Genomic DNA, 136,819 nt, shown 5'->3' on the forward strand with positions numbered 1-136,819 from the left:
AGAGGTGGCAGTAACGGACGACGTGCTACTAAAACAGCATGTTGTCGGATTCAGCCAGTGCTGCCGGTTCAAGAAGGTTGAGGTGAAGCGCCAATGCTATCGGTGCTACGAGTTTGGCCACATTGCCACTCACTGCCGTGGGAAGGATCGGTCAAGCAAGTGTCATCGATGTGCGGAGACTAAGCACTCAGGACCGTGCACCAAGGAACGGAAATGCCTCGTCTGCAAGGGCCCGGAAGCAATCGGGCACTCGTTCGGACAGCGCAACTGCCGCCAAGTAGGAGAAGGGGTAAAAAACCGGCCTCGTCATGATTAATGTCCTTCAACAGAACCTTAATCACAGCCAGCTGGCCCAGGACATGCTGATGCAGACTGCTCGGAACGAAGGCTGCGACATAGTGTTGATCGCCGATCCATATCGGATTCCGGAGAACAACGGTAACTGGGTCGCGGATCCGACGGGCAGAGTTGCAGCAGTATCGACAGGAAGATACCCTATCCAACGCATAATCGAGAATCGGCGGGATTACTTCGTCGTGGTCGAAATGCGTGGTATCGTTTTCTGCTCCGTGTATCTACCTCCTGTGGGGTCCGATTTGTCAGTGGAGGATTATCGACGCAAATGGACCGAAATTGCGTCGGTGATTCCGCGGAATCGGGACACCGTGATCGGCGGGGACGTCAACGCCTGGTCAGGAGCGTGGGGGATGGAACGCAGACACAACGATGGAGAACGAGTTCATAGGGGAGCAGTGGTGATGGATGCTATGGCATCACTTGAGCTAGTCTTGTTGAACCGGGGCAACCGGCCAACCTGGAGCAACAACAGTGGCCGTAGTTCCATTATCGACGTTTCCTTCTGCAGCTCGTCTCTTCTGGGGGAAAATAACTGGCGAGTCTGCGACGAAAATCCAAGTGACCACAATACCATCAAGTTTGCGGTCGGGAGGACGACGACGCAGCGTAACCTGGGACACAGTGCACAGCAGGCTTCGGAGAGCAGATGGGCAACCCGGTATTTCAACAAGGACTTGTTCGTTGAAATTTTGGGGTCACTGGACATCTACAACCGCACCCTCTTGGCGGACGAGTTGACGCAGGCAATGTCAACTGCCTGCGACGCGACGATGCCGAGATTGCCAGCAGCACGGGGAGGACGACGATCGGTGTACTGGTGGAATAACGAGATTTCCCAGTTACGTCGCACTTACATCGGGATGCGGAGAAGACTCAGGCGAGCCCGAACGGAAGAGCAGCGACAGGATCGCCGTCCGGCGTACACAGCAGCGAGAGCAGCACTGGAGCAAGCGGTCAAGCGGAGCAAGAAGGAGCAGGGCGATCAACTTCCGGAACAGCTGGGGCCCCACGGATTCGGGCCAGGCTACAAAATCCGGAGGCAGATGTGGCAAGGAGCCCGAGTACCGATGGAACGGGATCCAGCCAAACTGCAGCACATCGTCGGCGAACTTTTTCCGGTGCAACCGCCCATGGAATGGCCCACGGCAACAGGATTGACGGACGAGGACACGGCACGGGATGCCGTTACCGAGGACGAGCTGGTGAGCATTGCAAAATCGCTCAATCCCCAGCGTGCCCCAGGAGACGACAACATTCCGAACGTGGCCTTGATTGCGGCGATGACGGCGTTTCCACGCGTCTTCATGAGAACGTTCCAGCATTACATCGATTCCGGCCACTTCCCCGTCGAATGGAAGAGGCAACGGCTAGTGCTGTTCTCGAAGGCCGGGAAACCACCCGGAGAATCATCGTCGTACCGGCCAATCTGCCTGCTGAGTGTTCTGGGAAAAGTATTGGAGCGACTCATACAGCGCAGACTTACGGAGCATCTGGATGCAACGGGCGGTCTCGCTGATGCCCAATACGGATTCAGGAAAGGACGCTCAACCATGGATGCCATCAACAGGGTGATTGCCAACGGAAGGGTTGCGCTCGACAAGAAGCGCAGGGGCGATCGACTGTGTGCGATGGTGACAATCGACGTGAAGAACGCCTTCAACACGGCCAACTGGACAGCGATCGGAGCAGCTCTGCAGCGAAGGAACACGCCACCGTACCTCCAGGCGTTGCTGCGGAACTACTTCACGAATCGCACGCTCCACTACGAAACGGATGAAGGAATGGTCTCGCTACCAGTATCGGCAGGTGTCCCGCAGGGTTCGGTTCTAGGGCCAACACTGTGGAATGTTATGTACGATGACCTTCTTCGCTTGGAGCTGTTCGGGAAGCGTGCGGACATTATAGGGTTTGCTGACGATGTGGCGTTCACCCTTATCGGGAGGGACCCGCAGGAAATCAGCAACCTTGCTACGAGGAACCTGGAGATGATCGAGCGTTGGATGGATGGAGTGGGATTGAAGCTGGCCCATCAAAAGACCGGCTACATGATCTTCTGCACTCATCACAACCCGCAGGTAGGTCAACTACGTGCGGGGGGACACACGATCGTATCCACGGAATCGCTCAAGTACCTGGGGGTCGAGCTCTGCCGCAAACAGCACCACGGTCGGCATTTGGAGAAGGTTTGCAGCAAGGCATCACGTATCACGAATGTCTTGACCGCTCTGATGCCGAATAAGTGTGGCCCAAAAAGCAGCAGAAGGAGACCCTTGGTTAACGTTGGGAATAGCATTGTCCGTTACGCGGCACCATCGTGGGGACGGACGCTTCTCCAGAAGGACGTTCACCGGACCACGGTTCAGAGGGCGCACCGCACAGGAGTTCTTCGAGTGGCCAGTGCCTTCCAAACGGTCTCCTACGATGCCGCTTGCGTGGTCGCAAGCACTATCCCGTTAGTCCTCCTCCTAGAGGAGGACATCCGCTGCCACGACGAAAAGGTAGCGAGGGGAAGTCCAGGACCAGACATACGAAAGCGGCAAAGGGAAGAGACCATGGGACGCTGGCAACAACAATGGACAGCCGGAGCGGGGCAGCCGAGATCGCCGGGGATGAGGACGAGGAGAATTATCCCGGACATTATGTCCTGGGTAAATCGCAAGCACGGAGAAATTGATTTTTATCTCTCTCAACTCTTTACAGGGCATGGGTTTCTCCGGAGCTACTTCGTCGACAAAGGCATCCTCGACGGCTCGCCAAACTGCCCGGTGTGTGAACACCAAGTGGAAGATGTCGACCACGTAATGTTCCACTGTCCACGGTTTGCTCGAACCCAACACGAGATGCAGCAGCAGAGCCACACCCGCTTGACGATACAAAATCTTGCAGCGGAAATGTGTGCCAACAGCAACACATGGGAAGCAGTCCGGACCGCCGCAAGGACCATCTTCAGAAACCTCCAAGTGAGATGGAATGAGGAAAGTCCACCTACGGCCAGACGGAGACGACAACAACGCCGGCGGAACACGGAACAAACGGGACAGCAACAGCTGCCGCCGTGACCGCACCAAAGGATGACGACAACGGAAGCAGCAGCAGCAGCAACGAGTAACCAGAGCAGCAGCAGGAGCTAGACCGCACCGGAAGTAGCGGCTACGGACGGGCGGAATTAAGCAGCAGCAGCGGAAGGAAGGCACGAAGCAGCAGCAGCAGCTGAGACAACTAGGACGAATGACGCAGTAGCAGCATTGGAAAGCAGCAGCGCGTCAACAGGATGGGTGCATCGCACAAACGTTCCTGCATGGAGTACTACGCACATCAAGCGCATCGGCAGGGTTCGGATCAGGTCGAGGAGTGGTTTAGTTAGGGTCCCATCGGCTGCCGGGTCCGCTTCACGGGCCCAGCGTCACGATGAATCCCACATAACCCATCTCGGAGGGATTGGCTTGTAGCCGCAAGCCGCCCTTCGAGGTGGGTACCTTTTGAAGGTTCCCTCCCCGTTAACAAAAAAAAAAAAAAAAAAAAAAAAAAAAAAAAAAAAAAAAAAAAATGATGGTCGAGTACACTTACATCATTTTCCTTAGCTAACAGTCGATTAAAATTCAGCCTAAACGAGCATTTGCTTAGTGCTTCGTGAGTACAAGGTTTAAACTTTCAATCCCTTTAAAAAAAACATTCCGGTCAATCTAGCAAAATTTCGCTAAACACCTTAACGTCTAAACTATAGTATCGTACAGTTCCGAGATCCCGCATGTGGTTTCTTCTCCACAGCCCTGACCGCCTCGTCAAACACTTCCGCGAGGTTAACCTTCCGTTTCGCGGAACACTCCACTAACGCGTAGGCTTTAATTTTGTGCTTTAGTTTCTTGCCCTCGGGCGTGGTGACGAACTTTTCCGATCCCGGTACCCGCAGATCGCTCTTGGTGCCTACCCCCACACATAGCACAGGTTCAAACAGGTGTGGGCAAGGTGGTGACGGTCACAAAGCGTTATCGTGGTCCAGTATGTGGTCAATGTTGCAAGAAAAAAATGAAAATAGGAAGCAAGAACATGTATAAGTACAAACGTGTATACTAAGTGCACCATTACACCGAAAAAATGACCCTCGCATACGAGGCGTACACGGCTGGACACACTTACCGACAAGCACGATTGGAACGGAGGGTGCAAAATGTCTTATCTCCGGGTACCATTTGGACAGCACGTTATCGAAAGATGTGCGATTCGATATGGAGTAGCAGATGAGAAAACAATCGGTCTGGAAATAGTTTTGCAATGGAAAGGAAAAATGAGTAAATGATAGCAAAAAAAAAAGCAAAAAAAACTTGGGACCCATCCCTGTACTTACATTCGGGTAGCTGAGTGGTCGCAATCGTTCGTAATCTTCCTGTCCGGCCGTATCCCAAAGGGTAAGCGCATAATCGCCACCATCCACAACGATATTGCACGCATGGTTATCGAACACGGTCGGGACGTACTCGCTGGGGAATTCGTTCTGCGTGTAGGTGATGAGCATGCAGGTCTTCCCGACCATACCATCCCCGACGGTCGTCACTTTCAGGGGTCTCATACCGCCACCTCCACCAGTACCATTGCTGCTTCCCGTAATCGTCATACTGCCGGTTTTGTCCTTCTTACGAACGCTCCAAAAAATATTTGCACGAGTCTCGACGGTTGGGTTTTAGTTCTGTTGGTAGAAGAAATGAAATACACACATTAAGCTTTTAAGCACACAGCACCGTTTAGCTTTCAATGGCTATTTCTAGACCAGTAAACCACACTGGTATGGCTTCAACCATTTTCTGATCCCGTAAGAGGGCAGGTAGATAGTAGCGTTTATCGTGCCAGTGAGAAAGTTTTCATTTTCCTGCCAAATGCAGCTCAACCGTGTGCGCCGGTGGCGTACTTACACTAAACGCGCTACTGGCGGCTGTAAAGTGTGATCTTGAAAATCGTTTAGTTTAAACATGGCTCTAGCAACAGCGCGTAACGGTGAGAGAAAATGGCTATCGGTAAGCGCAGCGTTAAATTTTGTTTACACAAAGCCAATGCAAGAGGTGCGAAACAAAGTTACGGCCAACATCCCTCCAGCCCCGCGAGAGCCGTTTGAGCGATGACGGTAGCAAGTTCCCAATTAGTATCCGGTAACGGTGCGATAGGCAGACCAACCGCCCGAGTCGTCCGGTCCCAAATGGGAACGAAATCGTAGGAAAAGAAGATGTTTCGGGTGCATCTTGCTTGGGTGCGGAAAACGTGGATGGCTGTATTTTTGCGCCAACGATTAAATGAAGCGGTCAATCAGCGTAACATTAATTAATAGTAAAATTTGCCTCGAAAGAAAGCGAAAAATGCTGGGGAAAGTGTTATGGTACACAGGGAAAAAAAGAAAAGTAAACAATTTATTTTTTTAAAATTTAAAGCTTAAACGTACATCCAGCAAATGATTGGATTGGGAATGATTTTTGTTTCAAAAATTAAAACATTTTATTTCTTACATGTTCAAACTTTAATTCTCTTATAGTTCACTGAAATTGTTTATGTTATAGTGAGTTTTATACTCACGAAGGAATTAATATCGTCCATTAAAGACATTCTAAATTAATTTAAATTAAGCTTCCTTCCCCACTGGTCCATACTCAAATTAGCTTGGGGCATAAGAGATTTCGTCCCTTAAACACACACCTTTTCCAGTTCATTGCAAAATAGCCCAATGCTGCTAGGACTAAATCCCAGCAGAATTTAACCCTCACCACAAGCATGATTCGTGTGACGCAAAGACGTTTTTGGGGGGATAATTGAATTTTGTTTTGCATAATTTTCATTTAATCTTGCCCATATGGTTAGAGATTCTTATCGTAGTAAATAAACCGCTTTAAACTACACCGATTTCGGTGCATACTTTCCAGTTACTATTTTCGTACTCTTTGGAGCACTTGAAGAATGGTGCAAAACACTTGAGAAATAAAACGCTTGAAACATTGGTGTTAAGCTAAATCTGGTCTAAATATATCGACCGCGGCAGTAGTGCAAAATCTGATGAAAGACAGGTACTGTTTTCCATCCATCAGGTGGTTTCTTCGGAACGAATAAAGTTTATATCGAACAAACGCATTTAATGGAAGATGATCGTATGAAAAAAACGCAAGCATCCGGGAATTGTTTGATGTCGAACTATACACATAACGCACATGAAAATTGATACGCAAATTCATACCAGGCGCTCACTCCATTCGCGCTACAAATTCTCGTTTCCATAGTGCATCTTGCGCAGTGACATCAAATAACCAAACGAACATCGGTCGAGTAGTTTTCACATGAATCATGCCATATGTTGTGTACGGCATCGTTTCACAAGTGTAGTGTAAGAATTTTCATATAGTTAGACATGTTTTTATGTGCTGCTATCTGTCAGGGTTGCAAGAATTTCATTCCCATTTTTTTTGTGATCATCTTCCAACCAAGACTGTGGCAGCTGTAGCTTGCCGAGAACATGGCATTAACATGAATGAAATTCTGTACTGCATTTTTTTGGTAAATAATAAAAAGTCGAAGAACTCAAGTGAAAAGAAACACAATAAATTTTTAATAATGAATTTTGAAAAGCGTTTCCAGACAATAATACATTATTATAAGATTATTACTTGAGAGTGATTATTGGATAGTAATTTAAGTATGCGTTACATTAGTTGTATAAACGTTATATAGAACTACATTACCTGAAACAGACATATTAAAATATACCTAATAATTAAAATGAATTTAAGTTCTTTAAGGGCATTCTTATAGCTTAAAAAAATATTTATTTCTGTGTAAAAAATCTTTAAAGTGTCTTTTCAACATACTTTTCTTCTGAAGTTCATCAGACACTCAAAATTTCAAATGCAATTCGCTCACAACTCAATCTTTCAGAGTTGGTGGACTTTTATTTATTTTATTTATTTTTTATAAAGTTGGTAGACGTCATAAATAGAAAAAAATTCCTGTATGATTTTAACGTAGTTTAAATTTTTGAATTTAAAGCAATTGAATTCTGCAATCAAACTACATAGTTTCTTTTTTTTAACTTAAAAAAGGTTCTTTGGTGGCAGTATCGTTCTTCATTGTTTTGAACATTTTATGTCCAAACAAACTTTTTTTTAAACGTTCTCAATTTTTTTATTTTCCAACAGAATAAAAAAAAATAAATACGGGAAAAGAAAAGTTATCGAAAATTCAAATGAAATTAGCTGATTCTGATCAAAATACTTTTCCAATGAGTTTTGAATAACTCATTTGGATTTTTTTGCCATGAAAGTGACAGAGTTAACAAATGTTCATTTTATTTTATGTTTTACATAAAATCACCCCTTTTTTAGGGCGAAAAAGTGTACTACCCCCTGAATATGATTTACATTTTTTTTCTACAAATTAAAATACGGAGAATTTTCTCTCTGTCGATGTAACGTTTGGTGTTTTTTTTTCTTCTCTCTTTTTTTAAAGCATTTTTACATCCAACCTAATACCTGCGTTTGCTCATATCATTCGACTTTTTACACCTCCGTATTACTCATCTTCAGGTGTGCAAAATAATGATGCTCATATCACCTTCCTTTCAGCCTTTGTGTAGGCTGTTGCTGTCGGGTTAATTATTCAACGAAGTGTTAGGAACCATTTTTGCCATTTGCATTAGACACAATGCATTCCAAAATGGCTAAGAATATCCTTTACGGGGACGGTATGTCGGTTCCCTATTTTGATTGCGTCATTAAAAGCCGTTTTCAGGAACATAATTGAGACATTTTAATTCACTTAAAATAAGGTGTCTATTCGAGTTATTTCCTTTTCTATTTTCCCTATAACACCTGTTTCTTTTCTAGCCTATTTACTGTGAGTTGAATTATTTACACCTGAATATAGTGAACCATGTGCGTATGAGTACTAAAATATCACCAAAAAAACAACAAAACAGAAGCAATTATTATACCACACAAAATGTAATGACAATCATTATTTTCCACATCTCGGGTCCAAGAAATGTTGCTGGCCCCGAAAGGTTGTACAGAGCCAGCCGGGAAGAAAAAAGGGCACAAAGTGTGCGTCTGTGTGCTTGAGCACGATTTCACACCAACTCGCCAAAGTGGCGGGTGTCTTATCAGCGTATCGTCACATACTGCGCACATATGATGACCGTATATGATGGGGCTGGTGCAACAGTTAACACCACGAACAGGCCAATCTTCCAACCCATCGGCACATGATATTTGCACACAGCACACCACAGTTGACAGTTCTGGCGTTTTTCCTTCCCCGTGTCCACCCTATTCCACCGGTGTGTCTTCGTGTATCTTCACCTTCTACGCGAATCTTTCTCAGTTTTTTTATTTTGCAAAAATTTTCCTTCGCCAGTTCCTGGTGACTGTTTTGCCCCTTTTTTTTAGCGTTAGATATGGGATTTAGCTTAAAAACGATGCTTAAAAACCGGTCAATCTTCTTTAGACAACGCACGATGATGGAGAATCTTATTGTTCTTTGCTGATCTTGTCGCTGTAGGAAGTTTATTTGCATCCGCGTTGACCAACACATGACAAACAGCAAAATACATCTTCACCCAAACGAACGGCAGCTTCTTTCACTCGGTACACAACCAGACTCCGTTCCTTCGTCGGCTGGTTGTTGTTAATTGAGGTAAATTAATTTTATCAACCTCACACTAACGCGCGCTGACTGACGCGTTTACTACCGAAACGAAGCTGCTCCACAAGCTGGAAAAGGCCACCGAAAATCTTACCACATACAGACACAATCGTACGTGGCCGAACTACCCGGACCCGAACCGTATGGTACAGGGCAAAGATTAATGGATGTAAATTGAGACGAGTTGCGAGTGGGAATGACCTCGCACGCTGGGTATCGTCCACCAGCAGGAAAAACAACCATCCGAAAGGCTTTCCTTTCTAACCGGGTGAAATGGAAAACAATTCGCGTACGCAAGGACGAAGGTGAATCCAGGTGCGTAAGGTTTAACGGGTCAGTGTTACTGCGAAAATGTTACAGAGAAAATAGAACAAGAAAACGAGAGCAAAAGCGAGAGAGTTGCAAAAGCAACAAGGCATTTTCACGCCTTACCTCCCCCCTTTTTCCCAGTGAGGGTGGTTTTTGGTGGGGTTTTTATTAAATTTGTGTACATACAAACATCTGCCTTTTGCTACCTTTGCCGTCTCCGTCTCGTAAGCAGAAGGGAAACATAAATACAGACCCAACCCCAATGCGAGAGCAACCAAATTCAATCCAAAATCTCGAAGTACAGTACACGGGACCGGTTAGGTGAAGGTTACTACCGGTGCTTAGAATGAATATTTTACCAAGAACACACACACACACACACACACACACACACACACACACACATCTGAATTGGAAAAGTAGCCATGGCATTGAACGCTACACATGGTGGTTGTACATGGTGGCCCCGGTTTATGTTGCTGCCATGTTTTGACGATCCAATTAAAGTACCAACCAGGTATAACACCGGGACAATAAAACTTTTCCACCCCCTTCAGGATGATGAATATACGTAAAATGTACTTGTTTGCTTGTTTTGCTTTTAGAAGAACAAAAAAAAATTGGACATGGTAAGTAAGAAATGTTACCAAATATTGCAACTTTATGAAAAGCTTTTGGTTCCGCTTTGTTAACTACAGTAACGAACTTTTTTTTTGATTTAGTTGTAGATAGACTTAAATGTTGCATAAATACAAATGTTTGAAGAAATCACTTAAAGCATTTTCATTTCTCGTTCCAAGTTCTTGAATGCTATGATAAGAGAAATGGCGGAACTAATTTGGTGGGATCTGCTTACAGTATTATATTATGAGTTGTTCTCACCAAATAGTGAAAAAGCATCAATTACAAATATCATATCACTGTTAGTTAATGGTGGTGGGTTCTCTTGACCAACAGCAAGCACGTTAGTTTGTAGTATTGAGGATCTTACAGGCCGTGAGACCAAGAAAGAAAAAGTAAGAAGACAAAATTAGTGTTGGGTGAGTCTGATTCAGATTTTAAATTCAGACCTTTAAACTGAATGAATGATTCTGAATGTTTGTTATGAATATTCATGAATCCACATTGAATTAGAAATCCTAAGAGTTTCGGGATAGGGCGATCATTTATGGTGGTCCCTCCAATTCCCCGGTCCACACTTATGGAACTAAAGATTCATATTAATGACTCTTCTCATAAGATTCAATAAGCACAACACTACACAAAATGGCTTTTAAACAGCAGAGGCTGAATCAAATTCTATAAAGGATGTTGAAGTGTAACTAAATACATTGATTTTGAGCTATTTTGTACTTAACTATTCTTAACTATTCTGGGAGTGAGAACAAACGGTGAGCCTATGGAATTCGATTGTTAAAAACCATTTATGCAGATCAACTATTGTCTATCTGTCAATAATCGGTATAATCTGCATACCATTGACACATAAGTAAATGAATCTCATATCTTTAAGCCACTAATCACCTGTACTGTCTAGATAGGTACCTAAATTGTGCCTTAATTGAAACATACATTAGCACTTCCCAACCATTCCCGGTAATGTTTATTTGTTTGAAAACTGTTCCAGAATAGGCTCCGAGAGCAAACTGCTGTACGGTGGAAGATTATAGGCACAGGTATTACTCAGCTCCGAATGGGTAACTTTGTGATGCGTCAGAAATCAAATACCCCGCCATACATCGATGTTTAAACGCATGCTTAAGATTGGTCACAGGGCGCGTGATGAGTCATCGCAGCCGACATACATGGAACGGATACAACTCGAAGCAAGTGAAACATAATCCATAAAACCGAAGCATTTAAAAGAGGTGAAATGTTTCATGTAAGTTTAAACTTTTGAAAATGTAATACAAACAAAGAAGCTTAGGAGAGAGAATTCTTTTTTTGAGTAGACTACAAACAACCATTTTATTGTGGTGATGGCCGAGTAATGGGTTAGGGGTTATTCCTGTAGCTCACAGGCAGGCAAAAAGCAAAATCCCCATATGGATGTTTCCATACACAGCCTGCCAGGCAACAAGAGGTGTGCGAGTGATTTCACTTCCGGCGTTCCAGCGTGAACGGAAATGCCCGATTACCCAAAACCGGATCGACACCCAGCTGAACACCGTGCCGGGTAGAATGGAAAGCTTTATGCCGGTTGTAGAATTATTATTATTATGCCAGCAACCCGTTTCAGGTGACAATCGGTATGTGCCACAACCGTGTCGTAATTGAGTAAGTTGCAAGTGTAGAAAATGCGTTGAAGCTTTAAATACTCTTTTTGGACGAGCCCCCAAAAACACGACATAACCGATCGTTTTGGGTTGGGCGTTGAAACCGTTGAAAAGGAAATTGAAATTTTTGGTTCTTTTCATGCTAACTATTACCTTGCCGTACATGAATGGGACATATTTATTTACACGTTTCCAGGTTTGTGCTTTATGGTACTCTTGTGTAAAACGATCTTTAAGCTACCGTTTTGAGAGCGAAAGAATGCGTCAGGAAGATTGAGTATTTTATTTTTATTCATCATTTTTTTTCTCCATCTGATTTGTATTTCACGGTCGTTACCTTCTTCCACCAACAAAAAACCGCTTTCAATTCATTGTCGATTGTTTCCTTTTTGTGTGTGTGTAATATTGATGCTGAGGTGTGTGCAAATTGCCGTTTGTATTTCGTTCCGTCGTACGGTTGAATGAAACATTGATCTGTAGGTTTTTTTTTGTTTTGGATGAAGGATGATGATTCCTTCTTACTCCACAATATGGTTTCGTGTGTTTAAAAATCTATTTCTTTTTTTTCCATGGCTAGAAAATTCCATTAGTTTCGTTTCAGCATATGACCACCATATTCCACCATCGTATATTCACCTGAACCGACCACTTCTGCAAATGGATATACATTAATAAACACCAAGTGTAAATATCCTCCCTAAAGCGTGTGCCATTTTTTTCTCTCCCCTTTCCTAAATAAAAACTGCAAACCCGTGGAAGCATCACTATTCCAAAGAAATGACTGATCATGTTTTTAGTGATGCGAATAGCGCGAGAACATCATGCAAAAATGGTACTCCCGACCATTGCTTTAACGGCCCCGGTAAATCATCATTATTGCCGCACACCGTAAAACCCCAAAAAACCATTGAAATTCCTTTTTGGTGAGACCGTTTTTCACAATGCTCTCGTTTGATGTTTAACAGCTTCCCATTAGACGGTGCTTCCGAAACGTCAGTCGGAAGGGAAATCAATTTGTGGAATAAATGAGTTATCCACTGTAAAGCATGATTGGGAGTGGATGGAGAATAAATGGAGAGAAAAAAACGAACGTACACTTTTACTCGTTGCGAATCAGCATGGAACGTAAGTTGAGGGTGGAAAAGTAAGTTCAATTATCGAATAGAATTTATAAACATGGTTGTTGTATTCGTTATGGGCAAGGTTTTTGTATTTGTTTTAGTACAAAACTGCGGTTGTGCTTCCTGGTTTTGTCAATAATAAATACATTCATCATTCTTATAAGGGCGATGATAGATTTTTTTCCATATAATTTGTAAGAACAGTGATATAAGCCTTAGTCATAGTGTATTTTTGTTTAATTAATTCTTGACCGTTGAAATAAATGTATTTATGAAGTATCTGATGTTTAACGTTCTCTTCGGTAGTAGAAATTTTCTCCTTGACATAAATAATTCCATGAGTTCCCACGGTTCTAGAAAGCCAGAAATGGTAGATCATGACCTCTTGAATTTGTAGTGCCACGAAAGAAGAAGATTTCCCCTTGTTGACTAGGTCTCCCATGTGCTCCATGCTCCAGAAGCACTTTGATGTTATTACTTTCAATTCCCAGTCTTAAACTATTGATCAAAGTTCCTTAACGGTGGGTTTTCTGCTAGCATTGCTCTATGTAGCTTCTGTAACATTCCATTTCAGACCAAAAGGTGAGTTCATGCTCGTTGAAAGGTTTATTTTTTTGTATCATTTGGATTTGCTCACTGTGCGAAGAATTCGTTAAATGAGTTATAATGAGCAAACTCATTACGAGGGAGTTGAATGTTCCTATTCCTACTCTTGAAAGATATCGTAGTGTGAAACTCGGTGCGCTGTATGTGACAAATGGAGCTGTATTCCACATGACAGGACCGGGGATCAAATGCCATCCAGATCCGTCCCCCAGTAGCAAGGACAGACTATCCGGCTTCGTGGTAAAAAAAAGTCCAGTAAGCCAGTAACGGTCGGCATGACCTTAGACGTCTGTAAGCGAAGAAGTGTCCAACCTTCGGTACAGTCTTGTGGTGTAGGTGGTAATGATGCCGGACAAAAATCCCGTACAGGATTAAAAACTTTTACGCAGAAATTACAATCATCCAGGACAAAGGTAAACAAAGCCAAAAAAATGCTAGAAATGACAATATGACAAAACCTCTTGAGGTGCTAGTTGCCATACACATTAAGAAGTGTAGATGCGTGGCCTATGAGTACACAGATTAAGTTGTACACCTGCAGCTAAAACAGAGTTCATCCTTATTAGTTACAGATTATGAGCGACATGGTCGTTCCAGAATGGCTGTGGTCCCAGAGACGACAGGTGCAATATGCCTACAAGCGTACGTCGTTGTTAATCATTATAAGTAGACGAAAGACGAGAGAGAACCTTCTCTATGTAGGTATTCATTAAATAATTCTTTAGATTACTTTCGGATTGACACCTTTAAAATTGAAGCAATATACCGCAATTGAAGCAATTTACATCCCTAAACTTATCTACTTTTTCTCACGTATAATATAATGTACAAGAAGCGGGTTCCGTATAAGTTATCTAAAGACATGTTTTGATATGATGTATTTTTAATATTGGAGGAAACGACACGGAACCTACATGTGCTATTAAACAAATTTCAAACATCAAACTACACTAAATTTTGTAGTTTTACCCTTATCAATGCATGGCAGGAGCTCCCAGCCGATTCGATAAATTGTATAACAATGTTTTCTACGTAATTTAAGATGCGCTGAAGCTACTTGTGATTTTTCAAGAATTTTAAAATTATGAAATATATTTTTAAAAAAACATGGTGTTTTACAGTTTTCTTGCACGGAGATATTTTGCACCCCAGCAAGAAATAAGATTAGGTAAGCGTAAACATCTGAAAAAACCGTTTCTGGAGGTTTTTACCGGACGATCACGTAGAAAGTTGTGAGAGGAAAAAGTCGAACAATGCTTAACTTTTCATCACACTTACTCACACTATCATCATTCATCATTCATTTGTATTTATTTGATATAATATATATGTAACATTACTAACAGTATTGACCTTTTAATCGGTACCGGATGATTCCTTAACTCGACAATTAATGATAGTTCTAGCCCTGGGGCGTTTTGAATGTATTTTTAGAATTGGGTGCACAAATTAAATTGGGGAAAAATTCTTTTAAAAACCCCCTTGAATCTCACACTACCAGTCATGTGGTTTACATGATCATCCCTCCTCCCTTCCAGTGTTACGTAATAGTTGAAGGAACCCTTACACCTAACCGGTACCGGAAGGCTGAAATAACTATTCATCAACTTACATTTCTTAGACCTTAACTTGGACCTTGTAACTTGAACAAGAAAAAGCAAAATAGTATAGTACTAAAAAACCTCTTCAGAGCTTGTAGAACCAGAATGGTGATTTTCCCTTTCCCCAAAAAAAACAAGAATTCTTGACATAATAAAAGACACATTCGATTGAGGCTTCATTGTGAGAACTTCTGAAGACATTTCATTCCGATTCTATTCCCCATTCGCTGGCGTCACATTACACCGCATCAACATCGCAACACACGAGGACTAAAGTCTAGAGGACTTTTTTTTGCATTCCACTGGCATCCTCAACAGGTGTCGCAAGCAGAAAGGCAGTGCACCGAAGCTGTTAACACAAAGCGGAACCATCAAGCGCACATTCGGACGTTCGTTTCCGCTTTACAAACGGGATGTTCGGTGAGATAAACGCGAGTGAGGCCCTTTTTAAATGCTAGCCCCCTCGCTGCTAGTGTTTGCGTCCGAGTGCAGTGGCAGCGCAGGTCCTTATCAATTAGGACGTCACAGTGCCGTAAAGTGTGTCCTCATTAGTGTTTAACTCCCTCAAAACTCGTAACGCTAGTGTGATTAAGAAGCTTTAGTTAATGGGTTCTTTACGCACAAGGGATAAAGGCACACACACACACACCCTTTTAAATTACTAACATATTTTGCTACCCCTATTACTAATGAGGTTTTTGACTTACCTTTAGTAAGCAGTCTGCTCCACCGTTCAAACAAATTCTCATACCAAAACGAAAAAAAAACACTTTCAAAACAACAGGTTCGTTGTGTGGAGCTTTAGATTCTTCGTACACTGTTTTGATACGTGATACAAAAGCATCCGTTCCGGGGGTCCGGGGGTTTTCTTTCCCCACCCTTCTTCGTCCCTAAAATGATCTGAACCGTGCTAAAGGGTGTACGCGTTCGCAAAAGCTGTACTCATTACACTGATTGCAGACGAAACATCGAAGAAACCACCCCAGTACCAAAGTATTCTCGTATCTTATCGGCCCACACTGCTCTGGTCTGATGCCGGGTGGGGGCAGGGTAGGTTAGACTCCACTCCGATAGCGAGAGTGGTGGTGTAGGGCCTGTGTTTTTTTTAATCACGTTGAAAAATGTCAATCGCCACAGGAAATGTCATCGACGGGCGTGAATTTTTGCGGGGTACAGTCGTCACTCATTACCATTTGCACTGTGATCGCCTTTGGGCGATAGGATGCGAACATGTCATACTACTACACTTGCTGAGCACGTCGGTAAGCCACGTTGCACTGAAACCATGCCGTCGTCGTAATGCACTTGCATTATTTGCACGCTGCACACTGGAAAGAAAAGAACAAATCACAATGATGCAACAGCATCCCGTCGCATTCCTTTTTCACACTTTTCACACAACATTATGCACGGTCGGTTGGATTTTTGGACAACGACGGTTCACTCGGGAGGGGGTTCAATTTAAAAAATGAACTCCCAACGTATCCGGTAGGAGCTTTCACTCTTTCCCGGTCATATCACTTTAAAACTTCACCGATGTTATCGCTTTCTGTGTGCGCCTTTTTTTTAAGACAAGAACCTACAGATATCTTACAGCTTGGCCCCCGGGGCAAGGAGCAGCATTCCGAAACGAACCGATCCCGAAAAGGGGTATCTTTCACTATCCGCGTCAGCAACAGCAACGGTGCAACGGAACGCAAACACATCAGCTGCAGAGCGCACTACTATATGGTTCGGCAGTGCCACGAATGTGTGCGTTTGCCTGCCGATAGCCACTGATAAGCACGAAACCGTCACTGTCCATCTCGTACGCCGTCACGTCAATTCCGGGTTTGCCGGTCCCTTAGCCGGGTTCCTATCATCACACACATTCCTACCGAGAACCAGAACACCAAAGAAGCAGCAGCAACAACAACAACAAAAAACCCTTTGGCGCGTGACCTCTCCCGGGACTTACTGGCTGATTGACGGATCTTTCGTTGTTGTTTGCTTCTGGTTCGTTTTTCCGCTCTGCAGCGTACTCGTTTGGCGCTGTGTACATTTAATTTACACTTCACCACAAACACTCACATCACCAGAAGGGCAGAAGGGTCCAAGGAACTGCCGCACCGTGATCATCGAGTGCGTGCACGGAGAAACAATACCAGACTAGCGCGCGCTTCGCGGACAGTGTAGCCGCGATAACGCACGAGCATGTATCGATGCGTTGGGAGCGGGAGCGAGAGCCGAAGAGAGCGAAAGAGCGAAACGATTTGAAGTTACGCTCTTTTTACGAACTTTTATCCACTATCTCTCACGTACACACGTGTACGTCGCGGTCGGTTCCGCACTTGCTTGCAATGTTGTGTGTTGTGTCATCGCATTTTTACGACACGCGCGTCGTACCTACACACATTGGAACACATTTTATCAAATGATTTTTTTTGTTGTGTTGCTTCAAACCTTCTATCCGTCCGGTGAAGATGGATTTGAAATGCTCAAATGCACTTAGGCCACCATATATGTAAGTGAGTCCCGTAAATAGAAGAATGCTCACGGCTCATCCACGTATAAGCGCGTCAACCAAAGCCGCAGCGAATAGCGTCGTCGCCGGTTTTGCACGAGAATGCACGTCACGTATCATCAACACCAACAACACCCTCGAACCGGACTGTACAATTATAAAATGAAATGAAACGAAAAAAAACAAACACCCCAACATCCGCCAGCTAACTGTTGCCGAATTGGATGGAATTCGCCATTTACCCTGCGTTTCAACGGCGATCTTGCCAGATCTTTCCCCGCGAGTACGGACCCAGTTTAGAACCTGTCGTTGGTTGGATTACAAAACGCGGAGTGTTATTTTAAGATACCATTTTGCTCGTCTAACCTACAGGGTCGGTCAGCACAACGACGGTGAAACGCTGTCTGCGTTCGTGTGCATTTGCCACGCGAGATATTTCCAGATATGGTATGATACGCGGGATGAAATTCAAACCGTGCTGCTATTCAGCATTGATACCGGATGTACAGGATCTCTAGTGTTAGATTATCCGTGCACGAAAAATTTCACTATTTTCTACAACCTTTTTTTACGGCCTTTAATCGCTATCTAAACACAACACCACCCAAAACTAAGCTCCAACACAGCGTACGGTTACGATCGAATAGTTTGCTTTTATGCGTATGTGTGTAGATCCCGATCACGATCACGCGCAGCTCTACGTCGAAGTGGATGCGATACGAAGATGACAACAAACAAAACCACCGCCAACAGGTTGTCGCGCTTGAACGCCCTTCGGGCCACCCCTTTTCTACCCCCTACGGTACGGCATTCGATTGTGTGGAGCGGGTTTTTTATTTGTGGCTGATGTTGTTTCTTTTTGGAACACGTTATAAACGAAAACTGTGACACGCGTCACATAATGCGTCGTTCACAATCGAACGACATTGTTTAATTCGGTTCTCGGTCTTTGTCGAAAGTGCGGACAGCGTGCGGCGTCGCTAGTGTTGTGCTTTCACTTTTCACTTTTTGCTTTTCAAAAATGTATGTTTGTTTGTCGTAATAAAAGATGATTTCCTTTATGCTCACACCACCTCTTTTTAATTTTTTGTTGGCTGATCTTGCACTTACTTAAAACACCGGTATGATTAATCCATTGTCGAACAAATTATCGCAACATGAGGTAATGCTAGAGTGAATTCAAATCACACAAGGAAACCGAAGTGTACGAGAGCGCTCTCCGTATCCAACTGAAATGACGATGCAACATGTTGATGAGCTGACGGCTTGATGGGGTGTTTTTTAAATGTATGTTACGGTTTGTGTCTTAGGTGATCCGACAGATGGCGGTAGTAAAACTATGCTGAAACTACAGTTGCTCAAACAATTCAACGTACACTGGAGCATTTTTATTTTACCTTATTGTACATTATGATTTAGCAGTAATATACAAATAAAAAGATAATATTAAAAGAGTTTTCGATATTACAAATAATTTAGCTCTGAACTAGAATGTTTAATAATAGATGTTTAGCAAATGTGCTACAAAACCGTTACTATAACAGAAATAAATCAAAAATGTTTTTTTCAGAAAATAAATCATTACAATACACTCAACATACTGATTACAGGGTTTTGTAAATAATACCACAACTGTTGCACGTGGAAACATTAGCGCCATCTATTAAGTAGAAGCGGAAGTGTGCTGTTAAAATCTACTCACCCTGAAAGTATTTTTTTGGGATATTATTTTTATAGCTAAACTGATTAAGAAATTCTAGTAATAATTTTAAATGCTATACTAAATGCGTTCACCAAATATATTATTATCAGCGAGTTAACAACTTATGAAGTTGATTAAATTTAAGGAATTAAAACGATAATCTCTGTGCTTATGCATTAATCAACAAGAAGCAAGGTGAAAGTAAAAGCTAATTAAACTATTTACTACTATCAATAATAAACATATTACCGATAGTTATCATCGACGAAACTTTAATCTTGTAATCTTGCATTGCGTAATACGTGAGTGAGCATCTTTTTGGTAAATAGTCCTCGTACGGCAGTAAATAAGACTTAAACTAATCAATCAATCGATGATGATAACGCATTTACCAAATAAGCATACGATAGGTGCAATCAAAGATCGATATCATAATTAAACTAATCTTTCCGTAATTTACCATTGGTGATAGATTTATGGTTTAACAGCTTCTACCTGTAGTGTTTTAGATAATTTCCCGCGGTTATTGATGCAGCTAGAATCGAACGTTCAAGAACAAATTGATTTGGACCAGGTTTCTGCCGCATCTCACCTTTCAACCTTTAACGCTTCATTTCAATCATTAATTTTGAAGGATGATAATCTTCAGTATATTGATTACAGTATACTAGTTTTCATGTCATGTAAAGTGGCTGAACTCTTTGAAGATTTATTAGTCATTAACCACGAGTCTCATGTGTTTAACGTCGGAGGCGTTTTACCAACATTGGAATAAATAAAGTGTTGATCAAAGTACGATTCCATCCATCCATCCACTAATCCCCCCCGGCTTGGGGGAAGCCTGTATGGGTCGTGTTATTAAATAAACGGCAAACCCGAAAACTGGACCCAACGTACAGATATGATTATCTGTGAACCCCCTAAATTCAACACCTTACGCTTAGTGCAATGCTGATAAACTCCTGCCGATTGAGCTCGTATCTGTTTTTTTTGTCTCGTATCGAACGAGTGCTGCAATCTTAGTAATATTCGGTTTCTTCCACATATGATTGTGTGGAGTACGTTGGGGCGATGCAGTTACACTCAGGCGTGATAAGTAAATGCAACCAAAGGTAATGTTTGTAACATGCCAAATCAGTAACGATACGATTGAAAAGATAATTAATTTCAACGTACCGGCTAGGGGGATGATTAGGCGGACTTATTTGGCAAAGGAATCAAGTTTTGTTTCTTATATTTTAAACTTATCTTATCGTGGTGGGTTAAAGTAAAACCAGTTGCTTAGGATTAACACATCAATGTATTAATGTTCCTTCAAACGAAATAATATTTGATCTCCAATTTGAAATGATAAAATCAGATACAAAAAGAAACATATTTAAAAACACATTAATACGTTACACGTATAGTTGTAAAAAAAAAACATAATCATTTAAAAAAGAAAGCAAAATCCAGTTAAACGGTCTAGTACATTTATATCACTAACCGGATTTCTGAAAGTACACTTTCTGCACATTAGTTTGTTATCATGTTTCGGCAGACGTTTGATTTTGATTTATGGTTCCACACCTTAGTCTGAATCAGCGAAATTTTATGGCGGCTGTTTTTTAGAAAAATGTTTCTTCACTTATGTAGCACCATACTAGTATCTTGGTGGCTAATCAGTGCATGGAAGAGACAAAAACAATCATTAAATAAGAACAATACTTTATGAACTGCAAAATGAAGAGTATGTTAACTGGAGCATTGTTCATATGCATTAGGTTTAGTAAAAATAAATTATTAAAATAATATTTCATAAAATATTTTGTAAATCAAACTTTCCTAACAATGGCGTCAAACTAGTGGTGCGACAGTTTCATCCTGCTTTTGATCGGATATTGTATTTCAGAACATTACCTGAGTATTACAATTCTGTTACTAAAGTAATAATAAATAAATTTTAAGTTTCTTTATTATACACACAGCGGTCTGAGTTCAAATCTTGACCGGATTGGTGGCTATTAATGTATGAGTAATTCAGATCAAAAAGTAAATTGGTTTCTCATTAGATCATTAGTCCCAAGACCCGCAGGAGTTTGTAACCAACCAAATAAACACAAGAACTTATGGACAATTTTAGTAAACTATCGAACGAACGCCCGCTTGATTCTTTTCCTAAGTGTAATTCTCTTAGTCTCTTCACCAAACGAATAACCGACCCCGGTTACTAAGTAACCCGCCCATACATCACACACGCATACATTCAAAAGCAACTTCCCGCAAAAGGTCGAAGATCATCGGAGAATGTATCGTCATATTTCGCACACTGACGCACATTATCCAAGCTACCCGTGGTCTGGTCTGGTGTTGACCGGCACTTCTTCCACACCCGACGCACCTCCCGAACGCCGAACACGGTATCGCCCATTGTGTAGTCTAATCTATCGAATTAAGCCTTCGCTCCCCGGTTGGTCGGATCGGTGCAGATCCTCTTCGTGGTTCCCTTTGTTGATAACGAACATTTCTCCACAAGCATAACGAACCACCCCTCATCCTTGCGCTGATGCTTTTCGTATCATAAGCTGTGTGCTACTATCTCGGCCTACCTACACACAGCATTCGTCCACGTTGCAATGGGTTGTGTTTAAATAGGAACGTTCATCAGCGGCATGTTCATCAGTTTGGTACTGTCCACCGCCCAGTGTCCGTCAGTTAACGGTAAGTAAAGCGTGTGCTCCGGTGGGCAATTGTTTCACTCCCTGCGTACAGCGCATTCGTTCCATTGTAACTGTGGTAAAGTGACTTTCCGGCAGAACCATTTGTCTGTGCTTACGTGCTGCATATTGTTTTAGTGACATATGAGAACGAAGTGCTGCATAGCAGAGCGGGTTTTTTGTTGTATTGCAACTAGTTACTGATGTGCAAATGATATGTGATTCTTTAAAGCTAACCGCAGCCAACAAACCCACCAACAACATCACAATGGCCCTCAAGTCAGATGCCGTGTTCGAGCGTATTGCTAAGCGTCTGGAGACCATCGATCCGAACAACCGTCAGGTGCAACAAATCTACAAGTTCCGCATCCAGCAGAACGGCAAGGTGGTTAAGACCTGGGTGCTGGATCTGAAGGCTGTCAAGCTGACTGAGTCGGACGGTGCGGCGGAGGCCACCCTTACCATGGAGGATGACATCATGTTCGCCCTCGGCACTGGCGCTATGCCGGCGAAGGAAGCCCTCGCCCAGGACAAGCTGGATGTGGAGGGACAGGTTGAGCTGATCTTCCTGCTGGAACCGTTCATTGCTTCGCTCAAGAAGTAAAGCGATACAGCGAGTACCTGCACACCAATCTACGGGCACCGACACCTACATATATCAACACCGTACCGAACACCCATGGTGGGCTCAGTTAATTTATTACAACATTCACACACACACACGCGCGCACACAAAACACCCCAAAATGTAACATCTTGCGCATCTTCCCGGACGGGATGCGTATTATCGGTATTGTTTTTTCTGTTTTGCACCGCCCCGGTTCACCATCCTGCCGGTTTATTTATTGTAAGTCCATCCTACATCACTGCTGCAACATTTGCAGTCACATGTTGTACAAACACACCATCCAGTATGTACTAACGGATTATTAAATGATGCTTGAAAACAGAATCAACCTTTTGTGCACTGGTTTGTTTTACTCCTTTTCTTTTACTCTAGTGGTTTCGTATGCTTTTTCCTTACTCCGACCATTTCCGGTTAGTTAACTTCTTCTTGACGGCTAGGTTTTTTTTATTTCCCGCCGCGTCTAACGATCATAACAAACGAACTCTTGAATCTCATTGTCAGCAGAGCTCGTAGTTGAATTAATCCAATTGCTCATCGGCTGAAAAAAGCATATTCAATGTAAAGGGGGCGAATATGATTTGCATGATACCATAACTGGTCAATTAAATAAGGTTTACTGTGTGTTACTTTTTTAAAGCTATGCTAAAATTAAACCAAACTTTACTTAACTCTACAAAAAATAGATTATGAATATTTAAAAAATTAGTCGACAAATATTGCCAATTTGAATGCCGTTAAAATTTATGAAAGTCTTTGGAAGGTTAAAGAAATACAACCACTTATAGGAGCTCGTCAAAGAAAATAGCATTTCCACTTCTGGGTCAATTTTTATAACCTTCAACAAATCACAATTTCACTAAAAACTAAAACACTTTATGTTTTGCTTCATTTTCCATTTTATTACGTTATGCGTTTTTGGGTTTGCAAGAATTTCGACAAACGCGTCCGACAAATCATTCCTTCAGCACTAATTCGTTACGCTTACATTTGTTACCTTTCTTTCAAACACTCTGTTTTGCTTTACTATCAGTTTGCACGTACAAGTTCTCACTTTTCCATCTTCATCCCAACATTCCTAGCAGATCTGAATGCAACAAAAGCTGTTTTAAATAGATACATTCATGTAAATAGATTTGAATCCACTGCATATACAAACACATTTGAAACAAAAAGATTTTAACTGGGGTGGGGAAAGTTGGTAAACAAACAAAGTGGTTCACGAAGAGAAAATTAATAGTTATATACAAACGGGGCGTTTGATTAATGAAATTACAGGATACATACATTAGGCAACCTTTCCAGGCTGCATATATTACGTAACAGTAGGTAGCGGGTTAATGATAAGGTACACGCGCATTATTCGGATAAGCCCTCTGATATCGATGAACAAAAATACTTTTCCACGGTGTGACTTCCCCTTTCAAAATCTTTCCTACATTCCTCCTACGCCTACAGGCCGGACTCTTCGTGATACACAGTCTTTTTTTTTTATTTTGCTTTGTTGCGCAATTTTTTTACCAATTTAATTTGGCAGAGTGATCAAGCTACCTTAACCCTCTGAAGCAAGTAGCTGGCATCGGAACATCGGTACACCTTCCGAAACTGCCAAATTTAATTTAAAAGATGCTTTGCTTATCAATAATGCACGCTTCGTTCTGTGCTAACATCGTTTTAACTTCCAACTAGCGTATACCGCGATCGCTGTGACGTTCCCAAAGGCGCTAACTAGGCTTTACGGCTAGTCCGTTAAAAGGGCTCGGATTGTGGTTTTTAAAAGATTTTTCACTGCAGCGTACTATATCTTCTTTGATGTGCGTTCATATTTTGTGTGCTGGCCGCATAGGTATTTTTTTATTGTGTATTCAGTAGAAGAGGGTTGGAATTTTACCATACCAATTCTACTAGGTGTTAGCTGATCGAAAGGAACTTGATGAACTTCATACATAGTTCCCGCATGCAAATGCATATGTTGGTCATGTATTAAGCTAGAATCCAGCTTTAGGCTGTAGTTGTTTTACAGAAGACTAATTTATGGTTTAATGTTCACATGCTTTTTGCAATTTTTATTTTTTATTTATGTTTCCTGCAGCTGTTCTCTCATGCGCGCAAAGGAATATAGTTTAAATGTTGGTAAGTATAATATTAACAATCCTACCATTCATTTGCGAGTTGTGCATTGCAACATTATTTTTTTTCTTCTTCTAGTATCTAAGTTATTGTTCTTTGCTAATAATAATGCTAATTTTAGGAGCATTTGGTTTTGATTTCGTTTCAGTTTTAGTGACTTTTTCCCTTCACTAGGATTAAAATTCAGATCAATTTACGCATCAACGCAATGGAACGTCTTTTCCTTCTTGTGTGAGCATTAGCATTTTGCATTCGTACAGTGAATGTAAAGTTGTAATTGATTTAATTATAGGCACAGCATTTTATGAGATTTCGGGTTTATACTTCCTCTTCATTCATCATCAACAGTGCTATTTACAAAACAGTATGTCTATTTTGCAATAGCTATCCGTTGCAGCTCGTTTTTAAGGGAATGTTTAGTTTTGTTTTCTCTTCAATTTTCTTCCATGTGCTGGAACAAAAAGAATCGATTACTTCTGTAACAGTTCGCGCCATAGATGTAGCAGTTCATTGGTAATGCTGAGCTGCACAACATATTTTAGCACAATAAACAAACAATAAAGCCAGGACAACTGCGACAAAATATTAATAATTAAGAGCTTATGAGTTTATGTGTATAAAACAATATCATTAAATAACATTAAGCTAAGGAATATGACCCGTGATATGTGCGAGCATGGAACTAAACGTTTCTGCAAAATCAAACAAACATATAAATACAAATAATCCTATGACAACGGCATAATGAAGTGTTTGGCAACGAACACAAATTGGTGGCGTATGATGAAATAGTATGTATCTGTAAAACGAATACATTCTTAAGTAACAAAACCGTGCCGTTGTAAAATGTTCGTGCCAACACTTTTTAGGACTATTTCACACCATTTAAGATGTTTTACACAATAAAATAGACTTGGGTGCGTACTCATTTATGCAACGTTGTAATTAGTAAAGCTATCTCTTTAGTGCCTGTGTTCCGTTTCGCAGAATATATAAGTGTGTTATGCTGCGTTCGCAGTATGAACTAGAGGCACCGCAACAACACAACCTACCGAAGAATATCGGCAATAGCAACAATACATACTTCTTCCCGATTTCGGTTGTTATTTACCTCCCGATAGTGGTGCCGCCGGTAAAGGTGATAACTGTTGCAGCTGCTTTTGGAACGATTCCAAAAGACCGGTTAGCGTCAGACAAAAGCCACGGCTTGCTGGAATGAGTGGAAATTCTGGTCGCGGTACCGTAGGATCGCTGTTTTCAGACAGTAAATCATCCTTATTAGTAGTAGTATCTTCCTGGCTGGTAACAGGCGAAGCAGCACCTTTCGACTGCGAACCATCCGAATCATGAGACACGTCTGGTTCGTTTTCTACAAAAAAAATAATAAAACAATTAACACTCCGATGCACCGGGTAAAATATTTTGAAATAATTACCATTTTGTTGCGCAACACTTATCCGACGGTTGTAAGCGTTGGATAGTTCCATCCATGTTTTAAGTCGATGATACATGCGCTGACCACACGCATGGAAGTGGGTCAAAATTTGATCTCGGAACACTTCCGGTGGATTGGACATCAACTTGCTCATTGATTGTACAAGCTTCAGTAGTACCATTTCGTTGTACATTCGCGAGTTCTCCTTACCCTGCTGCGAACCTGCATGTGATATAAAAACGAAATAAACATTAATTATCAAATGGAGTTACATAAATACTTATTTGAGAATAAGCTTTCACTCACCTCGAAGCTTTTCATAGCCTGCTTCGTTAAAGTATGGTTCTGCAACCAAAATTAATCCCTGTATGGATACGATCACCTGCAGCAGCGTACTAGACGGTCCCCACACCTCCGTACCTTTGCCCGACCACGTTCCCAACAATGAAACGCACACCTTGCCGTCTTCGTACAGGTTTGGATTCAATCGATCGGAGCAGTAGCTTATATAATGGCACAATGGTGGAGCACGCGGATAATCCATTCCAAGCTGAATGTCGAACAAAAACAAACCATCCTCGTATGGCGTTTTCTTGGGACCTTCGATCATAACGCTCAGCAAATCCAGTCTATCTTCAAACGTCCTAACCCACACCCCGGGTGGTAAAGCCGTTCGCAACAACCAGTGCTCCCGCTGTACAGCTTTGTAGAAGCTTTGTGCGTTGCTGGTTTGGAAAATTGTTAAATGGAACTTGTGTGAAGTTGGTGCCGATTCGATTATCTGGAAGCTTTCCGATACCATGGCTGACGGTGAAGATGGTACCATAGCGGTGGCAGCACCGGCTGGTGTGCTCGCTCCTATGGGATCTGCAATGCTGCCGGGGACTTCAGGCGTACCAGCCGGAGACGGTGTCCAGGAGGGTGGCATCGAGGCAAGCGTCGGTGTCTTGAGCTCTACGACCGAAATGATCTCTTTGAAAGGATCCTCCATCCCGTACCGTTCGTTAATCTCTTCTAGCACTTTTATGAGCTGACTTTTAAGAAGCGAGCATAACCGTGCCGAGACACACTCCCGGGATAACTGTTCTCCCGTTTCTTTATCTTCTTGGTCTGGTTTGTCGGATTCCGAACCGCCTTCGGCTAGATCAAACACGGAACTTGTATTGTTCAGATCCGTTTCGGCGTTTTCGTTCATTTTCATACACAGATTGTTCACGTAATCTAGTTCCATGTTGGCGATGCCAACGTTATAGTAGGCATTATCGTTTTCTTCCAGCTTTTCGGAGGGACTGCTTACTGACGGACTGTTTGGTGTGCCCGGACTGAAGAGAGTCCTCTTCAGCGAATAAGTTTTTACAGCCTCCGGTGTGTTGGCTGTCGGTGTAGTCGTTTTGGAACCGGATGCGCTCTGATTAAACAAACGATTCCTCTGATCCTGCATACGTTCGGCCGTGGTCTGATTGTTTGACTTCCGTACCCGTTCTACTAGCCCCATGAAATGGCGCTCATGGAAGAAGCTCGTATTCATCAGTCGATCAAGGAAACGGCACTTTTTGTATACCAGCATTAGCTTTTTCATTATTTCTTGGTTTTGTAGATGAGGATTTATGTTGAACAGTTCCTCGAGCCGCGCAATTGCTACGCGAGCCCGCTCTAGATTGGCTGTCAGCTGCGGTTTCAGCATTACCGATGGCGAACCCGTATCAGCATCACCAAAGTGGCATGACTCTGCTTCCGTTTCCCAAGAATCAGCATCCGATTCACCGACGCTGCCCCAAAAATTGTTCTCCGAATCGTATTGTCCAACCTCGAAAATATCCTGCGGCCAACACATGCTGACGAATCCATCCACCCACCATACCTTCACCATCCCGTTGGGATAATTGTCCAAAACCTGACCGGCAGTGGATTTACCATCCTCGCCGGTAATGTTAGCGACACGAATAACGATTGTGCCGGGCCGATACTGAAAATCGGGATGATCCTTCAAATCGTACACACTGACTTCCGACTCACCGCTGTACGTTGGCTGCGGTTCCGAAGTGCACGTATACGTACTGAACCACTTTACACGTGCCGTTCTTCCATGATGATCTACATCCTGTATGACACCGTAGTCTCGGAACAATGGATTTTTCGACGGATCAGTATTGCCCGCCAGCACGAAGTCTCCTGGAAAAAATTCGTGATCGTCCAGATGGTGTATTGGACGAAGTTCCGTTGATGGAATGTTCGGTTCGATGGTCCCGTCCTGCCAAACGACCGTTGCCGTACTGTACACAACCAGCGCTTCAGTGACCACTTCATCCCCGGCTGCTGGACATCGATCACCACTGTATTCGGCAGCCAACTGGCGACGTTTCAGCTTACAGACACGTTTTGCCAGCAAGGGAGATTTTCTCGGGCTAGCTTTAGATGTAACTGAACAAGACGATCCCGCACCGTCCGATTGTTCCTCATCCGTTTCCCACCCTTCGTCACTGTCTTCATTCACGAGTTTCGTTGACGAACCGTGACTCTGACCATTCGCTTTTGTAACGCTGCGAACCGTTAACTTCGAATCAACACTGCTCGATTTAGTTGATTTCGTGTTGTTTTCCTCTTCGCCGGTTGATACTTTGAGTTCCTTTACTTTTGCTTTGCTTTCTTGCAATAATTTCTCCCGATATTTGCTGCTCATATCCTTCCGCCAAGCCTGCTTGGAGCAGACAGTATCTGACTCTTCTATTTTTAGATAATTTTTATCGTTTATCTGCAGCATGCATGATTCGAAGAGATTCAATTTCTTCAGCCGTTTTAAATCTTCCCCACTGATGTATTCCGGTGGTTGTTGCAAACTTCCTTCTTCGGATATCATCTGATCCAGATCTTCGCTCGAAACCTTACACTGCCAATGGACTGAAACGCCTTGCAGCTCCACCGATTGCACAGTGAATTTTCGTTCCAGCGTATAGTTCTTGCGTGAAAGTTTCATCTCGTTCGATGTGGTGAGCCACTTGGCGTTAGCTAGCTCGCTCATATGACCCACCAGCTGCTGGCCTGGATAAAACAGTGGCTCAGCAAAAAATCCTCGCCGGAAGCGCATATTATGATCGCGAAACATGCCTATCTCGCTGGCGGGACATATTTCTACCAGCGAACCACAGGACGATCTGAAAAGCAAAGCTCGGCGATTATGGGTTTCCTCGCAACAGAAAAAGGATGTACTTACTTCATGATTAACTTTTCGTTGATTTGCTTTGTGCTGCCCACCCATGAGTCTAGACAAACGGCACTATCTTTAGGCAGGGATAGCAGTGGCCTGAGTCGATCAGACGACACGTTTCGGATGACGTGCTTTGTACCGATGATGCGTAGATCTGCTCTAACTGTTATCTCGTGACAGTAGCCCCGCTGCGTGTCTCTTCCCGGTACCATTCGACGCACGACATCACCCGGCATTAGTGTCCTGTCTGCCAGCCCTACCTACAAGTACCACGAAAGGTGCATCGCAAACAATGGCACGAAAGCAAGTAACCATTAGAAAGGAAAATTACATAATCCACAACAAAGTTAACGGACACCACCCGAATGGGTAAAAGTAAAAGCCCAACTCGATACGATATTTTCAGCCTGCTCACCTTTCGCTGTTTGATGATTTCTTCGTGACCATCCGGATACCAACAGGCACGAATTTCACCCCGCTTTGGTGCATCTTCCTCCGCCGTTTCTTCTTCGCTTTCGTCGTAGTTGTCGAGCACCAGGCCAAACTTGACGTGACCATTTTTGGGGGTGAGACAAAAAATTTCATCCTCGTAGAAGTATTGATTTTCCAGCTCCTCATCATCACTGTCGCTATTCTTTGCGTCCTCGGGGACTTTTTCATTTTCTACGCGATCCTGTTGGTGTTGTACTGTATGGGGTTTCCGATCAGACGAAAGTGGACTCATCCCCAACGTCTGCTGACTGTGTGGATGGTAAAGCTGGGATGGTCGCATTCGAACCGCTTGTGTTCCATCGCTGTTCAAACCAGGGCTACCGTTAGCGGCGACCGCTTTCTGTTCGTTGCTTGGGCGATTTTTTATGATGGCTGCCCGTTCTACACTTTTCACCTTCTCCATTGTGAAACACTGTCTGCTACGTTTCGATGGTGGATGTTCTGCTACGGACCGTGAACGTCCTAAAAAATGCACTACACTGCACCAGTGCGTACGGAAGGGTAATATCTCTTTTGTTTACGATCAGTAACGTTGCAGCTTTGCTCGGAATTTGCAAGGCTTGACAGTATTTCAACACGCAAATTTTGATGTAGAACTTTTAACAATTTAAAAACACTAATTACCGTAGAACAATTTCCACAAAAAGGGCGCAATTTTAATGATTCTGACGCGTGTTCCACGGCATACTACTTCTCCAGTTTCAGAAGCAATGAAGACGAAAATATCCTCTGCACTCAAAACGTCAAACACTTTTTTTCCTGTGAAAAATTGTGGTAGCAAAACATTGACAGCAGACAAAAAGGATTGCTGAGCCAGTGGCAGTGAACTTTTACAAGATACGGTAGAAATGCGAAGAGGAATTGTAAACCAATGTATTACATCGTTTGTTTAACAAGATCGTTGCGGGTTTGTTTTAAATCATTTAAGAATATTAAGATAGAAAATATTAAGACATAGTTAATGAGAATTTAAATGATAAAAACAAAGGTGTGGTTGACTTCCACTGCATAACTTCATGAATGAAGCTGATTTTCCGTTTTTTAATCTTCAAACGCTTTCCAATGATACAAAACTACGGCTATACATGAAGTTGTAAAAAAACAAAATGTTGTTAATATAGAAGTAATGATTGGTGATTAATACAAGTACAAAAACAGACACAAATTAGATGGTAGATGATTCTATTTATTTTGAGTCCATTGTTAAATTTCAGAACATAGAGGATGTATGATTACATGATTAAAAGATTACGTTTTCTAAGTGCTGCACCGCAAACTTGTGCAAACCGGATGAATAGTACAAATCTGTTAGATTTCTGCATTGCTTATGTTCATGCAACAAACATACTTAAATAAGATCTGCCACATTCATAGGCATTTCATCGATCTGTGTGGAGTAGTACTGTTCGATGTCTCGCAAGATTCTGATATCATCCGATTTGACGAAGTTGATAGCGACACCCTTACGACCGAAACGACCAGATCGACCGATGCGGTGAATATACAGCTCACGGTTGTTCGGCAAATCGTAGTTAATGACCAATGACACCTGCTGCACGTCGATACCGCGCGCCCAAACGTCGGTTGTGATCAGTACACGGCTCTGGCCTGATCGAAACTCCTTCATGATTTCGTCTCGCTCCTTCTGCGGCATGTCACCGTGCATTGAACTGACGGTGAAGTTGGCCTCACGCATCTTCTCCGTCAGCCAGTCCACCTTGCGTCTGGTATTGCAGAAAATGACTGCCTGCGTGATGGTAAGCGTATCGTAAAGATCGCAGAGTGTATCGAACTTCCATTCTTCGCGCTCGACAGCCACGAAGAACTGCTTGATGCCTTCTAGCGTCAGTTCATCACGCTTGACCAGAATACGGATTGGGTCGGTCATAAATTTGGATGTCATTTCGAGAATTTCATGCGGCAGGGTTGCAGAAATCAGCACTACCTGTGTGGCTGGCGGTAGGTATCGGTAAACATCGTATATCTGTTCCTTGAAACCTTTGTTCAGCATCTCGTCCGCTTCATCCAGCACCAGCATCTTAATGGAACGCGTACGCAGGACACGCCGTTTGATCATGTCGAACACACGGCCCGGAGTGCCACTGACCACGTGTTGGCCATAGTCCAGTTTACGGATGTCTTCTCCCAAATTAGTACCTCCGATACATGCGTGACACTGTACGTTCATGAAATCGCCAAGGGCCAGAATAACTTTCTGGATCTGAACTGCCAATTCGCGCGTAGGCGACAAACAGAGAACTTGCGTTTCTCGCAGCGTCGTATCCATGGACTGCAAAATGGATATGGAGAAGGTTGCCGTTTTGCCCGTACCAGACTGTGCTTGTGCGATGACATCGCGACCCTTTACGATCGGTTGAATACTTCTTTGCTGGATTGCGGAAGGTTTCTCGAATCCTACGGAACAACAAAATATTGCATTGTTACTTCAGGCGATGAAAATTATTCTTTTTTCCCGAACAAAAACATCCGATGGTCACCATAAATTCCGGACGCTTTCTAGCTGCAAACACTTACCATACGCGTAAATACCCCGCAGAAGCTCTTCCCGAAGCCCCATTGAGTTGAACGTCGGCAATACCTCGACATCTTCGCTTGTTTCGAACTCCACGTTCGATAGATCCTCGTTCGCTGGCACCCGTCTTCCCGACATGGTTTTATTTTATACACCGAAGAAGTTGCTTCAGAAATGGGTTTGGTAAAGTATTCGTTCACAAATTGTCAGAAAACTTTTTCTTTTACCCCACCAATAATTGTGCGAAAGCGGAGCGTGTGTTATTTGATGTCAAGTTTTTCCGTTTTGGCGTTTTCTCCTCGTTTGACAGCTAGCCGGTGTTTGGTCGATGTCAAAGCGGGTCGACATTCGATTTCTCACAACGTGAGTCGACTTTCCTCAAAAGTATCTTGTTTTCTTTTTTTTCAACATCTTTACATAGTTTGAAATGGCTAGCATAGAACGTAAGCTATTTAATTTCGATGCTTTAAATTCTATAATTCATAAAGCGAAAAAAAGTCCCAAAATTCAAAATTTGCTGTGAATCACAATTCTCATTCCGATCTCACTTCTCACCAGTCATTCTCGATACTGTCAAAGCACAAAAAAAGCATTCCAAATTCTTTTGTTTTCACAAAAGATTCAGCTGTTCGGAGTACACCGCGGCGTAATTATTCGTTTTATTTTGGTTCTAGCCGCGGTTTCAGCATTCACTTCGCAAACGCAACGTTTGCGAACAATTCGTTCGCAGCGCCTGTAACGTAGTGTCTTTCCTTTCCATTTGCTTATCAGTTTTGTGTGCATCGTGTGGTGTTGTTTTTTTTTTCATTTTTCTTGCGTCCTAACATACTATTACTCACAGTTGTGTCTGCTCATTGTCACAATAAGGTTGTTCTTGGTGTAGTAAAGTGATAGGAAATAGAGATTATTTGCTTTCGAGACTCCCAATCCCCTATGCTAACGATTAAAAAGTATGCGAGTGTGGGTCTAATCACCAACAGTGCGTCGGTTTAGCGTTGGAGCTGTAGGGGTAGCATGGTCAGTCTGCTACGAAACTTCACATCGAACTCAGTAAGGCTTCCTAGAATCGTAAACTCCCGTGTGCATCTATTTCACCTATTTTTGTTCGTTACAGGGTGGACGCTTCTTTGATGAATCATCGAGAATGGACGACAGCAGAACGATGCTCGATCCCATTCTGGCCACGGAGGATGACGACAGCTTTCGACCGCTGCGTACAGTCCCTGCATTCAGGTATGGAACATTACTCTGTGCTATTTCTGTTACTGATACCGATTGTGTCGGCGGAAGCTTATCGAAATTTTCGCACTGCGAGTTTAAATTCGTAGGTTAATGTATATTGAGGTCGGCATAAACGATTTCGGAGGATTACAAATCAAAATACCCTAATCATAAACATAATTTGATAAGGGAAAATGTAAAATTCGTCGGTTTTGCTGGGTATATAACCAGAGAAGCTAAAGAGAAGAAATTTATGGGGGCAGCACAATTAAATTGAATTATTGTTAATACAATTATCATTCTTGTTATGTTTTAGCATCCATCTCCTGGTGTCCAGTTGTATTTCTTTAACTGGAATTGTTCTAGCGGCAACATGGGAAGACAGTCGACGATGCGAGGCGTACTTTATAATGCTTTATTTACGTGCTGCGTTTTGGATTGTCACTTACGTAAGTAACATTGGAGTACCCTTCGATGTTCGTTTTGTTGGGATTCAAATGAAACGTTTAATTCCAGCTGTTCGATCACATCGTACGGGCTCATCATGAAAAGTTGCGGTTGAACGGTTACCATGATTTTCACCGTGCCACCGAACAACACAAAGGCATACCGCTGCAGATTGTATCCCTGTGGAATACGTTCCTGCTCGCGATCCAAACGCTTATTCAGCATTACTACGGTGACGCATTCGGTGAAAAATGCATTGCAGTCGGATTGCTATCGCCGATCATATACATTTCGGCCTTTTCAGGCCTGGAAACGATTGTGCTATGCATCGTAAATGGAAGCTACATCGGTACGTGGATACAGTGTTCCCGTGTTGACATATCGCTTTAAACGTTTCTATTTAAATTCTCTATTTTAGCTACTGTACGGCGCTTCAATCGTACCGCTTCACCGCCAGATGCGCTGCAGGATAACCGAGGCTTCAGTGGTGGTTCACTGGGGCTTACCCAACGTGGCCTTAGCACGGCAGAGCTGCTAGAGAAACAGGCCGATCTGATCAAGTACTTGAAAGATCATAATTTGAAGTTGAATCAAAAGATAATGCAAATGAATGCACAGGTACGAACGGTCACGTATCCTGGATAAGTGGGAACGTGTATCCCCCCACGGCTAGGCAGCAGGTAGAAGGTAACAGGTAGAACAGGGTAATGAAAAGCAGAAGGTATGGGTTTCTTTTTCATTTCATGGTGTATTCGAAACCACGAAACCACATTGGACTGAAACACTTTATACAAATACTTACACCATCGATTAATTTACCCTTTCTTTTGGAAATATGCTTTAGAGTAGCGAAGAGTGCTGAAAGGAGCATTATAAATTGATTTTTCCAAGCTATTCGGTTAGATTTTGTGTTTTCAAATGTTTCCAATATTAGAGGAAATACAGTAAATTTTCCCACAATTGTATTTAAGAAAGAATTCCTCTTGGAATGAGTGATACAAAAAAAAACAGTCGTTTAATAAATACTTACGAACTATTGCAAAAAGAATGAATGAAAATTATGTTTACGTACAACAGTTAATAAGGACAAATTTATTAATTCACGAATATCGTTGTCTGCCTTCTTAAATAACGATATTTTTAGTATACGAAACAGTACCAGTGCGAAAGGAAGGATGTTCCCGTGCTACTACATAGAAGGTAGTACATTTTAATTGTGTAAACATAAACAATACCGTTTGCTATCTGCAAATTCAAATAATGTAGCGTCTTATCAATATCCTCCAACGATTGATTGCTCTGCCAGAGAGTAGTTAAGCGATTGGTTCGGAACAAGTTCCACTAAATTTTTTGCCTCCTGAATCTTGTTACGAAGCTGACTGTTCTCCTGCTTCAGCTTGCTTATCATCGCCGATTGGAGCAGGATAAATTCCTTCGGATCCGTAATGCTCTTGAAGCTATCGTTAACACTGTAGTCTTCGCTGGGGCATATACGTAGGCTTAAATCGTTGGTGTTCTGTTGCGCGTCCGGCATTGGTCGTGTGAGATTGAACACTCGAACGTGAACTGTTTTTTTTCGGGGGGACAAGAATGTGCAATTGTGTTAACGAGATATCTTATCACGAATAGGCAAACGTACGTACCGATGTAGGATAGCTGTACCGGTACAATAATCACCGTCTCTAGAAGGGTGAAAGATGCAACAAACACAACGGAGGAAAAGCCATCCACGAAACAACGTTGCATAAACGTTTCCCCGAAGCAATGTCCCAATGCCGTGTGGACAACCAGCAGGATCATGTTCGATAGCGTTACCAGCTGTAGGCAGGATTTTTTGTGCCGGTGAACCTTCGTAGCGAAGGAATGGTGGCCACAGCGGTTCAGACAAAGGTGCCGACTTTTGGTGTAGAGATGGATTAACTAATTGTTGTTCATGGTACGTAAGAAAACAGCAAATAAGATTTTTTTTTTGCATTAATGCTTTGTTTAAAGTTGCATATTTTTGTAACTTTTACTTTGGCTACGTACGTAAATAATCGCCCAATACACGCCTCGTAGGTAAAGCAGCATGTAGTAATATAAACATACCGTTGTGGTATCACACTGCTGAAGCGTATATATAACCGAAATGATCGTCAGTGCAAGTGTAACAAACAATTGGATGCTGCAAATGAGTAACGGTGATGAGAATTTGCTGAGAAACGGAAACATTCCATCCTACCAAGCACTGGGTACGGTTTGTAGCTTATCAAAGCGTATAGAATCTTCTGGTTCGGTATTGCTGGTGGAATGGAAGAGCGATTGATTGGGAGCAGCATTCCGGCCAGCCGTGCTAGATGATCCGATAGCAAACGATTTAAACAGAAACGACGATAAACCACGAGTTAGAAACGACGTCGACATTTTGCTCTACTTTTACAGAGTGCCTCTATTTTTTTGTATCGGTTCCAATGGATGCTACACACCAACTGACATCGAGAGAACAACTAAGACGACCATTTTATCATTCGTTTATAATTTCTCCATTTTTTAGTTCTTTCGTCTTTCTCGTTTTTTTCCCCTCTTTGCCATACACGATCCAGCATCCGAATCAATAGTTTGTCAATCATTGGCACGTGGTTTTACTTACCGGTGTTAAAACATTCGTTCCGACTTTGTAACACAATGTCAACACACTCGGAGTCGCCCTTGCAGTCCAATAATTCCAAACTTTACTCCCCACCAAATTTGTCTGATCATAGTTTACGCTTTCGTCCTGTTTTGGTTATCTGCTTGTTCAGGTCGGTAGTGATCAGTTTTTCCTATTCCCTTTTAACTTATCCTTTTGATCTCTACTTTTGCAGTGTGCATCTGTTTTTCGCAATCCTGATCGTTGTTGTTGGCACTATCGCATCTGCACTCAGCTTGCCACACCCTAGCGATGATGCTTCGTCAGTTTATTTTATCATCATTTATCTACGCATCAGTTACTGGGTGGTAACGTACGTGATCCACGAACAGAACAAGCGAGAATTTGTTCGACTTGCCGAGCCGGACTTTGATCATTACCGCGCGCTGACAGTGTATCGGAAGGCACCGCTACAGATAGCAACCTTATGGAATGTAATTCTTCTTACGGTCCAGAACCAGGTGCGGTACTTGTTTCCCTATGAGCACCATGATGCTACGGGTACTAACAGCGGCACCGATCGGAATGCTGCAGGAGGAGCGCTTAATCCAGCCATAACACCGCAAGTGTTTGTGATCGTGGTGTGTTCTCTGGAGCTGTTGGTTTTGTTATGTTTTTACGTGCCACTTGTAAGAATTCTAATCGATATTAGAAAAGCGGAAGGCCATGGAAAGGTAACTGACCTGCGGTATCGTCGCATGACGGAAACGGAACTTGCGGAACAACCAATCGAGTGGCAGTTGGAACGGCAAGCTATCCTGATCAAATCGCTTCGTACGAAACGCGATAGTTTAGAACGGGAGGCAAAATTACTTGGCATCGATCAGTGTTGATCGCGATCGTTCGGATGATTCATCGTCCAATGTATTATCCTTTGTTTTTGTTGCGTGCAGTAAGCACTGTGGCTAAAATAACTTGCAGCAGTAGTAGGAGGAATCACATTCAGATGGTTCCTAAAGATCAAACGTATTCGTCTGTAGTATTGTGTTTATTTGTTTAATTGTTAACCTGAAACAATAATAATCTACCACTAGTGGTAAGAAATCGATAAAACAAATCACACAACCGTTAAAGGGCCGGAATCCCTAAATAAACGAAATAAATACATTGCTCACGAGAGATAATCTTTGCATTTAATTGCTACCTTCTTCTGATTGTGTATTCGGCTGTAACGGGGTCCACAAAGTCACATCCATTTGCGCTCCCTGTTAGACATCCGATAGACTCAACAGTTCACTGTCGCACGCTTTATAGCTTAGCTTACCATTGGAATCGAAGGAGTAAGTGCTGAGCTTACTTCCATTTCCGGCATTGCGTCGCTTTTCGGCTGTTCTTTGGCGATGTTCCTGGTTTGTCATGCGATTGTTGCTACCAGTACTGGTAGTGGACGTTGTGACGGGTGAGTCACATTTCTTGCTCCCGGCAGGAGCACCACTATTACCAGTGGATGCTAATTTCTGAGAAATCATTTTGCTCACTTTATCCGGTTTGCGGAAGAGAGCTTGTTCCGATTCACGGTTCAAGCTAGAGCAACGGTGAGCCACATGTCCCAACCGAGGTCCCCACTGTGGTGGACCTTCCAGCAGCAAAGGGGCCGCCTTCACGCGCTGTCTCATGAGCTCCATGTTGATCGCATGTTCTTCCTGACGTAGCCGCTGTTCCGCGCGTCTAGTAGCAAGTCGAAGATTCAGCTCTTCCTCATGTGTATGGCTAGAAGTATGTATAATGAGTTTAACAAACACCTTAACAAGGGCCTTTAACTTACTCCAGGTTCAAATTTTGAAAAGCTTGAGATTTTTTAACACCCCATCGGAATCTCGGGATTTTCTTTTTCTCCGTCACCGTATCGTCGAGTTCCATATCACGTAGCTTCTTGCGACACCATTCCGTGCGAAGAGTGGCAGCAAGGTTAGGTCTGTTGACCGGATAAATCGGTGCCGGTGTATCACCTGATCCACGGTTGTTGTCCGTACTATTACTGCAACTGGAATTGCTGGTTGGATAGTGAAGCTACGAAGGAGGTTTAATTGAAAATTAGAATTTCGCCCAAACTATTAGGCGCCCGATCAACCTACCCTAGCCGGATCGTTTACGGATGTGAAATATTCGGCACACTTTTGCTCCACACTTTTCCGCCTTTTCAAGGGTTTGCGTGATTTTCGCTTACGTTTTGACATTTTGCCCCCATTAGAACCGGGCCGATCTTTGCCGGGATCCTCTGACGAGTGTCGTGAGAGACAGTTCTTGCGCTCACTCCGTTCCCGTCGAGCCATCGACGGTGGTAGGGCCGCTTGCTTCAACATTTCCTCTGCCCGTAACCGTTTGTTCAGATGTCGAAAGTATTCGTCCTCCCAGGCTTTGGTGTGAAAGTAGCTGCTGAACAACTTCTTCGGGCACGGTTTTGCCTTGAAGGTGGTGCGTGATTTCCTCAGGACATCCATTCCCGACTCATAGCCCGTGCTGAGCAGAGCCGGCGAAGATAAGCTTCTGCTTAGACAGCGACTGTGGCCACGATTTAGGCGCTCGGAAAAATGGAACGGTTTTATCTGCGCTTGTAACTCGATCTCGGAGTTAAGCTTCGCTAAGCGGCTTCGATTCTCCTGATCTGCCATAATGGTATCAAAGAGCGGTATCCGCGACGTTATTGGAACGGGGTTGGCTCGGAATTGTGTCGACTGCTTAACACTAGACTCGGCCAACGCTTCCTTGGAGGGAAAGGCACTTTTGCTTGCGAGTAGCAAATCCTGCAGCGTTCGCTGTTCCTCTTCGCGCTGCGTCATCTTGTAAGGCTGCGGAATAGTGACATTGGCAAGGTTGCGTATCGGGCTGGCCGATTTACAACGCAAGCTACGCTTCACGTATCGATCATATCGTTCGACAAAGTCCGAATTGGCGGGCGTTGCGCATGAAGGGGTTGCATTTTTTGTGGTCGTAGTGCTATCGTCCGGATCGGAAACGTACGGTGTGCCCGATCGATACTTTCTGCTACTCTGTCCCAGCTCGTCTTGCAGACTATGTTCCTTGGTGCTTTCTATTCGAACCGATTTCGCAGACCCTTTCCGTGTTGTATCAACAGCTTTGCTGGTGCAATCGTGTGTGGTGTCCACCACCGTTGGTGGAGATTTGCTCCAAGAATGTAACGATTCTCCATCTTCCGTTGCTTGATCGCTACGATCGTTTTCTTTCACAACCTCACCACTACTGGGGACACTCTCGTTTACGTTGCTCTGATAGCTATGTTTGTTTGCCCTTCGGACTTCATTTCGCCTAGTACAAGAACCAGGCTCCGGCGACAACGGACACGTCGCTCTATCATTCTCGCCCACGAAACAGATCGATTTTAATTCTTTCTGCTTCTTTTTGAGCGTATTTAGCCGACAGTAAAATTCTTCCCGTGGCAAATGCAGCAGATCGTTGTAGTCCGGAATGCTGTCGTAGAATTGTACCATCGTTTGAAAACTATCCGCCTCTTTGCGCAGCTGGTGCGTCAAGGAGCAACACTTGGAGCGCCGGTACTGTCCATTCCGTGCCAGGGGACACTTGATCGATGCCTTTTTACGTGTTATCGTACTCATGGCTTCCTGTGCACGGGGATCCTGCATACCACGATCCAAACTACACTGTGGCACTAGAAACGAGGGATTGGGCCGTTTACTGGATGGGCTGAGCGGTTTCTTGATGCAGGAATTGACAAACACTGAACGACCGTGCTGTCCGGACATGACCGTCGAATTTGCGATGGTATCGATAGTACGCGTTCGAGAACGCGGAAAATCTAGAACAAGCCGGAGAATTCGGGGCTCGTAGGACACGAACTGAAACGCTTATTGCAGACTATACACGTTGTACCACGTTTCGGATGACATCGTTTTTCGCGTTTGAAGGTAAATCAGGAAAGCTGGATGACCTGGAAATATCTGTGGCCCTCTTTACCAGGCTCGAAGCCAGCCGCTGAAGAACAAACTAGTGTAGTACTGTATCTCCTCAGTGTACTGAGTGTGTAGCAATTTATTCCTGATCCGTTACCGAATTTCTTTCGTTTCTGGCTTCACAATGAAACATTCGTTACTAACTGATAATGGAATTTTCACTTCAACTCTTGCAGCAAAAACTACGAAAAAAGCACCTTTGTTTGTTGTGTTTTCTGATAGTGCTATGGCAACAGAAACTACGACCATTCTCGGTTAGGGTGTTACGATATTCGGGACCTGCCGAACCCGAACAAAACGGTGGTAGTCTATTGGGTTGCGCAAAAAGTGTTTCCCGAGAGGATTTGCTTCTTGGACTAGGAAAGTTACGCACGAGTACCGGAAAGCTCTTTCGGTTGATTTCTAACAGAAAATCAACGCAAAATTGACGACGTCATCGTTATTTTATATGTTATCACCTTCGAGACGAGACCGTCTTTGTTGGGATATGAAATTACCCTGTGGGAGGTTCTTTGTTTGGCACCGTGGCAGCTGGAACTTCTCATCGAGCAAGTACCAATAGTAACAGCAGTAGCAGTAGCAGGAAGCTTAACAGTATGACGAACTGGAATGGCTCATAAATTATTGCCTCGTGTTAGAAATCTAACCGATCGCTGGTAGTCAGCGGAGGTGTAATAATATGTGCCGCTTTGTTACGCTTAATACGATTTTTCACGTACTTAATTACCGTGTTCGTACGTTCGCTCAAAGGGTCATCAACGCCTCACTTCTTGAGTGAATTGTGAACTAAGAAGGGCTCTTGTCAGGTAAGGCATACGTTTATTATGTTTCTTATAGCAACAAAAATGATTAATCTGTATTTGGTTAAGAGGTAAGGAGACATAATTATTCTTGAAAAGTAGTTAAAATGTTGTTATAATTTTTCTTAAAATAAACTTATGGCATGACTAATATATGACTCAGACGGAATTTCAGGCTATTAGTTAGTGTAATACAACCTGTCTCCTGGAAGATGTGGTGTCCAGGATGACTCTGTAAATGTAACACTATTTTTAAGTAACTTATAAGACTACAAACAAATTTTTGACTGTACATTTTTTTATTTTCAAAATTGTCTACTGTTCGACAGGTGAATCGAACAATAACTTTGCTGTAAGTAAGTAACTGTTGAACGCATTTTGCCACGTTTAGCTATTTAAACTGAACAATTAATACCGTTATGGTGAGTTTTTTTCTTCTTCTTCCTCAAATCAGTTGCGTGCAATGGCAACGTCATTTTAATCGATCTACTAACACCTGCAGCACCACTACGCATACATCTGTAAACAACGTGTATCGTTGTTGCGTAAACGAAAACAGCTGATTGACGATACGCGCGACCCAAACAAAGAGTAGCGCAAGTGCGAGAGAGCGAGAGAGCGTATCTTTTCTCACCGTGAGCGAATTGATGAAATCTCGCACACTAGCTCAACACCACGGTGTGAAAAGTTTTTGATTTAAGGTAATAATAATTTATATTAATTCTCTAAGTTCATATACTGTGTATGATGGCTAGAAATAATTTTTATTATTTTAATGTACGTTTTTTTAACTTTTTGAAATAAATTCACTTGAGAAGTTTCTTGGTTTATTACATCATTTTTAGTAGTTTTATACGCAGCTTTTTATGTGCATTTCATTACATAAATGCGAGAAAGATAAACAGAAAATAGTTTGCTAATTCCATACGGTTCGAAAACATATTTCTTTTACCCTTTAAATTTGCCACTGTGGCCTTCCGCTCTCTTTCTCTCCGTAGTGCCATCGTGATCGTGGGTCATCGTGGTACTTGGAAATTGAGAACAATTTAATTCAAGTTTACGCTTCGCCAGCAAAGCACGCGTCGACGCTTGGATGTCTCTCACTTCCACAAGTTAGCCATTGCGTATGGGCTTCAAAATATTACGTGTAATTTGTCCAATGTGTTTGCTGAAAATTGGTTTTGTGTACAGCATTTGGTGAATTATATGTATTTGAGAGGAGAGCGTAGCATACCACACGTTTGCTGCTGAACAGTGCTTACTACTACTCGGCCGATCTGGGTAGATCCACCATCCCCAACAGCCAGTCAAATACGGAGGCGTTGTTGTTTACCTTGGCTCATCGCCGCTGGTCGCTGTAGAGAAGAACATAATAACAACGCTTCATCGCAGTCGGGTGGACTGTTTTGTCTGAATTAAGTGCTATTTGCGTACGGATCCCATTCAGGCACGCATCGCTTCATTTTAAACCACACAGCATCAGCGGGAAAGGGGAAGCTACAATCGTGTAAGGCCAATTGTATCAAGGTACAGTACACTAATTCGATCGAAACACGCCATTTAACGCTGTGACAAATATACAAAGAAGTGAGCAAGTGTGCGTAGTGGAATTTCGTTAATAACCAAAACAAAAGCATCCGTAAACGGTGTGCGTAGAGAGAGAGAGAGAGAGAGCGTGCGTACCGTGGTAAAAGACGTGAAAAGTTAGTGCCGATAGTGGTTTTGTGCACCATAAAGCAAAGAAAGCAGCAATATAGTGTGCTATAGTCGATTGTTCGCGCAAAGTGTCAAACGTGCCTGTCAAATGCGTTCGCCGCGTAATCAAGCAAGTCATCTAAGTAGGCAAGTGTGTTCTAAGGCAATTTAAAGTGGAAAATTTTCATCTCGTGATCAATCAGCGAGAGCGAGCGGGCAAGAGAGCGTACAAAAGAGAGAGAGAGAGAGAGAGATATCGCTGTTGTTAATTCTGCTGCTTGAAATAGAAATTGTAAACGCGACCGCAGTATATTGCAGCACAGCAGAAAAAAGAAAGAAACGTGCTGCCTTTATGTTCTGTTAGTGATATTCCCTATTCCCTTTGCACTGTGCTTAAACGGCGCCTCGTAATCGGTAATTCGTGTGAATGCTATAAGTGTGTCGGTCGGTTGTTTTGGTGGTTGGGGAAAAGTTTCCTTACGGTAGCCGACTACCGCGCGACCCGTATGATTGATACAAGTGTCCTTGCCGCAGTGGTCACCGTTGCGGTAGGTCTTCGTCCGATCAACCTGTCTGCATATTTACGGCCGTAGAAAGGCAAACCGACAAAAAACCGGGTAGTTTTCCACGGTTCAAGTTACACATTCCTGCTTTAGTTGTTCCTGGCAACCTGCAAAACCCCCCGTGGCAAGCGTGTGTGTGTGTGCTGTATTTGTGCGTGTTTGTAGTGTAACAAGCGTAGGATAGAGAAGGAAGCTGCAGGACCGTGTTCGTTGCCCGTACAGCTTAGCATCAGGCAAAAAGGCGCACTGTTTTCCGTTCCCGTAACCGTGGAAGCCGTACAGGACGGTGCGGACGGAGGGGGAGCTCTCACGATGAGCTTGAAGAAGGCCAGCCGTACCAAGAGTCTGTCGTTGAGCGGTGATGACTTTCCGCTGCGTCCAGTCACTGGGAGCGGAAATGTCACGGGCAAACCGAAGGCCACCTTCAGCACGGTGAAGCGGCCGGAGGATACGCTCAAGATAATGAAGTACATCGATGATAACGTGATCGGGAAAGGTGTCGCATTTCTGGGACCGTATGGGCGTCGTAAAGGTATGTAGAAACAAAAAATCCGCTCCATTTTGGTACATATTTACCTATATTTCTATCTTAAGAAATGATAAAAATTGTTTGGAATGTCCCAAAAACCCGATAAACACAGCACCAGGCCCCCTTTGTTCCGATCTGTGTCGTTCTTTGTTTTTGTTTACATTTTTTTCTTCTTCAAACGAAACTCTACAGACGCTTGAAATTGTGGCACGCGCCCTACGCCTATCTTACGCTAATGCCCGAAAAAGATAGCCTACTGTTGAAGAGTAGCTACATTTTCCTTTCTTTGCATTGCTGACGTCATGGCGCATGTCCTAGTTTCAAGGATACACAAGCGTGCGGTCTTTGACCCCTTGCCTTCCACGCACCGGATGCGTTTTTTGGGGGAATGTACTGCGTGTACCCTCATCTAGAGCCAGCGTGTCCTTGGATGTGTTTTTTGGATGAATGAGCCAAGCCTGGATGCTCGCCGTTCCTCTGCATCCGTGCCAGAAACCCATGGCAAAGGAAAAAAGGGTGCCACTGCGGAAAATCAAACATATTCCTTGTCCAGGATTTTCTTACTTCCATGTTTGGATTTTATCTTACTTTGGCGAGTTTCTGCGTAGTTTATTTTTCGTTGGTTTCATCACGTGTTGCGCAAGTGTTTTGACACAGTCACAACAGAAATTTTTTTTTTATTATCTGGGATGGGAGAATATTTAATGTAAATTACGTAACAACTTTCTTTGGCCACGATATGCTGGTTAGGAAAATGTGAAGGTTCTTTCAACCATATTTTCTTCACGTGACGGTTTATTGTGATGTTTTGAGCCATTTTTTGTATATACGAAAGCAACATTAGGAAGAAGGGTGGCAGACATTTTTAAGATAAATTAGTAAAAACAAAAATTTTAGAATTTAATGTAACATTCCCTGGAAAAATAAAATTGAGGTGTATTTTATTCAAATATTTGCTACTTTCGAATTCATGTCAAATTAGTTTAAAAATCCAACCAAAAAAAATTTTTTTCGGGTGATTGTATATTTGTTGATTTCTTTAAATAAGCTTTAAAAAGAAAAGTTTGCTTGCGTTGTTATAAATGACTTTTAAAGCCATTTTAATGTTAAGTCCTTTCTACAGTTGAGATATTGAGATAAGAATCGATCCACAAACTTCTGTGTATTAGGCCGCATCCTGAGGCACTGGTCCTTATGTTCACGTCGAATTGCTTTTTTCAAAATAATTATCATATAATTCAAAATAACATATCTCCTCATATCTCAAACTTTTTCGTACTCAAACTTTCCAATAAAGGCGCCAAAAAATTCTAATGGTTCTAGTTAAATTGTTTTTGACCAAGTATTACGTTTTACGTTAATTTACTTCCTTTAGTTTTTGCAAGTTGAATGAAACTATGTACAGAAACACTTCAATCACCAGTGAAACTATGACGGTTATTTTGAAAGAAATCTGTCACCATCGAAAACAAATGGCGCACCACACATGCTGCGAATAGTTGATGAATTCCTTTGAAACCGAGCTAGTCACATCCTGTCACGGTAAGGAATGGACACACAATCATCCTTATTTATGGCAAGTAAACAAAACGGGCGACCAAATTTGATCACTCGCCGCAAACAATCTTCCGTCCGGTGCCAAGATTGGTGATGGTTTTCCTTTCCTTCGTAGAATCTAGCTATCTATAGTGCTTGATATGCACTTTAATTTGATTCTAGGTAAAAATGATGCGAAAAAACAGAAGGAAGTAAGAATTGTTTACCGTATTGGAAAATCGTCTCAACGTGTAACCTACTTGGGAATGATATTTCATTCATAAAAGGCGTAAAGAGGACGCTAATTTGAATTCATATTTTGTTTTATTCTTATTATTTGTAATATTTTTGTATTACACTTTAATGCATTCAATCAACAATCCTTGATTCAGCAGTGTTTTAGGGAGAAAATAAGATTGCATTGTGACATGATGGCGCACGCCATTTCGCAAACAGTTTCCTGTCTGTGAAAGCGATCTCACCAATGTGCAATTTGCACTTTGCCATCTCACGAATGTTATTTTTAGCATTGCAATGCACACATGGTTGCACTTCCGAGACTCCACACACACACACACGCATCGCTAGACACAAAATTTCCAAGGAAGACACAGCAAGATGACATGTGTGTACCTACTGACGATTGTTTTGCATTTTGCATCATGCTAAAACATAGTTATGCGATCGCACAAAATGTCTGTGACGAGCGATGGTTGCAAGTACATATTAAAGGCACACTTTCGCTTCTTCATTTCCAGTGTGCAAGATTTCCAACTGTGTGTGCGCTGTGTCTGCAATGCCGAAGGGCAAATCCGAGACTCCACGATGGTACGAAGCGCATTCGCTTTCAAGGCCAGGGCTAGCCGGTGCTCGCCGCACGTCGTTTGGAGCAGGCGGATGCACGACTGCATCATGCAAAAAGCGAACAGTTCGACGGTGTCTGTGTGTGTGTGCGTTGATGTTGTATCGTAGATGATCAAGATCGTGTGATCTTGGCAGCGAAAGTGCTTCTGCCTGTTTGCAGTGAAAATGAAACGCTGAAAATGCAGGTTTTGCAACATGGAATAACCGACCTATCGACCGACAGACAGACGCACGCACTCCCGTGTAACCTAGTTTGTGTTTCCTAGTAGTTTTTCTTTTTTGTTTTATGGTTTCTGCCCAGTGCTCCGTTAACCGCCTCGCTGGCGACGAAACCAACCCCATCCGGTTGTTAGCTGCGACGGTTTTGAACCGGAAAAATTGTCTCGCCGTGCGCAATTAAGTCTACAGCGCTAAGGCTTGAGAAATGGCTATGACGCGTAGGGCTATTGCTTGAGCTTTTTCTTTGTTGTTGCTGTTGTATTGCCCATTTTATGTGTACAGATTCCGCCTTCGATGCGGGAAATGTGCACCATGAACGCATGTCCTGCGGGGTCTTTGGTGGGACTTTATCTACGATTTACTGCCTGCATCACACTGGGCTATGTATAGCCTTCGTTTATTTCCGGCTGATTGGAAGTGAAACTGATTTTTTTTTTCTCAAGCCAGTATAGCGTTCGATGTTGTGGCAATATCATCGGGAAAGCTTGTGCAAAAAAAAAAACGTTGACGATATGTGAAGAGATATGAAATATGGGTCAACAGAAGCATATCGACTTTCAAATGTTTGCAAACGGAGAGCACATGAGCATGACCTATTTTAATTAATGTAATCAGTAAAGAACAAACATTATCACGACATGTGTGTAGTTTATCAAATTTAGTGTATTTCAAAAAAATGTTTCATAATTTATAGAAAAAAAGTTTCATAATTTTCAACGACGATTGACTTTTTGTTGAATTGAAAAGTAAGAAAAATACATCTTTTTAGAGTTGTTGTTATTGTGGTTATTGTGTTTTTTTTAATTTTATTGAAATGTTTTAATCATTAAACAATAATTCCAACAATATCCTTAATTCCCTCTCAGAAAAAAATGGAAATCTTTTTTAACTAATTGTGACCTTAGTACTTGCCGGAAGAAAGTGTTCGATTACACCGTTCAACACAATGATTGAGAATACAGGGGCACGCACCCATTTACACCTGGCTTCCGTTCTACACGCTTTTACCCCATTGGCATTGAAACGAACATCTGGTTGAAACTGGATATTGTCACCGGGCGCCAGTTCAATCGAGCGATTCCTCCAACAATCGGCATGCATTCGCGTGCATTCTTACCACTTCACACCACGGCACAAACGATCCGATGGCTAGCAAAATGGGTGTCGCATTAGACGGCGATGACAGGTATGACGTGAATGCATAACCGATTAAGCTGTCTGGTGCATGTTTTTGTGGTTAGGTGGCAATATGCAAGTCTGCAATTGCGCATAGAGTACGGAGTTCTACAAAATTCCTGGTTGCAACGGCAGTAGAGTGAGGGGTTTGTTTTGAGGATGCAGAGCTACCAGATACTCGTGGCACTAACCTTGAACACCTTAAACGTGTGTCGTGTGGTATTTTAGAGTGATTTTTACGTTGTGGTTTAGCCGTTGGTTTTGTGATATAATTCATTTTCTTCGATTTAATCACTATATTTAAGCATTGCATTGTTTATTGCTATCATAATTATAAAATATTTTTCCTTTCTTTGAATTAAGTGTACAGAAAATTCCTGTGATACACAATTATTTGAGGACCCCAAATTTCAGGACCCTTGATGGCGAATCGCGGAGATCTCGAATTTCCAAGATTGTCGAATACTGGTGCAATATTTATTGTTTATACTTAAGAGTTAAAGAGTCCTAATACATTCGAGTGGCATTTTTTGTAAATAAACAATAATAAAATAGAAACATTTTCCATTTCCAAGAAAACATTAGCAATTATAAAAACAGTTTAAAACAGTAGAACCGTTGTTGAAACTAAATAAAGCAATAATAAAATAAAAATAACACTCCAAAAAACATGACTAATAATTAAAACAATTAAAACAATTATTATTATTATTATTAAATTAAAACAAAACATAAAAAAAATTAAAATAAATGAAGTAATAGAAGCATTTTCCAGAAAACATCAGCAATAATCAAAACAATTTAAAACACTAGAACAGTTTCTAAAACTAAATAAATCAATAATAAAATAAAAACAAAATTCCAAAACTTGTGCTAATTAAAGCAGCACAATATAAATAAAGAAGCAATATAAATTAGTAAAAAAATTGAAAATAAATTAAATAATAGAAAAATTTTTCCAGAAACCATCAGCAATAATGAAATCGACTTAAAACAGTTAAACTGTTTTATTATTTGCTTGAATTTTTTAGTATAAACTAAGGTCTAAGGTGTCAAATTTCAATATACAAGTATCTCCGATCTTATTTACATGAGGTATTTTGGTACCTTGGGATTACCGGTATAACAGATACCTTGTATATCGGTGACTTCTCGTACTGTTTTGTCGTTATTATAATAAATTATATAATTATTGTAATAAATTATATTTAAAATAGGGTATGCAAAGCTGCTGTAACTTATCATTCCTTCTCATATGTACACAGTACATATTAATCATCATAGTTTGAAGATGTTCGAAGCTTTCAACTGATGTAGTACTTAAATTATTTGTATACCTCCTTTAAAAATCTCTATTTGAGGCACAGATTCAGCAAATGCCACTAGTAGCCAACGCTCCTCCGTTTTAAAATGTCCCTACTCTTTCCCATAGCAATGTTCCTATTATTGGTAAACTCATAACAAATATGCGACAATTGTATCATTCACCTAGCGCCAGAAAAAGGGACCATGGCGTAATGTTTCATTGCGCGTGGTTCGCATTATTTTGCTTCCGATTTGTTTGCGGTTGTGTTTGTATTTGGGGTGGCGTGATTCTACGCATTTTCTGTACATGCTGTTGCCTTCCCGTTTTGTCAGCAGCATTTTTTTAAAGTTGGCCACGGCAAATTTGCACTCTACGCTCAATACGCCGTGTAACACAGGAACGCGTGATCGCGACGATGCATTTGCTTACATTGCCAAAGTGGTCACGTACAGATTGTTTTGTTGTCATTGCTTTATGGTAAAACGGATCGCAGTGAGAGATGTCGTTGCGATCGCGGCTTTTGCTTGATTTACTGCTTTGATGTTGTTATTAAAGAATTTTTTTTTCAGCAAACGCTAATTTACCATCTTTTTATGACACTTAAAATCTATATTCCATCAGCTAAATCTTAAAATGACAACACTCGCGAATTAATTAGACAAACAAGGCACACCGTCCTATAGGATCAGCTCGGTAAAGGGTCGCGATAATGAGCAATGGATGGCGACCATTCCATCACTCGATGTACGCATGCACGCGAGTGGAATCTTCCCTTCGGTGTGGTTCTGTGCACCGGGAGCGCTGGGAGCCCACCACCGAGTCTGGCCGTGTGGTCCAGTGTGAGAAAACCAGATTCTCTCAGAACAACAGCCGGCTTATCGCGCCGGTTGACAGAGCCATGGTGGCAGCCATGCTCACGTTGTTTACTGCAAGCTTCTGTGGCTTTTTGGTCCTTATCAGGTCGGCGTACTTCCCCCTGGCTTCATATTCAATCCCCTCAACCACTAACCCTAGGTGGAAAGACACGCATTGCAACACCCCAAGCGAAGAAGTCTTCGCAGGGTCATTTGTAATGATTTTAAACGGATTCGTGTTAACCTTTTGGTAACCATCAGCTGGTACAATGCTTTGACCGCTTATCACGGCGAAAGAGCATAGTTGACAGACTGGTTGAAACTGGGAACGAAACGAAATCAATTGCGTGATCTTGACGCGTGTTTTCGTTGACAATAAGCACGTTTTAGATTCCATTTTCGTTTACTTATTTGCTTAATAACGCAAATATTGCTTCAGACAGAGAGAGCAATGCTAATTTCGATCAGTATAATAAAGTAAAGTCAATCAGAACGATTGTGTTAGTAATAGTAGCAATAAACGTGACATAAAGAAAGAATCGAATGCAAATATAAACGATGAATCACTTGGAAGAATAATTTTTCTAATAACAATGCTCTACCACGTGCCAAACGATGTTTTGCAAAAACGTTGTTGAAGCACTCAAAAAACGCTATCACAGGCCCGTTTCTTTCCTCCTGCCGGTTGCCTCTGCACAATGTGACCTCCCCGCGCGTCCGTCAATTCATTCCACACATGGACTAGTGGTGGACTGGTGGAGCCTTCGACAGCCGTCAGAATTGCCGCTTGCGGGTGCGATGATTATTATTGTCGATGATTGGTGCGCAAGTGACGATGGCAAATAATTGATGCAACCCCCCACAGGGGCGATGGACGGGTGACATACCGTCTCAACCCCCCCGTATGCACTTCACCCCTCCCTGGGGGTGGTTCTTAATGTGGAAGTGCAGCAACAAAAAGAACAACGGAAAACTTAGAGTAAGCACACTATACTGCCTGGATTGCACGTTTTTTATCGCGTGCCCCTCTTTGAGTGCGACAGTTGTGATATGAAGTTGGCAAAGCATCACGGCAATGTGCGCTGGGCTGAATGGATGAAACATTCCACGTGGTGTTGGAATTTGTGTATTTAAATTCCAAACCAACGATGGTGTATGAATCGGTGAAAAGTAAGAAATCGGAACCAGCAGTGTGGAATGCGCTAATGCGTTATTCTGAGCGGAAGTGTTTGTGCCGGATGCGCTTTGGTCAGCAAAATATAGTGGGCAATGTTTATTTTACTCGAATGCCAGCCGTTTTGTAAATGCAGCCATTTTGCAAGCAGTGCAAGTTCGTGTGGAACTGAGATATTATTTATGTTAGTAAAATTTTCATCTCTTCTAATGTTATTCTACTGGAAACAATCGGTCTTACAGTGGTATTGAGTCTGGTGTCTCATACGACAGAACTGAATTGTGATTATTAAACTTCTGGTCAAAAAAGTCAAAGAAAACAATTATTAAAAGGCCAACAACCCTTTTATGGTTTAAATGCCATAAAAATGAATATAAATCAATTGATAAGTTGGATTATGGACTGAATAAAACATACACACAACAGCATGATCTTATGGCTTTGTATTTAACCGTTCGATTTAGTACACCGAAGATCGTGGTTCGAATCTCATCTGAACCGGGCTTTTGTACCAAAACTAATTTTATTCTGCTTATTGAAAAACATATTTATATAATTATTTGATATGACAGACATTATTTAATCAATCTTATGGTTGATAATCCAAAACAAAGCTAAAAAAATAGATGTTATTAATAGCAAAGATTTATTATTATATGTTTATAAAAAAGTTTACAAAACTGCATCGAGTAGATGACGGCTTAAAATATAGTTGCAAACCCCGATAAGTGGGTCAATAATAGATAAGTTAATAAATAAAAATATTTATTAAATTTCGAATCAGTTAATAATAAATTAATAAATAAATGTTTTTTCCGTTCTTAAAACGGAAATCCTTATCCGGAATCCGTTATCCTTACAAGTTTCTAAATTAGACTTCATGCATTTATGATCAATGAACACTTATCCCTCAGTGATTTCAGTGTTTTCGTATTCCACTAAAGGAATCCGTCTTTAGGAGGTAGATTTCCCTTTGCGACAAAAGCATTCAACACCCACTTGCAAAGATAGGCGTGCATCGATAACGATTCAATGTCAGTGATTTGTTTTTAGTCAATTGATTGTGTTGCCCGCTAAATCGGTTATTATTCCGGCCCATCTGGTCCGGCCGCTTTTGTGCATCGTGCGGTGCATAGTGATGGGTGGTGGTTGACACTCGAAGGCAAACCCCCCCCCCCCCCCCCCCCCCCCCCCCCGTTAAAACGCTTGCCGATGGCGAATGCCGTCGACTGCCGTTATGGATGCATTTAATGCACTAGTATGTCTATGATTGTATTGTGCGATCCGAACGCCTACAGAAACGATCACAAGCGTAGCTGCGAGTATTGGAAGGCGCATCACCAAACAGAAACTGAGGCCTCACTGTGCAGGAATGGCACGTGTCTGATATTGCTGATGGCAGCGCACTCGGTAATGGTATGAATAAGCTTGCTATCGGGGCGGAGTGTTGCCGATGGGATTTATAAAGGAATTGCTGTACATATGATATGTTTGTTATGAATATTTAATTACACTTGAAACATGATTGAAGAAATGGAAGCAAGAATATGATAACTTTTTGAAAGTTTTGAAATTTTAGAGTTTGGTTTTTTGTTTATTAAAAAAAAAGATTTCAAAATTTGCACCGAGTGCCCCACTGCGAAAGATAACAATACAACAACAATATCAATATTGGTTAAACATATTTGATCGCTAAACATAGTCGAGGAGGTCTGTCAGTAAATCAACCTCAAACTTACAATATTTGCAATTATTGATGGCACGTGTATCGAAAAGTGCGCTACTAATCATGCATGTATGATAAACACAGACAATTGCTTTCAAACTATAATAAGTGTTCATTTTTTTTGTCTGTGTTATACTGCTAGTTGAGAGATAAGCAGTAGGGAAAACTAAAACAATGACTACACCTGCCGGCATTCCATTTGTTCACGTCCGTATGCAACGCGCGTATGCACATACTGACGTTGTTTATCTGAATGCGTTTTAAAATCATTTCCTTACTGTCCGACGTCAAATGCGAATTACCACCAATTGCAGTGGTTTGGCACCGCTGAACAAAACGATTCCATCAGTGCATCAAATGGTCCATCCTACCAGCCCCACTACTGTTGCGATAGGAATGCATTCGAAAGCAAATAACTTAACACCTCGTTAACGGGCGGTGCGCTTTTTCGTTGGTGATCGGCACAAGGAAGGTTATTGCGCATCTTTCGCACGGTTGGAGTTTAGATTTGGGGTTGGGTTTGCTTCTTTGCTACGTGGTTAGATGCCACGTGCCCAACATCTGGATGTCTCGTATATGGGGAAGTTGTTGTTCGCCGCACGGATGCGTTGCAGCTGGGATATTTAGATATTGCAGCACGATCTCAACGTTAAAGAAGCTTCCACGAACTATCGGGACCAATGCATCACAGATTCGGTAGAGCAATGAAAGATGTTTGGCCTAGAATGGGCAGATCACGTAGAGCACGTACAGTGCGCAAGTGTGCAAAAATCGTTAAAGAAAAGTTTTACGCAGTAGCAACAACCCTTCCGGATGGAACCATCAAGTCAAGGGCTCCTGTAGCTGTATCTAATGTGCCGGAGAAAACGACCCGCCATAAAGTGCAATGCATTTTTCGCCCTTTTTTTATACCGTCGTTCAATCGTTTGAATAGTTGCAATTCAACAGATGATTAACACCCTAATGTGTTTGCCTTAATCCTAGCGTTTTTCGTTTGGTTTATGTCGCCGGTTTTGTTTTTCATTGGCGGTGTGTTAAGTGAGTTTACAAAACACCGGTGCACGATTATTCTCACGTAATCCGCACGGGAGACGCACTTATTCGGCTTCCAAACGGAGGAATTTTAGTCTCGTCGAACGTCCGAATGACGCACATTTGGTCGCGTACGTTGCAAACCCGTACCGTTTCGCGTACTTGCGAACAGAACGGTACGTCTGTTGACTGTTTTATGTAGTGTGACTGACCGCAGGCACACCCCGTGCTGATGTGCCGACACCGTTTTTGCATCGCGTGTTAAGCGGCAACGTAACGCTTCCTAATTTCTTTTCACTGCATTTATGTTCGAATCGGATCGAATTACGCCTGAAGCTAGAAATAGCTGTTGACCCAAAAAACAATTACAAGGTGATATTTTAAAGTCTATTAAAATTGCCAGAAAGTGTACCAGGATTCAAGCGTTCTAGTGTTACATTTGTCGGAATGTTTTTTGCATACTAATTGATTTTAAACGCGAATTGTTTGTGGCTGTCCGGAGGTTTAGTTGTGCGGAGCAGTCCGGTCTTTACAAAACAAGATTAGTGAAAAATCTCATCCGGACTGTTTTTGTGAGCAACTCTGTTAATATTCAGTTACCGGTAATAAAATTAAAAGGAAGTAATGACAGATAATTCCTCATTTTTCCCGGAGTCGGAATACAGGAGTAATCCGTAGTAATCTTCAGTTGATTCCGCAGTGCACTCTGGTGTTGAATCCGAAGTTTACTCCGGAGTTTGAATATTACTCTGGAGTCAACTCCGCAGTCTGCTCCGAAGTCATCGCCGAAATCAAGTCTACTGCGGAGTTAACTCTGGATTTTTTCCGGAGTTGAATCCGGTTTTTATACGTCGGAGTCGGGGTAGATTCATGAATCCATTTCGGAATTCCCACCACTAAAAGAAATACAAAAACTTAAAGCTATTCTTTTGACCAAGGTGTCTAAAAGTCGTACGAAAGTACACACAGACCCCAATCGAGAATTGAACCCAAACTGAGTGAGTTGTGAGCGCCGTATCTTACCAATTTTACCATTTTTAAAGATGGAGTTTTTTTAAACATCAGGTACTAGATTACAAAGATAAATCTCGAACTTAACCGCTAATTTCCTTACAAGTCAATTGCAAATGTTGATTGATTAATGCTTTCCGTCACAACCGCACCGGTGCTCTGCATCCTGAATAGACTCTAATCATCCCTTGTGTGCACATTCGCGTAAAGTATTCGTATAATGTATGCTAACGACGTAATTGCAGCTCGGTATCGCGATACAAACGTGTACCGTGTAACTTCATGCAGTAATCGAAGCTGAGATACCTCGCCAGAATGGCTAAACCTAACACCCGTGAGAAATGAGTCGTTCGAGAAAGTCGTAAACGGTTGGCTTTCGTTTTCAATTTCCACTCGCCACCTTCGCGTTAGCCGGCAGTGGGACAATCTCGCACCGTGAACAGTGAACGTTCTATTGCGTAGTATAAAACTCATTTTCTAAGAAACAAGAAGAGAAAAATGAAATAAAGCGATAGCATAAACAACTTAACAGCTCGCTTGATCCGCAACCAATTGGTGTGCTTGATAGCAGTGTGATCTGGTGGTTTCTAATTCTTTTTCTCGCCATGATGCTCGTGAATGAAACGATCACGTTTCGAAAGATCCAATCTGCCGCGAATCTCTTGCACATACCCGCCGTTCGCATCTATGCGTGTCCTTCGGTCGATCGTTTTTCGAGGTTATGCGTCTGCTGTTTTGTTGAGGATTTTTGGGGGTTGGTGTAGTGGTGCGGAGGGAGGGAAGGGGGGGAGGGTTTATGTAAGCGTGAGTGTGTGCCAAAGGGTGAAACGATTTTTTTTTGTGTTGCGAATCCTACGCGAGACTGTGCCAGACATGTTGGCGGCCGCCTCGGATTTTGACGATCGTTGGCGACGTCGTGGTAGCGGTTTCGTTTCGCTACGGCGGGAAGGAAATGAAGGTTGTTCCTGGGTTGGTTTTGGCCAATGGTTTTATTTTATGCTGCTAATTACCCGAACAAATGCAACAGCATGCGAAACGTTTCGCACCATCGTCGGCGATGGAAAGGTGATGGTGAAGGATGTAATTTTAATCTAAACTAAATGGAATCGAACATTAAATTATGCGAAATGGCAATGAAAGTCGCGTTTTATGGAAGTAGTATAAATTCTGAACTATTTTTAACGTTTACCTGCCTTAAATTACTGCTTACAGTGCATCCTCTGCCTATGTGGAAAAAGACTTTGAGAAATTGATTGTCTGGCATCATTTCAATGACATGACCAGCACTTTGCGAAATTATCGAACACCCCATTGTTTCTCGCTCTTTCTTCCAGCGACTAAATGTTTTTTTTTTATTTGACAGAAATTTAATTTCATTGTAGGAATTGTAGGAATTGTAGGAATTCCTTGCGTTTTCAGAAAAAAATAATACGATAATGTTCATTTGAAAAATAAAACGCAATTAGATTAATGTTTGTGCTGTATTTTACAATATCAATGATTATTTTTAATTGAAAAAATATCTCATGTAGATATGATGTAAATCTGTCTCGATTGTACAGCTGTGCTAAACTATTGTCACTCGCAAACATTTATGCGGGTCAGTCTGGCAAATAGGAATCCATCGCCGACACAGAATAGACGGAGTGACATAGTAAATTCTGTGCATTTTTTTTTGCAAAATTTATAGGTCAACCGGCAGCGAACCTGTGTGGTAGCACCAGCGTGCTGCGTGTGTCCTTCTGCTTGCGCGGATTAATGGAGTTTTAATTGAAGGCCTCGCGGCACCCATGTCATGTGGTGAAGTTTCGAGTTTTGATTGATGATGTTTGTCTGCCGTTTTGCGGGTGTGCAAACTTATGTATTTCTTTCTTCAACCAACCAACCAACCAATCGAGAAATGGGTTCGACAAAATCATTGTTGCTGCCGCGGTATATTCGGACCGTTCGAACAAGCGAACCAATCCGCGACTCACCCGGCAAACCTACACGTTCGCTCATGAGCGTGTACGGGAGGGTCTGTAGCTGACGTCAAAGTAAAATCCGGATCGGCACGGATTTAAAGAGGTTCCACCTTACATAAAGCATTAGCGAACGCGGTCCGATGCAAGGCAGTGGCAGGGGACAGTTCGCACAAGTCGACGCAGCTTGAGAAAGTGGTTCCGTTGCCGGCAAGTGGTTTGTGTGCTCCACACCTTCATCAACGTATGTGGGGTCTGCACGACAAAAGGTGATGACCTTCTTTACCTTGTCTGCTGATTTGCTCTTGACGATTGTTAAACGTGGAGGTTGAGAAAATGGCAGAAAGGGCGTTATTTAAAACTATTTCTTTCGCAACCATTGTAGTTCTGCTGAGATTTGCCCAAAAGCTGTTCAATAGCCTTTTTTTTGGTTGAATATGATATGTTTAAGTGAATGGGTAATTAGTACTCCCTTTTAACTGGATATTTACATAAAACGAAAATGTCTTTGTGTAGATGAACACAATGCAATCTTTGTTCCTGAGATAACTTGCAAAAGTAAAGGTCAGATAGATCATTTATCTGTATGCAAAACGATAACTTTCCCTTCGCTCAATGCAAAACCACAAACCATGGACATCAGCAAAGAGCAAAATCAATAAAACAAATACACCAGGTCAGTGTCGCGGATGGCAGAAAAAATAAAGCCAGAAAAACTCTAGAAGTGTTGACTTTTGTTACGAATTCCACCCTGTTCGCCGTTTCCAACCTAGCGTCGTACTTCATGGAGCAAACTTCCACTCGATTCCAGCTTCCTCCGGTTTGAACTGGTACTACGTCGCGTAAAAAAAGCCTATGGCAATGTCAATCAAATCAAGGAAAGGAAGGTTTCATGCAAAGAGGTAATCACGTTTAACCACTTGTACAGAGTTTTCCTGTTCTTGCCTTCTATACCTACTCCGCCTTCTATATCAGCTCAGACTGACTTCACTTATTTGTCTCGGTGAGTTTCAAGATCGCGTATGATTTTTGCAAAGAGATGATCATAGACCCACCTGGCCCTAATGTGTCATCTCCAGTTGACGGAGACAGTTGAAAGGTCAAGCAGAAGTGCCGCTCGGTGAGACACGCCGTCAACACCGAAGCAATCACTCTTCAGGTCTTTCTCGTAATCGCCTAGTTGTGCAAGCGTCGTCCTGCACGAAGTATTAGAGCTTTAGATGACGCACACGCCATTAGATGAGCACCGATTGTGAGACCATTATCGCGAAACTTTCTTCTGATAATCAAAAGCCTTTGATTGACGGGATGACAGGAAGTCTGGTTCGTACGAATGGTCGTGCTCACAGTAACGTGAAATCACCCACCAAACATCCTACTGATCGAAGAAATAGTGAGTGTTTGAGCACGATTTTTTTTTGGATCGGTAATAGTTCGCGTAAGATAAGGTATGACCTAAGAAAAAAAATATATAAAAACAACATGATTGACACCGTAGCATGCGGCAAATCGGTTTTGCGCCTACCTTAGTCTGATTATGTCCGATGGCGATGAAGCAATTATGTAATAAACTTCCACCATTGGAAGCTACCCTAAAATGAACCGTGCAGTGTAAAAGATCCTTCACCACGAATTACACCGGAACTGGGAACAGTTTTTCGGGTTTTGGCAGAGAAAGTACATCAATGATCGAGCGCGAAGATCGAACTCAGTAATCCGAAGATGGATTTGTGGGGCGCGTATTGGGTTTCTTTTGGAAAGGTTGAACGCCCAAGTGTCGAAGTAAAGTAATGTGTAGATGTTTTTTTTTTCGTTTTTGTTGAGCACCGAAATGCTTTCAGGCGGATCGTAAATGGATCCTGTTTTGTTGTGGCGGTTTTAAGTTGTGCTTTGTGATTTTTACCAAGTCACAGGTACATTTATAACTTTTGTACGGTTTACACACCCGTAATCGCCTACGCTGTACAATATCTCGTAACGACGATGTTAACATCATAAAGTGAATTGCTTTACGAGTGCATGCTGTGGTTCGCTTTGTGAAGGATGGAGCATGAGAAGACGACAAAAATTACCCATTCAGGAAGGATTGTATTTTTGAAATAAAATTATCATAAATAAAGTAAAAAGAACACCTGCCGAAAATCAATTATAGGTTATAGGAATCTAATAAGGGATCGCTGTGTAAATGGGTGGTTACAGTTCAAATCTTTCCTTTCGTAAAATTCCCCATGATCGTCATGTAAAAACCTCCTGAAACGAATCTTCGACACCCAGAGAACAACCACGGAGGAAGTCACACTCACTTCCGTCCACTCACTGTAATTCTAGTAAATTGTTTAGCTGTCCTTTTTTCGCATATACATTATTCGAGATGCTTTACTATTTGTTATTTGCATCGTGCAACTTTTTCAATCCATTCGACAAGACTAAAGGATTACTAATTACTGAATCGGAATTCCACAAGATTTCTCGTTTCGATGGAAAAGTCCAAACATTTACAGCCAGCTCAAAGTGAGATTTGCTCACAACACCTAATCAGAACTCGTAAAAAATCAATGTAAATCGATATAATTTTTGTAGATTTACCAGTGGAATTACGAGGGAAGTTATGATTGAACAATTATTTGCAACCCTAAAACAAAATTGTTTCGATTACTCTACATTTCTTTACACGTGCCGTTCATTACAAGAATGATTCCTATCCAGCTGATCTTGCTGGCTCCCATCGGAATGCATTTCCTTCATTCGTTCACATGTAGAGTGTTGTACCTACGTACTTCAGCGTACAATCGCAAACCATCCGCTGTACGTACCTTATCGCACCGGATCGCGTTTGTTTGCTAACATTGGGGAGTGTAGTGAGCGCCAATGGTGGAACTGCCAACGCTAGTCGCTGCTGCACTATAACGTTGATAACGACAAAGCAATGTAAATATTGACGGAACATAAATATTGACAACAATCCAGCCAACGCCGAAGCTAGTTCACGGGTTTATTGTTGATGTTTCATAGCTAGTCGCGTTGAAAACTCATTAGTGGGGTCTGTGTTAAGTGTTTAGTGACCACCCGAGTTGTTGCTGTACGACATTTTTTGCGATTAATTTGAACAATCAAACTTCAAATTTTCTCTTCAATAACAGATATAAACTATTGGACGAAACTGACTAGACAAGACAGTGAAATTAATGATTATATTTTAATTAGTTCACGTACACTCAAACAGACGAAAGATAATTTATAGCCAAGGTTGAACAACCTTGAACCCATATTAAATTTCATTCAAGCTGCATTCCGCACTACTGGCACCCTGACAAACTGCCAAGAGTTGCATACCAACGTCTAACTGAGCCAGGGGTGGCACTATTCACACTGGGAGTTTCGTTGTGTTGCACTCGGAGCACGGAAAGAATGAAAAAAAAGAAGACAACCCCAATGCTAGGTACAAGTACAAGGTAAAGTTCAACGATTTGAATTCCTTCCGATTTCCTGCCCTTAGTTTGTACGAGCCAAAAAAACGAAATCACACGAATGATGCATTTCGACACCGAAAAGCGCGATGTCACTTTCGTTTTACCGTTTCGCTATCGATTCGCATAGAAGAACGTTTTATGGGCACCGTTTTTATTTTCCCTTTTTTCTACTTTCGATTCCATCTTTCTTTTTAAATTCCATTTTAAGTGAAAATCGTCCCCAGTTATGACTTTCCTTCTGATCGCTGTGCTGTACGTTGGTGGAGATTGTAGACGATGTCATCCTCTTATCGGCAATCGTGCAAGTAAAAATGGAAAATGCTACAAACCAAAAAAGCCACCCGAATTGGCGAAAGTTAAAATGTGTGTATGTTTTTTTTTTATTGGAAGCCATCACACCAACTATATCTGACGATGACGTCAACTTTCGTAGGTACGGTTACGGGTGCTGCGAATCGTTTCGTTTCGCCTCGCGCAACTCGACGTCGCTGCGTTGACGTTCCATCCTTTCCGTGGATCGTACGAACCACCAGACCAGTTGTCTACCAATGCCAAGGAATTGCCGGCCGGCAATAATTGTTGCTGTAGCGGGGGAAAAACTCCTGCTCCCCGGCAGGAGTCTTGCTGGGCTGGTCCAATACATCCGAGACTCACGGCCGCCGATTGCCAACAGAAGGTAATGCGGTGAACTAACTCTCACTTTCAACCGAGCATGATGGACAGATTTTGACAGCTGAAGGATCGTGCATGATGAGTGTGGATGTGACTGTGTAGATGAAATAAAACGCGAAGGAAAAAGTCCTGCACAGCTTCGCCGTCTGGGAGAGGGTGTTCACAGTTCGCCGCTTGCCTGGTCGTTGATAAGATGTACCGCTTGAGCTCAGTACGGTGCACGATCGGCCCGATGCCTATGGCCGTGGAGTTCGGCGAATCCCAGGGCGTTGAGGTTGAGAACGATGGGAGAATGATGGGAGCACAGAGCAGATCCTTCGAGATCTCCGTTCGCTTTTTGGTGGGTAGTTAACGAAGTGGTGCGATGAGATGAGGGTTGAGACAAAAACCGCACTCGAAATGGGTCATCCATCAATCAACGGAAACGAGTATAGAGCGAAGAAACGAAATATAAAACAAAAACCATCCGTCCATTGAATTTCGCGCACATATGTGCACGGTGTATATGCGAGATATGTACACTACACAGGGCAAATGTTGGGGTTTGGTTTTGCAACAAGCACACGCAACTAGCTGCTATCATCTGTCTTTCGGACGGCCGGTTGTCATGGTTTGGTGGTGTAGTCGTCTCCACCACCGTTTCAATTGATTGGTGATCTTTTTTCCGTTTTGCACTACCATGTCCCCGATCGGAATGCATGCGACGATGCAGCGACAGGTTCGTCGAAGGTAGTAACGAATGGATGGAGATCGCCGGAGATGAAACAAGATCCAACAACGTATTCTGCTAGCGACCAGACAGACAGGCGTCCAATGACAGATTAATTAGAACAGAGCAGTTACAAACCCTTGTCGGGTGGCATAAGGCGGAAGTTTTGCCCATTTGACGGCTAAGTGACTTTTGTCGGTTTTGCTCTTTTTTCACTCTTTTCCGACGTTGGATCGGTGCCATTGTGTATAAGGGGTGTGGATATTTGTTACAATAATATGTTAGTTTATTCATACGATACATACCGAGTATAAACAGTCTTATGATTTGGTGCCATTGGTGCCTGACCATTCACACCGCATGTAATGTATTGAATCTCATCTGGACCAAACCATCCGATCTGATCGGATTGGACTGATTTTCGGAATATATAATAAAAACGACTGGTCTGTTATAACCCACGAACAAGGTCTAGGTAAAAACAAAAATTTGTTTACGAAGAAATATAAATTAACGTTCGTTAACAACATTTGTCATGGGTTAGTGACTTCTTAAGGATTGTCTTGATTAACTTAGAGCCGTTGTACCATGATGTGGCCATACACCTTTAGAACCAAATACGCACACACACGACCGTTTCAGCAAATGTTTATGGCTGTAGGTTATTTGTTTGCAAATGAAACTCGTAAATATTTTGACAGCGCAAGCATAGCGCTAAGAACCAAAGAACACAACGCGCCTATACCTCACGAATCTTCTAGTTGCGAACGAACACATGCTTGACGATTGTGTACTAGAGCACGGCTACGTTAATATACTCGGCCACGATGGAAGAAAGTGACCGGTGGAAATGTACCACGGTGTGGAATCATCCCTTCCACGGTTAGCGGTAGCAGGCGAATAAAAAATGTTTACAAATTTGTTGAATTTTACCAAAACCTTCCCTCACTAATAGCGTTCCTCTTGAGCCACAGTTTCCGCGCTGCTGATGCTCCCAGTCCGTGTATTGTTTGTATATGCATCTGGATGTGAAATTAATGTGAAATCAACGCTTTAATTGAGGATTCAGGAAAAAAACGGGGGTCAAAAATTGTTTTAATAAAAACTCCTCCCAATGGCCCCATTTCGTCATATTCTATCGTATTCTTTTCGCGTTATGATTCCTGTTGGAACAATGTTTAATCTTCTCGTTTTTGTTCTTGGTGATTTACACTGTTTTTATGTCAACGGGATAAAGCAATAAATAAACATATCATTTTCACATATTTCTAGGATGGTATATATAGATGAAAGGGAAAAATCGAATCAAACCAGTTTAATCCAGATGGCACGATCACACCGAAGATGCTCTGGAAAACAACAAATGTGTTGTTGAAAAAATTCCGCAATCACGCCATGTTTTTGGTGTGTATATGATTTATTTTTTCCTTATGCCATATTTAATTGCAGAAACCGCAGTAAGCGAGTGATATTTTTGCGGCCACACCTTTCAATTCTCCTTGGACGGTGGCAAGTGGTTGATGGAATCGAGCAGCAGTGGTTGCCCTCGGTGTACAACGCGGTACCGATAGTAAACTGGCCTTTAAAGCCGGTCCCGTCGCTAAGGAAATGTATTTAAATTTATTCTAAAATCTTTGAAGAACCTTTGCTCCGTGAGTGTTGATCGCGTAAAGTGTAATACGATTCAAGCAAAACACGTTGTTTCAAAATCACTTCATCTGCGGTTGATTGATAAGTGTGTAGAAACCAATGTACTTTTAGAATTGTAATTGACCGCTTGTAATAAGCTAGCAGTAAAATGTAACAATTTGTAACCACCTGAGTTTAAATTTGAGCTTTAAATTATGCTCAAATTATAGTAAAGCACAAATTATATTGGTAGTTTGTGTGTTTCACTCCATCAACTGTTCGTACGAGGATGACATTAAAAGGGCATGGGTTGTGTGCACGGCAAGTACGGTAAAGAAATGGATGTGGGAAGTAGTTAGCCGTCGGTGACTTTCAGTCGTTCCCCGCATGTTTGTGTCCCCATCTCACGGTGAATCCACAATCGTGGAGAGGGACAGATCGCGTCGTGTCGCAAATTCATTTTTCACGTGACGATCATCCAAGGGCAACCTGCGAACGTAGCGCAAAATCCGGTACTCGTCGCACAACGCCTCGATGCTGGATGGTGGACGTGTTCCTCTTTTTTTTCTTTACACGCCTGCTTCTGTCCGTTTCATATAGTGTATAAACGTCTTCTCTGTTCTGAGAAAATTCTAACGAAAGTTTTTCTTTCTTTCTTTTTCTTGTCTCTGGCAGGTATGTCACCCTTCGCACACCCTGCATCATACCCACTTCCATCCGATCGGACAGGAAAATGGGTGAATCAGTAAACCCATCGTCCCAACAGCTAATTGAGCCAAGGAAAAAGAGAAAGGAAATTCTAACCTCATTTCAGCAAGTTTTCCACTTGCTTGACAGCTAACACAGCGAGTGTCCCTAGTGGTGGAACTACTACTCGACGGCTTTCTCACCGACTGTTGGCTTTCGATTGGTGCGACTTTTTGTTTTTGCAAGTCTGAGTTTTCCTCAACCAGCCCAGGGGTCCGCTAGATTTTTCACCCGATCGAGAGGTTCCCAGTATTGCCTCGGTGGCCTAATTCTTCGCGTACCAGCACATCCATTCCCGGCACACCTTCCCTATCGTTCCGGGATTGTTCAGCCGGCGGTTTGTTTCGATTGGTCAAATTTATTTCTTTCCTTTTTGCTGAGTCCTTCGAAGCAATTAGTGGTTCGAAGTCAGCTTCTGTTTTGCCGCCATGTGTCATGTGCGCGAGTGTGTTGTTTCTACCAACCCGTCATGGTATATCAAGCGTGCGTAAGTTTATTTTTTGTTGTGTGGTCCAGTGGTTAATTATTTGAACCATTGGTTGACGGATTTTTTTTTTTCAGTGCTTGCCATGTTTGACCGTCCTCGACTCGATTCTGCCATCAGATTGATGGCATTGAAAAATGCGAATCCAAGAATGTGTCTTCATGGCGCGTAACATGCCGTGAACATGCTAATATCTTCGAGCTACACATTCGTTGATCTTTTGCAAGAACCGGCCAACAGCAGAAGAAAAAGATCAATTAAACGGAAGCAAACAGCTGCGGTCATCTTCAGCAGAAGCGTTTGATCAACAACAAAGAGACGAATCCTGTTGATGGAGTGAAGCCATAAAGTGGGTTAAAAGTTTTGCTAATGGAATTGGTTTATTTGCCTAACAAATTAATTGGGTCAGTGAATTATTATTGTACACTAATTGACCTGCGTTGGATACAATCATTTCTCTAATATATAAATAATGGTTTCTTTGGATGGAAACAAATGAAGCAGTGTTGAATCTGATTCTTTAAATGACTCTGAATCTGCTTATGAGGATTCGTGAATCTCGGGAGCAAAGTGCAATCTCTACTAGATGAATCTTTTAAAATTAAGAAAATTCGAAAACCGATAGATATTAAGAATTAAAAGCTTTGTTTTGCTTCTGCTCACTGTTGGACTTTGTATTTCTGAATTTTATTTTTCACCCATATCTACAAAATTTTTACCATTTTAAATAACTAAAATAAATTTATAATTCAATTTGAGATTTTCCATCATTAAAAGAGCTCTAGCTGGTATACAACAGCTAAGCAAAATCGATATAAAATGAAATACAGTTGCGTTCTAAGGAAACGAGCAATTATTCACATGCTACATTGAGTGAAGTATATCTGACATGAACACGATGACGCACTAGTATGACAAAACTGGCTGAGTTAAATTTATTGATCACGTTTTTTTTGCTACTTCGCTACTTGCGATGGAATGCAAGAATGTTACCGAAATTACCGTCCGATTTAATTTGCCGGTCGATTAGGAAACTATTCAAAGGCAAAGTTGGATGTACTGTGCAAAGCATTGGCTTCGTGCAAAACTGCAACGAAGTTTTTTTTGGCAATGAACTTGGTCAGACGATCAGGTCAGGTTCGTATGGTTAGTGGATGGAATGAAAAATTATCTGTTTCTAACCGGTGCGCTAACACGACGTAAGCAAGCGTGTGATTGATAGTTTTTCCTGCACGGAAGCGGTTGAGTGAATATGTTTTTTGTATATCGAGGTGACAAATAAATTGACTTTCCTCCGTATTAATGAAAAATGTCTATTTACCAAACCAGTCGGACAGTCTATTTATCGTTTTCTTTAGCTTTCTTTATCTAGTGTATATGAAAAAATGTTAATAAATAAGTGGTTTTAAATTTCATAAATTAGACATCATTCTAATAATTTGTTGCGCAGAAATTGCATAAATGCGCATCAGTGTCAAGTTCTTGGGAGTTGGCTTAACTTGCATTTATGACTAATTCCTACCGAGTAACTGGAGACATATGGTGTTTACATGTTTGCTGGTTGCTTGGCCTTGAGTAGAGGACAAAACAAAAATATAAATGTATGAAAATATTATTTATGCTCTTAACCGATGTTTTCTGCATTACTGTTTTGTTATAGGAAAATGCTTCGTTCATACATTGCTGGAAATTTAAATAAATGTGAAAAACATTTTAAACGTTTCGGTGCTAATTTTGAATTAATATGAATGCGCCAATGTTAAACATTGTTTAAATGTTTAAGCCAACTTTATGAAGCGTGTTCTGTTCACAGCGTGTTCTGTAAAAATATAAATCAATTTTTTTGAACACAAAACCATTCATCCAAGCTTACATCATCGCTTTTTTAAAACTCGTCTCACAAAACCATTCACTAACGCGCAACGGATAAGATGGATCTAACCAGACTGTTGGTCGCTAAGCTGACTGTCGTTTTAAATTCATACCGGAAAAGCCAACCATACGCAGCATGATAGACCGAACAGTTTGTGTCTGACGTGGCAGCACAGGGGCAAATCATCTGTATGACAGAAAAATAAAACACACGTGTGCTACAGCGGACGACTAAAACAAATTTTCCACTCCGTTCAACAACCCTGACCATGTGTTTGCTGGCCCATGCCACAACACTATTGCCACAATCCTCCGGTTGTTTGTTCCGCCATTGCCGGCCGGTGGGGAAAATGTACTAAAATTAGAAAATTCGGGTCAGTTCATGACACTTGAACCGCGCACCGTGATGGGAACTTTTTTTTCATTTGCTTTTAGGCGAAGTTCATAAAATAGACCGAGCGTTGCTTAGATAAAATTTGGCTTAATTAAAATTGGACATTGAGGCGTTTCGGTATCGTCGTCGTTTTTGGGAAGAAGAGCGATTAGTAAATCATGACACCGACATTTAACGTCTGAATTTAATTCTCTTTAATGGGACTCGTTTGTTATCATATCGTGCATGTGTTTCAAATGGTCGATTAGAAACAATCGTGAATTTTTTCGTTTGTTTTGTTTTGCTCATATGTTTCCTCATTAGCCAGGAAATGCAAAATGTCGGTGGCCATTATCTAGACATGAGCGGTGCCTAAAGCTGAGAATAGAGCATATCTGTTTAAATTTAGGTCATATGTCATCGACCGAACAAGGGATGTCGAATTTTATTGCATTTTTGCACAATGTTTATGTAAACGGCGTGTGCCTTTGTCACCTATCACATGGCTTCCGGAACATTCGCCTTCTGTAGTTAGCACACTGTCATATTTCTTTGGCGGGCTTCATTTAAGTGAATTGCATAACACGTTTTACCGCTTTGCTGGCCGCATTAGAAATGGTAAAAGAAGTATAAAATGTCTGTTATTACATGATACAATCAGCGGGTGAGTCCCTTACCAAGCTGCACTACAATTAGCAAACGAGCGAGACGAATGAATGTTACCTGATCGTTCGATCTGTCAGTATGAAGTTCGATCGTACGCTACGGAGTGTCTTAGATGCAAATCTTAGTAGCGACTTTATTGGAAGGAGAATTCCTACTACCAACCGCTGAGGCCCTTCGCTTATGCGCCATTAGGTTCGGTTGTATTTCTTTCATCTAGAGTCCGGCTGACTCGCGATTTGTTGAGTGAGTGTCCTTAAGCGAAGGGTGAACGATTAGCCGAGTGTGATCGAATCGCCACTGCCCGTAGGTCAATAAATCGTCGTCTAAATGAATCAGACTCTGCTGACAATCGTGTTTCATGCGATTTAACTTTAACGGGGTGAAAAACATACTAACCACCTTTCGTCATGTGAAGAAAATCATATGCTGGAACACTGCTGTGTTCGTTGGTATCGGGCGCCGGTGTTGCATTCGTTAGTAAATACAAACCTCTCCCATTACCACAGTCACTGTATTGCTTGAACGTGGAGGAGGACTTTAATCGAGGTGCACGGCTGAGAACTGTTTGATCGTCGTCGCGGATGCCGGATGTGGGATAGATTTTACGATCGTGCAACTCACAACGTAGCGGTACGATTTTACGATCTTTTGTCGTTAGGTGGTGCATCGAGTACGACAACAGAGGAATATACCGTAGACTAGTCGGTGAACTTCTGCAAAGTTCAAGGAAGTTTGTGTTTCCCCTTTGCAGTGTCACGGTTGTACGGCGGAAAACGGAATCAGAACGCACGGCAACAGGTCCGCACGGTAGTCGGTCACGTGATGGTGTTGAAACCGGCTTCTGTTTCTTTTCCTTCCTCTAAGAGGTATGCCGTCTTGAAAGGCTTCACCTATGGTGAAGTTCCCAAAAGCCAGGTCATAAATTATGTAGATCGAGAGTTCAGTTACAAAGCCTTTCCGGTCTCGGCCGTACATTGTGCGTCTGCATAATGGGCAAAGCTCAGACAAGCAAAAGGGTCCTTATTGCTGCCTGCTTGTTCTCAAGGTTTGGATCTCAGTCAAGGCCGTTCGTTGATTCATAGTACGCAGCGTGTTGGAGGTCTGGGCATCTGCAAACACAACACAAAATAGCGCCACATTAGACTGTTAGGCTGCGCCGTTCTGTACAATCGCGCATTGTGAGAAGCTGTTGCGTGCCATGCAGAGATAATCATCCTCTCCGTGGAAGGCCTTGGTGCCGTTGGTGCAAAAATATAAAACAAACCATCGGCCAATCGTGTTGTGCCGTCGCTTGTCAAAGCTTGGCAAATTATGATGTTATCATCAATATGATGGTGACCGTGGTGAGGCGAAAGAGAGCGTTTGTTTAGCGTTGCTCGTGTTGCGAAGCGCCACTTGTGGCGGTTGATTAACGAGACTTTGGACTCGATGCTGTAAGATCCCGGCTAGTCGTTCACTGTTCTAGTGAGGAAAAATCGGTTATGACCTTCTGTGTTCTGTAGGCACTTCTGTGTGGTTTCCCAAAGAAGCATCCAAAATAAATTGTATCAATATTGAATTGGTTATATTGAAGATCCATTAGGATTTGAAGATTTATTTTAGAAGGAAATAGTCTTCCAATCTTAACATCACCGATACGTTACTAATATGTATCGGATGTCCAGCTAATGACATAAGATCTCTTCTATCAGAATGTTTTTGCTTTACATTAACCCATTGACCTTCGTATTTGGCTAGAACGGTTCCTCCGAAATGGTGGTACCTTCAGCCGTGCGTCATAAAGCATGATCTCCCTTGGTGAATGAAACAGGTTGAATGTTTTATTTTTTCATCTCTCTAACATTTCATTACACTCAACACTAACGACCAGTTTGCCGTTGTGCTGCCAAACGGCGCGTAAAGCAATTTGCGGCGTGCATAACCTTCGCCAAAGTAGGTTAGTGTTAAAAAGCGTTTAAATATTTTACCTTTTGCCAAATTCTCTGCTTTTCCGTCGATTCTTCTGCGTACAGATTGCATCACAGTTTGTACTCAAATATAACACGAAAACCAATCCGCTGATTTTTAAGATTCAACAATTTTTGGGATCCTAAAAATTGTGTGCTGATTCTAGCAATGCATCGTACGGCAGCTTATACGTCAAATCGACACGATTTTTGATTAAGGACAGTTAGGTTAGCCTTCGCCTAAGCGAGTGGTTCACTTTGCAGTTTTGCCTCTTCTTGCTACTCGGTGCGAGACCCACCAGAGCTCAAGTGCTTTTTTTCGCACGTTACCGTTTATGGTCTCTTGAAGTATCAGAAAGCACAGCCAGTCATTCGAGTGGCGCAAAAGAGGAGGGATGATCATTTGCAAAACGCGGTTTACCGCCTCAAGCTGTACGAGATCTCAAAGATCCTAGACAGATACAACATTGCCTATGCCAGACTTGAAGTCCTCTTCCGGACATGTACCGTTTCGAAGCATCGTTAATATGATCGATACAACGAATCACGGGCGGAAAGGTTTTTACTCGCCCACCAGCCGGCAGCCCAGCTACCCAGTCACGTTCACCACCGAAACGAACACTTGCGCAGGAGACTTCAACTCAAAGACCCCATCACTTCAACCCGTCCAGCCTCGATCGCGGGGTGGTTGTTCTTGAAGTGTCAGCTTGTGACACCGATTCCACCGCAATGGAACTCTCGAACCGAAGGCTCGGTACGGCAAACCGTACGTCTAGAGCAACCCCAGACCACGATCTAACGGCTCCTCAGCTATTCACGTATGTATAAGCGGAAGGTTGTCAGTTGTTGGGTGTTGGAATTGTTGAAGATACGAAATTCGGTAACTATTTTAAGTTGCTATGAATGAACAGTTTTTACCGCCGAGGGATGAAGGTGAAGGACGAGAACTCTTCACGCTGGTGAAGCTCTCCGTTTCAACCATATGCATTCACACAACAAAGCAAATGGTGGCATTTTTGCCCACGCTCCCCAAAAATGAAACCTATTTCAGACAAACCTCCTAAAACTCTCACCATATGATGGGGGGTGGGTGTCACCGTTTACGCATATGAGAATATGGGTCAATGTCGTGCTTCTAGTTTTGCGGTTTTATTCGCGTTTTGCCATCGTTCAAATCAGAGCAAAACACACGGTTTAAAACAACAAAAGAAGACGCTACCGGCCGTGTCCGGCTGACAAGCGACGTTTGCTATTTTTGCCAAACCAACATTGCGCGATAACACGCTGTTAAGTTGTTGGTTCGTACATGGGTTCTACTTTCTTTCGCTTTTTTTTTCTTCACCCCTATTTTCCCGTGCGAGGTTACAGCCTGTTACACTACAAACCAGACTGTTGGCCGGCTGCACGGTCATCCTCGAAGTTGGCTAATGTTTATTTTTATACATTGTTCTTAGTTGTTTCGCAACCACACACAAATCGGAAGCTCCCACAAATTGGATTGGGAAGAATATAGGTTTGTTTGTATCCCATACCCAAGGTATGGGCGCTTGGATAGGGATAGCAACCATACAAAACCATACTTTCCGCTCAGATGGCTCGCTAATGGCTCTCTGTTGAGGAAGAATTGCAATGCAACGATGACCTTCCATGGGCCGAGACGGACAGAAACAACCGAATGCTGATCTGTAGCGGAGTGGTTCAACTGTCCATATGTACACCAGCACTTCTACTTTCCTAGACACGCCGAAGGCTACTTGTTGGTGTCGTATAGTCTAAAACCATTGGATGGCCTCGTCTAGTCTAGACCACAGCGAATCTGCAGAAGCTGATGTGATTCGCAAAACTTACTATGATTTTTTTTGCTATCTTCCACTGTAAACTTTAATTCTCGACCAAGACATGGACATACGGTAGGAAAGGTGGCTAACCGTTACGGTTGAGAAATGCGAAAAGTGAAGGTTGCTTACATCGATTTGCACCCCATTTAGTGTACGCTCCGTACTAGGAAATATACGGTGTGCCTTAGTGTGCGGCACGTTAGTAATAGACACCGGAGCCATTTTGCTATCGGATGCAACAGGTTGCGCTGGAGGAGCTTCATGCCCGTTCCGTTCAGGTTGATGAGGTTCTAAGATTCAATTCATGCTTCATGACTCACAGCTCACCTCGTAGTGGTAAGAGTTGGTTGGGCTAGAATAACGAGTAGTGTGATGGATGATTGCGCTAACCACGGTCTGGCGGACAGTGTAATAACATGGCAATAAGATGGTCATGTGATTATTCAATTATATACCTTTTTCGCCAGAGCCGGAAAGGGCCTTACCACCTCCTGGGTGGGTAAGGGAACGGTGCAGATCATCGGAGCGTTTCTAGAACTATTCCACCCATGGACGGACCTTGGTGGGGAGGGGGTTTTTGCGGATAATGTATCTGTTTGTGTGACTCCCGTCATTGGAATCACGCTTGTTAAAGATCCAATATTTGCTGACCGCAATTGAATCAAATTGATAGCAATCAGTGTGGCAGTGTGGGATGCGTACGGACATATGAGCGGAAGGGCTACCCTTTGTCTTGGATCTCCCTGGTGACTTTGCCGGAACATGGATAAGTTTCCGGTGGTAGCATGATTTCAGTCTTTACTGTGGAAGGTGACGTAAAACGATTCCTCGCTCCCTCCCTCCCTCCCAAACAATCAACATTCCATTAGTTGGTGTCGTTTGTGCGAAATAATGACCTTTGGCTTTTGGGACGATGATAGCGATAAAGGATATTCCCAGGCGCGCTCGTCAATGACGTGTTGCGGAAGATGAACCCGAAGATGGTACACAATTACACTAACCATACGCCACACTCGAGGTTTTTGTTGCGTCCCGTTAGCAACGGGAATGAAGTTGATTGAAATTGATTGAAGATGATACGGACGTCTTTCAGAATGACGCCCCAAAACGCCATTAAGCTGAGCTCATGGGTTGAGTTAGGTTGTAGAAGCCTGCCACTACATCCGGAGACATTAACTAAAGCTCTTCAACGAGTAGGAATGATAACTCCTTCGTTAATCCGATGGATGTTCGGTTCTTGTACGAAACGTTTAGCTTTATTGGGGAAAGCTGTGAAGGGTGTTTATCGGTTAACCAGCTGACGGAGGCAGTATTTTTAATTGCCCAAAATGGGACTAACGTTGATTGATCCAATCACGCACAGTCGGGTGATTAAATGCATGAGGTGCATCTCTTACTTTTGCTTGCGCACGCTGGCAAACCGTATCGAACGTTGGAACATCGTGCTGGCTGTCGATTGAATGAAAATTGATTTTGTAGCGATGTTTGTTGCATTTGTGAGATTAATAATTCAATTTTTGGCGGTGGAAAATACCACGACCAACTGCGTAGATAGCATGAGTCATCGGGCGAATAAATTAGAGTGGATTTTTATACTTTAACTTTCGATTTTATTTATACTTTATGACATTTGGTGTGTGTTTGTGTTACGATTGACCGGGTTTGATGTTGTTTTGATATTGTCGCAAATTTGAATTTGCCATTTTCTTTACTCGGTTTGGTTAATAGGGATTTTAAGACTTAGCTTAAGATATGATTCGCAATTCTGGAAATTATGTACGTATACAAATTGCAGTGATTTATCCAATCTAAAAACATTATTTGGATATTAAACATCCCAATTTCACGTATTTTATTCTCTGTCCAACGGTGTGCACCAACACTGCTCGTCATTTCATCCTGAATATTATTACAATCAAATCATTACTAATGTAAATTGCATTTGCATCTTCACAACGCACTAACGTGAAAAGGAATAATAATTAACCAGCGAATGTATCCGCCGGTCATTGGGCCAGAGAGATACCATTACCAAACAACCGTCAACCGTTGACAGTCGTCAATTTTTATGATCGTTAAATTTCCTTTCAAAACCCATTTCGCTTCCCTTTCGTGAGATGCTTTTTCTTTGACATGGCAGACGATAGCTTTATTATGGCTTTTTGCCAAAAAATTTGCAACGACACATTATTTATAGCGAGCGCAAGCAGCGAACGCAACCATATGAAGCAGAGTGGCATCACTCGTCGTACCATTGCTGATTGGTGTTCGCCTTTGTGTCGCCGCCACGATGCCATTTTCTCGCCATGTCTGCCACGTTACGGGGTTACCCTGCGCTCTTTCTGCTCCCGGTACAAGATCATTCAAAGAGACCACGATGCTTCCGGTGGCCGCCAACAAGGGTTTCGATCACTGTCGGTTGGGGTTGGGGTATGTGTGTGATGTTGGACGAGAGGATGCTTGTTTTGGCATCGATTGAGTGTGAAATTTGCATTCCACACCCGGCCCATCGGGCACGAATCGAGCACTTGTTACTTCCGCCAAAACGACGCCAGCGACCGTCGGTATATGGCGTTGATCGGCCAAAGTTGGAGAATGAGGGAAGCTGTGTGTGCTTTCGATGCATGCGCTTGAGATAAAAATAGTTCCCTACTTACGCTTATTCGACACACAAAACGGTTGCCTACTGACTGGGATGATGTTCACCGAACGTATGCAAAATTGGGCTAGCAGTTTAATTGATAGCGATTAGCGATTGCTCTCGTTTTGTTGCAATGAATGTTCCGTTTTGCATCATTGAATATTTTAATTACGCGTTCACATTTCGTTAAGCATCTTTGACGCTGACATTGATTGGTTGCGTCATTTGCACAGAATGAATAAATTTATTCTCGTTTTATAAAAAGAAAAAAGTCATTGGTAGAGAAAAATGTAACTAAAGAAGAATGTTTAACACATACGATGGTTCTTTTGTACCTGTTGTACGTCTCACATAGGAGGCGGTTTAATGGCCTTGAACGTCTACGTTCGGGTTAATGTATCGAAGGTTCGTAGTTCAAATCTCTTCTGGACCCCCCTGGCTATCGTTGTGCTTGCACACGGGGACTGTCTTCATAAATCTTTTAAACCCGTTTTAATCCAACTTTCAAACTTTATCTTAACGTGAACCGAACAAACAAAAGAGGGATAGGTAATGCTGTTTTGAAGCTTCCTGAAACATTACTCACAATTATCTTCATCGTGATAAAGGTAAAAATGGTCATTGATGTATTACATTTCGTTTCTTTTCCTTTGCTTATTGCTTTTGTTATCTCTCCAACGTCGGTGTGTTATCAGCATTAATTTTATACCCTTTAGAAGTAGATATTTTATCAACTTGCCCGTGTTTCGACCAAATATCTTATCGTCCAGTGACTTTAGTTTTCGTGAAGTTTAACTGGCTGGCTCTTTTTTATCAGTAGCTCATTACGTAAGCTTTGGATACGCTTGTGGTTTGTTGATCAGCACACTGATGGAACATTTTTGTGTTTAACGTCGAGCATACAGCAACGAATACAAAAAGAATAAGCCGTACAGCAAATCTAGGTCAATTCCTAATTCGAGGGCATCGAATGCGTTTCTGGCTGTTGATGACGTTTGTTCACTCGCGCTCACTCTCGCTAATCGCACCATAAGTTCAGGCGCGCACGTCGCACCCATCTGTAAAGGGATGGCGAGCACGTGTTTTTGAGAAGGTTTTGAACCGGTTCTCGTGTATGGCCGGTATTTACCGCTCATCCCACACTGCCATCCACATTCGAAACGGCACTTGCCCCAAAATGCCGCAACAAACCGAAGGGTAAACGCATTTTAGCCAAACAGAACAATGTGCAATGGTACAATAATGGTGGCGCACGAAAACACGTGCGTCGTTAGAGCAACGTCAGAGAGAAAGAGAGAGAGAGGAAAATGCGTTAATTTGACACCGTGAATCTGACGTTTCGTAGTACCATTTAGTAGTAGTAGTGGTAGGTAGTAGCTCGATCTGTCAGAGCGTAGTTCAGAAATACAGCAACGAATTGTGTGAGCTAGCGAGATGAACGCGCCAAAGTTAAAAACACACAGCAACCCATTTATCGTTTCCTGGCAACATTGCTGCAGCATGTTGTTGTTGATGTTGTGTGTTCACAATGACCGTCCTTCAACCGGGTGATGGCGGTTTTGTGAGTGTGTGTTTTTTGTTGTTTTGTATCATGGATCGATACGCGGCAGATTCTCGAAGCATCCCCCTTTTTTCTACACGACACACGTTTTCACATTCATTGCCGGCATTTAACCAACCCCTCTTCCCGGGTTGGGTTTGGTCCCAGTCCATGTGGTACGCTTAAAGAGAGTGTTTTTGTTTTCATTTTTGGCTAAAATCGGCCAAATGGGGTTTCAGTTTTGCTAAGATTCCTGCTCTCTTCCCGTCCTTGTGAAGCATATGCAAGAACCGTTCGAAGTGCGCGCGCGCTTTGTAGCAATAAATTAACTTCCTTGTTGTGTTTTCACATTGTTTCGTGGGAGATTGGAACTGTCGGCCATTTGGCCTTGGTAAATTTGCCCTTTTTTTATCACACCCCTTAAAAAAACAAATCGTGCCCATTTAGAAAGAAGTGGGAAACACGTAATCAATCAATAAATCGAAAATATATTTCGCACTGATTATGGCGTTACCAATGGAGGGGGAAAATGTTTGCATTGGACCCGAGTCGAAACATGGACCGATAGGTCAGGTTTTGGGCTTTATTTTTATCGATACATATTCATCGGGGAGTGGTGCGTCGGTGGTTTGTTTTGTGTGCACACTGATAAGCCAATGGAGAGCACAGGCACGTGGTGACAATGGCTGTTTTAATCGCCGTGGTTTGCACGAGTTTCAATTTGCAAAAAGCGACATCATGTTTGGAGCAGGAAGAAGATCATTGCGAAGGTTATAAATTGGATCGATCAGATAAGCCTTGGGCTTGGTTTTTGGTGAATGTTTACTCACATACATATATTATACCTACGTAGTATCCTTTACGATCATTCCTGGCGCGAGCACCACACCAGCATTTTCGAAAGGCCAAACAGAGATCATATTGAATCGAGTGTATTGCCTGCATGGCACCCAGATGAGCAACCGACCGGTTCGATTGTCAACCGGTTTGCGTTATTTTTGTACACTTCTTCAACCGTGAGGCTACGGAAAGATTCACTAAACCGTGTGTTGTTGTGCCTGGTACCGCTGGGTGACGTATTTATTTTTGTTCAACACTTTTCCTCCAAACGTTGCCCTAACTGAGCCGTTGTTGGTGATGTTGTTTGTGTTTCGCTACTCCTGTTCTAAGTTTGTCGATCGTAGTACCACCACACGGGGATTGTGGAAAAAACTTTTTTGTTGTTTTGTTTCGTTTTTTCGTCATTCCGATCGTCACGTGATTTTGGGAAGCCTTTTGCATGGAGAATTATCTGCGTATGCTTAAAGTTTTGTATGACGATCGTCGACGAGAGTTGGAGAAGGATGTGAAGCATGCCGCAATGAATTTGAATCTAATTTGAAGAATTCTAGATAAACATTGTCAAAAAACGAAATACAATCGGGGATCGTAGATTCTCAATTTTTCATAAGAAGGAATTATAATACAGTAAACCCCAATAATAAGGAGTACCTTCTTTCAACGATTTTTTTCGCATAATGAGCAAATCTTAATGTTACAGAAATGATTTTTTTTTAATGAGGAAAGTCATAATATTCGTCCTTTATGTATATAGAATGTTGAAAAGTTACTCAGATCAACGCCATAAAAGAAGCAATCGGTGATGAACTTGGGACAAACTAGAGTTAGAATTGAAGAGCTTCTTACTAGGAATACTTGGAGATCGAAGATCTTATGAAGATACTAACGCTAAAGTTGGTGAAATAATGGGATGATGTTTCCTTACATACAGGGTTTTTCGATTCAGTTTAGACTAGCCGCACACTTTTTCCTACTCGGCGCACTTGGTTTTTAGCAAGCTGCATGTGTTTTTGCCTACCCGCGTCAAAAATCAAGTGCGCAGAGCAGGAAAAAGTGTGCGGCTAGTCTAAACTGAATAGAAAAACCCTGTATCTAAATTATTAAAATTATTAATAAAAAAAATTATTTTCCCCAATTTTAGTTAATGACATGGAGATAAACTTATTTAGCGATCAACAATAAATTAAGAGAACTTATTTTTATAAATATTTCATCTCATCAGGTCGATAAATGCAATGCATTTTGATTGAACATTACTTAAGTGTGGAACGGTTTTGCTTTTTCTTATAATGGTTTAGAATAAAAAACGACTAAAATACCGGGCTTGGACTCTATATAAGGGAGTTTGCTGCAATAGCTGAAACTACTAACAGCTGATGAGGCTTTTAATTGTATAACCATTTTAAACTTTACCACAGATTGGGATTTCTTGCATAAACCCATCGGGAACTTCTTCATATTTGACTGTGAGACAACGAACGTACCGTAAAATGCTGTCAGTTTAAGTTGCTAAACATTCAACTTCCATTCTGAGTGAGTGTATCCGTCTGTTTGCACGAAAAACAGAAACATACACACTCAACAGTTGCTCCAAAATAGCAATTCACACCTCGGCCATCGACCGTTTTCGGTAGCAAACGTTTGTGGCGACAACTGTGCAAATAAAATGTGTAATAGTTCGCATATCCTCTTCGTAACTCACGAATGTGTTAACTGCAAACCCTACATTCCACGTTTTTAGCAATGTCAACTCTTCCTGCGTTGCTGCATGTGTTACGATCATGTAATGAAACATCCGATCGCCTCTTGATATTTCTCAGCCTTTAGTATAAGACATTCAGAAACGTTCAGAACGGTTTCACGATCGTCTCTGATAAGTAAGTTACGCTGTTTCCACCATAATAGTTGATGGACCACATCGAGCGAAACAATCGCTTCTGATTATCTCGCGCTAAAACAGAAGTCTTCATTAGCGATCAAACGCGCTGAATTTGAAAGCATGTCTCTCCCGGCTACGCGCGCACTTAAACGTGGTGCGCGCGCGAATGTCAAGAGTGTCGCTTAATCGTAGCGATTTGAAAGTAATCGATTTATGCCCTCTAGCAGCGGTCGGGCAATTAACGCCGCGGACCCGTTGGCTGGAATCTCTAACGTGTCTCACTAGAAAGGCACCAGCGGCAAAGTGGTTGGTTGCTTTAGTTGGATTGAATTAGTTAAGCAAAAGCTAGCAATACGTCGCCCCTTTAAGTCTCCCGCGTTTAAGCGTTTTCCCCGCTGCCACGATGCTTGTTTTGCACGTTGTTAACACTCTCGTGCAAAAAAAAAAGAACAGAAAACGTTGACGCACAAAACAACTGAGACAGAGTGGCTCTCTTTGGCGAACGATAGCGGAAGTAAAGCGTGCATAAAAAACGACTCTTTTATGTGTGCTAATTGTTGAATACTTTGCACCTAGGACGAGCTTTTACAAACGATTTGTTTATCAACGCTTTAGTGTTGGATTGTCATCCATATCCCCTCTATCACAACATTGTATTAATGGATTCTTACTTAAATGTTTCCTCTACTCCGCACCTTATCTCATAGCTTTAGCATTACATTTTAATCCACTTGTTTACTTTCCTTTCGAAAATTTGACTCACAAACAAACGCGATTTTGAGTACCAGATCATTCATTTTATTCTATCTCAAGAAAAGAAGGGTGAAGCAAATGGTCATAATACCGGCGGCATGATGATCGGTCTGAACGGTAAAGAAGAGGTCCTTCTTTCTCGTGTACACGGTTTAAAATTAGAACTGTTTCGTGAACGTAAACTCTCTGGCGCTTTTAATGCGTTACCCTTTTTCTGCCTGGCGTATGCAAATGCCGCGCTTTCATGTTTGCAAACACAGCAGAGAACAACCTTTGGATGCAAATTACGAAACTCGGCAGTGGTAAACGTAAACACCGTGCTTGGATTACACACGATTGGATCATTCCGCTGGCGCCAAACGGAGGCGAAGAGATAAGTGTTTTTATACCATTTTTCTTCCGTTCCAATTTTGCTGACGTCCCGTAGGTGTATCCATTTCTACAGCAGTCCCTGCTTTTGCAGATCAAGGTACACCTTCTTGCTGAGAATGTTTCCGCGCGAATCTTCGAACTCTTCCTCGTTTGCCGGTACCCACATCTTGGAAAATGTTTGCTCCTTCACCTTATCCCACAGGACTAGCGCATCCTCGATCTTGGTAATGTTGGCAAAGTGGGCCGTGTTCGGGATGCCCAGACAACGCATACCGTGCGCGTGCCGCCACTCCGAGAAGTGGTTCTGGAACGCTTTCGGACCGTTGTACTTGTAGTTGCCGCAGATTTCACACTCGTACGTAAAGTGTAGCTGGTGCAGCTTGTACAACCAGTACGGGATCGGTTTGCCGTCGTATCCAAGCGGTAGGTTCTTTGGATTGTACGGTATGCCATCGTCATCGTCCGATTCCACTTCGTCCATGCTATCCTCATCGCTTTCGTCCAGCGTGTAGCGGGCTTGTTTGCGCTGCAAGTTGATTTTCGTCTCGTAAATCTGATCGTCGACCAGTTCCGCCAGCTTCGCTATCTTAAACTCCAGCATCGCGATATCTTTCTCCTTGTTCAGGTTCATCAGCCGCTTACTTTCGTTGTCTTGATTTTTGTCGTCCTTCGAGGCGAATAAGCGCTTTGCACGGTCTTCTAGAGTGCCGCCACATTTCATCCCCAGTGCCTGCAGAGCGGCCTTGAGTCGATCTAATCCGAGATATTTTAGATCTTCCCATCGCTCGAAATCGTCCAACTTGATCAGCGCATCGTCATCTACGTCGCGCACCTTTTCCCACCCCGGCACGATACCATTTTTCCACATATCTTCAAACTGAAGCTCGTTCCGCTTGACCGTATGCTCCAGCTCGAAGAACAGCGGTCTGCTGCGGGTGATGAACGAAAACAGATAATCGTGGAGCAGCTGCAGGTAGCCTTTGTACTTCAGGTTCTTCTGCTTGCGTGGCAGGTCGGCAAACTTGTTGAACTCCGACAGGTACGTAATGTAGTCGATCTTGTCAATGCCCTTCAGATTCACGAAGTTATCGTAGCATTCGTGCAGATCGAGATACTGGCCGTAGTTTTCAACGTCACTGAATTTCACCACCTCAGCCAAATATGCCGGGTCGTTCAATTGCTCCTTCAGCTTGTCGAACTCGATTGAGGCAGGCACTGCCACATTGTTACCATGGTTGGAATGGAACTCAATCAGCCCGTTGAATTGACTGTAAAACTCTTTAAACTCGTTCACGCTCATATTTGTGATTTCCTGCTTCCGCTCGCCATCCTTGTCTTGGTACAGTTCCAACAATGACTTGGAGCAAGTTTGGTACCTTTCAAGATAGATTTTTATTCGGTGATCTGCAAGCACTTTCTCCTTCGTCTGTTTCAGGGAAGCATAAGCGTTTATCAATAGACATTATGAAATTATTAAACGACGATGCACGATTCACTTACCGTCTTCTTTGGAATCATCAACTCCTCCGACATGGCCATCACCAAGCGGTCACACTCTTCATGCAAACGGCGCTGTATTTCAAAGATAGTTTCCATTTTGGTTTATCTTCTTCAGCTTCTGCCGAACGATGCCGATGGAGAAGAAAACAATGGAATGAAAATCACGCACAAAACACGGGATAAAACCCACGAACGAATAGGAAATTGATCTTGTTGAAAACGCTCCGGTAGATGAGAAAAAACAAAACTTTCTGACAGATGGTCAAGAATTGAACACGCACATCGAAACGCATGCGCCGAAGTTTCCCGAACGTTGACATTGCGTTCGAAGTTCGAAACAAAATGGCACCTACGTGGTGCGCCATCTTGGTGTGAAAAATGCAACTACTTTGGTGAATGATTTCAATTTAAAAAAATCGTTCTGAAATAATGTTTTACGCCAATCTGTAAAACAAAACTAAAATTTCTTTTAAAACTTCTTATTTTTCTCTTAAATTACAGTTGTTTATGCCGATTACGCGTCATCTGGTCGTTCGTTGCAGTTTTTAGAAGATTATATAAATAAGGAAGTTTTGCCGGCGTTTGGTGATATCAGCTGCATATCAGCCGTTACAGGACTACAGTCACATTTGTATGAGTAAGTAACCAGGCACTTTATATTTTGTATTCAATTTTACATCAATTTTATCAAACCGATCAATTCCAACAGTAACGAAGCCCGGGGCCTGGTGCGTGCGGCGGTCGGTGCCAATGGAGAAGATGAGATCGTTTTCTGTGATAATCCCGCTGAACGTTTGTGCTATCTGCTGTCGAATCCTAACGTGTGTGACCTCACTTCATCCCAGTTTCACAACAACTCTCACAGTGCCATTAGCAATCTTTCCCTCGGCGCTTTACACCAACAGTCGCTTCAGCTAGGAACTTCGATCCGGCACAATAGTTTCTCCAACACTTCCAACCTCTCGGACAGCGTGGTTGATGTTAGTAGCCAGCACCATCAAAGCCTGTCGGCGGCGCCACCGATCCTGTTCGTGAGCACCTCCGAACCGGTATCAAACCTTCGCGCATGGATCGATGCCGGTTGGCAGATCGAGCGTATTGTAAAAAACCATGAAGGATTCCTAGATTTGGTCGATTTGGAAAAACGATTGCAGCATTACTCGGAGACACGGCGAAAGATGGTCGGTCTGTTCTCTGGCGCATCTCGGCTGACGGGCATTCTGGCGGACGATGTGGCAACCACAATTTTGCTGCACCAGTACGACGCACTTTCCATTTGGGACCACTCGATGGCGGCGTCGTGTGCACCGATTTGCACCAATCCGATCCTGCCCGGTGCACAGAAGGATGCCATATTTTTCCACTGCAATCGGCTGGTTGGTGGAGTGCAGGCCCCGGGCGTGCTAGTCATTAAGCGTAGACTAATCGAACACAGTACCTCTTTTCTGACGGATTCCGTCGGCGTTGTCGGTGCGGTACGGGCCGGACTCGTGCTGCAGCTGAAGGAGTCGCTCGGTTCGCAGGCGATCATGGGTCGTATGGAGAAAACGTGCAAGCAGATGTTAGCCCACGTGCGTACCATTCCGGAGATTGCGCTGCTCGGTCCACCGTGCACAACGGCCAAACGGCTTACGACGCTTTGCTTTATGGTTCGCCACCCAAGAGGTGCCTTCCTGCACCACCGGTTCGTGGTAGCGGTACTGAACGATGTGTTCGGTATTCAGGCGACGGCCGATAATATGGTCAGCGATTCGCTCGGCATCAACCCACAGCTGATGGTAGAGTATGAAAAGCTGCTGAACGATGAGTCGTTGAAGTCGGGCTGTCTGCATCCTGGATACACCCGCATCACCTTTCCATTCTTCATGCCCGAGTCGGAAGTGGCCTTCATACTGGAAGCGCTTAAAATGGTAGCTACCGAGGCGTGGAAACTGCTGCCACAGTATGAGGTGGGCGAACGTTCCGGCGAATGGCGACATCATTCAAACTCGCTGGCAAAGGAACGGAAATGGCTCGGCGCCATCCGGTACATCGATGGGAAAATGCTGTTCTCAGACCGGCGCATTTCCGGCCCGGGTTCCTTTCCCCAGAACTACTCGGACTGTTTGCAGACGGCGAGGAATCTCTTCAATCGCGCCCGCAAAATGGCTCAACGTTCCACCACGGAGGAAATCGTACTGAAGCTGCCGAATGCGGCAATGGAGAAGCTCCGATGGTATATGTTGTCGGGTGAGGCACACGAACTGCTGCTAGGTCATTCGCATAATGTAAAAAATACAGTACCTTTCGATCCTACTAGAAGTAAGTTTAGTTGTAGCGATTTAAGGCTAACCGGAGCTTACGTTACTGATCGTGCTTTCCAATTTGTACCATTTTTCGCCAGTACCTGAGAACTCGTCGCTGATGTTAATTCATCGACACCATAGCCTGTCGGCGTTGGATATCAAACGGTTCAAGAGCCGCAGTTTGCCAGCATCACCGCTTCAGATATCGAACCGTCGTCAGAACTCATCCTCCCCGTGTCAGTCACACAGCCCCACACCGACGTCATCACCGCCCATGGTTAGATTTTCGGTCGGAGGTGAAGTCACGACCATGCTTAATGCCTCACCAATTGCAACGGGGCATGTCAGTACCTCGGCCGGGATTGTTACAGCTGGACCCATCGGGCGTGACATGAATGTCAGCCGTAACAGGTAAGATTCTCGTGCAAACTGACCCACATCTAACTCGGCCCGGTTGAGCATGCGTGTGCGTAACTAATCCAAGAATAAGCAGTTTGGCTGGCGTATGAGCCTGCGATTAATCTGCTCGCTGCCGCCCGTTCTGCACGTTCAAGAGTGTTACGATCGGATCGATCTGACTACATTTCACTATGATCATTTCCTGGAATGTTCCATACCGTTTTGCTCCCAACGATACGTGTGTTATTTTGTATAAATGAAAAAAAATTACTCTCGAAGTTTAACTTTAAAATATTCACCTGCATTTATGCGAGCTGCACTGTTGCGATATAATAGCTTAACTTTTTGTTCCACCGTATCTACGTCTGGATAACGCGTTCACACAGATGCCACAGCTGGGGAGCTGCCAGCTATCGCACACATATCGGTGGCCTTACTGCAAGGGACGTGAATGTAAACGCAGCTCAAGGAAATACTACGCCCGATGGACATGACTCCAATCACACGGTTAGCAATTCGGTTAGCACGATCGGTAATGCAAACCTGCACGCATTGGGACCACAGACACGCGCAAGCCTCGGACTGGAACCGCAACAACATCTTCCGTTTAGCGTACAGCGTACATATCAAACGCAACAATCTATGCCAGTTCCGTCACAGCAACGACCACAGCTACGCCGCCCACTGTCGGTCGTATCTACTGCACCGATTCCGCTACCCACGACAACTGCTCGCCTTCCGAAGCAGAGATCCTGCTCGTGCAGCAGCCAGACGGACGTTAGCCTGCAGCACAACGAAAGCTCCCCACTGCTGCCGGGTACGGCTTCACCGACACCGAGCCTTCCTAATCTACGATCACTAATGGGAAGGTTAGAAACCGAAGTGCTGTTACACGTTTTGCTGGCCAGTGGCCAGAATTCGTTTGCATCCCTTATTACTTTCTCATGCGTTACCATTCGTTTGCTCCATCATGATCGCGCGGCTTTTCTGTTTAACGCATGCCTTATTTGTTGGTTGCATCCATTAGCAGTAATGTTTGCAGTTTTGCTATTTCTTAGCGCTACAATACTATGCCTGAAATGTGTATTTTTTATTATTTCATTTTCTATATTATTTCTCAACAATGTGAGAAGTTTTACCAAAGTTATGTTAAATGATTTGCAGCGATAGAATTAATGGAATAGTTATAAACAGCTGATCTAACATTATTCGTGCCGCATTTAAAACATTGCTTAACATAATTTCGTCCAATTTGTGCATGTGAGCGGCGTTATGTGTTTTTCTCATCTTTTTAAGCGTGGCTTTTTTATCATTTATCGATGTGCTTAACCATATCCCGTCGCTTCGATGTCGTGTTACACGGCGTCACAATATCAACTATTTTACTAAAAGCTTATATGTACCTAACTAAATTTTTCTTCATTTTTGTTTTTGTACCTTGTCCTTTTCTTTACGTTTTCCTGCTCATTTGTACTGCGTTTAGCAGCTGCAGTGAAAGTACGGAAGATATTCAGGCGTACGTGAAAGAGATGACGAAGGAGTTGGCCACCGAGATCAAGTCCGAAATACGCGAGGTGATCAGCAAGGTTGAGGACGTTCTCGAGAGTACCGACTGCATTGAGATGAGCAGCTTGGTTAACTTTAATTCACTCGGACAGTTAAGGTAAGTGGACGTGAAGCTACTACGCCGCCTGAATATAAACTACTAAATCCATGTCCTCTTGTGCCATTTTAGCCATCTACCGGTGGAAAACAAACGCGATTCCATTTCTACCAGCGATGTGGTGGATTATTTGCGCGAGTTTAGCAAAGAGATGACGAACGAGGTGAAGTCCGAGATTCGGGATGTCGTGAATGCGGTGGATGAAATTATTTCCCCCGAAGGATTTCTTGGTTCGCGCAAAAACTCACCCCCGGATATAATGCGCAATGGGGCGGCAGGTGGAATGTCTGCGGGAAATCATGGAGCACACGGGCACACCGGAGCTGGAGGACACAAACTGTAATTGTCGTTCGGGCGAAAGCATTTTTAGCATTTTGTTTAGTGGCGTGTGAAATGGTTTTTTTTGGTGCTTTTGTCTTTCTTCTTGTTATTGTAACATGTCGGTGATGTTACGTGTCTTTTTTTTTGTTTTGCTGGCACGGCTTTAGCCCACTTCCCTAGAAACATGCCGTAAGCTAGTTTAACCACCGATTGCTAACGGGAACCTTCCTCGTTCTCTCTTTTTGTCTCTTTTTTCTTCTCTCTTTCTCTTCTCCCGTCGTTCCTTCCATCTACACATATATGTGTGTGTGTGTGTGTGTGTCTGTATTGTCCAACGCTTGCCAAATCACATAATCCTTTCATTCTTCATGCGCCATCATCCTCATCAACACGGTCCCACTGCTGGGCTTTTGAATGCTACTAAATCTAGCTTGATCAAACAACGGTACAGCGACATTACGCCGGATGCAAAGATCCATCGACCACGGTCGGCCGACAACGACAATAGCAAGCATCGGTCGGAATCGTTCCCGCGTCCAAGTTCGGCTGCCAGTCCGGAACATATGGGCATAATGGGGCCACCACTGCACTACGCCGTTGGTGCGATTGCGAAGAGTTTCGATCCACGGTCAACCATGTCCTCGCAGGATTCTGGGATCAATATGAACTTTTGTGATGCTGCCGATGACGGTAATCGTGCGCGAACGGGACGAATGGCCGGCAACGATAGGTAAGGCTTTTGGGTGCCCCGAATCGAAACGAACAGCTAACACTTGCCTCATGTAACACGATCATGCAGACGGTACGCATTCAGTCATTGTGGTGTTCTGGAGCTGGGAATTTCCGAGAATGTGGAAAAAAGGATTTTACATTACAGTGTTTTTTACGTTTTGTACCGTTGAAAAATGGGATTAGTTGAATATCTGTCCGACATTGTTTGCGCAATTACCAGAACTAGAAAATGAGATGAAAATGTTTAATCAACTTTTCATTTTTCTCTCTTGTTTTTACTCAAACAAACGCACACACACAGAATACGCACAGTCTCCGCCGATGTGGACAGTTCCAGTAAACCCACCATCCCACCGCGACGACTCATATCGGAACCGTCGGGTGGATCGATCCTAGAAACATCTTCCAGTACGGACGTTAGTGCCGGTCAGGTGGACAGCAATAACGGCGGTGGGAAAAATCCACTCACCCGTCAGCAGCACGTCCTCAACCGTACACCGTCGGGGGATGCGGGAACGATCGTTCAAGCACCATGCGTCTCCACCATCCCGTGGCACCAGATGCCCAAAGAAGTCTGGAAGCAGGCAGCCGAGGTTAACGATTAATTCTTTACCCGTACTTGCTTCATGTTTTCTTTGCTGTGTCCGTGCCTGTGTTCGGCCGCATTAACATTTCCATTTGTGCATGCAATTGTTGCAAAATTGGCGCATTTTCACACCGTAACCTGGAGAGCATTTATCGACCAGTTTATTCATTCGACCCGTGTGTGCGCGTGCGAAGTGGACGAGTTTTATGCTTGCCTTTGCCGCTTTGCCGACTCATACAAAGCGAGGGATACGATTCGTATTCACAATAGACCACTCACCAATGCACCCGGACACATACACGACCGTACAATTTCGGAAGATGGATGGTGGTTGCACGTTTCATCGACCAGAGCGAACTTTTACTGATATACACTTGTTACAATTATCCTCATAATCATCTAAACGATAGTGAACGTGCACTGCAACCAACCGAACACTAACACTAGATAGTATGGGTTATGGCTATAGGTCGGCTTATTAAATTGGATACAATGCATAACCTGCTCGGCATGCTTTCGTTGACGCGCAGTACACGCGGCAGGATTCTCGGTTATCGGGACTTCGGAAGGGTTTGCTCTTATAAAGCTGGCGGCAAAAGAATGCATTACTAATTCAAGTAACAGATTTTTTTTTTAAATTATAACTAACACAATAGACTAATTTTCAGTTAACAACAACGCAATAGAAGAAAGAGAGAGAGACGGAGATTGAGAAAGTAAAAAACCGGAAAAAAGAAAAAGAGAAATAGTGGAGAATAATAATTCATGTTAAAGGTCGTTCGAAATTCAGTAAATAGTCGTTATAATAGGATATAATATGTTCTTAATTTTACCTACTTTACCATTGACTTTAGCTTCTACTAGTTGTGTTTATTCTTTGGTACATTCTTCATCTGATCATGTTTTGCAAAAGAATGTTCGTTAATGTGTGTTGGTTTTCTTTTGGCGTTATTTGTTATGTTTTTTTTCTTGTTTTTTTTACTATACGAGCACGATACAATAATTGTTCTGTGTTTCATTGTCTCGTTTCGAAAAAGTTTGTTTTTAATTGTACTTTTATTTCTCTTTTTTGATTCCCTTTATGGTTTTGTGCATAACCGTTCTTCGGTTTAATTACGTTTTATTGCTGTTGAACGTGTAATTGCAAACAAACAAAAAAAAACCAGTTGTTCGTGAAGTTGGCCGACATGTTTAAAGTATAAGATGAGTACGTGTGGCGGAGGCAGTGGAAGATTTGCTGTGGGAAAGATATTAAATATTACACTTCACGGTTGCTTTCCAACCACTTCTCGTTCGAATGTCATATTGACGTAGTTTGAACGTGCTGCAGCCCTTTGTGTGCATCTCTGTATCGCGATCGTCATGCTAGGCGCATCAGCAAAACAACATGAACCAGTTAAACAAACCACTTAAGAGAAAAGGATGTAACTTTCTGTGTGAGGAAAAAAAAAGAAAAGAAGATGTAATACTTATCCATCTAAACTATTTTCTACCCAGATGCTGTTGTATATCTTGTCTTTGTGCATCAATGCTGTATTTACTATTAACTCTAAGTCTTCGGCGCTATATCGAAGCGACATTTCCCTTTTGCAATTGTAACTAAAGTATGTATATTTATCTGTCGCCAATGTGTTTGTGAAACAGTTTTTAGCTGTGAAAGAGTTTAAAGCTTTTGGTAATGTATCGTGTACCTTAAACATGTTCAGTCATTAGGAAGCAAATTAAATAGTGTGTGTGTGAGAGAGAGAAAGAGAATGTATGAAGAAATGTTCATTAATGTAGATTGTTCGGCAGGAAATGTAATATTCATTATCCGTACAGTGCGCCATCGTTAAGAGCAAGCTAAATCACGTAACAGGTGTGATATAAGCGGGAAGCGAATAAGCTAGAGATAGAGACAAATATATACCTATATTTAACAACAAATTAATTACAATAACTTTCTTTACTAGCTTTGATAATGTTCCATTTTCAAACCGAAATCTTTAATAGCTCTTGTACATAATCGATCATGTTAGGAAAGTGACAATAGTGAACAGTTTTAAGATGCAAACAGTGTAGATTTGAAGCTTTTTTTGTTCAACAATACAGTAAACTACTTCTGATGGTGTGGGTATGTAAGCTAATAGTCGTAGCGTACTTTTTAATTAGTGCTAGCTCTCTGAGTAGTATTTTCGTAAGGGAGAAAGCTTAAAATTGTATGCGTACTTAGAAGACACTTTAATCGGTCGCTTCATAATTTTGACTGCACAATCTTTGTAGGGCTTTGGTTTGCCTTGCCCCTAACGGCTATGCTATCTATGACTGGAATTATTTTCTTTTTATATTACAAAACTAAATTTCCGTACAAAAAACATTTTCCAGTGAGGGAATTGCAAAATTCGAAAACAAAACCGCATCCATCAAATGATTTGAAATGCTCTGATTTAGTTTCTAAAATGACACATAGATGACGCTACTGCCCGTACGATTTAGGTGTACGTGTCTTGGATAAATATTGATCGTGGTTCATTACCAACCTTTGTAGCTGGGGAAAATGCAGGGTTCGTCAATGCAAAATTTAGCTTAGTAGTTATGCAAAATTTAAGTAGATAATTTTTAGTATTCTGGGAAAGGGTCATTGATCTTATCACATAATCAATATTATTTTTTCTAATTTCTTTGCGGATCTTACTCGAAATCATTTACACAACAAAATATTTTGCTGTCTATAAAAATTTCCATCTTTGAAGAATATTCTTCTTTTTTTGTGGTTCACTGACAAAACTGTGGGTACAGTCGATGTCTTGTACACTAAAAACTATTAAGAAAATTATCGAACGCTACTAAGCGTCTCTAGACCCAACCCTGTCGCTACTCCTCTATGCACATCGACCTGTATCCTTGAGAAACATTTCCTTACTTAACACACGCACGCACCAGACTTTGGTATGCTAATTGGATTCCGAGACATACGAGACCAGCTGAGACCGTTAATACCGCTCATTAACCGCTCAATTTAAAAAAAAGGCATGCTAGACGGTGTCTGGATTGGGCATCTCCGGTATGCCAGCTGGACCAGTAGAAATCGGGTCGTTTTATCAGCGCACTGTTGTTTAATTGTTTGTGCAATATTTGTTCTGGCGCGTTTTTCTTCTCCACCAGGCACTAGACGAATATCAAATGCTGCAGGAAGGCGATCGTGTGCTGGTGTGTCTGTCCGGCAGTAGCTCTTCCCTCTGCTTATTACATCTGCTGCATCAGTTTTGCCAAACCCGGCAATTAAAGGTGGACCTGGCCGCCATCACGGTCGGCGGTGGGAATTGTGGTGTTGACCCGCGAACATTAATGCTGTACCTGAAGGAGCTCGGTGTGACGTACTTCTACGAGCCGCTTGGTAAGTGGTGGCAAACACCTCCCCACCCCTTAACGACAACCCATGATTTGATGTATGAACTTACCCGTTTTATCGTACCATACGAAACAGCTTCGAACGAGCCGGTAAGTGAGCAGCTGATGCATCACGCTCAACACCGGCAGTACAATGTACTTGCCATGGCGAGCACGCTGGACAAGTTGGCCGATCAGTTCCTTTCGTCGCTGCTCCACCGGGGTGAGCTGTGTGCACTGCAGGCCGTACAGCGTCCCGATGCAGCATCAAAATCCCTCGAGGGAGATGATGTGCGGATCATTCGGCCGTTGTTGTTTTTGCGCGAAAAAACATTCGAAGAGTTTGCGACCGCACAAGGAATACCGTGTCGAGCCGCGCGTACACTGATGGGATCCGCCGGTGAAGACACATTACGCGAGCTGTTGCACAAGCAGGAGCTGATCAATCCGCTCGTCTACCATAACATTCGGAATGCCCTAAGGCCGATCCTTTCACTGCGGTATGAAGGAAACGTTCGGCAGCATTATGAATCGCGCACATAATCGATGCTTCTTCGTTGTCCCATTACAGAACTGAAGCTTCTAAATCGGTGTATGAAATGCTTCGATCGTCCTTAAATACGCGCGAGTAGCGAGTTGGCGCAATCGGCAATTGCAAGGTAGCTGTGTAGCAGTAGAAGAACGACAGGGAATAAGTAACTTATCCAGGACCAAGTCACTATTATGCTGTAATTGTAAGAGAACAATGTGAAGAAAATGAACAAACAGATGCAACATGAAATTGGAAAATTATGAAATAAAAACGAAAAATTAACTAAAGCTTGAGAAGCACTATTTTGTTTGAAAGTAATTAAACTCTAGCCGCAAATCTCTTTTACATTAAGTGGTACACATTTTATATTTTCAATATCTTCTTTTCTTTTCGTAAACTTCCATTTGCAAAAAATCCTGTAGCAGTATAACGGTACCTATTACGACCCCGTTTGTACATTAAACGAAACCGAAAGAAACTCATAAAACAAAACATCAAATAACTTTTAATGACCTTTATGATGAATGATGAGAAGGTACGTATACGGCTGGAGGCCTTTGGCTATCAAAATGCTTATAGTCAACATAACACCTTTGTGTGGATTTCAATTTAGCAAACATACGAACGATCCCGCCCTCTCGGGACAATAATGACATAAATACGTGCCAGGTTTATTGATGCAATTACTCATTACCTAGGCGCTCGCGGATCGTGCTGATTTCCGCAATGTCTTTGCTACACGCGATCCATGATTGAGCGGTTGAAAAGTGGCGTGGAGAATCGTGAATTGATATTTGCTCAAATCGCACAAAACTGTTTACCGGATTTGATATTTCCTTGAGTTTTCCTGTTTGATATAATTGGCAAACAGGAATACACTAGCAATAGAAGGAAGAATTTCAGTAGCAAAGTTAAATAAAGGAAATTTTTCATTTTACTAGATCTTGGTAGAAATTGATTCTGCACATCAGATTCCTTAAAGGATATGTCTGTCTTGTCGGAAGAATTTGCAAGTGTTTGAGTTGGAAAACTATTGCAGAAAATCGGCTTTTTACAGCGGTCCAAGAAAGGTAGAAAGGTACCATGGAGAAAGTGTCTCAGATTAGATAACATTAATGGATTAATATCACCCTCTTCTCTCTCTCTCTCTCTCTCTCTCACTATTCTTGGCTTAACGACTTCTTAGGTCATGTCGGCCATTTCTGGCTTACTAGACTTATTTTAACACGAAGCCGGATAATCTGTCCTTGCTACGGGGCGACGGTCTAGATGGGATTTGGTACCCGGTCCTGTCCTGTAGAACCGGCGCCGTTTATCACATATACCCCCTATTGTTATTTAAAAATCTTAAAACCAAATTTTTATTTGAAACTTCATTCATTTCTACAGTAAATTTGACCTTCACTTCATCGAATCAAGCAAGGAAACGAAAGACTTGATCGAAAAGCGACGAACCTTTCTCTTGAATCCGTTCCCTACCAGCAGCTACATGACACTAAATGAAGCACATTTTTCGTTTAGATTCAATTATCATGTAAGCCACTCACATCAGAACTTACATTAGACAGTTTTTTTAACTAGGTTCAATGATACTTTACTTACTCTAGTTCGGAAGACGCCTGCACCAAGCCAAGACGACTAATAAGTGATTTAAGGAAAAAAGTAAAGATACGAGAATATTAATCCGTTACAGTTTTATTCAAAAAAAATTATGAAACTGCCTCATTAAATAAAAAGAATTTGAATAGCTCATAGTAGATGGGGCGGCCCGGTGGTGCATGTGAAAAACGGCGCCCGTCCACACGGCAGGACCGGGTTCAAATCCCATCCGGACCGTCCCCCCGTAGCATGGACTGACTATCCTGCTACGTGGTAAAATAAGTCTTGATATGGCCAGGCCGTTCTAACCGAGCAAAAAAAAAAAAGCTCATAGTAGATCATTTTTAGCTGATCCCACCATATAAGAAGTGTGTTCTTTTCCTCTCAAATAAGCTGACTTCGTCAGGTGTCAAGCAAAAGAAGTCAAGAAAAACAGAATATTAAAAAGAACACATTTAAATTGCGTTTTTTTCTAACAACATATGAGAATAACTATGTTGGTTAGAACACTTTCAGCACGTTTCATTAAGCTCATTACATTTGATACGGGTTTTGTTTTTCTCCCTAGCTACAGTAATTATGAAAAGGTATGTAATGGAGCCAATGTTAATACTTGCAAGAACAAAGGAAACGTGCTAGTTAAGTTAGTAGACCGTTTGCTTAAGCAAAACATCCACCGATAGCAGCACCTGTGTTGCGGTGTACTTATCGAGGTTCTTCTTCTCTGCGATACTTCTTGTAGTAAAAACAAAAACACCAACGATCACGTGACAAGTGGTACAAATGCGTTCTCAATCAAACCATTACAAAATGAGCAGCAAAAAAAGATTAGCAAAGCTGGTGAAAGGTTCACTTAAGCTGATCGTTACTTTTTTTTTCATTGCGACCTTGACGGTAATGAAGCTTTTTCTTCGAGTACCCGGAACTATAGCACGAAGAAGGTCCATTGCCGAAAGTGATCGAAACCTTCTTACCGGACTGTAATGCTATTAGTTGCCCATTTGTTTCCCGCTTTCCATACTTTACAGTCGGTTCTAGCCTTTACAACAAAAAAAATATTTTAAAATGTCTATTAGGGCAAAAGATCACTTTTAACATGTACAATGCCACTGGAACCATCCCCCATCCGGTCAATTCTTTTTTTTTCTATCATCAAACAAACTCCTCAAAGGATAATTGATGGCACCGCTAACTTTCAGCAGACTGATTGATTTCGAGCAACTGGGCAATAATTATCTCACGTCTGCTCCGCCGGTGGTAGCCACAATACATGGTCACCACAACCAGCGGGCACGCGGTTTGCGTGTGTCGCGTGTGCCGATTTTTCTTCGCGCATAAAAGCGGGAGGAGGTGGTGGTGGTGATAATTTTCTATTTCAATTATTGCTTTAAATCCATCCAAGCGCAGATTTACCGGTTCCTTTTACCTCTCGCTTCGGTGTTGCCTGTTAATCGCTCGGTAAATCGGTTCCGAGGTCGGCAGAAGAAACTGTACTATTTCTCTTGGCTCTTGGCGCAAATGATTCGCTTTCGACGTTCGCTAAATGGGTGCGAATGGTTCACCAGTGTGCCCTTACACCGATGATCTATAATCAGAAAGCACTCCGTCCGGTTGGGCTAGGTTGGGATTTGTCGATTCGTCTGGCTGCACTAATTAAGGTCACCGGGCTCTTGCGAATCTCCCGTCCCGTCCAAGCTAATCCGTTTACCCTTCCGAAGGTTCCGCAAGTCTCCGATTGGCCAGCTTGATTAGTTTGTTAATCCGGTTGTTTGGCTAAAAGCTGATGCTTGTCAAGATTTCGCATTTATTGTCATGTCGCATGTTGTGTCACGCAATAGTAAGTTCCAATCAAAGGTCAAAGGATAGCACGTTACAGCCCCCCCGTTTGCCAAAACGCTCCAAAATTGAAGCGTATAGCGTTTTAAATTAGCTTAGACAAACGAACAACCGAAATCGGTTGTATTAAGACGGTTCGTTGTTAATTTGCTGCGGTTGACAGTAGCAATACGATGTTTCTTCTCTTCTACTGTTCCGGGTCTGCAGTGGACAAGCGAAGCAGTGTGTTTAGCAGCAAATATTTGCTATATGCGGTAGCCATTAGGCATGCTAATAAAATGCACCCCCAGGTGTCAGAAATTCGCAAGCAAATACTAATCCGTAAGTAAATGCATGTCAGCTTTATGCTACCAAAACAACCATAATTTTGGATGTAAGGGTTGCGAAATTCATAATCTGCTAGATACATATGAATATTTAAATAATTTGTTAAAGGTGTTTAGGGATGATTGAACTATTACATAAAGAAAAACTGATGAATTTTTGACCTCCCTCCCTCCCTATTGTAACAAAACGTAACGCAGGAAGCATCCCACCTTTATTATCCACTCTCACTCTGCTCCCCTCTTATCACAAATATGAAAAATGACTTTTAACAGGGTTTGTCATGCTAATGGACCTGCTCGATACTTTTGTTCTGCAGTTATTTTAAACGATCGTATCACAGTAACTTCTTGAAAATTACACGGAAGTTTTGCTTCATTTTTACTTTTTATCTAAAATATATAAAAAATATTATATAAATAAATACAAATAAATATTTATAAAAAGTTGGTTAACATTTCCAAAACATAGAAACCATGGACGATCCGTGGTTAGATTTGCTAGAAAAATGCTATACTTTGACATGCAGCCAGCTTTCATCATTCCTTTCCGCCGATCTCGATGTTCCTTCCCTTTTATCTTCCTTGCCACTGTATGTTCCCATCTTTATTCCAACCCGCCGTTCGGTTTTTTGGCCGGAATGATCCCTGGTTAAGAGCATGCGCTTCTTTTAACAGAGACCATCACCTGTTCGATTTCAACGTTCCCATTTCCCACTTCCGCACTAGCCTCCTTAATAATTCCGCTTCCTCCTTATAACCAATCTTGCTTCCTCATGCAACATCTTCCATATCCCGTTCTTCCTACTCCCCTAGTTTTTAAGAACCATTGTGAAACGCATGCGGCTGATAATTTGACGAATAAATAAATAAATAACAAGAGAGCATCTTACTAAGAGGTAATATAATCTAACGATCGCCAGCTTTATGCTTCATATAATTGTGCCTTTTCCACATGTTATTATTGATTGTAATTTGAAATCCTTTAATCGATAGATCCGTTGGGGCGACCCGGTGGTGCATGTGCTAAACGGCGCCAGTCCACACGGCAGGACCGGGTTCAAATCCCATCCGGACCGTTCCCCCGTAGCAAGGAGTGACTATCCGGCTACGTGGTAAAAATAAATCTAGTAAGCCAGAACTGGCCGGTGTGACCTTTGGTCGAGTGGATAGAAAAAGATAAAAGATTCTTTCCCCTTTATCAGATATAATCATCTAGAATGGCGGCTAGAGGATAGATCTGAGTGTCACCTCTTCAGTGGATATTCTCTTGGTGTCGAAGAAACCTTTTTGTGGACGTTTTTACCGGACGATCATGGAGAAATTTACGAAAGGAAAGAGTCAAACAATACTTTACTTTTCATCGTTTTTACTCACATTTCATATTTAATATCTGATATTTTACACGAATGCATTAAAAGTCCAGAGTATTAGGAGTACCTTAGTTTATGTTACGTTGTATGTTACAAATTTGAACCTCCACTACCCTCTGTGTAACAAACCGTAATGCTGGCAGTAACCCTATTTCTCCCCTCTACCAGTGTTACGTAATAATTGAATGATCACTTAGTTGTAAATTGCCTTACAATAATAAAGTTAAACAAAATACACTTTATCTACAATACGGCAAAAGCCGTAATCATATAATAACATAAACAAAATACACTTTATCTACATAACACAAATTTATATTATCTCTCAATAAAATACAGAGAAACGCTGCTCATTAAATATAAGTTGGTTTACAAAATCGAATTCCATCAAACGGGTTTTTGCTGAACATGATCTCTGATGATTGGATTCTACTGAACAACAAAATTACACCCGTAATAATATCTAATTATTTTTAATATATTCTAATGTAAGGTTATGCTGCAGATTGCTTACAGCTTCTATGCCTTTGACCTATTAACCCTTAGGAATGTTGTTCTGATGGTACTAGAATAGAACATTAAGATTGATCTACAAACCGGAACCCTTCTCTACTGTTTGGGAAAAATGAACAGCCGATACATTAGCTGGATAGAATACGTCTAATAGATCACGCTCGGCGATCGTCTTTGTATCCTGGCTTGGTTGGTAGGATATACCACTGCCAACTGCGTTGTACGCTGGCTCCATACCACCCTCTACCGACATCACGGAATGCGGCAGGGGTGCCATGCACGGAACAAACACACACACACACACACAGAAGCCATTCCGAAGCGTGACAATGCGAGAAGTGAAACGTACACGTGTGATTTCGTTGTACCATTGCCGGTGGCCATTGTGTGTGCGCGCACGACAAGATGGCAATTATTGTCCGTTGCATTAGCATGCGCTACCGGTAACATGTGCGCGACCGTTGACGATTAGTTCTATTGCGATAGTGCTAGCGTAAGGATCGTTCTGAAGCGAACTGTGCCGCACTGATGGTGGTAGTAGGTTGAGCAGCCGAATTTACCGCACCGACCGAAGATGCGACTGGCCGTGTTGCTGTTGATGTTTCCGTTGCTGCTATCGGCGCATTACTTTCAATATGATCAACGGTACGCGACCAACGAAGAGAACGATATTCCGACTGAGGAGGATCCACCGTTTAGGGTGAAAGATGAAGATGCGTATCTAACGGTGGTAAGTGCCGGATGTGACAGACAACGTTCGCTAGACAGTGTGAAGACATCAACAAACAAGTGTTGTTAAATGTGGATATAGAAAGTACACCAAAAAGTGTCCAAATTTAGAGCGAAGATCGTTGCAGTGATCATAAGTTTAGTGCTAATTATTTAAACGATTGTTTCATAACTCTAATATAAATGGTGGTAGAAGTGATTGAAGTGAAATATATAGACAAAAACCTGCGCTTTGTGAAAAAGAGATCATCGGCAAGGATATGTCCAAGGATATGGCAAGGATATGATATGCGGGAAGTGTCCTTAGAAGAGAGTTTCAAAGACATTTTACAAATATTCGATTTCGAACATCAAACCAGAAGCTAATGCTGGACTCTGCACAAGTAGTACTTGAATGTGTTGTTGTAGATCTGGAATTATTTCCAGTGATTTGTTACTTATTTGGACGTAAGCTTAAACATTGAGTAGCCTTTGGACATAATCGTTTACAATTTGGAAGAGCTCCAAGAAGTGCCAGAAATTGTAGATCTATCTCTACACATTGCTTGGAAACCTGGAACTTGGAACAAAAGATTTTGAAATAATCCTGTTTTGTTGAAGACTTAACTGATGTTATTAAAAGAAATTATTCCATAGTTGGATATTTTTGCCATTCTCTCCCTAATTTGCCATACATTCCTTTTTGCTTAAAGCCACAACTCGTGTGGAAGTACGGTTACGAGATCGAAATCCACGAGGTGCAAACGGAGGATGGCTATCTGCTCGATCTGTATCGCATTTCGGGACGGCGGGCCGCTTCCGGTCAGCCACCACTCCGTCCGTACCGTAACGCACCGATCTTCCTGATGCACTCGCTACTGAGCAGTTGTGCCGACTGGGTACTAATGGGACCGGGACGTGGCCTTGCCTATCTGCTCGCTGATGCCGGTTACGACGTGTGGATGGGTAATGCACGTGGTACGCGTTACTCACGCAAACACACCTATCTCGATCCGGACCGATCGAACGAATTTTGGAACTTTACCTGGCACGAGATAGGGCTGTACGATGTGTCGGCCCTGATCGATCACGTACTGGCCGTGAGTGATCAACCGAGGCTGCACTATGTTGGCTTTTCCCAAGGTACGATGGTGCTGTTTGTGCTGCTATCAGAAAGGCCCGAGTACAATATGAAGCTGATCGATATGCAGGCTATCTCGCCATCGGTGTACATGTATCGGCTCGTCGGACGGATCGTACGTACGTTTGTTCAGCTGGCGGATCCACTTGTGGCGGCACTCGATGCTGCCGGTCGGCACGAAATTCTACCGAACAGACGATTCATCGCACCGCTGGTAAAGATCGTGTGTCCCGATGCGAATGTTACCGTGTGCCGGGAGTTGCTGTACGATGTAGCGGGCAAGAATCCACCACAGGTGGACGATGTAAGTATGTCTTGAGAATTATTCTATAGTGCGGTAGGAAAATCAACGGACAGAATGCGTCTCTGCACAAGTTATCGAAGTGTTAAAGCAATGTTATCGAGGATGGGTTGGTGGTTTACTGATAGTGATGTCGATCTTCATACGACAAGGCGGATACCAAAGCCGATCGCGTCCGAACCGTATCTGTGTTGTGTTGAAATTGGACTCTAATCAACTAAATGTTAATCACAATATTTTACACTAGCTGAAGATATTTCCTTTTTTTTGTTGGTTGGTTGGTTTTAAGATTAAAGAGAATTTGAAATATTTGAGTTTCTTACGTCTCGGAAAAACTTTTTTTTGATGTTCATACGATCTTCTAGATCATGTCTGCTATACGATGGTTTTACTAGACTTATTTTTCTCTTCTCTTTTTATCGACGCGAACAATTCTGTTGTCTTTTCCTGGACAACAGCGACATATGGCCGACAAAAGTCGGCCTTTTCGGTTTTACTTAACATATTTTCCTTCAGGTTATAGCCTATTCAGGACCTGGATATAAAATCCCGTTCAAACCCGTGATCCAGGCCTGACTACACTGCTTCGGGTAAATACAGCAAAGTAATGTCAGAATACCATTTCAGTCAAAATTTCTTGAGGTCTTGTAGTGTTACAGAAAAGTCTACTAATGTACATGTAATTTTCCAATGTTTTCACCCAAAACTTGAGGCTTTCCCTGACTTTATTTACCTGCAGCAGGAAAGTCAGTTCTGCCTGGTCCGAATGGGACTTGGTTCCCAGTTCTGTCGTGTAGAGACCAGTGCCCCTACCATCTCTACTACCGGGCCCAACACCTTTCCGGGCAAATGTAATTTTCCAATATTTTCCTCCAAAATTTGAGATGTTGTTGTGCACAAAAAGTAACCATTTCGTCCTTGAAGAGCATGGAGCAAATTTGTAAATAACTCGATTAAAATTAAGCGTGTTCCATTAAGAGTTCGGTACTGTTCAGCAAAGATGATTCAATTACCTGGACTTATTTCGTAATATAAGACCCCTTTCCGTTCCCACCATTTACAAGTAGCTCACATCACAAAACAATGTACTCGGAAAACACTTTTTCCACCAGCTTACACAAGTTTCCCACTAAACCTGCTAAATTTTCCTTATCGCAGAAAATGTTGCGCATCTTCCTGGGTCATTTCCCGGCCGGAGCATCCCTGCGACAGCTGCATCACTTTTCCCAGATCATCCGTACAACCCGGTTCGCTAAGTACAGCCCTCAACGTGTCACACGAATAGGCCTTCCCGCAACACCGGCCCCACTATACAATCTTACCCGGGCCACCATCCCAGTCGTAGTGTACTACGGACTAAATGATCATGTGGTTAACTTCCGTGATGCACTGCAGCTAGCCGAGGAGGTACCGAATCTGGCCGCTGTTCATCAGATTGCCGATCGGCGCTTCACTCACAGTGATTTCATACTGGCGAAAAACTCGGCCCGTCTGATGAATGGCCTTTTGCTACAGGAACTCGACCAGTACGATGGTACATCTTCGAATGCGGCACGGTGAAACTGTTTCCGGGAAGTGTCAATCTGATTCCAGCCAAACACCGGCCACTAGAGCATTAATAGCTGGAGTTGTACCGCCCCCTAACGGAAAGTGCACACCGTAACGTGGGTGGATGACGTTGTGGGAGGAAGGTGTGTGTTCGAACCATTACATGGTTGCCTATTACTCAGCGCACGAAAACATGAATGCAACCCCCGGCTAATTAGTGCCATTCGTTGCTACTAATCACTGCTTGTGAGGTTCGGGCGTCGATGGAATTGAGTACGACCGGTACGTGTTTGATGGATGCTGCTACTTAGTTCGTAAGATGACACCCGTAAATCGAAACCGTGCTTCCCGGTTGCACCCGAACGCGTTTCCAGCCAAGATGTATAATGACGGGGGCCGATGGACTTCAACAACTAAGCTATGTTATCGAAAGAATCATTCAATTTACTGTTCCGCACGGTGCTAATCAATTAATCATCATGTAAACGAGCCCAGAAATCCATACTGTGTGATTAATGTATCGCTTTAACGTGCAGGGTTGCAACCATTCACAAACATTCCATCGCGTCACAAACATGGGTGACCTTAAACTTCACCAAAAGAAACTCCAAATGGGCTGTCGGAAGCCGTCAAAACCCTTATCGATCGCGTACCAAATTTTGCGTCCCAATCGCACCATTGTTTGTGCTGCTGATTAGCGAAATGAAAGCCGGCGAGAGGATTACGGGCGTGTCAATGAACGGCTGGCAATGAGGTCCCGTGGTGGTGTATTATATCATATTATTATTGTTTTTTTTCCGGAATCCTGCACCGATAGGAAGGAATGTGTGACATGCGTAATGGTGAATTCACAACCGGTTCCTACGGTTGGTACTGTTAAAACAGGCCACCAAGCGCTAATGAGATGATTGACAGGAGGGAATCGAGCCGTTTGCTAATACCGTTTAAGGTCACTAGAAGATGGTTAAAATTAGTGTTATTAGTGTGTGATACATTTTAGCTCAACGTCAATGTGGATGCAGAAAAATGTTTTCCCTCAGAAAAAGCGTTTAAAAAAAAATACTAAACACTTCCTTAGTTCAGTTGTACATTAAATGTATTAAATGTCATCAACGAGTGTATATGTTCATAACAGTGCCAAGTATGTAATGAAAGGTGTATAATATGAGAAAAGCATACGAAGCTAATTTTGATTAAATAAACAAAACTTTGTAAAACAAATTCAAAAAATTTTAATTGCAAAGAATTTTCTTCATACAAGGTCTTCTTCTTCTTCTTTTTGGCGTAACAACCTCTGAGGTCATGCCGGCCATTTTTGGCTTACGAGACTTCTTTTACCACGTAGCTGGATAGTCAGCCCTTGCTACTTCATCCAAGGTAAGGTAAAACTGGTAAATTTTTAAAACATCACATTTTTGTTGTGCTTTAGATTAAAACATAAAATCAGACTCAGATAAAAATTGATGTCCTCAATATGATGAATTTGTTATTCTAAATCAGAAATCGACCAACTTTTCAACACACGGACCAACGTACAGGCTTACTTTAGAAATCTGACAATCATTTTGTCTACAAAAAAGTCATTTTTTTGTACAAGTTCATCCCATACGGAATTCTTTCCGCTTTTTCAGATTTACTTACACAAATCAGCACTGTCTTATGTTTCATAGTAAAGTTACACAGATAGTCAGCGGTAGAAAATCTCCGATTGTCCGTCTCATCATAAGTTTCCGAAAAGAAAATTAATTCTACGTCACGACGCCGGGAGAAGAAGAAGCTTATCTTCTCTGTGGATGTTCTAATGATATAGCAATGAAAGAAACTAAATGTTTCCGCACGGTGTCGATCTTAATCGATGGAGATTTCAACGCATGGAAAGATAGGAAAGAAACATTTATCGCGTTTTTTCCCGTCACACGTACACGGTCGAATACGCTCCTATGTTTGATAATAATATATTTTGCGTTATTGTTGCTGCACAAAAAAAAACATCAAATAAGACAAAACCAACATACTTCCTTAAACTTTTGCAACAATATGTGTGCTAGTATAATAAATAAATAAATGTGCGATAAGCGATAACAAATAAATACAATTGATATAAATAAATTATTGCTGTCTACTACTATTTTAATGTTTTTATGCACATTTCATTCGAATTATGATCAATTGCTTTTTGAAATACCACGTGTTTTTCGAGTGTGAGATAACTTGAGCTTACAGCTAATTTTCGAGCAGTTCCCCAGACTGCACGATCTATGAAAGCTCCACCGTACTGAGCTTTTTAAAAGCTCCCTTTGCAATGAGAGTCGAATTTGTAACGTACGTTTTTTATTCAATTAAATTGTGTAAATAACAATATATTCGTCACAAAGTATTTAATCATCGATCCACAGTGTGATAAAATTGGCCACTAGAAAAGTGAAAAAAAGTTAAAAAAAAGCTCCATAAAGAAATGCAATTTCAAATTAAGCTTGTGTAGACCATCTTCAATGCATGATGCCATGCGCATATTAGCAACGATCGTGACATTTTCAAGGACACAACGTATCATCAATGACACTTCGACTGGACCTAAAAGCCTAAAGAAGCAAGGCTCAGTGCGATTGGTTTGCCTTGACTTTCATCAACAAGGAAAAGCATTACAAGGAAAGGGTTCATTCACGCTTTCAGTTTGGCGCTTAGTACAGCAACAATGAAGAAGTAATGGAAAGTTCTAGGCTTTGTTTTTTTTTCATTTCAGAGTTATTTACATTGATAAAATCATTGCACTGTACGTTTATGAATATATAAAGGTTCGATTAAATTGATTATAAATTATTAATCATTATTTTTAATATGCGATATTTAATATTAATTATTAACTTTACGCTCTTTATGTGCAACCATGAATGTATTATGGATAGTTCCATGTTTACGATGAAAATGGTGTTGTAATAATTGAAATTTCTTTTTTCTTCTTCACCATTACAATGCTTTCCTATGTCCCCAGCAACACGAGTTAGTTAAACCAATTACCCATTTGCGTGTATTCGTCCCGAGACTTACCTGCTTACACTTGCAGTTAGCAAGTTCACTCCAAACCCTTCGATACCGTAATACAATTTCACGTGCTCGTGAGAACTCAGTGCGATCGCGGGATGATGATAGCCGTGGGTATTAGATTAGAATCGTTAGACGTAGTAAAGCTGTTCTCCTTCCGATCGTACGGGCATGTCAGTAGTAGAATGGCATCCGACTCAGAACGTTCGATTCTAGCTCGGGGCTCCAGTGCCGGACAGCTGACGACCCTGCTGTTGTCATCGGTCGTACTGCTATCGTACGGTGTTGTACCCCGATTCTCGGAAGCAGCATCGCCTAACCGGCTCCGTTCAGGAGATGTCAACGATGTTGGTAGCTATTTTGCGATTGACGTCGAAGATGGTGCACTGCGTACGGTAAGGGAAAAAGTGAACTTAATCAGTGACATTAGATAAAAGGTGTAAAATTTATGTGTGTGGTGCTTTTCGTTTTATTTCTTAGTCCAATCGTTATATATAGTATAACAACAAATGCCGTACAGGAAAAATCGTCTTAAACCTTATGTGAAAATGTTACAAACAGTCTGTGCTGCACAATTTATGATCTCTTTAACTTTTTTTTGAAAATTTAATTTAATTTAATTAATTTAGAGATAATTTGTAAAAAGATATTCTTAGAAGATAGTGAAGTGTTATATTGGAAATACTCGTTACAGCCGGAGCTCATTACCAAGTACGGCTATCCAGTCGAAAGTCACGAAGCTACGGGTGCCGACGGATATATCATATCACTAACCCGGATACCACCAAAAACACGTCGTCACCAGACACCGATACTGCTCGTGCATGGTTTACTAGCGAGTTCTGCCGACTACCTAATTATCGGACCCAACAACAGCCTAGCGTATCTGCTCGCCGACAGGCACTACGATGTATGGCTGGCAGATATGCGTGGCAATCGATACTCTCAACGCCACACGCGTCTGAACAGTAGCTCACCGGAGTACTGGGACTTTACCTGGCACGAGATGGGCTACTACGATCTACCGGCAGTGATTGACTACATCCTACGGCTTACCGGTGCCCGTCAACTGGACTACATTGGACACTCGCAGGGAACGACCGTGTTCTTCGTAATGGCCTCCAGTCGGCCGGAGTACAACGAGAAGATCGCACACATGTACGCACTCTCACCGGCCGTTTGTTTGAAGCGTGTTCGAAGTCCTCCGGTACGATGGTTGCTACAGCACGTGTTTGCCCTCCAGGATCTGTTCGATGCGTTCGGGGTGCAACAGTTTCTGCCTCACTCGAACCTACAGTACGAGATCTCCCGCACACTATGCCCGTTGACCGATCCGGACAACATATGTATGCAGGTCGTGAGTATGACGGTGGGCCCGAATCCTAAAATGACCGACATGGTTAGTAGTGCACGTGGAGCAGTTTTGAGAATGAGTATTGTTAAACAATTTTTGTGATTTTTTTCCCTTCTGCGATGTGATCCTTCCTGTAGATGGCAATGCAGGTGCTGGTCGGCCATGATCCGGCCGGTGCATCCGTGAAACAGTTGCTACACTTTGCCCAGTTGCAACGTTCCGGGCAGTTCCGGCAATTTGATTACGGTCGGCGCAACAACATCGAACGATACAGCTACTGGAAGCCACCGGCATACAATCTGAGTGCAGTAACTGCCCCGGTTACGATCCTTTACGCGTTTAATGATTGGTTGGTTGATCCACGGGATGTGGTACGATTTTCCCGGCTGCTACCGGTACAACCGACGATGCACCTGGTGGAGGATGAAAACTTTAATCATTTGGATTTTACGATGGCTAAAAATGCACGCCCCATGGTGTATGAACGTATACTGAGCGATCTGGAGCGACGTGAACGTTCGAACAGTAGCGTATGATAGCGTTTGCCGATCGATGTAAGTATAATAATTTTATACTGTAAAATATCTTAAAATTCTAAGCACTTATTACAAAGGAGTACACAGTTCAGCCTGCTAAAGGGTTTAACAATAGAAGCCAGGCGTGATGATAGTGGAAATAATGTGCGATCTAGCTTAAAAGAATATTCTTTGAATTACCTAACGAGTTTCAAAAAGCATAATGAGGAGCGTATATTCTAAGTTTTTAGCTGAAAATCTTTATTAACTAATGACCTGTAACTGATTGATAGCTTAAACATGTGTGAAATGGAAAAGTAGTTTCGTATCTTTTCGTGCGTTTAAATCTTTCTCCTTTCGTTCAAGAAAAAAAGAACAATATTTATATCTCAAATGTTAATTTCAAAACATTTTTTTTACTTTTTCGCTATACCACTCTTCAATGTTAGCTAGTAATGTGACACCCAAAGTCACCAGTTGAAGATCTGCAGCACGATCAAAGCGGATTAATTGAAGAAGATTTCAATGCAACGAAAGAGATGATACAAACAATATGTAATGAAATTAATTAATTCATAAAAACATCATTTCACATAACTGCAGTTTAATCATTGTTTCCAAATAAACAACACACAAAATGGTACCAAAGTATTGGATCGCTAAAAGTGAACAAAAACTTACGATTAAGGGCAACGATAATTTATGAGCCAGCTCTCCAGTAACTCGTGAGACGATGTTCACCATCATATGAACACGCTCTGTTTATCCGTGAGAGATATTAGATAGCTACAGATATACAGATAACACACGATCACGTAAGAAAACGATATGTAAAAAGTTAACCAATTTCCTTTCCGCAATTTAGTACGATAGCCAATGGAAATAATAAAAAGGAAGTGTAGTTTGAAAGTCATATCGCATCACCAAATAAGCTGCTCATAATGCCATCAGCACATAACGCTAGCAGTTACAATAGCGGCTGGAATTGAGCTGAACTTTCAACCTGCAATCATTTACCCGCCCTACCTTAGATACAGCTTCACTCTACGATCGGTTGCTACTTCCTCTAATCGGTGCTGTCCAACCCCACTCCATAATCAATCGGCGTGATTAGATAATAGGCATCTGGTCCGAAAGGTACACAATTTGATTTACCGTTCGGTTGCCTAGTGCCGGTGACTATGGCGCACTATCTCTATTTGCATTCGCACGCCGATATTAGCTAAGATAACAATCGGCAATGGTTTGATGATTGACGCTCATCGTCGTTTTTTTTCGCTATCTCTGTTTTTTGCGCGTTCAAACTAACGCTTATCGCACGTTCTGTTCACAATGTGATTTGTTTTCCTTACTGGTGTTTCATCCCTTCCCTTGCGCTGGTTGGGAAAACATGCTAAATTGTCGTTAAGAATTGGGAGAAAATTGCCAGCCAGAGGGGGTTAGGCTTATTTTAAACCACGCTGGAAGAGACAATGGTAGCGGGAATGTTGATTTAAATTCCAACGAACAAAATCGATTCAAATCGGCATGCATTTTACGCGGTAGATTTCCATTATATTTGCGATTAATAGTAAAACGGTGAGATTGAAACAAGCGGATTCTTTTTATACACAATATAATCAAGTTCAGTGCTACATTGTGATATTAAATACGACAACGCTATCGTGTCAAATGATTGTTTTAGCTAAGTGTAGCATTTTGTAATTTTAAATGATTTATTTTATGTAACTAGTTTGCAAATAATCATCATCTTTTTTTCCTGCACCTGTTAAGATACTTTCATAAATACGATTTACGTTAGCAAGGTCATTGAATAGCATACCATCACTTCCAAAGTGCAAACATATGCCAAATGAATTATTCAAACCACGACACACTAACTATTTTTAAAACTGATAAGAATAAAAATTTACCTAAATTCAACGTAAACTAAGTGTCACAAATAAATACGCCTTTAATCTTCTACTATAGCAGCCAGATGATGCCGCTTGTGAATTATGAAAATGTTGATGACAGCAGCTGAACAACTACAAGCTGGAAACTGATTACCGTCTTGCACCGGCTCTTACCATTCATGCGGAACAGGGCAAGTGCAAACCAGAACCGCTTGCAGCCTCCAATCGAATAAAATCTACTTAGAGTCAAGGCAAAGGACAACCAATCTCCCGCTCGTTTACCTTGACCATGGTGCGTACACCGCCTGGTGCCGCTGCAAGTGCAACCGAGCAGCAACTGCATTCGATTTGCAGCTAAAGAAAGTGTAACCAGTGGGGCAAACTCATGCAGGTTTGGTTTAAAATCGTGTCAGTACTGAAATGACCGTGGTTCGTTACGGAAATACAATCCGCGTCTGCCCTGTGAGGTGGAGTACGTTCTTTACGAGAAGTCTCAGCACTAACGGACAATGGTTTTGGGTGATATGTGTAATGGTTCTCCCGCTGGTGACGAGTACGCGTGTTACTACCGGTGGATACGAGAGTGTTTTTGCGATCGACGAAGAAGACGGAATGTTGGAGACGGTGAGATTAATTGGAATGCTCGAAACGGAGAATTGTGTTACGGTCTAAGTGTATGCAATAAATTTGTGTAAATAAATCTAGCAAAATACTGATCAAATTATCGTAAAACTTCAGTGTAGCATGTATACCTGTTTGCAATGCTCAAGTGGACACAACATACACAAAATGTTGCATGACGTTTTTCGATCATGTTTGTCATGCTCCTCTTGTAACTTAATAAGCTAAATTAGGGTCCTTCACCGACACAACTTCATGAGTCACCTAGCATTCTTAGTGCTTTTTTCCATTTGTGTGTGTTAAGTGTTTGGTGTCTTAGTGTTAAGTATTAAGATTAACCCTGTGCCATCTACCATCTTTCCTTGTTCCTTTGGTGTCCCCCAAGGCAGTGTTTTACGTTCTGTCCTTTTCCTTGAATATGTCAATAATGTATCGTCTATCCTTCCCTTTGACGATCATATGCTTTTTTTTCTTTCTTCCTGTTGTGTCTTTATATTTCTTCAGCTTTTGTGTATACAATTATAGTGTTGTCTGTCCTTCTCCTGTTCTACACAGTCCGGATGGTACGTTTGTATGAACGATGGATCCCCAATTGGTCGAGTTGTTTCAGTTCTCGATCTGGGAGTGGGAGTGACACTTGAAGCTTCTCTTTGACATCCACATCTCAAACGCGACTCACCCCTTAGACTTATGATACGCTTATGTACGGAGTTGTTTGATCCTCTTTGTTTCAGAACACGGTTTTGTGGTTTAGTTTAGGATTTATCACCCAAATCAATTCGCTACCAAATTTTGGAGCTTTATTCACTGGAATCTAGATGGTCTTTAGCTCAAGCTGTATTTATCGACCGCGTGCTTCTTGGAATTACCGACACACCGTACCTCCTTTCTCTCATTCGCCTATATGATATGTTCCGTTCTCTTGCTCCCCGTCCACCTTTATCGTTCCCGACGCGTTACACATGCTATACCTCAAATGATCCAATAAAAGTTTGTTTTTCATTTTGACTTTAGAATTTCTCTATCTGCACTCGATTTTTATCTGTTCTCGAAAACTTCATTCTGTCGTTTCTCCCAATATTACTTTCCTATTTTCTCTATTTCTTCATTATTTTCCTCTTCTTTCAATCTGGGCTCTCTTTGCTGTTTTTGCATGGTTATGATTATTGTGAATTCTTCAGTTTATTTTAGTTTCTTGTTTATAGAATTATTATTACCTTTACCACTTTAAATTGAAAAGAGTAAAAAAATGGCTGTAACTTTACTATTTCATCTGTAAATCTCGATACGTTGTATAAAATAAGTTTTTTTTCGCCTGTTTAGAACGGCTAGACTGTATTAATAGTCTAGACTTATTTTACCACGTAGCAGGATAGTCAGTTCTTGCTACAGGGGGGCGGTCCCGATGGGATTTGAAACCCAGTCCTGTCGTGTGAATCGGTGCCGTTTATCATATACACCACGCCATATAACACCAGTTAAGTTGAGTTAATTTTTACATGGAACAAAGATGTTTAATTGTGCAGTTTACGATCTGTACAACAAATCTTTAGTCATTATAGAACAGAGAGCTAATGGCGATGTAGGAATCAGTAATTTATTAAATATTAAGTACACATAACATTTGTTGTCTTAACGCTTCAATAAACGTAGTTAAAAATAATTGTCCACTATATAAAGAAACACGGTCACAAAAATTGTCCCGTAAAAGCTATAGTTGAACTCAGACTCTCAATAATAGTGTCACAATAATTCACAACTATTTATGGTAAAACAGTAAGCCTTCGATATTTATAAAGATTCTAAAGAATAAGTCGAATGAGTCAAACATTTTCTCGTTAGTTCAAATCATTCAATTTGAAACATTATTGTGAATCACGAGACCTCATGCTTAAAGGTTCGGTTTAATACATCGAAGACCGTGTATCGAACATCATGTATCATGTTGGGCAAATAACCCTTCTTGTATTTACACTTTATAAGCACAGAAGACCTCATTTGATTTTTCTTGACTTTACTCATTTGTATAGCCCAATATTCAATTCTGCGTAAAATACGATAGATTTAGAGAATTTGTAACCTCTTGTGATTAAAGCTCATTCTGTTTCTTCTTTATAGTCTGAACTGATCCACAAATATGGATACCCAATCGAACGACACGAAGTTATCACCGACGACGGATACGTGCTGGCGTTAACGAGAATTCCTCCCAAGGATAAACCATCCAATCTATCGCTTCCGAAGCTTCTGGTGCACGGACTGTTTGCTAGTTCTGCCGATTTTCTTATCATTGGACCTAACAATAGTCTCGCTTATCTGTTGGCTGATCAGGGCCATGATGTATGGATGGCGGATCTGCGCGGCAATCGATACTCTCGTCGACACACCACCCTGTCACCTGACTCGCGAGCGTTCTGGGACTACACCTGGCACGAGATGGGCTACTACGATCTGCCGGCCACGATCGATCACATCCTGCACGTCACCGGTACAAGGCGCCTCCATTACATCGGCTATTCGCAGGGAACGACTGTGTTCTTCGTGATGGCCTCCAGTCGGCCAGAGTACAATGAAAAAATCAGTCGCATGTACGCCCTATCACCGGCTGTATATGTGGAGCACGTTCGAAGTCCCATCTTTCGATGGTTGGCAGAGAACGGTCCCGCTGTCAAGTGTTTTCTAGACACTATGGGACTGTGGCAGGTGTTACCCCACAACAAGGCACAGTACGCACTGCAGAGAACATTGTGTCCAGCAAGCATAGCGCGGAATATTTGTGTTCAAATGCTCGAGCTTTTGGTTGGGCCCAATCCCAATGGAACGGACACGGTAGGATGGCTTATTTGTTCATGTGTTACCCTCCGCTAATTCGTATTAATAACCATTTTTTGTGTCTATGTTTTAGCTGGCACAACACGTAGTTGCTGGACATAATCCTTCCGGAGCATCAAGCAAACAGCTGCTACACTTCGCTCAGCTGAACCGCTGCGGTCGTTTTCAACAGTTTGACCATGCGCGGAAGGATCTAAATCGCGCCGCCTATGGAAGTGAACATCCACCGAAATACAATTTGTCCGCTGTCACTACACCAATTGTGATATTTTACGCCCTAAACGATTGGATGGTAGATCCAGCTAATGTTGTACGATTATCGAGTGGGCTACCGAATCTCGTTTCCATGACCGCTGTAGAGGATCCCAACTTCAACCATCTTGATTTTATTATAGCGAAACGTGTTCGTGAGCTTGTGTATGATAAAATTCTGCTCGACCTGAACTGAGAAGCATAGACTGTTGATCAAACGTGAAGTACAAGGTTTATATATAACACAGTAAGTTTAATAGGAGATAATAAAGCACTTGTAAGATTTACATGATTTTAATTTTGAAAACATTCATGTAAAATCAGTATTTTTTGTATAATTTTTATGTTAGTGAAATAGATTCGTGTTTAGCGCCAAACTGCAGCCTCAGACAATTGGCAGACGATGGCGTCATATACTACTGGCTAGGTTAGAAACCACGTTGCATAATCTTACCGAGTAGAGTGACCTTGGTATCATGTACCTCTGCAACGAACACGGAGATTGTAGTATTCTCTTCTTTTAGAGACATGGAATACATAGGCATGTAAGATTATATGATCCGAAAATTGATGTCTTTTTATATGGTGAAAATATATCAAGAAACGACAATTTTCGATACCTTGGTATCCGGGTGGCCGAAGAGAAATTGTGTGACAAAGAACTTCTTTTCGCCATGTTTCCTTCCAAACCACATTCCAACGTCGGGGATCAAAGAATAGGTCCATCTCTCATTCATTGAGTTGCTCCAAACCTCCTGCCACTTACTCTTCGACTCCGACTTAACTGCTGCATCAGCAAGAGGTTGTGTTCTCCTCAGGGGTGATGTAGAGCAGCATGATTCGCGCAATTACGCATACCGCAACATATGATATGGCTGCTTGGTCAACCTTTGATTGGCGTGAATGTTGCCATGGCATTTGCGGTCTTCACAGCCTTCCCACAGACTTCCACAAGGTGCCTTTAAGTTCAGCCGATCATCGATGATGACTCCGAGATATTTTAGATATCTGGTATACTCTATGTAATGCGAGCCTACCAATAACGTAGCTTTCTGAACTTTCTTGTGGCTGCTGATGGGTATAAAATTCGTTTTCGCGTGCTCAATTTTCTATTTCACTGCTCTCATCCACCAATCAATCCTGCTGACTGTCCTCTTGGAGGTTCAGTTCAGTTACTGTCCCAGCAGTGCGAGAGTCAGCACACTGTCATACATGACGTTTCACAGAGTGGGTGCAAGAACTGATCAATGTGGGATGCTTGCCATAACCAAGGTTGTCACGACTTTTTCCTCCGTGTCGTATTGGAACACATGTCCTTGAAGATAGCTCACATTGTCGTAATCTTGGGGCCGCGCCTATCCATACGATTCTTTGGAAAACGTTCGTTCAGGGTTTTAAAGGGGCCTCTAGTGCTCGAGTTCGACCAGGTAGTCAATGAGGGGGGGGAGGGAGGGGGGAGGGTGAGGGGTTGGACTACTGCTCGGGCTCCGTTACGTATGAAATGTTCTGTCGTCTTTCGGGGGCCCTCCACGCGACGGGGACCTAGGCGGCCGCCTAGTCCGCCCACCGTTAGACCTGCTACTGGCTGCAGCTCCGACGTGATGCTTTAAGCTGCCCGTTGAATCCGGCAACACCACTCCGAGCTCTCGAGCAGCTTCATAGAGATGTTGTCCTTGGTCACGTGTTGTTTGTCCCTATGCCCAGCTGCTCACACCTAATATCCGCGAACGTCGGTCATTCGAACATGACATGGGCCACTGACTCTACCGTATCTTCGCACCGTGGACAGTCGTGAAACGAGGCGAAACCGCAGACATGCAGGTACTCACGCGTAACCGACGGAGAACATGCCGGAACCATTGACCAGCCTCGTCATCGGCCAGGACCTGCAGCATATCCTGGAACTGTTTCTTCTTGCTTTCCCGAATTGCCCTCCGTAGGGCGACACGCGCCTCCCGATGCTTCTCCCGAGCAATCTTCGACCTCCTGTGCAGTACTTTCTTCTCGCGTCCTGGCCACCCGGCACAACTCGCACAACTCCTCTATGGCTGGAGTCCACCAATACGTCTGTCGAGATGTTTGACCCCGGGACGGATAAATACGCAACATTATCTCTTCACAGGCCACCTTCAATCCAGGTTCCAGTCCCTTAGTGTCTGTAACTCTCTCGGTGAACCGAGTCATTTTTAGCGCAAGGTCGAAGCGCCGAGGACTAAATTGACCGGTCCGCCATCGCGTCTCGGCTTCCCGCACTGAAGACAGCTCTTGCCGTCCTCGTTTCCCCCTAGACAATCGGCCACTCTATGGCCCTCCGCAACACACCGGATGCAGGCCTTGGATCGGTCTGTTCCCTGGCAACCCTTGACGAAGTGTCCACGCTCCAGACACTTAAAACACCGCTTGAGGTCTTGCCTCAATCATCTAGCAAGCTGTCTATACGAGTATTAGCCGTTTGCCGACGCAATGCTCGGCCTCCGTACGAGGAAGTTTAACCCAGGCGCGCTTTGTTCCATCTCGCCGGTCTCAGACTCTCATCGTCACCACCGAGGATGATTTCTCTATCGCGATTAACAAGGCCTATCCACGCCGATTTTTTCCTGAAAGCCTTCCAGGATCGGACTTGTACAGATGGTTTCGTACATATTCAGGTAGCCGGTGCCCTCCTTCGGAACCACAACGATTGCTTCCGGCCGCTGCTGCCGCGAACGCCCCTGAGGCTGCTGACTTTGTTACTGCTGCTGACCTTCTGCTCGGTGGGAATCGTTCTTGCGGTTTACGACATCCATCCACAAACCGCCTTCCGCTGCATAGAGCGTTGCCACCGATGCCGCCAGCCCATCCTGCTGTTTTCGCTCCCGCTGCCACTGTTGTTCCCGCGGCTGTAATCGTTTCTGCTACTGCTGCTGATTTGGTGCCGGCTTTCGCCGCACCACCTCGGCCCAGGAGCCGCCTTCCTGGCCACGAAACGTCTAGACCATCCCCGCCACCTCCTCCTGAAGCTGCTGTCGCTGTTGAGACTTCTCGCTCGATCCATGCTGCAGGAATTGGGAGAGCTGGGCCAAAAGAGCCGCGCTATTTTCCTTCTCCATTCGGAGGTCCTCACGCAGACGAGCCACGTCCTTCCTCGCTAGCGCTTCGTGGTGCGTGTTTCCTGTAAACTCCCACTTCTTAATGCTTTTATGCAACCTTCTTCACAGGAGTTGTCCGAGAAATGCACTTTAACACCACTACAAATTTTCCCAAATGTATTAGGGGAACTTTAGACGCACAATTTCACTAATAATCGCTAATTCTTCCGAGAAGTCTTGGTTGTTCACTCCTGTTTTTCGCGGTATCACCTTTACGATACACCATAACGGTGTGGTGTGAATTATATCAGTAGTGTCAAACTCAGTTCGGCTTGCGGGCCGGATTGCAAACAAAAATTAGGCTAAAGTCTGAAACACGACCTCCCCCACTCACGGGCACTCATTTGAGTGACTTTTTTCGTGCAGGGTGGTTCGAGTTGGAGCTTTCGCGAATAGCTCCGGCCACAGACATGGTAGCGATTAGTGGTGCATGGACGAAATGTAGCCACAAGTGCCATCTAGCCATGGCCAGAAGAAAGTTTGGCGATATCTTGGATACCGGCGGAGCTATGGGGCAAAGTTGGGCCAAAAATGAGGAAAATTTTACGGTTTCACAAACAGCGTATGGAACTTGGTTCCTCGATGAATAAATCACTTTTCACTATGCGAAAACCTCCTTACAATTTAATAGTAATTGTAAAAAAAAATCAAATTCAGGCCACATTGCATAGTCTCCGAACCATACTGTACGAAAAATTGACACGCAGATGAGTGACCGTGAGTGGGGGGGTCGTGTTTCAGACTTTAGCCCGAAAACCTCCTTACAATTTAATCGTAATTGTAAAAAAAATCAAATTCAGGCCACATTGCAGTCTCCGAACCACCCTGTACAAAAAATTGACACGCTGATGAGTGACCGTGAGTGGGGGGGGGGGCTTGTTTCAGACTTTAGCCCAAAAATATTTTCAATTTTCCAAGCTAAACCTCACCCAAGCCAGATATTAATCTATGCACTCGCGGGCCGGATCCGGCCCACGGTCCGTATGTTTGACATGTCTGGTTTATATGGTCGCACGTTTAGCCAGCCGGCCTCTATAACCTAGCTTATAGATTTCGGGGAAATCCCCTTTTAGAAGTCACGAGGTATGTGTTGTTACTTGGACTAATCCCGATGGGAATGGTGGTCGACTGTGTTACCACTTCAAGATTAGAAACACAACTGGTGTTGGTATTAAGACCAGCTTTTGCTACTTAACCAGTGACCGGTGATGACCAGTGTGATGCCGCTAAGATAGCGATTAGAAATGATGTCGTTTCGCTATCTAGTCCATTCTTCGGTATCAAATTGTTTGATCATTGATCAAAATTTATAGCGCTTATAGAGGCAGGTTCTAAGAGCAAAATCTTAATGTATATAATGATTTTGTTGCTCTACAAGTGCATCCTAGCGCCCCACAAGCAGTAAACCAGCTCTTCCTTAGTGCTACAGTTCCATTGTTAGTACAGATTCCTCGTTGCGTGAGAAAGTCAAGGTAATACCTCATGAACTTCGCCTGATGGTTCTGCCGGGCATTTTCGTCAATAAGTACGGCCATATAGACAAAATGAACCAGTATTCAGCTCCGTAGCGTGGGGTTGGCGGGGTTGGCCATCGCCAAGGGCGCTAGGTCTAAAGGGGGCGTCAAAATAAGAAGTTGTCGTAATACAATCGCCAGGCAAATTTGTTTTGAAAAAATCCTTAGGTACTGCTCTGGGATTTGTCGTATACGACGAACGACAAGAACAAACGTATAGCGCTGTATGAAGGTGCTCTGTCAGATCTTGTAAACCTCCTTCGGCTCTCATGACCCGCTGGGGCTAAAAAGTCTGAAACAAGACCCCCCCCCCCTCACTCACGGTCAGCGTGTCAATTTTTCGTACAGGGTGGTTCGGAGACTATGCAATGTGGCCTGAATTGGATTTTTTTTACAATTACGATTCAATTGTAAGGAGGTTTTCGCATAGTGAAAAGTCTTGTTGAAACAAGGGTCTTGTTTCAGACTTTAGCTCCCGCTGGTTCGTATGTGTCGACTACTGAACACAGTGGGAGGTGCTTATGAACCAGGCACTATAGCAGCCGAATTGGCCGCGCGTATTAGCGTCTTGCGTGTCATTAGCTCTAACCTTTAGTGTCACAGTTTGTTTTGCGTCAATTTGTCTATTTATTTAAAGTGTACGTCTAATAAGTTGCTGGGCGAAAGTTTTGTGAAATGTACTGTCCACGTTAATTAATTATGTACATATAATGTTCGCGTCTAGATCACTATCGAGTGAGCTACACAGTCCGTCGGTAAAATAAATAATAATAATAATCATAATAAAAAGCGAAGTTTGGGGCGGCCCGGTGGTGCATGTGATAAACGGCGCCCGTCCACACGGCCGGACCGTGTTCAAATCCCATCCGGACCGTCCCCCCGTAGCAAGGACTGACTATCCGGCTACGTGGTAAAAATAAGTCTAGTAAGCCAGAAATGGCCGGCGTGACCTGTAAGGTCGTTAAGCCAAGAAGAAGAAGAAGAAGAATAAAAAGCGAAACACATCTGTCGTCATATAACTTAATTTGATTTTATTTCTAAATACTTGATGAACATTGCCTGAGCTTGTTAGACTGTTCGCTTTAATTAAAATTAAGTAAAAAATGATACACATTGGAGAACTTACGTCCAGTTAATTTCTGCTGCAACAATTTGTGGGGGAAGAATTACAGAAAGAACAAAATGATTTGTATGACGACAGTTGTATGTTCATGTTTTACAGGATTTTACAGAACATCTTCATACATTGCCATACGATTGTTCTTCGTATACGACAAATCCCAGAGCAGCGCCTAAACATACATGCTGCAAAATGGGTATTGATGACTTATTATCGCAAAGAAATCAGCGTAGGAAAACACGATTGACAAATGAATCAACCAATAAACCCAAGCTAAATTTAACTAGTGAAGATTAATTTTCTAGAGAAACTAAAAACGTCTTCTGCAAAATGAATAATGAATTATTATCTAGATTCAAACGACTTACGGAAGTGGTTAGATTGTTTGTTTTGTTTACGCCAATAACCTTAAAACGAATGGAGTGAACTGAAGAAAAAGGCTACTGAGCTCGCTCTGAAGTATTCTAAGGATGTTGAAGCGGCTGAACTCATCGCAGAACTGGAAGTATGTAAATCGGAAAAGCCATATCCGATGAATAATATCAAAAATGCAACACCTAGCGAACTTCTGAATTGTATTCAGAAGTATTCATTAGAAGATTCATATGTAAATATTACGACAAGCTTGCGAATATTTTTAACCCTTCCAGTTTCAGTAGCGTCTTGTGAAAGGCGCTTCAGAAACTTAAAACTTATATAAAATTACTTGCGATCAGCAATGGGACAGGAACGCTAACCTTGTACTAATTTCAATTGAAAACAAAATACCGTCGAACATTGATTTAGATGAAATTGTTATTGAAATTTCAAGGGAAGGGAGGAGGGCGCTGAATTGGTTTTCTGCCAAGGGCGCCAAGTGACCACGCTACGGCTCTGCCAGTATTACACTGATGGATCATCCGCGAAGGCACTGGCGTCGGTGTTTTTTGCGAGACTACCGAAATATTTTTAAAATTGCGGCTGCCGTGTAGTGATTGCACCGCAGAGCTAGCCACAATATTTTACGCATTATTGCTGATAGAACTGATAGATCCTCCGGATAATACTTGCAAAGCTGTGACTAATTTATTTCCCAACCTAATACTGTAAAATTTCTTTTTCTCCAATCTGCTTCCACTTACCAAAACCCATACACATATCAAGTACGGTTGTTTGTCAATGTTGCACTAAAAGTAACCATGGTTAATTAACGATAATAATTCATTAGTAACGAACTTTTGAAAACAAATTTTATAATTTTATACAGAGCAATTTAAGAGTGGTTCAACAATTAAATCGCATTCATTGAAACAATTTGGTTTTAAATGAGCGATTAATACAATGATAAGTATTAAAATGGCTTCATTACTTTTTTCTGGATATTGATGAGATTCAGATAGATTCAGAGTCAGATAGAATACTCAGGCGTATGCAGTTTGCAATATTTCTAACATTAAGAACTGGATGATGTGCGTAGAACACAGATATTTTCGATGCCAGATAACTCAACACTTCTGCCCCATCGCACAAAGTGTCAATGTGGAAGTGATGCTGAAACCAAGAAGCATCACAAGAAGTGCGGATGCAAGAAGTGCATCGGTGAAGTTTGAAAACCTGTTCGAGTCCAATTCAGAATCGATTGATATGGGGAGTTTCGGTGCCATCCTGTTTACCTTGAATCTGGTGCGTACACCACATAGTGACGTTATCACTGCATTCGTCTGGCAGCTGAAGAAAGTATAACCAGCGGGGCAAACTTATGCGCGATTAGTTTGCGTCTGTGCTAAGATGACCGTGGTTCGTTACGGAAATACAATCCGCGTCTGCCCTGTGAGGTGGAGTACGTTCTTTGCGAGTAGTCCCAGCTTTAACGGACGATGGTTTTGGGTGTTATGTGTAATGGTTCTCCTGCTGGTGGCAAGTACGCGTGTTACTACCGGTGGATACGAGAGTGTTTTTGCGATCGACGAAGAAGACGGAATGTTGGAGACGGTGAGATTACAGCGTAATATGTAGCAAAAACGCCGTCTGGTGTTTAAAAAGTTGTGTGTGACAAGAGTTCATATTGATTAACCATAAATTTATCTAAAACAGTGATGAAATTATCGTAAAAGCTTCAGCGTTGAGTATATGTGTATATTGCAGTGGTACAATAAAATGCATAAAAATAATCTGATACTATAATTGTGACACATTCATATATTTTGTTCCGACCAAAACTCGTGCACAGTGTTAATACTGTTATTCTAAAAATTGGTTTTTTATTGGTTTTTTGTGTTGGTGCTGTTGGAGCCGCCTTCGTCACTCCTGCGTAGGATGCCCCCTGCGTTACCAAGCTTCGCTTGCTCTGCATGCATCCCATGCCCGTGTGCTCAGGCATTAAGCAGTATCGGCAGTAAGGATTTTGTCCACTGTAGGTAACGGTGGTACGTTCCTTTCCTACCAAAATTGTTGGTCCGAGCTGCAGTGTTGGTGTCCCGAGAATAATTTTGACGAGGCGTATGCCAGTCTTAATTCCCGGGACCTTACTGTCTGGTCCATATTCTGTTTCCGTTACCGTAAGCACTTCACCAAAACAAGCAAGCGCTGCTTTGATTTCAGCTTCGGTGACGTACGGGGGAAGCTCGTGCAGCCGCATCTCCGTTGCTCCGTCCTCCAATAGAATCGGCAGTGGGTAAGCCGTCCCGTCGATTTGCAGGAAGTGCTTTCCCTGGTGCTCCTGCACCACTTTCTGCGCCAGCGCAAGCGTCTCCGTTTCCACGAAAACAACCGCAGTAGACGTGCACATCTGTATCCGTGTCACGATCTCCCCGGCCTTCAGTATATCGACTATAAAGTCGATCACTTCTGATCGAGAAGGGCGTTTTGGGATCCCTTCGTACACGATCTTAAAGGTTTTGTCCCTAATGGGCCTAACTCCTGATGCCTCCATGGCTCGTCTTGTTTTTAATTGTATTTGTAATGATTTGTACTCTTGCTGATAGAAAACACGTGTGATCTACTCGACAGTCAAGAGCAAACTGCACTTTATAAGCTCAGAAGAACACATTTGATTCTTCTTGACTTTACTCATTTGTATAGCCCAATATTCAATTCTGCGTAAAATACGATAGATTTAGAGAATTTGTAACCTCTTGTGATTAAAGCTCATTTTGTTTCTTCATTATAGTCCGAACTGATCCACAAATATGGATACCCAATCGAACGACACGAAGTTATCACCGACGACGGATATGTGCTGGCGTTAACGAGAATTCCTCCCAAGGATAAACCATCCAATCTATCGCTTCCGAAACTTCTGGTGCACGGAATGATTGCTAGTTCTGCCGATTTTCTTATCATCGGACCTAACAATAGTCTCGCCTATCTGTTGGCTGATCAGGGCCATGATGTATGGATGGCGGATCTGCGCGGCAATCGATACTCTCGTCGACACACCACCCTGTCACCTGACTCACGTGCGTACTGGGACTACACCTGGCACGAGATGGGCTACTACGATCTGCCGGCCATGATCGATCACATCTTGCATGTGACCGGTACAAGGCGCCTCCATTACATTGGGTTTTCGCAGGGAACTACCGTGTTCTTCGTGATGGCCTCCAGTCGGCCAGAGTACAATGAAAAAATTAGTCGAACGTACGCCCTATCAGCGGCTGTATATGTGGAGCACGTCCGAAGTCCCATCTTTCGATGGATCGCAGAGAACATTAATGCCATCAAGTATTTTCTAGACACTATGGGACTATGGCAGTTGTTACCCCACAACAAGGCACAGTATGCACTGCAGAGAACATTGTGTCCACCAAGCATAGCGCGGAATATTTGTGTTCAACTGATGGAACTGTTATATGGACCCAATCCCAATGGAACGGATCCGGTAGGATGGCTAATTTGTTCATGTGTTACCCTCCGCTAGTTCGTATTTATAACCATTCTTTTGTGTCTATGTTTTAGCTGGCACAGCACGTGATTGCTGGACATAATTCTTCCGGAGCATCAAGCAAACAGCTGCAACACTTCGCTCAGCTGAACCGTTGCGGTTGTTTTCAACAGTTTGACTACGGGCGAAAGGAACTGAATCTTGAGGCCTATGGAAGTGAACATCCACCGAAATACAATTTGTCCGCTGTCACTACACCAATTGTGATATTTTACAGCCTAAACGATTGGATGGTAGATCCAGCTAATGTTGTACGACTAGCGAGTGAGCTACCGAATCTCGTTTCCATGACCGTTGTAGAGGATCCCAACTTCAACCATCTTGATTTTATGATAGCGAAACGTGTTCGTGAGCTTGTGTATGATAAAATTCTGCTCGACCTGAACTTAGAAGCATAAACTGTTCATCAAATGTTATGTTGTAAACATAACTAGCAGCGGGAAAGCTAACCAAGAAGAATCCAACCCGATAGTAAAGAGTCAGCTAGAGTAGTGAAGCGGTTACCATAAACCAAGTGTTATGCTATTTGGGTAATTTGAAATTGATAGTTGGGAGCCAAGTATACCTCAGTCATAAGGACACCTTGGCTTCCTGTAACGTGTGCACAAATACCAATAAGAATAAAGGAGAATGCAAGTAGTGAACTTAGTGAAAGAACGTGTTTTTTCTTTGCTTCCGAAAGTCTTACTTATGTCCTCTCTTGCTACATAAATATACAGTCCACTCGAAGAACACCAAGAATGTAGGCCACGTGGAAAAGCGCTGTAAGAACTGGCTCACGGGAAAAAATGAGAAGAAAATGTTCTTTTTAATTCGAAAGCCAATACGGAATGTAGGAATAAATATAAATCTTTCATTGTACAAAAAATTATAAATAGATATATTTTCGATTTCTGCTAATAATTGTGGAACTCGGCACAGTGCTCGCCTATCAATTTTTATATTTTTATACCGAGCGATTTAAAGTGGTCATTCATTTAGCAATTAAATCGCTTTCATTGAAAGAATTTGGTTTTAAATGAGCGATTAATATAATAATAAGTTTGTTCTGTTGTCAGCGTATGTAGCAATACCGCACTGATATGGGTATGGATCCGAAGCCTCTAGAAGGATGATATAGACACTCCATACCATACTCCGACTCAATACATCCACGACGTACAGATCGGTAACATATCTCTCCAAATATCTGAGCTTGGGTATAAGGGAAACCCAACCCCTTGGGAAGATGGGTCCACGCCGTACAGATCGGTAACATAAATCTGAGCTTGGGTATAAGGGAAAACCGAACCCCTTAGGAAGATGAGTTATACGGCTAAATTGTGCGGAGCAGGACAGCCAGCATCTGTTCTCCAAGTCAGGAGCGGCTTGATGTCCTTTCTGTCGTGTCATTCTGCACAACCTCAAACAGCTAGGATGCGTAAGCCCTCCGACGAGACAGGGGGTTCGGGAAGTTCGGGGTTCCCTCACAGCAGCCGGAAGTATCCGCACTCTTTCGGACGAGAGGAGGGCCCGCGGCTTCGGAATAGTAGCATTTCAGGAGGTACACTGGAAAGGAGTAACGGAGCGCTCCTACCGTAGTGATCGCATGATCTATCAGAGAGGTGGAAAAAGCAGCAACTCGGTATAGCGTTCCTGGTCACAGGGTGCTGGACGATCAACAAACGGATGTGCAGGTTGAGGGTTCGTGAAAGGTTCTTCAACCTGAGCATTATTAATGTGCATAGTCCGCACCGTGGAAGCACCGATGACGATAAAGAGATCTTTTATACGCAGTTGGACATTCATTGGAGACTTTAACGCTCAGGTCGAGAGGATGCATACAAACCCACCATAGGAAGTTTCAGCGCCCACCAGCGGACGAACGACAATGGGTTTTGCTTAATAAATTTCGCTTTGTTCAAGCACATGACCAGTCTTAACACCTTCTTCCAGCACGCACGTCGCTTCAGCTACACCTGGAGATCACCACAGCAGACATATTCCCAGATGGAATACGTTCTCATCTATGGAAGGCATTTCTCGGATATTATTGACGTACGTACGTACAGGGGAGCAAACGTCGACTCGGACCATTTCCTGATTATGGTTAAGTTACACCAGAAACTGTACGTAGCCAATAAGCTGTGTCATCATGAATAAGATCGACAGATGTAAGTGCTACTACGACAGACATCTGAATGGAGCAGATGCAGGAGAGACCGAACCGGAGGCAGGTAAACAGAGGAGAGCAGCCCCCGCCTACTTGGACGAAGTCATCAGTGCCATCAAACAGCTGAAATACAACAAGTGGCAGCGATGGTCTGGTGGCCAAACTGGTCAAGATGGGCCCGAAGAAACTGGCCGCCATTATGCATCGGCAGATCGTAAGCATTTTGGGACCATGAAGAACTACCGGACGAGTGGAAACTGGTTGTCATACACCCAGCGTAGAAAAAGGGCGACAGACTGGACTGTGCTAACTTCCGAGCCATAACAGTCCTGAATGCTGCCTACAAGATCCTGTCCCGAATACTCTTCTGAAGATTTACGCCCCTGGTCATTGATTTCATCGGAAACTACCAAGCTGGATTTGTTGGAGGCAAATCGACCACTGACCAAATCTTTACTCAACGGCAGATCCTACAGTAGTGCCGAGAGCACCAGATTCCTACGCACCACCTGTTCATTGACTTCAAAACAGCGTACGACACCATAGATCGGACCGAACTAAGGCACACCATGCAGCAGTACTGATTCCCAGGGAAGCTGGTACGGCTGTTGAAGGCCATTATGGATGGTGAGAGTATCGAACATACTATCGAAATCGTGGATCTCACCAGGTTCAGAGGCAATGGGACGGATTCTCCTGTTTGCTGTTTAACATCGCTCTGGAAGGTGTCATGCGAAGAACGGGCTTCAACATCCAGGACACGATTTTCACTCGTTCTCTCCAATTTCTCGGCTTCGCGGATGTCATCGACATCAACGGATGGACATCTGCGATGGTGTGCGACGCGTACACGTGACTGAAACGCAAGGTCTACAGAATTGGATTGAGGATCAATGCGACAAAGACAAAGTACCTGCTTGCCGGAGGCTCTGACCGTGATAGAGCCCGACTCGGGAGCAGAGTATCAGTTGACGGCGACGATCTCGAGGTGGTAGAGGAGTTCTGCTACCTTGGTACGATCGTAACTTCGGACAACAACATGAGCAGTGAAATCCGAAGGCGCATATCCGAAGGGAACTCGTGCCTACTACGGGCTCCACAAACTCCTACGATCCAGAAGGCTCCAGCAACACACTACGGGTCCTGGACTATGCTAATGGAGGACACGGGTACTAAGAACTATCTCTGGCGGTGTGTGCGAGCAGGGCGTGTGGAGAAGAAGAATGAACTACGAGCTAGCTGAGCTGTTTGGCGATGCAGATATGCCCCACCAGGAAGATCCGACCATGAGCAGCCCAAGAAAGAGAGAAAGACAATGATAAGTATTAAAATGTCTTCATTACGTCTGTCTGTATACTGATGAGATTTCAGTCAGATAGAATACTCAGGCGTATACAGTTTACAATATTTCTAACGTCAAGAGCTGGATGATGTGCGTAAAACACAGATATTTTCGTTGTTCGATAACTCAACGTTTCTAATCCCCATCGCACAAAGTGCCAATGTGGGTGTGATGCTGAAATCTGTGTTCACCGTATGCAAGAAGTGCGTCGATGATGTTTGAAAACCTGTTCGAGTCCAATTCAGAATCGATTGATATGTGAAGTTTCGATACCATCCTGTTTACCTTGACTGTGGTGCGTACACCACATAGTGACGCTACCACTTCATTCGACTGGTAGCTGAAGAAAATATAACCAGCGGGGCAAACTTATGCGCGATTAGTTTGCGTCTGTGCTAAGATGACCGTGGTTCGTTACGGAAATACAATCCGCGTCTGCCCTGTGAGGTGGAGTACGTTCTTTGCGAGTAGTCCCAGCACTAACGGACGATGGTTTTGGGTGATATGTGTAATGGTTCTCCCGTTGGTGGCGAGTACGCGTGTTACTACCGGTGGATACGAGAGTGTTTTTGCGATCGACGAAGAAGACGGAATGTTGGAGACGGTGAGATTACAGCGTAATATGTAGCTATAGAGCCGTCTAGTGTTTAAAAAGTTGTGTGTGACAAGAAATCATGTTGATTAACCATAAATATATCTAAAACAGTGAAAAGCTTCAGCGCTGAGTATATGTGTATATTGCAGTGGTACAATAAAATGCATAAAAATAATCTGATACTATAATTGTAACACACATACATATATTTTTTCCGACCAGAACTCGTGCAAAGTGTTAATACTGTTATTCTAAAAACTGATAAAAAATTGAATGGATTTACGAATTGTAGCGGGAACGTAGAAACCATTAATGGATTTGTTGGCACGTTTAGCATGCGTTTCGTGTGCCTGTCGTTTGTTATGATCATCGGATATCACTTGATCTATAAGCTGATCAATCCGTAGCAAAAAGTCGTCCCTTAAGCCTTAAGGGACGATTAAAGTGGCGCCGCTTAATACCGTCCCTTAGAAGCTCTTAAGCGGCTGAACCAATGGCAATTCGACATGACGCTAGCTCTTAAGGGACGGAAAACTTGCATGCTATCATAGCAAACTTGCATGCTATCATAGCAAGAAGCTAAGAATGAGAAAATAAAGAAAGATTCGCCCTTGAACTATCGTTGAAGCAAGTACCCCAACATTTTTGGTCCTTCGAAAATCGGATTTTTAGAAAAGCTCTTAAAACGGCCTTAGTTTAACGAGTTTAATGCAAAGAACATCGTGTAATGTTCTCTAGAGCCAGTTTCTCAGTGTCACGAGAAATATATTGTGAACATTAGCGCGTTAATAAAAGACGTTGTCGATTGCCTGTCGTCCTGGTTGAGTGGAAAAGGGAACATTTTGTGACTGTTGGTACATGTGCCAAATAAGTTTCTTTTCCGTGGGATAAGGAAATCCTTACCGAACCTTGTGTGACGATTTCTGCGCATGGTGTTACAGTTGGCACATGGTGCCAAAAAGGATCGTGCGCGCGATCTGATTATTGGTTCCCGCTTAAAAGGACAGAACGAAATCGTTGGTTTTCTGTTGGTACATGGTACCAAAGAAGATCGTGCTTACGATCTGAGTGCTGGTTTCTTGTCCATTGGATGTCCATGGAAAGAAATAATTAACGTTCAGGGTTTGCTAACCGTTGGTTAGTGAAATCATTACGAAGACTTGTGATAGTTCAAGTAAAAGAACAATTGTGCTCGGTTTAAGTGACCGTTGTTCCAGTCCGTTCATGTTCGTACATGTTCGCGCGTTAGTGTGCGCGTGTGTGAGTTGATTGGAAATTCTATTAGGGATTTCTCAGAAATAGTAGTTGGACTGTAGCGTTGGCACGGTGCGTGCGTGGTAGTGCTATCTGTTGTCCTTATTGGACAGAGCGTCGGTGTTTTACTGTGTGCGCGTAGTGTGCTGTGTTAGACGGTTTCTCGGGAAATCGAACAATTCGGAGTGAGCGGTACAATGCCGGTAATAGGGAGTCCAACTCAGAAGAAGAGTTCTGAGGAACAAGCTACGCCGTGCTGTATGGATGGCGGCGGCGACATGGCGGTGTCAGGTTCAGATTTTACAGGGTTCGGCTCAACAAATGTCGATGCGCAAGATCAGCGAATGCGAAATCATTTTGAGCAAAGGCTAAACCGAATCGAAAATGCGTTGAAGGAGGCAACGCTATTGGACGAATCCTTATTTAAGGGTTGAAACGAGTATGAAACGTGGCATACTAGCCGGCTGGCGACAGCGTCCGATGATACCATCGACCAAGAAGAAAAACAGTACGCCTTGTGCGAAAGGCCCCATTTTGAACTTGCGTTAAATGTTGAGCGTCAATTATCATCGAGTGTGGCACCAACCCTAGCATCCAAGGGACGTGTAAAACTCCCACAGACACGACTACCTTCTTTCGATGGTCAGATGGACCAATGGCTACACTTTAGAGACGCGTTTGTCAGCGTGATCCACAATGGACGGATGGAGCGAGTTGCTTGCTCACATGCTTTGTGCTAGATTAGATCCGTGTACTCTCAAGCAGTGGGAAATTCATCATCGTAGTCAGCAAGTTCCCAAGTATGAAGATGTGCTGCAATTCTTACGAGGTTATGCGGACGTGCTTCGGGTATCGCAACAGGAAAAAGCGCGTAACGTGGACGTCTCTTCAAACACCGTAAAACCCAAAGCAAAGACAAGTGATGTTTGCAGTGCACTAATCGAACCGGCGATTACTTGTGTGTTTTGCAAAAAGAAGGCGCATTCGGTATATGAGTACGAACTTTTCCGGAAGGCATCAGTATCTCAACGGTATGATATGGCGAGGGAAAACATCTTGTGCTTTAACTGTTTGGCAGCGTCGCATCACCGAAACAGTTGCAAATCAGGCGCTTGTCGTGTATTTCGTCGGAAGCATCACACCATGCTGCACAGTGCTTCGTCAACTAATATTGTCAGCAGCGGCCAACCTGCAACCGAAGATGCGACAACCACCATGAAATCAGTAGTGTCATCGTTCAACCATTGTGCTCAAGCGCCACCCACTGGCTGCGGCTACACGAACCTTGTCGATACGAACAAACTGGTTCTTTTATCAACCGCTGTGGTGCATATCGTTACTGCTAACGGAGTTCACTATTGGGCTCGTGCCTTGCTAGACGGAGGATCGCTGATCAATCTAGTAACAAAAAGATTGGTATAAGGATTGGGTGTGTCGAAGATACGAGTGACCCACATATTGGGTGGGATCGGCAGGGCTCAACACACCAGTTTGTATATGGTCCAATTGTCCATCCAGTCTAATCGTTCTTCATTTCAGACGGTTTGGAAGTGTCACGTGTTGAAGAACGTCACTTGGGATCAACCTTGGTCCACCGTCGATCGTCATGGATGGGCCATTCCGGATGAACTGCCTCTAGCTGATTCTCACTTTGACCAGCCGGGTCCCATCGATATTCTCATTGGCAGAGAAGGCTGCAACGAGAGGCTGCTAGAGGGGATGATCAGGCTGGATAACTCCACACTTTTGCTGCAAAACACGGAGTTAAGATGGATAGTGTTGGGAAAGGTGTCTCGCGCTGAAGCAGTACTGTGATCGTTCTTGGTCTGTAACGTCATTTCCTTGGAAGATCAACTGAAACGCTTTTGGGAGCTGGAATCCTGTCAGTCTCCCAGCATTTGGCCGCGTGAAGAAAAAGAATGTGAGGCGGAGTTTGATAAAACCACGGTCCGAGATGAAGAAGGTCGCCCTTCCAAAACATCCAGAGAAATTGGCACAACTAGGAGACAAATACGAGATAGCCAAATGACGTTTCGCCTGCTTATATGGACGACTGGAGGCACTACCCAACCTCAAGAGTGCCTATGATGAGTTCTTGAAAGAATATCTGAAGCTGGGGCACATGGAGGAGATTAATCCTAACAACGATAACAGGGGTGAAGTTTACTATTTGCCTCACCATTGTGATATTCGACCTGACAGTCTCACCACTAAATTGCGAGTTGTTTTCGATGCGTCATGTAAAAGCGCCGCAGGGATATCTTTGAACGATGTATTATTGGTGGGTCCAACAGTGCAGGACGACTTGATCAGTTTGCTTCTTAGATACCGATTACATGAAATTGTTACCATCAACTTAAATCGGTTACTTATGGGACCGCATCCGCATCGTATCTAGCAACGCGATGTCTGAAGCAGCTAGCCAACGAAGGGCGATCAACTCATCCCCGAGCATCAGAAGTCTTAGCGACAGACTTCTACATGGATGACTTGATTACTGGTGTGAACTCCATCCATAAAGGTGGGGCTTTGTGCGAGGAGCTGAGACAGTTGTTGTCGTCTACTGGATTTCCATTGCGCAAGTGGGCATCGAACTCATCTGAAGTACTAGCAAGAATACCCATAGAGCTGCACAACGATAATGAAGTTTTAAACATCGAAGCAGATGCTTCGATCAAAGCATTATGATTGAAGTGGAGACCTGCTACCGACCAGCTTTGTTTAAACATACCTTCTTGGGATACAGAGATGCCAATTACCAAGCGGATCGCAGCGTCTGATGCCGCTAAGCTGTTTGATCCTCTGGGTCTGTTAAGGCCGATTGTGGTAATTGCCAAATGTTTTCTTCAAGAACTTTGGCAACACGAGAAGACGTGGGATGAGCCGTTGGACCTCGAACGGCAGCAGCGTTGGGTGCAGTTTCGATAACAGTTAGAAGATCTCAAGCATTAAACTGTTCCACGAAGGGCGGTTGGTTCAATTACCCTTATCCATTTGCACGGGTTTAGTGATGCCTCTATGAAAGCGTACGGAGCCTGCATATATCTACGATCAGAATCATCGGATGGTATGGTGACGATTCACCTTTTAACTGCTAAATCCAAGGTAGTTCCGATACCTAATACGCAGGGTAAGAAAAAAAACGTCACGCTCCCCCGGCTGGAACTGTCCGGGGCTCTGCTATTGGCTCATTTGTGGCAAAGAGTGAACACAGACTGCAAATTCGACAATGAATGTTTCTTCTGGATGGACTCCACCATTGTATTGGATCGCCAATCATCCAGCGCGATGGAAGCAATTTGTTGCTAACAGGGTCTCCGAAATACAAACTCTTACTCCAAAAGAAGCGTGGAATTATGTGGCGAGCGAGCAAAACCCTGCAGACATCATCTCAAGGGGAATAATGTTAGGAATGCACATGTTAGGAATTCATCCAAGCTGAGGACACTCTGTTCTATTTTGCTGGATGGTTTGCTACATGCCCGCCAACGAAACGCCCCCGTTTCTTTTGATCGGAAACATCACATCATCCTACCTGCATCACACCCGATGACCGTGACGATAGTGCGACACTATCATAACTCGTTGCTTCACGCGGGCCAACAACACTGCTGGCCCCTAAGGATTCGTAACCTGGCGCGAAAGGTGGTACATGACTGCGTCCCATGTTTTCGACAAAAACCGTCCACCTACCAACAGCTCATGGGTGACTTACTCCCAGAAACAGTGACTCCTGTGTTACCATTTTTGAAGACAGGAGTAGACCTATGCGAACCCTTCTACTACCGAACTGGAATTCGCAAAACAATTCCAGTTAAATGCTTCATTGCCATCTTCGTGTGTCTTTCAACAAAGGCTGTACATGTCGAGTTGATCGACAGTCTTTCAACCCCGTCCTTCATCGCTACCTTAAAACGATTTGTTGCACGTCGTGGAAAGCCGATCACAATCGAGTGTGATAAAGCGACACATTTTCGAGGTGCCGACCGAGTAGTGAAGGTGTTGCAGCAGCGTTTCGAGACAACAACTACAACATGCCTTCACCTCCTGCTGTGACTGTGAAGATTTAGAGATCATCACCCCTGGCCATTTTTTGATCCATCGGGTGCTGTCTTCGTTGCCAGAGACATCTGACGACGGGATTCCTGAGAACCGTCTCGATCTATTTCAGCAGACACAGGAGTACGTGCGCCGTATCTGGAAGAGATAGAGTACGGAGTACTTATCCGGGTTGGTACAACATCCGTGAGGGTATGATGGTCTTAGTGAAAGAATACAATCTTCCTCCTGTCAAATGGCGGTACGGTAGAATCGTTAAGGTCTACCCGGGAGAGGATGGGCTTTTCAGGGTTGTTGAGGTGAAAACAAAAGAGGGTACCGCCGGGCGATTAACAGAATATGTGTACTACCATGGTAAAAGGAAACTGAAAACCAGGGTAACGGTGGAACCTGATTGTTCCACGGGGGACGGCTATGTTAGCTATTTTTGTTCACTGGGTAATCGTTTTGACATTTCAACCCACGGTATTAAACCGGCGGAAGCGCAAAAGAAGCTAAGAATGAGAAAATAAAGAAAGAGTCGCACTTGAACTATCGGTGAAGCAAGTCCCCCAACAACAGTCACCAAAATTGTCCCTTAAACGCTGTAGTTCAACTCAAATGCTCAATAACAGTGTCACAATATTTCACAACTATTTATGGTAAAAGAGTAAACCTTCGATATTTATGAAAGCTTTAAAGAATAAGTGGAATGAGTCAAACACTTTCTCAGTAGTTCAATTCATTCAATTCATTCACCATCATTTCTGGCCTGCTCATGGTCGAGCACGTCGCGAAGACATGGCCTGGTCGCCAAGCCGTTTCCAGGAAACTACATCCATAGCTGTAGTCATCCATCCACAGCTGCATCCGAGCTCCGACAGGTTTGACTCCACCTGATCCAGCCAACGAGCTCGCTGTGCTCCTCTCCGCCTCGTGCCGAACGGATCGTTGACGAGCACCTTCCTGGTGGAGCATGAGTCCGACAACCTCATCACGTGCCCCAGCCATCGTATTCTTCCGGTTTAGACAACCGTCAGGATAGGTGAGCCTTCTGGGTCGTAGGAGTTTGTGGAGCCCGTAGTAGGCACGATTTCCATCAACAATGCGCCTTCGGATTTCGTTGCTCATGTTGTTGTCCGAAGTTACGATCGTACCAAGGTAGCAGGACTCCTCTACCACCTCGAGATCGTCGCCGTCAACTGATACTCTGCTCCCGAGTCGGGTTCTATCACGGTCAGAGTCTCGGCCTCGTTTTTCAGTCGGGTGCACGTACCGCAGATGTCCGTCCGATAATGTCAATGTCATCCACGAAGCCGAGAAATTGGAGAGAACGGGTGAAAAACGTGCCCCGCGCTTCGCATGACACCTTTCAGAGCGATGTTAAACAGCAAACAGGAGAGTCCGTCCCATTGCCTCTGAACCCGGTGAGATTCGAACGATTTCGACAGCATGTTCGATACTCTGACTTTGCACTGCACCCCATCCATAATGGCCTTCAACAGTCGTACCAGCTTCCCTGGGAATCAGTACTGCTGCATGGTGTGCCAAAGTTCGTTCCGATCTATGGTGTCGTACGCTGTTTTGAAGTCAATGAACAGGTGGTGCGTAGGGATCTGGTGCTCTCGACACTACTGTAGGATCTGCCGTTGAGTAAAGATTTGGTCAGTGGTCGATTTGCCTCCAACAAATCCAGCTTGGTAGTTTCCGATGAAATCAATGACAAGGGGCGTAAATCTGCAGAAGAGTGTTCGGGACAGGATCTTATAAACAGCATTCAGGACTGTGATGGCTCGAAAGTTAGCACAGTCCAGTCTGTCGCCCTTTTTGTACGCTGGGTATTTGTTTATTTGTTTATTTGTTTATTGTGACGTATAAGAGATTGGCCAGACATGGCCTTATCACTTTCTTAAAAATAAAACATTATTTACTGCACATAAATGAAACGCAAATGTAAAAAGTGACGCCACAAACACTAATGAGCCTAGTTGAAATTAATAGGTTGATGCCAGTCAAAAAACGCGTAACGCAAATTAAATCTAAGAGCCATTGCTGTCATAGGATCATTCTCGCTATATGCACGTCTTCTAAGGTCAGTTCTAAGTGGTCTGTAGTTACGGAACATTCTAGGAGGGACATTTATATTTACTCTAGACAATAGATCGGGTGCATCTAACTCACCGATGATTAGTTTAGCCATAAAGGTGCACTGGGCGTTATCACGTCTCCTAGCAAGTGTATCCAGTCCAAATAACAAACAACGAGTATGGTACGAGGGACGAGAAGTTACATTACGCCACGGAGTGAAATGAAGGACAATACGTGTGAATCTTTTCTGCACTGATTCAACTCTGTTTGTCCAAACACTAGACGATGGACACCAGACCACCGAACTGAACTCGAGCCCTGAACGAACAAAGGATTTATACAAGGTTAGTAGACAGTGGGGGTCACTAAACTCTCTAGACTGACGACGAATAAATCCTAGCATTTTGTTAGCTTTGTCAATAATATCAGAGAAGTGTTCATGAAAATCTAATTTGCGGTCCAGCGTGACTCCTAAATCCCTATCGGTGTCGCACCGTAACAGTTGGGTTCCACAGATGTTGTAGTTAAATACTATAGGACTAACAGTTCTAAAGAATGACGTTGACATACGTTTATCGACAGATATTTCTAGGCCATTACATTTGCACCAGTCGGAAAAAACAGCTACTGAACGTTGAAGACAGAGACAGTCGTAAACGCACCGCACAGGACGAAACAGCATAACGTCATCAGCGTACAGCAAACATTCAGCCTCTGTGATAGCCAGTGTAACGTCGTTAATGTAGAGTAAGAACAGCAAAGGCCCCAGATTGCTGCCCTGGGGAACACCGGAAGAGCTCTCGAATTTGTATGAGGACGCGTTGTCAATCTGCACGTGGTAAATACGACCTTTGAGGTAGGAACTGAACCAATTTACCAGAGATGCAGAGAATCCGAGTCGGGCAAGCTTAGCCCGAGTATATGACAACGAGTTTCCACTCGTCCTTTAGTTCTTCATGGTCCCAAAATCCTTACGATCTACCGATGCATAATGGCGGCCAGTTTCTTCGGGTCCATCTTGACCAGTTTGGCCACCAGACCATCGCTGCCACTTGTTGTACTTCAGCTGTTTGATGGCACTGATGACTTCGTGCAAGGGTGGCGGGGGCATCCTGCTGGCTGACGTAATACTGCTCTCCTCTGTTTACCAGCCCCCGGTTCGGTCTCTCCTGCATCTGCTCCATTCAGATGTCTGTCGAAGTAGCACTTACACCTGTCGATCTTATTCATGATGACACAGCTTATTGGCTACGTACAGTTTCTGGTGTAACTTAACCATAATCAGGAAATGGTCCGAGTCGACGTTTGCTCCCCTGTACGTACGTACGTCAATAATATCCGAGAAGTGCCTTCCATCGATGAGAACGTGTTCCATCTGGGAATATGTCTGCTGTGGTGATCTCCAGGTGTAGCTGAAGCGACGTGCGTACTGGAAGAAGGTGTTACGACTGGTCATGTGCTTGAACAAAGCGAAATTTATTAAGCAAAACCCATTGTCGTTCGTCCGCTGGTGGGCGCTGAAACTTCCTATGGTGGGTTTGTATGCATCCTCTCGACCTGAGCGTTAAAGTCTCCAATGAATGTCCAACTGCGTATAAAAGATCTCTTTATCGTCATCGGTGCTTCCACGGTGCGGACTATGCACATTGATAATGCTCAGGTTGAAGAACCTTTCACGAACCCTCAACCTGCACATCCGTTTGTTGATCGGCCAGCACCCTACGACCAGGAACGCTATACCGAGTTGCTGCTTTTTTCCACATCTCTGATAGATCATGCGATCACTACGGTAGGAGCGCTCCGTTACTCCTTTCCAGTGCACCTCCTGAAGTGCTACTATTCCGAAGCCGCGGACCCTCATCTCGTCCGAAAGAATGCGGGTACTTCCGGCTGCTGTGAGGGATCTGCAGTTCCCTGTTCCGAGTTTCCGATCGTAGTCCTTATTCAGTAGCGTGGGTCGGTATCCGTTAAACCGATACGAAATTTCTTGGTATCCTTTCGTTGCGTTTGTACTGGAAACATGGTGGCTTGCATGGCCTCTCCCCGAATCCTCTGTCTCGTCAGAGGGCCTACGCTCTCTCTCTCTCTCTCCTTCTCTATCTCTCTCTCTCTCTCTCTCTCTCTCTCTCTCTCTCTCTCTCTTCTTGGCTTGAACGACCTTACAGGTCACGCCGGCCATTTCTGGATTACTACACTTATTTTTACCACGTTGCCGGATAGTCAGACCTTGCTACGGGGGACGGTCCAAATGGGATTTGAACCCGGTCCTGCCGTGTGGACCGGCGCCGTTTATCACATGTACTACCGGGCCGCCCCTAGCAATCTTGCTGTTTAAGGTCGTGTAGGATGACACGACAGAAAGGACATCAAGCCGCTCCTGACTTGGAGAACAGACGCTGGCTGTCCTCCTCCGCACAATTTAGCCGTATAACCGATCTTCTCAAGGGGTTCGGTTTTCCCTTATACCCAAGCTTAGATATTTGAAGAGATATGTTACCGATCTGTACGCCGTGGACGTATTGAGTTGGAGTATGGTATGGAGTGTCTATATCATCCTTCTAGAAGCTTCGGATCCATATCCATATGGATCACTAGCCATTCACCCATATGGAGTGCGGTATTGCTACATACACTGACAACAAAACTCCACGTTTAGAGGTTCGGTTTAATACATCGAAGACCGTGTATCGAACATCATGTATCATGTTGGGCAAATAATCCTTCTATTATTTACATTTTATAAGCTCAGAAGAACACATTTGATTCTTCTTGACTTTACTCATTTGTATAGCCCAATATGCAATTCTGCGTAAAATACGATAGAATTAGAGAATTTGTAACCTCTTGTGATTAAAGCTCATTTTGTTTCTCCATTATAGTCCGAACTGATCCACAAATATGGATACCCAATCGAACGACACGAAGTTATCACCGACGACGGATATGTGCTGGCGTTAACGAGAATTCCTCCCAAGGATAAACCATCCAATCTATCGCTTCCGAAACTTCTGGTGCACGGAGTGTTGGGTAGTTCTGCTGATTTTCTTATCATCGGACCTAACAATAGTCTCGCCTATCTGTTGGCTGATCAGGGCCATGATGTATGGATGGCGGAGCTGCGCGGCAATCGATACTCTCGTCGACACACCACCCTGTCACCCGACTCGCGAGCGTTCTGGGACTACACCTGGCACGAGATGGGCTACTACGATCTGCCGGCCACGATCGATCACATCTTGCATGTGACCGGTACAAGGCGCCTCCATTACATCGGCTATTCGCAGGGAACTACCGTGTTCTTCGTGATGGCCTCCAGTCGGCCAGAGTACAATGAAAAAATTAGCCGAATGTACGCTCTATCAGCGACTGTATATGCGGAGCACTTCCGAAGTCCTATCATTCGATTGTTGGCAGAGAACATTAACACCGTCAAGTATTTCGTAGACACTATGGGGCTGTGGCAGGCGTTACTCCACAACAAGGCACAGTACGTACTGCAGAGAACATTCTGTCCAGCACGCATAGCGCGAAATATTTGTGTCCAACTGTTCGAACTGTTATTTGGGGCCAATCCCAATGTAACGGACCCGGTAGGATGGCTAATTTGTTGTACAGTCGCTCTGCGCTAGTTCGTATTTATAACCATTCTTTTGTGTCTATGTTTTAGCTGGCACAGCACGTGATTGCTGGACATAATCCTTCTGGAGTATCAACCAAACAGCTGCAACACTTTGCTCAGCTGTACCATTCCGGTCGCTTTCAACAGTTTGACTACGGGCGAAAGGAACTGAATCGCGCCGCCTATGGACGTGAACATCCACCGAAATACAATTTGTCCGCTGTCACCACACCAGTTGTGATATTTTACGCCCTAAACGATTGGATAATAGATCCAGCTAATATTGTACGACTAGCGAGCGAGCTACCGAATTTCGTTTCCATAACCGTTGTAGAGGATCCCAACTTCAACCATCTTGATTTTATAATAGCAAAACGTGTTCGTGAGCTTGTGTATGACAAAATTCTGCTCGACCTGAACTTGTTGTAACATCAAATGTTATGTTGTGAACAAGATTAGCAGCGGGAACGATAACCAAGAAGAATCCAACCCGATAGTATAGAGGCAGCTAGAGTAGAGAAGCGGTTACCATATACGTAAGCCACGTGGAAAAGCGCTGTAAGCACTGGCTCACGGGAAGAAATGAGAAGAAAAGGTTCTTTTTAATTCGAAAGCCAATACGGAAGGTACGAATAAATACTAATCTTCGATTGTACAAAAAATTATAAATAGATACATTTTCGATTTCTGCTAATAATTGTGGTACTCGGCACAGTGCTCGCCTATCAAATTTTATAATTTCATACCGAGCGATTTAAAGTGGTCATTCATATAGCAATTAAATCGCTTTCATTGAAAGAATTTGGTTTTAAATGAGCGATTAATATAATAATAAGTTTGTTCTGTTGTCAGCGTATGTAGCAAAACCGCACTGATATGGGTATGGATCCGAAGCCTCTCGAAGGATAATATAAGCACTACATACCATACTCCGACTCAATACGTCCACGGCGTACAGATTGGTAACATATCTCTCCAAATATCTGAGCTTGGGTATACCGGGAAACCCAACCCCTTGGGGCTAAATTGAGCGGAGGGGGACAGCCAGCGTCTGTTCTCCATGTTAGGGGCGGCTTGATGTCCCTTCTGTCCTGGCACCCTGCACAACCTCAAACAGCTAAGATGCGTAAGCCCTCCGACGAGACAGGGGGTTCGGGAAGTTCGGGGTTCCCTCACAGCAGCCGGAAGTACCCGCATTCTTTCGGACCAGATGAGGGTCCGCGGCTTCGGAATAGTAGCACTTCAGGAGGTGCACTGGAAAGGAGTAACGGAGCGCTCCTACCGTAGTGATCGCATGATCTATCAGAGAGGTGGAAAAAGCAGCAACTCGGTATAGCGTTCCTGGTCACAGGGTGCTGGACGATCAACAAACGGATGTGCAGGTTGAGGGTTCGTGAAAGGTTC

At 43.0% G+C, this 136,819-nt stretch overlaps 14 protein-coding genes across 22 annotated transcripts; 8 read left to right on the forward strand and 6 right to left on the reverse strand.

Annotated features, from left to right (window-relative positions):
* Positions 1-3,910: 3,910 nt before the first annotated feature.
* Positions 3,911-18,738, reverse strand: LOC125765529 (ras-like GTP-binding protein RhoL). Of its 4 annotated transcripts, none has more exons than XM_049430773.1 (5): positions 18,554-18,738; positions 15,648-16,268; positions 4,703-5,041; positions 4,495-4,612; positions 3,911-4,281 (listed from the first exon to the last, which is right to left on the reverse strand). In XM_049430773.1, exons 3-5 carry the CDS (start codon positions 4,967-4,969, stop codon positions 4,076-4,078), a joined length of 591 nt encoding a protein of 196 aa, XP_049286730.1. In that variant the 5' UTR covers positions 4,970-5,041; positions 15,648-16,268; positions 18,554-18,738; the 3' UTR covers positions 3,911-4,075. The 4 variants fall into 4 exon arrangements, with proteins under 4 accessions (XP_049286730.1, XP_049286727.1, XP_049286726.1 ...); XM_049430770.1 differs by lacking the exon at positions 18,554-18,738 and adding an exon at positions 16,898-17,114; XM_049430769.1 differs by lacking the exon at positions 18,554-18,738 and adding an exon at positions 16,524-17,114.
* A 2,876-nt stretch (positions 18,739-21,614) lies between these two features.
* Positions 21,615-22,793, forward strand: LOC125764858 (uncharacterized). The gene is made up of 2 exons (XM_049429487.1): positions 21,615-21,845; positions 22,074-22,793. The coding sequence occupies exon 2, from the start codon at positions 22,110-22,112 to the stop codon at positions 22,443-22,445; it is 336 nt and encodes a 111-aa protein (XP_049285444.1). The 5' UTR covers positions 21,615-21,845; positions 22,074-22,109; the 3' UTR covers positions 22,446-22,793.
* A 2,103-nt stretch (positions 22,794-24,896) lies between these two features.
* LOC125764855 ((E3-independent) E2 ubiquitin-conjugating enzyme UBE2O) lies at positions 24,897-30,589 on the reverse strand. Its single transcript, XM_049429484.1, has 5 exons — positions 29,652-30,589; positions 29,243-29,496; positions 26,338-29,183; positions 26,032-26,253; positions 24,897-25,965 (listed from the first exon to the last, which is right to left on the reverse strand). Exons 1-5 carry the CDS (start codon positions 30,129-30,131, stop codon positions 25,700-25,702), a joined length of 4,068 nt encoding a protein of 1,355 aa, XP_049285441.1. The 5' UTR covers positions 30,132-30,589; the 3' UTR covers positions 24,897-25,699.
* A 304-nt stretch (positions 30,590-30,893) lies between these two features.
* Positions 30,894-32,698, reverse strand: LOC125764856 (eukaryotic initiation factor 4A-III). The gene is made up of 2 exons (XM_049429485.1): positions 32,264-32,698; positions 30,894-32,143 (listed from the first exon to the last, which is right to left on the reverse strand). Exons 1-2 carry the CDS (start codon positions 32,397-32,399, stop codon positions 31,077-31,079), a joined length of 1,203 nt encoding a protein of 400 aa, XP_049285442.1. The 5' UTR covers positions 32,400-32,698; the 3' UTR covers positions 30,894-31,076.
* Positions 32,699-32,837: 139 nt separating this feature from the next.
* Positions 32,838-34,607, forward strand: LOC125764857 (transmembrane protein 192-like). The gene is made up of 5 exons (XM_049429486.1): positions 32,838-33,311; positions 33,376-33,494; positions 33,799-33,931; positions 33,999-34,278; positions 34,348-34,607. The coding sequence occupies exons 1-5, from the start codon at positions 33,276-33,278 to the stop codon at positions 34,572-34,574; spliced, it is 795 nt and encodes a 264-aa protein (XP_049285443.1). The 5' UTR covers positions 32,838-33,275; the 3' UTR covers positions 34,575-34,607.
* Positions 34,608-35,002: 395 nt separating this feature from the next.
* On the reverse strand, positions 35,003-36,426 carry LOC125764860 (uncharacterized). The gene is made up of 4 exons (XM_049429489.1): positions 36,151-36,426; positions 35,958-36,093; positions 35,573-35,849; positions 35,003-35,495 (listed from the first exon to the last, which is right to left on the reverse strand). The coding sequence occupies exons 1-4, from the start codon at positions 36,330-36,332 to the stop codon at positions 35,203-35,205; spliced, it is 888 nt and encodes a 295-aa protein (XP_049285446.1). The 5' UTR covers positions 36,333-36,426; the 3' UTR covers positions 35,003-35,202.
* A 44-nt stretch (positions 36,427-36,470) lies between these two features.
* LOC125764861 (uncharacterized) lies at positions 36,471-37,734 on the forward strand. The gene is made up of 2 exons (XM_049429490.1): positions 36,471-36,709; positions 36,773-37,734. The coding sequence occupies exons 1-2, from the start codon at positions 36,594-36,596 to the stop codon at positions 37,428-37,430; spliced, it is 774 nt and encodes a 257-aa protein (XP_049285447.1). The 5' UTR covers positions 36,471-36,593; the 3' UTR covers positions 37,431-37,734.
* Positions 37,735-37,794: 60 nt separating this feature from the next.
* Positions 37,795-41,134, reverse strand: LOC125764859 (protein FAM161A). The gene is made up of 3 exons (XM_049429488.1): positions 38,673-41,134; positions 38,363-38,607; positions 37,795-38,307 (listed from the first exon to the last, which is right to left on the reverse strand). Exons 1-3 carry the CDS (start codon positions 40,317-40,319, stop codon positions 37,806-37,808), a joined length of 2,394 nt encoding a protein of 797 aa, XP_049285445.1. The 5' UTR covers positions 40,320-41,134; the 3' UTR covers positions 37,795-37,805.
* Positions 41,135-42,301: 1,167 nt separating this feature from the next.
* Positions 42,302-91,077, forward strand: LOC125764405 (uncharacterized). Of its 6 annotated transcripts, none has more exons than XM_049428610.1 (12): positions 42,304-44,116; positions 81,405-81,540; positions 81,613-83,204; positions 83,287-83,599; positions 83,974-84,456; positions 85,071-85,250; positions 85,323-85,589; positions 86,002-86,301; positions 86,605-86,896; positions 90,034-90,265; positions 90,356-90,758; positions 90,830-91,077. In XM_049428610.1, the coding sequence occupies exons 1-12, from the start codon at positions 43,897-43,899 to the stop codon at positions 90,888-90,890; spliced, it is 4,479 nt and encodes a 1,492-aa protein (XP_049284567.1). In that variant the 5' UTR covers positions 42,304-43,896; the 3' UTR covers positions 90,891-91,077. The 6 variants fall into 6 exon arrangements, with proteins under 6 accessions (XP_049284569.1, XP_049284567.1, XP_049284568.1 ...); XM_049428611.1 differs by having other exon boundaries at positions 85,074-85,250; XM_049428612.1 differs by lacking the exon at positions 86,002-86,301 and having other exon boundaries at positions 42,302-44,116.
* Positions 79,054-81,189, reverse strand: LOC125764407 (splicing factor 3A subunit 3). Its single transcript, XM_049428617.1, has 2 exons — positions 80,904-81,189; positions 79,054-80,829 (listed from the first exon to the last, which is right to left on the reverse strand). The coding sequence occupies exons 1-2, from the start codon at positions 80,997-80,999 to the stop codon at positions 79,471-79,473; spliced, it is 1,455 nt and encodes a 484-aa protein (XP_049284574.1). The 5' UTR covers positions 81,000-81,189; the 3' UTR covers positions 79,054-79,470.
* A 5,189-nt stretch (positions 91,078-96,266) lies between the features above and the next one.
* On the forward strand, positions 96,267-107,016 carry LOC125766010 (uncharacterized). The gene is made up of 8 exons (XM_049431582.1): positions 96,267-97,164; positions 97,856-98,587; positions 99,743-100,140; positions 101,478-101,509; positions 103,125-103,132; positions 103,201-103,569; positions 103,869-104,573; positions 104,666-107,016. The coding sequence occupies exons 1-8, from the start codon at positions 97,009-97,011 to the stop codon at positions 105,062-105,064; spliced, it is 2,799 nt and encodes a 932-aa protein (XP_049287539.1). The 5' UTR covers positions 96,267-97,008; the 3' UTR covers positions 105,065-107,016.
* A 5-nt stretch (positions 107,017-107,021) lies between these two features.
* On the forward strand, positions 107,022-111,957 carry LOC125760466 (lipase 3-like). Its single transcript, XM_049420628.1, has 3 exons — positions 107,022-107,562; positions 109,678-110,388; positions 110,465-111,957. The coding sequence occupies exons 1-3, from the start codon at positions 107,359-107,361 to the stop codon at positions 110,837-110,839; spliced, it is 1,290 nt and encodes a 429-aa protein (XP_049276585.1). The 5' UTR covers positions 107,022-107,358; the 3' UTR covers positions 110,840-111,957.
* Positions 111,958-119,489: 7,532 nt separating this feature from the next.
* Positions 119,490-121,563, forward strand: LOC125760469 (lipase 1-like). The gene is made up of 2 exons (XM_049420631.1): positions 119,490-120,264; positions 120,342-121,563. Exons 1-2 carry the CDS (start codon positions 119,695-119,697, stop codon positions 120,723-120,725), a joined length of 954 nt encoding a protein of 317 aa, XP_049276588.1. The 5' UTR covers positions 119,490-119,694; the 3' UTR covers positions 120,726-121,563.
* Positions 121,564-134,591: 13,028 nt separating this feature from the next.
* Positions 134,592-136,365, forward strand: LOC125760482 (lipase 1-like). Its single transcript, XM_049420649.1, has one exon. The coding sequence runs from the start codon at positions 134,904-134,906 to the stop codon at positions 135,423-135,425; it is 522 nt and encodes a 173-aa protein (XP_049276606.1). The 5' UTR covers positions 134,592-134,903; the 3' UTR covers positions 135,426-136,365.
* The last annotated feature ends 454 nt before the right edge of the window (positions 136,366-136,819 follow it).

The sequence above is a fragment of the Anopheles funestus genome, chromosome 2RL (assembly GCF_943734845.2).
Source record: "Anopheles funestus chromosome 2RL, idAnoFuneDA-416_04, whole genome shotgun sequence".
Taxonomy (NCBI): domain Eukaryota; kingdom Metazoa; phylum Arthropoda; class Insecta; order Diptera; family Culicidae; genus Anopheles; species Anopheles funestus.

Excerpts from the sequence above, each read along its gene's own strand:
- LOC125764405 (XM_049428610.1), top strand. The coding sequence starts at position 43,897 with ATGAGCTTGAAGAAGGCCAGCCGTACCAAGAGTCTGTCGTTGAGCGGT. Across the intron at positions 44,117-81,404 it reads ACCGTATGGGCGTCGTAAAG|TTGTTTATGCCGATTACGCG; the intron begins GTATGTAGAAAC and ends CTTAAATTACAG. Across the intron at positions 85,251-85,322 it reads AATTCACTCGGACAGTTAAG|CCATCTACCGGTGGAAAACA; the intron begins GTAAGTGGACGT and ends GTGCCATTTTAG.
- LOC125764407 (XM_049428617.1), bottom strand. The coding sequence starts at position 80,999 with ATGGAAACTATCTTTGAAATACAGCGCCGTTTGCATGAAGAGTGTGAC. Across the intron at positions 80,830-80,903 it reads TGATGATTCCAAAGAAGACG|ACGAAGGAGAAAGTGCTTGC; the intron begins GTAAGTGAATCG and ends TCCCTGAAACAG.
- LOC125760469 (XM_049420631.1), top strand. The coding sequence starts at position 119,695 with ATGATTGCTAGTTCTGCCGATTTTCTTATCATCGGACCTAACAATAGT. Across the intron at positions 120,265-120,341 it reads ATCCCAATGGAACGGATCCG|CTGGCACAGCACGTGATTGC; the intron begins GTAGGATGGCTA and ends TCTATGTTTTAG.
- LOC125764858 (XM_049429487.1), top strand. The coding sequence starts at position 22,110 with ATGGCCCTCAAGTCAGATGCCGTGTTCGAGCGTATTGCTAAGCGTCTG.
- LOC125764859 (XM_049429488.1), bottom strand. The coding sequence starts at position 40,319 with ATGTCCGGACAGCACGGTCGTTCAGTGTTTGTCAATTCCTGCATCAAG. Across the intron at positions 38,608-38,672 it reads CCGTAAACGATCCGGCTAGG|CTTCACTATCCAACCAGCAA; the intron begins GTAGGTTGATCG and ends CCTCCTTCGTAG. Across the intron at positions 38,308-38,362 it reads TTTCAAAATTTGAACCTGGA|CCATACACATGAGGAAGAGC; the intron begins GTAAGTTAAAGG and ends ACATACTTCTAG.
- LOC125760482 (XM_049420649.1), top strand. The coding sequence starts at position 134,904 with ATGGCGGAGCTGCGCGGCAATCGATACTCTCGTCGACACACCACCCTG.
- LOC125764857 (XM_049429486.1), top strand. The coding sequence starts at position 33,276 with ATGGTCAGTCTGCTACGAAACTTCACATCGAACTCA. Across the intron at positions 33,932-33,998 it reads CGTTTTGGATTGTCACTTAC|CTGTTCGATCACATCGTACG; the intron begins GTAAGTAACATT and ends GTTTAATTCCAG. Across the intron at positions 34,279-34,347 it reads CGTAAATGGAAGCTACATCG|CTACTGTACGGCGCTTCAAT; the intron begins GTACGTGGATAC and ends TCTCTATTTTAG.
- LOC125764861 (XM_049429490.1), top strand. The coding sequence starts at position 36,594 with ATGTCAACACACTCGGAGTCGCCCTTGCAGTCCAATAATTCCAAACTT. Across the intron at positions 36,710-36,772 it reads TTGGTTATCTGCTTGTTCAG|TGTGCATCTGTTTTTCGCAA; the intron begins GTCGGTAGTGAT and ends CTACTTTTGCAG.
- LOC125764856 (XM_049429485.1), bottom strand. The coding sequence starts at position 32,399 with ATGTCGGGAAGACGGGTGCCAGCGAACGAGGATCTATCGAACGTGGAG. Across the intron at positions 32,144-32,263 it reads GCGGGGTATTTACGCGTATG|GATTCGAGAAACCTTCCGCA; the intron begins GTAAGTGTTTGC and ends GTTGTTCCGTAG.
- LOC125764860 (XM_049429489.1), bottom strand. The coding sequence starts at position 36,332 with ATGTCGACGTCGTTTCTAACTCGTGGTTTATCGTCGTTTCTGTTTAAA. Across the intron at positions 36,094-36,150 it reads CAAACCGTACCCAGTGCTTG|CATCCAATTGTTTGTTACAC; the intron begins GTAGGATGGAAT and ends ACTCATTTGCAG. Across the intron at positions 35,850-35,957 it reads TGTATTGGGCGATTATTTAC|TTAATCCATCTCTACACCAA; the intron begins GTACGTAGCCAA and ends AACAACAATTAG.
- LOC125764855 (XM_049429484.1), bottom strand. The coding sequence starts at position 30,131 with ATGGAGAAGGTGAAAAGTGTAGAACGGGCAGCCATCATAAAAAATCGC. Across the intron at positions 26,254-26,337 it reads AGGCTATGAAAAGCTTCGAG|GTTCGCAGCAGGGTAAGGAG; the intron begins GTGAGTGAAAGC and ends TATCACATGCAG. Across the intron at positions 25,966-26,031 it reads AAGTGTTGCGCAACAAAATG|AAAACGAACCAGACGTGTCT; the intron begins GTAATTATTTCA and ends TTTTTTTTGTAG.
- LOC125760466 (XM_049420628.1), top strand. The coding sequence starts at position 107,359 with ATGACCGTGGTTCGTTACGGAAATACAATCCGCGTCTGCCCTGTGAGG. Across the intron at positions 107,563-109,677 it reads AAGACGGAATGTTGGAGACG|TCTGAACTGATCCACAAATA; the intron begins GTGAGATTAATT and ends TCTTCTTTATAG. Across the intron at positions 110,389-110,464 it reads ATCCCAATGGAACGGACACG|CTGGCACAACACGTAGTTGC; the intron begins GTAGGATGGCTT and ends TCTATGTTTTAG.
- LOC125765529 (XM_049430773.1), bottom strand. The coding sequence starts at position 4,969 with ATGACGATTACGGGAAGCAGCAATGGTACTGGTGGAGGTGGCGGTATG. Across the intron at positions 4,613-4,702 it reads GACCACTCAGCTACCCGAAT|ACCGATTGTTTTCTCATCTG; the intron begins GTAAGTACAGGG and ends AACTATTTCCAG. Across the intron at positions 4,282-4,494 it reads CGTTCCAATCGTGCTTGTCG|GCACCAAGAGCGATCTGCGG; the intron begins GTAAGTGTGTCC and ends GTGTGGGGGTAG.
- LOC125766010 (XM_049431582.1), top strand. The coding sequence starts at position 97,009 with ATGCGACTGGCCGTGTTGCTGTTGATGTTTCCGTTGCTGCTATCGGCG. Across the intron at positions 100,141-101,477 it reads ACATCTTCGAATGCGGCACG|CTGGATAGTCAGCCCTTGCT; the intron begins GTGAAACTGTTT and ends TTTACCACGTAG. Across the intron at positions 104,574-104,665 it reads ATCCTAAAATGACCGACATG|ATGGCAATGCAGGTGCTGGT; the intron begins GTTAGTAGTGCA and ends TCCTTCCTGTAG.